This window comes from Thunnus thynnus, chromosome 17, assembly GCF_963924715.1.
Source record: "Thunnus thynnus chromosome 17, fThuThy2.1, whole genome shotgun sequence".
Taxonomy (NCBI): Eukaryota; Metazoa; Chordata; class Actinopteri; order Scombriformes; family Scombridae; genus Thunnus; species Thunnus thynnus.
Window position 1 is genome coordinate 3,514,479 of NC_089533.1, and position 122,943 is coordinate 3,637,421.

At 38.7% G+C, this 122,943-nt stretch overlaps 7 protein-coding genes across 8 annotated transcripts; 4 read left to right on the forward strand and 3 right to left on the reverse strand.

The window, feature by feature from the left end:
• Positions 1–5,987: 5,987 nt before the first annotated feature.
• On the forward strand, positions 5,988–8,452 carry LOC137200872 (oocyte zinc finger protein XlCOF6-like). Its single transcript, XM_067615563.1, has 3 exons — positions 5,988–6,092; positions 6,675–6,734; positions 7,246–8,452. The coding sequence occupies exons 1-3, from the start codon at positions 5,994–5,996 to the stop codon at positions 8,386–8,388; spliced, it is 1,302 nt and encodes a 433-aa protein (XP_067471664.1). The 5' UTR covers positions 5,988–5,993; the 3' UTR covers positions 8,389–8,452.
• A 3,591-nt stretch (positions 8,453–12,043) lies between these two features.
• On the reverse strand, positions 12,044–16,707 carry LOC137200879 (C-reactive protein-like). The gene is made up of 4 exons (XM_067615577.1): positions 16,699–16,707; positions 16,477–16,543; positions 13,770–13,977; positions 12,044–12,673 (listed from the first exon to the last, which is right to left on the reverse strand). The coding sequence occupies exons 2-4, from the start codon at positions 16,526–16,528 to the stop codon at positions 12,256–12,258; spliced, it is 678 nt and encodes a 225-aa protein (XP_067471678.1). The 5' UTR covers positions 16,529–16,543; positions 16,699–16,707; the 3' UTR covers positions 12,044–12,255.
• Positions 16,708–24,340: 7,633 nt separating this feature from the next.
• LOC137200880 (C-reactive protein-like) lies at positions 24,341–29,933 on the reverse strand. The gene is made up of 4 exons (XM_067615578.1): positions 29,926–29,933; positions 29,714–29,780; positions 26,566–26,773; positions 24,341–25,490 (listed from the first exon to the last, which is right to left on the reverse strand). Exons 2-4 carry the CDS (start codon positions 29,763–29,765, stop codon positions 25,073–25,075), a joined length of 678 nt encoding a protein of 225 aa, XP_067471679.1. The 5' UTR covers positions 29,766–29,780; positions 29,926–29,933; the 3' UTR covers positions 24,341–25,072.
• Positions 29,934–38,759: 8,826 nt separating this feature from the next.
• Positions 38,760–41,293, reverse strand: LOC137200869 (zinc finger protein ZFP2-like). 2 transcript variants are annotated; one of them, XM_067615560.1, is made up of 4 exons: positions 41,180–41,293; positions 40,522–40,581; positions 39,500–40,134; positions 38,760–39,415 (listed from the first exon to the last, which is right to left on the reverse strand). In XM_067615560.1, exons 1-4 carry the CDS (start codon positions 41,276–41,278, stop codon positions 38,824–38,826), a joined length of 1,386 nt encoding a protein of 461 aa, XP_067471661.1. In that variant the 5' UTR covers positions 41,279–41,293; the 3' UTR covers positions 38,760–38,823. The 2 variants fall into 2 exon arrangements, with proteins under 2 accessions (XP_067471661.1, XP_067471660.1); XM_067615559.1 differs by having other exon boundaries at positions 38,760–40,134.
• A 1,112-nt stretch (positions 41,294–42,405) lies between these two features.
• Positions 42,406–50,799, forward strand: tsen54 (TSEN54 tRNA splicing endonuclease subunit). Its single transcript, XM_067570142.1, has 12 exons — positions 42,406–42,514; positions 44,252–44,410; positions 44,993–45,056; positions 45,152–45,235; positions 45,384–45,482; positions 45,576–45,628; positions 46,568–46,675; positions 47,602–48,058; positions 48,182–48,317; positions 48,486–48,546; positions 49,353–49,466; positions 50,491–50,799. The coding sequence occupies exons 1-12, from the start codon at positions 42,459–42,461 to the stop codon at positions 50,639–50,641; spliced, it is 1,542 nt and encodes a 513-aa protein (XP_067426243.1). The 5' UTR covers positions 42,406–42,458; the 3' UTR covers positions 50,642–50,799.
• Positions 50,800–51,197: 398 nt separating this feature from the next.
• Positions 51,198–57,430, forward strand: LOC137167836 (5-hydroxytryptamine receptor 3A-like). Its single transcript, XM_067570143.1, has 8 exons — positions 51,198–52,772; positions 53,283–53,327; positions 53,453–53,562; positions 54,384–54,556; positions 54,660–54,805; positions 54,888–55,098; positions 55,185–55,343; positions 55,664–57,430. Exons 1-8 carry the CDS (start codon positions 52,560–52,562, stop codon positions 55,924–55,926), a joined length of 1,320 nt encoding a protein of 439 aa, XP_067426244.1. The 5' UTR covers positions 51,198–52,559; the 3' UTR covers positions 55,927–57,430.
• A 604-nt stretch (positions 57,431–58,034) lies between these two features.
• tmem104 (transmembrane protein 104) lies at positions 58,035–115,005 on the forward strand. The gene is made up of 10 exons (XM_067616011.1): positions 58,035–58,302; positions 58,979–59,045; positions 59,889–60,010; positions 61,513–61,594; positions 64,624–64,717; positions 66,282–66,365; positions 75,811–75,910; positions 77,506–77,602; positions 100,133–100,226; positions 112,270–115,005. Exons 2-10 carry the CDS (start codon positions 59,001–59,003, stop codon positions 113,031–113,033), a joined length of 1,482 nt encoding a protein of 493 aa, XP_067472112.1. The 5' UTR covers positions 58,035–58,302; positions 58,979–59,000; the 3' UTR covers positions 113,034–115,005.
• Positions 115,006–122,943: the final 7,938 nt, after the last annotated feature.

Consider the following 122,943-nt stretch of genomic DNA (forward strand, 5'->3'; position numbering starts at 1 on the left):
ACATTACCGCCACCCTCCGCTTCGGACTGTGGACCAAATATTAAATCCTACACATCAATCCTGTCTGTCTAATAAACTCAAAAAAAACCCAAAAAACTGCTACTCCACCCACTTGGCAGGTTCATTAAAGTCTTAATGCTGATCTTCCTGAGTTCTTCCCTCATATATTGTCTTTTTTGATCATACTTAGTACAATCTATGCTTGTATGTGTAATAGTTTCCTCAGCCAAGTGGGAAAAAATATGTGCATATATCGGCAATCGCCAAAAATGATAACATGACACATGTACTCCTTGACAAAAAAGTAAGCATTGAACACTGCTGTCAGGTGTGTAGAGACAATAAGTAACTGCAGCTGGACACAGAAAAATGCTCCTATATTTGAATGGAGAGTGTGAGCGAACCGCTAGGTGCTTGGGCCCTAATAAAGGAAAAACTGCAGTACAGAGCTACAAATTTTAGTTTCGTTTTTATTTTTCTGCAGCACTTTATCACTAAACTGTCACTCTCACTCCATTTTTTCCCTTCCCCTCATAGGTCATCCCCACTACTGAATTGTACGTATAAGACTCATAATTATTGTAAAATAAATGATAATAACACCAAACTTCATACAAAGTTTGTATATAATGTACTGTATGTATATAGACCTTTCTGCTGTATCCTTCAAAAATGAGCTCCATTTAACCATGACACCCATCCCCCCACTTTCTTCCCTCCTTCTCCCTTTCAGCTGGAGAGAAGGATTTCAGGGGAGTCTTCTAGTGGAAATATCTTCATAAATCCCATGACTATGGCCAAATCTTACATTCAAAATCATATTTTAGTAGGAATTTTCATTGCGAATCCATTGATACAGGTTTGAAAGTGGTCAGACTTATAGTTTAGACGTCAGACGCCCCAGTTTGGCACAAAGTCCATGCCCACAGATTGCCTCCTCATTGGTTTACATTGTAAGGTGTGATGTGGCACTCCAACTTTCGGGGCTTACGAAATCTAAACCGTTCGAGTTATTACAAAGTTTTTAATAACTTTTGTTCAGCACAGTGTGATAAGTCATGTATTAAAGTTTGAAGCCGATACCATTAACGCCCTAGGAGGAGATAGAGTTTATTCCATGTCCAAAATTGGCACAAAGTCATACTTTCATGGGTGAATTGTGGACTTCCTGTTGGATTTAGGTCAGGGGTATCAGCATATGATTTGTAGGTCTTGATGAGATGAATAATTGAGTTTTGTTTCAATCTCTCTACAACATTCCTACGGGCTGTGGCAGCCATTTTAGTGACATAGGTGGCGCTATAGAGCACATTTTGGCACTTTGGGGATAATTTTTACATTTAATCAAATTTTTCACCAGACCTGATGTGCTTGCCAAATTTGGTGAGTTTTTGCGCATGTTTAGGGGGTCAAATTTAGGGTTGAAGTGGCGGATTAATAAAGAAAGAAAGAAACAGAACTGATACAAGAGGGTCTTCGCCCCTTTGGGGCTCAGGCCCTAAAAATACTCAAGTAAAGTTCCTCAGAATAAAGTAGGCTTGCAATACTTGAGGAAATGTTCTCTTGTATTTAATTTGCATGTCTTGAAGCATGAACTGATGAATTCCCACAGCCTAATTATCCTGTTTATCAGCTGCAAATAAGTTTTTTGGGGACCGAGCCCAAAAGGCAGAGGACTACTGTAAAAAACAATAGGGTCCTTGCCCTTAGACGAGGCCCCAAATTTTGGCCCCTGAACAAACGCTATCTCCTCCGAGGGCGTTAATGGTATCGGCTTCAAACTTTAATAGATGACTTATGACACTGTGCTGAAAAAAAGTTGTTAAAAACTTTGCAATAACTTGAACAGTCTGGATTTTATAAGCCCTGAAAGTTGCAGTGCCACATCACCCTTACAATGTAAATCAAAGGGGAGGCATGAACTTTGTGTCAAACAGAGGCTTCTGACGTCTGACTAACTATAAGTCTGACCACTTTCAAACCTGTATCAATGGATTCCCCATAAAATTTCCTACTAAAATATGATTTTTAATGTAAGATTTGGCCAAAGTCATGGGGTTTATGAGGAGATTTCACAAGAAGTGTTCTCTAAAATCCTCCTCTTCAACTGCTCCTGGTGATGTCACTCCCTCAGTGCTGTGAAACATTCCGCAGTACACACTCATTATAAAATCACAGGAGGAGCAAGAAAAGACTTTAAAACTCACACTCTAATATCTCAAAAACAATAAAACATAGAAAAAACATGTAAATTCAAGATTTGTAGGTCAAAGTCTCATGACTCATTTAAAGTTCAAATGAAGTTTGTATCTAAAACTATGTGGAAGCAGTAAATGTTCAAAAAGATGTGGGTTCGCTCACACTCTCCATTCAAATATATGAGTATTTTTCTGTCCAGCTGCAGTTACTTATTGTCTCTACACATCTGACAGTACACATGTCAATCAAAATTTCAAAATAAAAGCACACCATAATTGTAAGAAATACCCCCCATTTTTAAAAAGCAAAATGATCTGATCCCGATGGGCCAGAGTGCGAAGTCCCGAAAAATGCTGTTTGCAGCTTTAATTCCAATTCTGTTTTTTTTTTCTCTCATTTTTATTCGTTTTGTCAGGGCAACTGTGATATTATATAGCTATTTAGTGCATATAGTGCTACATAGTTTGGCCTGTTTATATTCAGTCTTTACATGAACAGAATGTAAAAACATAATGACCACCATATACCCCAATTAATATCACATTTCCAGTTGTTGCCAGATTTATTTGAAGAACGCTGGTCTCGTGAAATGTATCTAGTATGTGGGGCTGTTTCAGAAGTCTGTGTCTCAGTATCACTTCAGTAGATGTGTCTTTACACACTAAATTTTCATTCATGTGTGTGAACTTACTGTTGAGTCACCACGGTGTCACCAACACTGCTAAATAAATTACATGAACACAAAATAAATAAATCATGTGAATCTTGCATTTCGGTTGATATCAGCTGTTTTGGTAATGTTGTACACATCCCACATTGCACAAGTGTGGGGGTGTGATCCCGGGGTTCAAGGCAACACAGACTGTTTGGTGATGCCTGGACAAACTGTCATTGATTTATAACAGAGCAAGTGTTCATAAAAAGGTACACCAAGATCGAGTTCATGTTTGACTACCCAGAAAGTCTGTGGCCCAATTCAAATGCTATTGTTTAATAGCATCTTTTTAACTTTGAACACAGATTCTCTCCTGTGAACTACAGACTTCCAAAAAAAAAATCAAGGCCACTGACTGGCAGCTTGAAAGATATATTTCCTATATGCACTAACAGAAATAATAACAAAACCCAGGCCTTTAAAGTGACAGTTGAATTTCAAAACCATCAAGGCCATTAAAATTAGACATCAGCTATTCTTAAATGCACTAATATAAATGATAATTAACAACAATAAATGTGTTCCATGTTCAAGTGCCAGTTGAATTTCAACAAGGTCTATAATAGTCCTGAAAAAAAAAGAACAAGGAAAGATTTTGATTCACACATGGAAGACAGAGAGAGAGAGAGAGAGTTCAAAGGGACCTCTCCCTCACCAAAATTTAGCCTATCTTTAGTTTTTAACACATTAAATGTCAAATTAATTAAAAAATTAACATGTTAATTTGACAGTACTAATTCAAACACAGTGTCCAGAATGCAGGGAGATAACAAATGTCACCTAACTGAACAACAGCTGTAACTGCTGGTAAAAACTAAGCCAAACACCAACAGTTTTATAAATTAGTTCTTACTTATGTTTCTCTGACTGCACCATAGGAAACAACATTAATGTTAATGCTTCATTTTTATTGTTTTTTTTTTTAAATTTCACACATTTTACACATTGAAATGTTGACAAATTTGTGCTCTTTTGAACATCTTAACTATACTGTAGAGCAATAGGACTTACAGTTTTTGAATTATCACAGTTTAAATTGTATACTTTTTTCAATCCTTTTCTGAGTTTATAATGAATATCTATGGTGACTGCTCACCTTATCACTACTTCTGCCTTAAAATGACTCAGCATTTTCAGACTCCACATATACAGAGATAATTCTGATTGGTGGATTACCTTTAAACAGTGTTTGCAGCTCTCAGCTTCTTCAGCTAATGCACTTCAGCTCCCAGTTCATTTTACATGTCAGCTTCCAAGTTTTCAAATCAACGCATTTCAGTTGATATCAGATGTTTTGGTTATGTTGTACACACCGCCACATTGCACAAGTGTAGGGGTGTTATCCCGGGGTTCAAGGCAACACAGACTGTTTGGTGATGTTTGGACAAACTGTCATTGATTTATAACAGAGCAGGTGTTCATAAAAAGGTAGGCTATGGTCAAGTTCATGTTTGACTACCCAGAAAGTCTGTGGACCAAGGCACTAGTCAACATTATGTCGTCATTTTAATTATAGCTGATCCAATGCTTTCACAATTGAAAAACATAATCCATTGAACAACATAGAGTGAGAGATTGCAACCAAATGTTGTACAAATGTTGTACAAACAGCCACATTGCACAAGTGTGTAACATTTCATACAATTCTATCCAGAGAGGGTGCTAAAGTAACATTATAACATGATATTTCTGTAATTCTGTTGCCTTTAATAAAAATGAAACTTGGTACACAAGTTCTCCATGAGAATGTGCAGGACATACTAAGTCATGGCACCAATAGCCCCACCTTGTGGCCATTAGTAAAACACCACCATACTACTTATTAACTGCCATATCTCTTATATGTAATATTCCATGGTGACCAAATTCAGCAGAGTTGTACAGATGGGGATGCTGAACAAGTCTGCAGCATTTGATACAATTTTCACCTGTAGGTGGCGCTATAAGAGTTAAAAAATTGCTGCTGGAGCAGTTGCAGCAGCTAACGGCTTCCAGCTGTCACACCCATCTTCTTCAGAAAATGCAAACATATTCTAGTTATGATTATTAATTTATTTATTAATTTATTTTTAATGTCTGTATTCAGTTGATAGGGATGGGTGATGGGAGAGAGAACAGGGTGAAAAATGTTTGCTATGTTTTATGTAACTGCTGTTCACTGTACAATTTGATGATGATGTTTGAATACCAATAAATATATTGTTAAAAAACAAAATACTGATCACAGCATCTCTTTCCTGTTCCTTGCTTCTGATATGTAATGGATTGAGACATAATCTGACTGTTTAGACAAGATTTGATCTAATCAATGTTTAAAGGGCAGAGAAACTGAACTAAAAACAAAACTAAACACATGAAGTCCACTTATGGTGAACAGTTCTTCTCTGGACATCTTCGATCCACATCCAGATGAATGAGGTTCTTGTTGAAAGTAAATATCAGAGGGCACAAAAGACCGGAGCAAATTGGTTAATTTGCAGCCTTTTAAAGGGCAAAATGTCTATAAATCCAATAAGAAGACCAAAACCAAAAATGAATTGATCCAGCTAACAAATATTGTCTATGTTTCAAAAGCCTGATATATCTTCTTTTACTTCTTTTTTTTAATAATAAATAAAACCCTGAGCTTTCGTTAGCCTAGGCCTATAGTTTAATGCACGATGTAGTGCACAAAAAAGAACAAAATTTCCCTCTGACATTGAGTAGATGTAGGCCTATAAAGTAGAATAAAATGAAACTACGCAAGTAAAGTTCCTCAGAATAAAGTAGGCTTACAATACTTGAGTAAATGTTCTTTTGTGTTTAAATTGCAAGTCTTGAAGCACAAACTGATTAATTCTCATAGCCTAATTATCCTGTTTGTCAGCTGCAAATAACAGTGTTTTTTGTTTTTTTACAATTCTGTTTTTTTTGCTCTCATTTTTATTAGTTTTTATTAGTTCATCAGGGCGACTGTGATGTTATATAGCTATTTAGTGCATATAATGCCTCATAGTTTGGCCTGTTTATATTCAAAAAGCTTTTGGATAGGGCTTGTATATCTGTTTTTTATTTTGGATTGGATTTGACAGCTGTTACCATGGAAACAATCAGTACATCTGTCAAACCTGCAACTCAGAGCTCAGTCAAGATGCCCATCACCTGCAGGATTCTATTAAACTCCATTAAGACAGAAACGGTAAGAACATACAAGCGTTCATCTGTTTTATAATTGTAGCTGATGATCTGCAAGTTAGAACATCAATAAGAAAACTTAAATCACATCACAGATAGAAAACACAGGTACCAAACAATGTTAGTTTACTGTAAGTTTGGTTATAAATGTTATGCTGTAAAGCATTTTGGTATTTATTTAAATGAACTGATTTGTATGTTTGTTCTGTAAATTGTAACTGGTCCTGTTGTGAAGTGGATGCACTTCTTCCTCTGCAAAAGTGAAGACTCTGTGTTATGAAAGACGCTGCGGAATTAACTATTTTGACTGTATAGTCATACTTCAATGGTTTTATCATTTCCACTAATGGCTATTTCTGAAATATAATGCTTACAGTTAGTTCATTTGTAAACAGCAGTTATTTTCAAAAATGCTCATCATAAAGTGAAGTATGATGCCTGTGTGCCACCTGTGTGTTGCACATGTCTGACTGGATTCTTGTTTATTAGTCTATAACTGTCTAGCTAGGGTTGACAATCACTTCTAGCAGCATTGTTGTACTTTTGTTAACTTGGCTGTTTTTGTGTCTTTATTTTATGATGATAGATGGAGGAATATGAAGCAGAGGAAAAGACAAACAGCAGTAAAATGAGCTCATCAGCAGAGGTGAGAACCAGACAACACACCTGAGAAATGTTGGTGGGACAAGAAACATGCTACATGTATCAGTGAGATTATACAACACTGATTTCATTTGGAAAAGGTCTCTAAAAATGTGTATGTATTTAGTTCTGGTCACTCTTTTAAATGAAGGCTCAAGACTAAATTGCCTGTAACCATAGCAACAGTTCTGATGCTTCAGTCTCTGTTAGCAGCTAACTGACAGGTGAAGCTAATCTCACCATGAGTTAAACTGACAACAAACACATTTGAACACACAGAGAATGATTTAAACACAGTGTCTCTTTGTTCTTTTGGTAAGTGGCCATGATGTAAGAGCCATACAGCACTCACAGGTGTTTAGTAATAGAAAACTGTTGGCTTGGAAAAGGAAATGCCTTCTTCACCTCGTTTCATGTTTTTCATGTCTCAGGAAACTTTTTCTTGTATCAGTTCCACTATTTAATACTTTCTTACACTCCTTGTGTCTTTCTCTTTCTTTCTTTTTGCATAATAGAAACAAACAAGCAAAAGCTTAGCTGGACCTCATGATGAGGGTGAGGAGAGTTTCATAGGAGGACAAATGGATCCACATCAGCGAGCCGACACTGTGGAGAAAACACATCGCTGTGACCAGTGTCAGAAGAGCTTCTCTTCCTCAGCATATTTGAAGTATCACCAACGTATCCACACTGGAGAAAAACCTTTCACCTGTGACCAGTGTTGTAGGAGTTTCACTCATCCTGGAGATTTAAAGAGACATTGGCGCACTCACACTGGAGAAAAGCCTTACACCTGTGACCAGTGTGGTAGGAGTTTCACTCAACTTGGACATTTAAAGGGACATCGGCTCACTCACACTGGAGAAAAGCCTTACAGATGTGACCAGTGTGGTAGGAGTTTCACTCAACTTGGACATTTAAAGGGACATCGGCTCACTCACACTGGAGAAAAGCCTTACACCTGTGACCAGTGTGGTAGGAGTTTCACTCAACTTGGACATTTAAAGGGACATCGGCTCACTCACACTGGAGAAAAGCCTTACACCTGTGACCAGTGTGGTAGGAGTTTCACTCAACTTGGAAATTTAAAGAGACATCGACGCACTCACACTGGAGAAAAGCCTTACAGATGTGACCAGTGTGGTAGGAGTTTCACTCAACCTGAAGATTTAAAGAGGCACTGGCGCACTCACACTGGAGAAAAGCCTTACACCTGTGACCAGTGTGGTAGGAGTTTCACTCAACTTGGAAATTTAAAGAGACATCGACGCACTCACACTGGAGAAAAGCCTTACAGATGTGACCAGTGTGGTAGGAGTTTCACTCAACCTGAAGATTTAAAGAGACACTGGCGCACTCACACTGGAGAAAAACTATACCTCTGTGACCAGTGTGGTAGGAGTTTCACTCTATCTGGACATTTAAAGAGACATCAGCGCACTCACACTGGAGAAAAACTGTACCTCTGTGAGCAGTGTGGTAGGAGTTTCACTCTATTTGGAAATTTAAAGAGACATCAGCGCACTCACACTGGAGAAAAGCCTCCCAGCTGTGAGCAGTGCAGGAAGTTACATTTGATGGGACACTTTAAAGAAACATCAGCACACTCACACTGTGTAGAGAGTGCACTTGAACTGTCTGGATCCCTTGTATGTTAAAAGATGACACGTGATTTGTAAAACTTGTCATGAAAATGTTTCAATAATATTCACATGCATGCAACTTGAGGTGTGAAATTTTATTGTTGTTTTACTCCTGCTGTCAAAGCTACAGCAGCAAATACACCAGAGTTACACAAACACACAGTACACAGAGTACAAAACTCACTGAGGAGCAAGGCATCACCACTGGCAGGGTTGGAGGTTTGATTCCCAAACTAAAGACCATTTCGAGGTTTTGGGTTCAATTTTATTGTCATTATACAATACAGGATTACACTCCTCGCTACACACACAGAAAATGGATGAACAAATACTAAAATATTTTAAATTAGAATAGAATAAAATGTTAAAATTGGCAATAAACTCGAACAAAGTGTATAAACTTAGCACTAAAAGAAAACATTTTAAAAAAGGTAAAACTATAACTATATACACACATCTACAAAATCAATGTAATATGCAAGTCGTGGTGCAAAAAAACTTAATGAGGGAATAGTGGGAGTGAGTGAAGTGCAAAGACAATGGTATGGTAAAGACATGTGCATAAATGTGCATGATGTGCATTTCTACTTAAAGCTGCAACTTCTGCTCTTTGTAAAGGAGCTGTGATCAATCCCACAGAGAGGAACTGTGGAATATTCTGGCATATTGTAGACTGTATGCAGCTATGGTGTGCCACAATCATTATTAGAGATTAATTGAATACATTCCCCATTATAGATTGATTGACATTTTCCAGATTTTCTTCAAATGTCAAATTACTTAAAGAATGTCAATGTATATATATCATGAACATACTGAAGGTTTCTACAACAATGTGCCGCCAATGCTGCAGCCACTGACTGCAGATTTTGAGCGTGTCTCTGCTCGGATCAACTAGAACTTCACCTCATCACACAACACTGGAACTTTCAGCTATCAGGCTCCTCTCCTGTGGAACCATCTTCCAGATTCAGTCCGGGGGGCAGACACCCTCTCTACGTTTAAGAGAAGGCTTAAAACTTTCCTTTTTGATAAAGCTCATGGTCAGGGCTGACCAGGCTTGCCTTGGACCAGCCGCTAGTTATGCTGCTATAGGTCTAGACTGCCGGGGGACTTCCCATGATACATTGAGCTCCTCTCTCCTGCATGTTACTAACTTGGCTTCTTCCCTGGAGTTTTTTTTTGTGCTCTCTCATATCACAGGAAACCCCTAGATCCAGGCCGTGAGCCTTTGCCTCAGGGATGGTGGCGCGATCCCATTGGTGTCCTTCTCCAGCTATTGCTGCTATTTGGTATTGCTAGTCATATCTCCATTACTATCATTCTTTTTGTTATTATTGTTGTTATTCTGCTTCTCTGTATCTCCCCCTGTGTCTGCACCTCCTTCTTCAGCCACTTCAGCCCTTTCTGAGGGCCAGGCTGCTTCCACCTCAGCACAGACTCTCTCTGCCCCATAGCCACCTCTTCCATCTATTTTTTCTCTAGCTTCACTTACTACTCGTGCACATACATCCCTCTATCCCAGCATCTCTTCCTCCTCTCTTGCACCTATCTTTGCCATCCCTTCTTTTTCAGCCACCTATGATGCTTCCATCCTGGTACCAACAACAGCAGCCTTCAGTGGTGCCATCCTGGCCACCACTTTACCTCCAGTGTGCCCTCTTGCATCTGCCCGACCCTCCCCTGTACCACCTACGCTCAGGCAGCAGATTCTCACCAATAATTACGTCGACCTCGCCTAACTTATTCACCCATCTTCAACCAATCCTCATGTCCCCATTCGGTCCCTTGGAACTTAAACAACCACTTCTGGCTCGCTTCAAAGACCATACGGTGGCTGAATTCACTTTCTCATTCTCATTGTATTGAGACGTCATCTGATCTGCTTTCCCTGACCAAAGGTCCGAGCTCGACGACTACCTGTCGTTGATCCTTGAACTGGCCTTGCAGTTCGGCAGCAATGGCTTTTATTCATACATTGTGCTTTTCACCTCTCTAGCTGCCAGACGCCTGCAACAGTTCAACTAGGGCACGTACTGGAGATCATTGGATCCTGAGCTATACTGCCGAGTCTTAGCAGCTCACTCATCGCTCAATTACAACCCTTCCCATCCCTCCACGGCATGCACTCTCCCTGCTCCTCTGCCTCGCACCTCGGCTGCAGAAAAGCAAAGCCCCGCGGTTTTCTGTGGCTTACCCCCGGCAGCTCCTCCTCTGTCCATCACCCCCAAACCAGCCATTACCCAGCCATTCACCCTTGGCTCCACATTGATGAACTACAACATTAAAATGCTCTTACATCTATTTGTTAGTGATTAAAAACAAACAATATAATATACTGTAATAATTTAACACTCTAAAAGAGGCCAGTCGGCATAATGAGTACTTTTACTTTTGATACTTGCAGTACATTTTGCTGATAATACTTCTGTACTTTTACTTAAATAACATTTTGAATTCAGGACTTTTACTTGTAATGGAGCAGTTCTAGGCTGCAGTTTTTCTACTTTTACTGAAGTAAAGGCTCTGAATACTTCTTCCACCACTGAAGATTACCCAGAAGAGCAGGCAACAGAAATTGTGGTTATGTCATAAATTGACTTTTATTCAGTTTTAAGCCACATTTTTATGATAAACTTTTTAGATCTTGGCCATTTTTAACTATGTCGTTTAACCAGATGAAGGATTTTATTCATCAGACATCTAGATCTTTATCAGAGAAACAAGCTGAGCAAATGTTAGCAGCACCTTGGGTAGCAGCCTTTCCCGGACGTCCTCTGTCTGCTGAACAGCATCAGAGAAACACAGATTTTTTACGTGAAACTGCTTTATTCAATATTTTTTCCTGTTTTAATCACTGGGTCATTTTGATTGAGGGACCCCTAGCGGCAGAAATAACATATTGTGTGTTTAACCAACTGGTCCTGTTCTTAGCTATTCACACTAGCTTCCTGTGTCTCAAAGAACTGATTGGAAATACTACTGTTGGTATAAAGCTCAGAATAGAACCATCCTGACCTCTGTATCACTGAAATACCTCAAAATTGATAAATCTGGATGTAACATCTGATTGTCTTGTTGCAAGCTCTATTATAAGTTTGAAAAGTACAGTAGTTTTCCTTTTTAACTGTTTGTGGCAGACTTGAACTGTAACAACGACCACCTCTACATCAACTCTAAGAAGCTCAATTCGAATTATGTTTTACATATATATTGTCCAGACCCTTCAGTCAATATTTACATGCTTTGCCTTTGTCTGGTGAAAAAAACACCAAACATCACATGCCTGGAGCTAAGTGCTGATGTCTTTTTTTTGTTTGTTTTTCTTTTATTCCATCAGGAGTCACAGAAGGACTTCTTCCCCAGTGACTCAGATGAGCAAACGGAGCAACTTTAAGAAAAACCTCTTTCAATGTTCATTTGGGCATTTGACTGTTGTTTTAAGACAGCCTTGAAAGATTGTGAACCTGTCCTTTAATGTCATATCATCAATTAGAAAAATCTGAGCCAAAAATGATTTGATATATGCAATACATGCAAACATGGAATAACTACTCTGGTTTTGTATATGTTAGGTGAGTACTGATGCAGTCTTAGTTTGACATTATCATGAAATATATTCCACCATAACAGCCATTGAATGCATAAGTTTTTATTTGATTGAAAAAGAATTACAGTGAGACCCCATATTTGTGGTAAGAAATGATCATTAATGACACCGACATGAGTGCACAGACTTTCATTTTGATCGACAAATCATCTTCTGATTATATTTCATACAGGTTTAATGTGTCTACATTGACTTCCAGAGCTTTATATGGCCTTACTTTACATTATGACACTGCCTATATTATTCCAGCATGTCATATGTGACCATTATAGCTACAGTTCACGATTAAGAACCTTTGCCCCCCCATGAATTTTAAGCGGTGTAGCTTCCCAGTCAAAAACGTTTCCTCTTGGTACTCTCTTCCCAGAGGACATGCGTTGGATGGTGCTGTCTGGGAGGACAGAGTCCCACATATTAACATCACTGATCTCCCCGACAAAACTCTGTTTGGCATCAAAAGAACCCTCATAACTGTCCAGATCTTGTCCGAGGATAACCCTGCCTCCAGACTGCACTCTGTGACCCTTCTTGTAGATTTTAGTCAGGCTTTTCCTCCCATCCAGGAAGAGGGCAGCAGCACCTGAACTGGAATCCCAGGTGATGCAAAGGTGGGTCTCAAGCGCACCAAGCTGAGGGACTTGGAAGTGAACAGCTTCTGAACCTGCCGATGTTCTCAGGTACAGGGCCAATCTAAACACACACACATATACATTTCATTTGTCAGCGGTCTAACATTACAAAATTAAAATATGTCAGCAAAAAAAAGAGCTTGGTACATGTGAGTCAGTCCCTAAAGGAAATTGTGATTTTGTGATCACAATAATTAACACAAATTGAAGAAATCTCTGCAACATTTGCGAGAGCTTGCAATTTTGCTAAATTACTAGAACTTTTCCGCATGAAATTTCCAAATGAACAGACCGCTTGTGATTTGGAGGATTTGTCGCATTTGGTGTGGTGGTAACTTGCATGTTCAGGTGAAAGATGGACAAATCTCACCTGCCAACAAAACTGATGCCATAGACCAAGCAAAACAATTCCCAAATGTTCCCAAAGAGTTTTGCATTCAATTGGTCAGAAGAACAAAAGTTGACAGGTTGTTCAGACAGGAAAGCTGGACCTAATCTACCTAAAACATAGAAATGGGCCCTTTAAATTAAACTATATTTTTATGTTAATGGATTTATTTCAATGGCATTATTGACTGATCTTATTTGTTGCTAATGTTGAGGTGAAAGTTAATTTAATAAAGGCTTATAAATGAAAGTCAGGTATAGTATTTTATTCAGGATCTCATGTTCAGAAAATAAATCTAAAAATTAGCACTGAAATAAAGTTGTTTCTGTGATATGCAGTATGCTTCTCATCTAAGGAAGTGATTACATATGACTCCTCATTGGTAAAAAAATAAAATCAAGTTACTTTCCTTTGCTTGCAATTTTTCCAAATTTCTGCAATTTTAACACAAAAACACATAAAACAGTGCAAACTGTATCAGAATTTTTGAGAAAAAACACTGCAAAATTGAGCATTTTTGGCTGCTATAATCACAAAAATACTGAAATCCTGGAGGGATTTAACACATATTTCTTACAGATTTCATCAGTTTAGTAAAAGTGGTGAAATTTAGGAGAATGTAATGACAAAATATCTCTCATCTTGGATCTTTAGTATCTTAAAGCCAAAATATTCTGTTTTGTTGGCCTTTAAAGTGTTGTGTCAATGTGTCAGATATTTAGAATTCAGTCAGAGCTTTAATCTTAAGTGTGGAGCACAAAGTGTTTACCTGCCGTCCAGTTCACGCCACACATTCAGCTCATCAGCGTCTGGAGTCCGATATGCAAAGAGAGTGACCTCACGGTGCCCACTGAGCTCTGTGGCGACACGCATGCACAGAGTAAATGCCGCCAAGTTCAGAGATTTCAGAGGGCTCAACTCAACATAATCGGTATTTGTCTCTGTGGGGAATACCACGGTCTTAATGGCATCACTCACTGAAAGACAAGAAACAGAGATTTTATTAGGAAAATGTACAAAGAACAGAGTTCCAATGAGCTTTCAACAACAATGAAAAAAATCTAATCGGAAAACGCTTATATATATGAGAGACAGAAATTTATTAGGGACCGAGTCCAAAAGGCAGCTTAGGGCGAGGACGCTATTGTTTTTCGTGTGTTTGTTTGTTTGTTTGTTTGTTTCTTTCTTTATTATTACACCTCTTAAACCCTAAATTTGACCTCCTAAATATGCTCAAAAACTCACCAAATTTGGCACACACAGCAGGTCTGGTGAAACATTTGATAAAATGTAAAATATAACCCCTTAAGTTCCAAAATGCACTCTCTAGCACCACCTATGCAATTAAAATGGCCGCCACGGCCTGTAGGAATGTCGTAGAGAGATCAAAACCAAAACTCAATTATTCGTCTAATCAAGACCTACAAATCATATGCTGACACCCCTGACCTAAATCCAACAGGAAGTCCGCAATTAGCCTTTCAAAATAAGACTTTGCCCCAATTTTGGCCCCCGAACAAACGCTATCTCCTCCTAGGGCGTTAATCGTATTGGCTTCTAACTTTAACAGGTGACTTATGACACTGTGCTGAAAATAGTTGTTAAAACTTTGTAATAACTCGAACGGTTTGGATTTTACAAGCCCTGAAAGTTGCAGTGCCACATCACACCTTACAATGTAAAACAATGGGGAGGCAATCTATGGGCATGAACTTTGTGTCAAACAGAGGCTTCTGACATCTAAACTATAAGTCTGACCACTTTCAAACCTGTATCAATGGATTCCCCACAAAATTTCCTACTAAGAAATGATTTTTAATGTAAGATTTGGCCAAAGTCATGGGATTTATGAGGAGATTTCACAAGAAGCGTACTCTAAAATCCTCCTCTCCAACTGCTCCTGGTGATGTCACTCCCTCAGTGCTGTGAAACATTCCGCAATACACACTCATTATAAAATCACAGGAGGAGCAAGAAAAGACTTTCAAACTCACACTCTAATATCTCAAAAATAATAAAAGATAGAAAAAACATGTAAATTCAAGATTTGTAGGTAAAAGTCTCATGACTCATTGAAAGTTCAAATGTAGTCTGTATCTAAAACTATGTGGAAGCAGTAAATGTTCAAAAAGGTGTGGGTTCGCTCACACTCTCCATTCAAATATATGAGTATTTTTCTGTGTCCAGCTGCAGTTACTTACTTATATCCCTCATTTTTAAAAAGAGAAATGATCTGATCCCGACGGGCCAGAGTGCGAGGTCCCCACCCATGTGAGTGGCACCGGAAATATATTGCTTGAAATTAAAAGATTCAGTAATATTAAGGAATTCAGTGGCTACACAATTAGTGGAATCATTGATGTGCACGTTACATCACCAACTAATAACACTTTGTCCAGCTTAATAATACAAGTCAGAAAGTCAGTAAAAACTGACCTGCTGGACCAGGAGGTCGATAAATTAAAATACAATAAAATGGCTACAGCCGACCAACTTAAGTCAGTTGTAATTCAAAAGTAGTAAAGGCTTCTGTGAAAACCAATTGATTATATTTAGTTTTCCAATCCAAACACTGATGTGACAAACACTAAACTCTCCTCTGATTTTACTTCCTTATTAAACTGGTTCCAGGAACATCATTTAACTGTAAATGAGTACTTTTGCAATCTAAATCATAAAATTTTCATAATTAAACAGTGCTTAATGGTATTCATTTGTAATATCAACTATGTTATCACATTCTCCCTTCTTCACTTTGTTCTATATTGCCAGGACATTACTCCATACATATTTTTAAAAACACAATAATCAGTTGCGTTATTATCATAATTGCTCCCTGCAGACATACATGTTTACCTGCTTTTATTTCCTCCTTCCTCTGTCTACATATTATTTTATCTCAGTGTGTTTCATATGTTCATGCCATATTGTATAATTACAAGGAGCATGAAGACTTGTTATGCATTTTACACTTTAATTTAACTAACAAATTACAAAGTCATTTTCAGGGACATAGTGGCATTTAAATGCACCTAAATTCAGTTTTAGGCAACTAAAATTCATTTTTTATGTTTAATTTGTTTTGGAAATTAACTTATTGTTTTGTCTATAGGATGACAGAAAATAGAAAAAAAGTCTATTATAAGTTCTCAGAGTGCGTAGTGATGTCCTGTTCCATCCAACTAAAAGTCCAAAATCCAATGCTACTTAGTTCACCATCATAAGAGACAAAGGAAACTAGTTACTATTAACATTTCAGAAGCTGCAACCAGATCATTTTTGCTTGAAAAATGACTTAAACGGTTCATCAACTATTAAAATAGTTAAATTTAAAAATTTTCTGTAAATCAAATTATCGTTTAGTTTCAGTCATTCAGTTCATTGACTTTTAAATTCGCAAACAAACCATTACATTTATACTTTTCATGTATGTACAGATATGCACCTTAAGACACAAAAGAAAAGTAGACAAATACCTGCCAACATCGTGGAGATGGCAACGAGAAAAAGAACGCCTGAAAATTTCATTTTGTCCAAGTAAACCTGCAGAAAATGAGAGAATTTACTTAAGTCATTGCACATATGTTCATGCGTCTTGTAATTCTGGGTTAAATGCTGCATTTGACCACTGTCAGTAGTTTTGATATGTAGGAAAGAATACATAAAGATATAAAAGTAGAATGAAGCTGTATACATACTGTGCCGCTGTGAGGACCCTGCTACAGAAAATCTGAACGGAGGGTTTTTATAGCCCGACTTCCCAAACTCCTCCCCTTCACAAAATACTGACAACAGGGTCTCTTTACTATTCCTTGTTTGTTTTATGTAATTGCTTGATATAAAATGCATGTCACTATTTAGACAAGATTTGATCTTATCAGTGTTAAGAGGGCAAACAAACTGGATTAAAAGCAAATATGAACAGGGCTTCTCTATAACCCTTCTGTTCACAGGCAGATGGTTGCGATTCTTGTTGATAGGAAACATAAGAGGGCACAAAAGGCCGGAGCCCACTGCTTAATTTGTAGCCTTTTAAAGGGCAAATCTGGTGATTTTCTATATTTTTCCTGTTGTCAACAAATCCAATGAGAAGACCAAAACCAAAACTGAATTGATCCTGCTAAAAAATAATGTCTATGTATCAAAAGCCTGATACATTTTCTTTTCTTCTTCTTATAATAAATAAAACCTTGAAATATTTCCAATATTCAGAATGAACACTGAACTATTGCTTGAGTTCTGCCAGTAAGATAACTGCTAAACCAGTTACATGCATTTGTGTCAAACAGGTGCCAAACAATGTTAGTTTACTTTGAGATATTGTACTAATAAACAAAGTGGATTTTTCATTTGGGATCTGGTGAACAACATATCATTAGTCAAAGTTTAAGTTTATTCAGGGCCTTTTGAATTGCCAAAAAATCTGCCTGTAAGTTAGACAAAACTTTGTCAACAGTAAATGCTTTAGACAAATCAATGAACAGGGCAATACAACACTCCTTCTTATCCAGAGAACAGATTACATTATTGACCACCTTGCATGCTGCTGTCAATGTGCTATGTTCAGACTGATGGGGGTTTAAAATGCAGTGCTCATCTTCAACTGAGGTAAGTGTAGATAGATTTTGATTTTCAAACGGGTGCCCAGAAGAAATAAAATGAATATTAAAAATATCACAGATTTCCAAAATCCAAAATTGTTTTCCAAAATGTTCCTGGATTACCACTACAACTACTACAAGATCTGCAAATCTGTAGAGGACTCTTGAGCCTTGTGCTTTTGCCCATGCTACATCCCTTAATCTTAACATCTCTGAGATTTCAGGTGTAAACCAAGGATTCAATCTATTTCTTACCCTGTATTTCTTAAAGGGAGCATGTTTATTTGCCAAGGAGTTAAAAGCATCTGTGAAATGGCTTTATCATGAGGGAAAGCCTGCTCAGCAAAATGTTTAAGGTCTTTCTTTATAATGATATGTGATGGAATATTTTTCGTCTGGAATCTCTAATGCAGAAAACTGGACAATGATCACTTAAGTCTGGTGCAAACACACCACTGGCTGTGAATTTATGTGGTTTGTTTGTTAGGATTATAAATTTAATTCAATACAATGATTTTTTAGCCCCTCAGAAGAAGAATGTAAACAATCAAGGTTAAGGTCATAGATGGGCAAAACTTCAGAAGCCTCATACTCAGGTAATAGATTTACTAATTTATCTAAGGTACTTTGATGAACAGACGGGGGGCAATAGGCCCCGATTAGCACCATTTTATTAAAAGCTAGGAATTTAAAGCTAGGAATTCAAATTCTTTTGGCAGAGACACAGAGTGCAACACAGACGCAGCAAAAGAGTTTCTCATAAAAATAACAACTCCTTCCCGCCCTGTAGTTCAGTCCACCCTATATGTATTGTAACCGTCAAGTGCAATGACATCATTCTTAATTTTATCAGACAACAGGTTTCTGTTGGAAGTAAAATATCTGGATTGGTTTGTTGGACCCAAATTCTAATGGGGTCCAGTTTTGGTACCAACCTTCTCACATTCATGTGGATTAATCCAAGACTTCTGCAGTTAAGGAAGTCAAGAAGAGTATCAACTAAAACTTGATTAGTAGTGTCATTTATCAAGCCAGGCCCTTGGTCATAAAACAAATACAAGGGAATTAGCTTTAGATTGCCAATATATATACCATTATGACCATGCCAGCCAGGTCAGCAGATAAGATATGCTTAGGAATACAAAGTCAGTTCAACATTTGTTGATAAAAGGTGTGAGCCTTCCTGGGAAGGATGGAGGCCATCTGGTTTACAAGCAACAAAGCTTATTTAAGAAGGCAGCAAAATTGTCAAGGGGGCCAGATGTCATACCTGTGAGCAGTGCAGGAAGTGTCTGGTTCTCTTAGCTGTTAAAAGATGACATGTGATTTCTAAAACCTTTCATGAATATATGTCAATAACACTCCAATAACTTGAGTTACAATATTTTTGCTTCACTTCTGCTGTCAAAGCTACATTAAACACATTAAGAAAAACAGGAGTATTCATTGTATAAAACATCATTCAACAGAATCTTAAAATGTTCTAGGGTTAAAACATGTTCTAACTTAAGGGTGTCCCGAAGCTTATTCCCCCTATGAGGAGCATAGTAGGTGGATGCAATCTTTCCCAGCTCTGTATTCATATAAGAGACATTCAAGGTAAGTAAGTTAGTAAAACTTTATTTATGTAGCGCTTTTTAAAACACACAGTTACAAAGTGGTTCACAAACACACACACACACAGAGTGTAATTTAAAATATAAAATATAACACAGCACAGAGAGAAACAGATCAAACTGTTGGAATTGTTTGTTGGACCCAGATTCTAATGGAGTCCAGTTTTGGTACCAAGCTTCCCAAATTCCTGTGGATTAATCCAAGACCTCTGCAGTTTAGGAAGTCAAGAAGAGTATCAACTAAAACTTGATTAGTAGTGTCATTTCTAAAGCCAGGCCCATGGTAATAAAACAAGTACAAGAGAATTAGCTTCAGATTGCCAATATTTACACCACTTTGACCATGCCAACCATGCCAGCCAGGTCAGCATATAAGATAGGCTTTACAGGAATGCAAAGTCAGTTCAATGTTTGTTGATAAAAGGTGTGAGCCTTCCTGGGAAGGATGGAAGCCATCTGATTTACAAGCTGCGGCTTATTTAAGAAGGCAGCAAAATTGTCAACAAAGGGGGCCAGATGTCATACCTGTGAGCAGTGCAGGAAGTTTCACTTGATGGGACACTTTGAAGAAACATCAGCACACTCACACTGTGTAGAGAGTGCACTTGAACTGTCTGGTTCTCTTAGCTGTTAAAACATGACACGTGATTTCTAAAACTTGTCATGAAAATAAGTCAATAACACTCCAATAACTTGAGTAATGATATTTTTGCTTTACTCCTGCTGTCAAAGCTACATCAGCAAATACACCACAGTTACACACACACACTCAAGTACAAAACTCACTGAGGAGCAAGACACCACCACTGGCAGGGTTGAAGGTTTGATTCCCAAACTAAAAACCATTTCAAGGTTCAATTTTATTGTCATTATACAATACAGGATGGCACAATGAAATGCAGCTGTAGCATACTCCTCACTACACACACAGAAAATGTATGAGCAAATAATATTAAATATAAAATTATAACATTAAAATTCAAACAAAGTATGTTAACATTAGCACTAAAAGAAGTAGTTAAATAAATGAAAAACTATAACCATACACACAAACACACACAGTTTTTTTGTTTTTTTTTCTTTACAATATTTGCAAAATCAATGTAATTTGCAACTCATAGTGCAAAAAAACTTACTTGAGTTAGTAGATGGAGTGAGTGTAGTGCAAAGACAATGGTATGGTAATATGCATAAATGTGCATAATGTGCATCTTTACTAAAAGCTGCAACTTCTGCTCTGTGTAAAGGAGCTGTGATCAATCCCACAGAGAAGTACTGTGGAATATTCTGGCATATAGTAGACTGTAGGCAGCGATCGTGTGCCAGAATCGTTATTATAGATTAATTGAATACATTCCTTACATTAATGGGGGAGAAAAGAAAAAAAAAAAACAACAAAGTTCTGATATACAAATCTGTTTTCAGTTTTTGGACTTTTTCTCTAATCTTTGATTCTTGCTGAAATATTGGATCATTTGAACATTTATTGAAATGAAAGCATGTGAGAAGTTTAGAGGGAAAAATCACTATTTGGTGGAGCTGTTAACAACTCATAGACATGTGAAATGTGACCCCGACTACACACTGCTTTTTGTAAGATGTCAAAAGCCAAAAAGGTTGGAAACCACAATGTGTTGTATTTTAAAAGCTTGTTATATTATCCATTGTGTCAAATCTTTATCTCAAAGTAACTAAAGCTGTCAAAGAAATGTAGTGGAGTAGAAAGTACAATATATCCCTCTGAAATGTAGTGGAGTGGAAGTATAAAGTAGCATCACATGGAAATACTCAAGGAAAGTACAAGTAGCTCAAAACTGTACTTAAGTAATAAGAGTTGGAAATTAGCAATAGCTGTAAACTCTCTGTGCAGTACATCAGTTTCATGCTCTGTATCAGAACTATGTTAAATTGCGTCGTCCCTATCAAATAAAATAAAAAGAAGAAGAAGTACAGTAGTTGAGTAAATGTACTTATTATGTGTTATTTTCTACCGCTGTATGTGACTCACTGTCCTGGTTGTCCAGACATGTTATATTCATTCAGAAACCAGTCAACTGATGATGCATTACTTATGGTCTAAATATATATTGTGACCAAAATATCCCATTGAGAAAACACTCTTAAAAACAGAACATTTCCAATCCTCCAAACAGCATTTACCGATTAATTCTTAATTTTTTACATTAGTTCCCCTTCTTCTTCTCACCATTGTTTTTCAAACACACAGGGGATGGCGACAGAGAGCCCAGTGTAGATTACCACTGATGAGAATAACAAAGAATAGTGCAACATTGATTGACAATATTTTTATAAATGTAAGGGAAGATACAAAGTGGACTACTAGTGAACGATGAAAATGATCATTTGCCTGTTTTAACAGTATTAAAAATGAACAATAAGTTAAAACTAAGAACAAATAGGCAGACTAACAACTTGCTTAAAATAAAATCACCAGAGGCAGTTATGGCTCTTAAAGCAGAACTTTTAAATCATGATTGGCAAGAAGTTTATGTAGATACTAATGAATCATATGATGCATTTTTAGATACATTCTTGAAACTTTATGACTGACATTGTCCATTGAAAGAGTATAGCCTAGACAAAATCCTAAAAAGAGGGGAAAACCATGGTTATCAAATGGTTTGGAAAAAGCTTGTAAAAAGAAAAATAGGATCTACATGGAATTTATCAAGCAATGAACAAAGGAAAAGAAGGACAAGTACAAAAAGCATAAAAACAGACTGACATCCATTATGTCTATCTATTATGTAAACTTAACTTTCTTGTAAATCTGTAAACACTACTTGACCATGTAGATGGTCCAGGTATCATCGGATAATTTGTAATTCATTTGTAATTCAAAAACGGTAAATCTGTTATTTGTTTCAAAACAAAAAACAAAAAAACGTTTTTGGTGTCAGAGTCAAATAACGAAAAAACAACTCAAACCCGGCCCATTTTTGGTTTTTGCCGATTCGTTTTATCGTTATTCCTTTTTGGACTGAATATTGAGCAGGTCTGCGGACATCAAGCCAATTCATTTTTGCGTTTGAAACCAAAAACGAAAAACTAAATCACGTGATCTATTCCTTTTTAGTTTCCCAATGAAAATCTAGAAAACCAAATTCAAAAGACCGTGCAATTTTGGCTTAGAAATCAAGTATTTTTGTCAGTTTTGTACGATAGCGGAAGTGGCTACATTAGCTCAGAGAAAACCTGCAGCGTCTCATTTGTGTTCATGTTCAGCAACAGCGAAAAGCCAGTCTGTCTCATGGCATTCGTGAATAAGTCATGAAATTTAATCTATTAATTTATTTTTATATGTATTCGTGTACATGGAAACGATATTTTCTGTGACACTCTGCACGACTTTCAAACTAATGTATTTCAGTTGGAAGTAGTTTCGCGCCTGCAGCAGTTTTTCTCATTTGTTTTCTTCTCATTTTCTCATTTTTAACTATAACCGCTACATCACTCAACATTTACTCACAAGATATTTTCCTCGTTTTTATTTCCTTATTTTAATTTTACCAGTCCGGTGGGCGGACCGAAGAGGATAAATATGAGTATTTTCCTCACTGTCGATTTTAATATCTTTCACGTTTCCGAGAGGTTATGGCCATCCGTTTTAATTATTTCACCTTCGACCCTGAGAAATCAAGTATTTTTGTCAGTTTTGTACGATAGCGGAAGCGGCTACATTAGCCTACCCATGATCCTCAGCGACCGTTGCTATGGTGAAGATGCCAGCGACAGCCTTAACATATAGTCAGTATAACATTGTGTAGTACTGCAGATTATGGTTATGATTGGGATCAACGTACTTTACTGTACATTGAACTGTAAAGAAAATAATGTGTGCTATGGACAAAGAAACAAAGTGTATGAAGTATATGAAGGTGACAAGAATAAATTAAACATAAATAATTAATAAATAACTACATTATGTAGCAGCAGAGGTTGAATAAAATGCACAATCTAAAGTCCAGTTTGATGAAAATTACGAAAGTGAAAGTGTAGGGCTTAAATGAGGCCCCCCATCGTCATCCCGTTTACACACACGCAAGGCTGTCACTGGCATCTTCACCATAGTAACGGTCGCTGAGGATCATGAGTAGGCTAATGTAGTCGCTTCCGCTATCGTACAAAACTGACAAAAATACTTGATTTCTAAACAAAAATTGCACGGTCTTTTGAATTTGGTTTTGTGGGTTTTCATTGGGAAACAAAAAAGGAATAGATCACATGATTTTGTTTTTTTGTTTTTGGTTTAGAATGAAAAAAGGAAAAAAACATGTGACTTCCGTTTTTGGTTTCATGTCCGCAGACCTGTTTGATATTCAATCCAAAAAGGAATAACGATAAAACAAATCGTCAAAAACCAAAAATGGGCCGGGTTTGATTGGTTTTTCGTTATTTGATTCTGACACCAAAAACGTTTTTTTGTTTTTTGTTTTGAAACAAACAACAGATTTACGTTTTTTGGTTTTTGAATTACAAATGAATTACAAATTATCCGATGATACCTGGACCGTGAATCTACTAATCCATTATTCACAGGGTCCTTCACGTTAATATTTTAGATATTATATCACTCACACTGTTGGCTAAAAATGACTAGACCGATGTTGTATGTTTTGTTGAGTTGTGTACGTACATTATCCCAAATGTTTCCAACCTCTTTCATGCGCAGAGAAACATGTAATTTTATCAGGGTAACGTTTTGGTCGCCTGCCAATGGTGTCATACCCCCTCTACCAAAGAGTATACACACATAAGATGCATGTTTTGGCGTTGTGGTTTTCCTCTACAATGGTGTTTTCCTCTACCAAAGAATATACACCCACAAAATAACACATCAGCGTTGTGGTTGTCAACCAGAAACTGTCATAAATTGACTTTTATTCAGTTTTAAGCCACATTTTTATGATAAACCTTTTAGATCTTGGCCATTTTTAACTATATCTTTTAACCAGATGAAGGATTTTATTCATCAGAAATCTAGATCTTAAGTTATCAGAGAAACAAGCTGAGCAAATGTTAGCAGCACCTTGGGTAGCAGCCTTTCCCGGACGTCCTCTGTCTGCTGAACAGACTTAAACTGTAACAACGACCACCTCTACATCAACTCCAAGAAGCTCAATTCAAATTATGTTTTACATTTATATTGTCCAGACCCTTCAGTCAATATTTACATGCTTTGCCTTTGTCTGGTGATAAAAACACCAAATATCACATGCCTGGAGCTAAGTGCTGATGTCTTTTTTTGTTTGTTTTTCTTTTATTCCATCAGGAGTCACAAGATCCCAGTCAGAGGACAGAAGGACTTCTTCCCCAGTGACTCAGATGAGCAAACGGAGCAACTTTCAAGAAAAACCTCTTTCAATGTTCATTTGGGCATTTGACTGTTGTTTTAAGACAGCCTTGAAAGATTGTGAACCTGTCCTTTAATGTCATATCATCAATTAGAAAAATCTGAGCCAAAAATGATTTGGTGTATGCAATACATGCAAACATGGAATAACTACTCTGGTTTTGTATATGTTAAGTGAGTACTGATGCAGTCTTAGTTTGACATTATCATGAAATATATTCCACCATAACAGCCATTGAATGCATAAGTTTTTATTTGATTGAAAAAGAATTACAGAGAGACCCCATATTTGTGGTAAGAAATGATCATTAATGACACTGACACGAGTGCACAGACTTTCATTTTGATCAACAAATCATCTTCTGATTATATTTCATGCAGGTTTAATGTGTCTACATTGACTTCCAGAGCTTGATATGGCCTTACTTTACATTATGACGCTGCCTATATTATTCCAGCATGTCATATGTGACCATTATAGCTACAGTTCACGATTAAGGACCTTTGCCCCCCCATGAATTTCAAGCCGTGTAGCTTCCCAGTCAAAAACATTTCCTCTTGGTACTCTCTTCCCAGAGGACATGTCTTGGATGGTGCTGTCTGGGAGGACAGAGTCCCACATATTAACATCACTGATCTCCCCGACAAAACTCTGTTTGGCATCAAAAGAACCCCTATAACTGTCCAGATCTTGTCCGAGGATAACCCTGCCTCCAGACTGCACTCTGTGACCCTTCTTGTAGATTTTAGTCAGGCTTTTCCTCCCGTCCAGGAAGAGGGCAGTAGCACCTGAACCGGAATCCCAGGTGACACAAAGGTGGGTCTCAAGCGCACCAAGCTGAGGGACTTGGAAGCGAACAGCTTCTGAACCTGCCGATGTTCTCAGGTACAGGGCCAATCTAAACACACACACATATACATTTCATTTGTCAGCGGTCTAACATTACAAAATTAAAATATGTCAGCAAAAAAAAGAGCTTGGTACATGTGAGTCAGTCCCCCAAGGAAATTGTGCTTTTGTGATCACAATAATTAACGCAAATTCAAGAAATCTTGCAATTTTACTAAATTACTGCAACTTTTCCGCATGAAATTTCCAAATGAACAGACCACTTGTGATTTGGAGGATTTGTCGCATTTGGTGTGGTGGTAACTTGCAAGTTCTGGTGGAAGATGGACAAATCTCACCTGCCAACAAAACTGATGCCATAGACCAAGCAAAACAATTCCCAAATGTTCCCAAAGAGTTTTGCATTCAATTGGTCAGAAGAAAAAAAGTTGACAGGTTGTTCAGACAGGAAAGATGGACTTAATCTACCTAAAACATAGAAATGGGCCCTTTAAATTAAACTATATTTTTATGTTAATGGATTTATTTCAATGGCATTATTGACTGATCTTATTTGTTGCTAATGTTGAGGTGAAAGTTAATTTAATAAAGGCTTATAAATGAAAGTCAGGTACAGTATTTTATTCAGGATCTCATGTTCAGAAATTAAATTTAAAAATCAGCACTGAAATAAAGTTGTTTCTGTGATATGCAGTATGCTTCTCATCTAAGGAAGTGATTACATATGACTCCTCATTGGTAAAAAATAAAATCAAGTTACTTTCCTTTCTTGCAATTTTTCCAAATTTCTGCAATTTTAACACAAAAAGACACATAAAACAGTGCAAACTGTATCAGAATTTTGAGAAAAAACACTGCAAAATTGAGCATTTTTGGCTGCTATAATCACAAAAATACTGAAATCCTGGAGGGATTTAACACATATTTCTTACAGATTTCATCAGTTTAATAAAAGTGGTGAAATTTAGGAGAATATAATGACAAAATATCTCTCATCTTGGATCTTTAGTATCTTAAAGCCAAAATATTCTGTTTTGTTGGCCTTTAAAGTGTTGTGTCAATGTGTCAAATATTTGGAATTCAGTCAGAGCTTTAATCTTAAGTGTGGAGCACAAAGTGTCTACCTGCCGTCCAGTTCACGCCACACATTCAGCTCATCAGCGTTTGTTGTCCGATATGCAAAGAGAATGACCTCACGGTGCCCACTGAGCTCTGTGGCGACACGCATGCACAGAGTGAATGCCGCCAAGTTCAGAGATTTCAGAGGGTTCAACTCAACATAATCGGTACATGTCTTTGTGGGGAATACCACGGTCTTAATGGCATCACTCACTGTAAGACAAGAAACAGAGATTTTATTAGGAAATTGTACAAAGAACAGAGTTCCAATGAGCTTTCAACAACAATGAAAAAAATCTAATTGGAAAACGCTTTTAAATATGAAAGACAGAAATTTATTAGGGGCCGAAAGGCGGCTTAGGGCGAGGACCCTAATGTTTTTCGTATATTTGTTTGTTTGTTTGTTTATTTGTTTCTTTCTTTCTTTCTTTATTATTATGCCTCTTAAACACTAAAATTGACCTCCTAAATATGCTCAAAAACTCACCAAATTTGGCACACACAGCAGGTCTGGTGAAACATTTGATAAAATGTAAAATATAACCCCTTAAGTTCCAAAATGTGCTCTCTAGCACCACCTATGCAATTAAAATGGCCGGCACGGCCCGTAGGAATGTCGTGGAGAGATCAAACCAAAACTCAATTATTCGTGTCGTATACCTACAAATCATATGCTGACACCCCTGACCTAAATCCAACAGGAAGTCTGCAATTAGCCTTTCAAAATAAGACTTTGCCCCAACTTTGGCCCCCGAACAAACATTATGTCCTCCTAGGGCGTTAATCGTATCGGCTTCAAAGTTTAATAGGTGACTTATGACACTGTGCTGAAAATAGTTGTTAAAACTTTGTAATAACTCGAACGGTTTGGATTTTACAAGCCCTGAAAGTTGCAGTGCCACATCACCCTTACAATGTAAAACAATGGGGAGGCAATCTATGGGCATGAACTTTGTGTCAAACAGAGGCTTCTGACATCTAAACTATAAGTCTGACCACTTTCAAACCTGTATCAATGGATTCCCCATGAAATTTCCAACTATAAAATGATTTTTAATGTAAGATTTGGCCAAAGTCATGGGATTTATGAGGAGATTTCACAAGAAGCGTACTCTAAAATCCTCCTCTCCAACTGCTCCTGGTGATGTCACTCCCTCAGTGCTGTGAAACATTCCGCAATACACACTCATTATAAAATCACAGGAGGAGCAAGAAAAGACTTTCAAACTCACACTCTAATATCTCAAAAATAATAAAAGATAGAAAAAACATGTAAATTCAAGATTTGTAGGTAAAAGTCTCATGACTCATTGAAAGTTCAAATGTAGTCTGTATCTAAAACTATGTGGAAGCAGTAAATGTTCAAAAAGGTGTGGGTTCGCTCACACTCTCCATTCAAATATATGAGTATTTTTCTGTGTCCAGCTGCAGTTACTTATTGTCTCTACACACCTGACAGTACACATGTCAATCAAACTTTCAAAATAAGCGCACACCACACTTGTAAGAAATATCCCTCATTTTTAAAAAGTGAAATGATCTGATCCCGACAGGCCAGAGTGCGAGGTCCCCACCCATGTGAGTGGCACTGGAAATATGTTGCTTGAAATTAAAAGATTCAATAATATTAAGGAATTCAGTGGCTACACAATTAGTGGAATCATTGATGTGCACATTAAATCAGCAACTAATACACTTTGTCCAGCTTAATAATACAAGTCAGAAAGTCAGTAAACTCAGATAAAAACTGACCTGCTGGACCAGGAGGTCGATAAATTAAGATACAATAAAATGGCTACAGCCGACCAACTTAAGTCAGTTGTAATTCAAAAGTAGTAAAGGCTTCTGTGAAAACCAATTGATTATATTTAGTTTTCCAATCCAAACACTGATGTGACAACTGAACTGAACTGTAAATGTAAAAAAAAAGAAGAATTGATGTATGTATTTCCCTTGTCTATGTCTCGTCCCATAGTTCTGGCCAACCAGAGCCTTACTAAGAATTTTAAATACCTTGGTGTTTATCTCAACACCCACCACACATTTGAAGAGCAAATTCAGGGACTAATAAATGAATTGAATAAGAAAATATATCTATACAGTCAGATCAGGCCATATCTTACACTTTGTTTTTAATACGTATCTTCATGCCGTTATAATTACAAAAATGTCCAACTGTCTCCCAATTTGGTCTCTTACCACCTCAGAACATATTGACCCAATATCTAAACTCTACAATAGAGCTCATGAAATTCATCTTTGAGTTTCTCCTTGGACACATCATTGTATAGTACTTTTGCAATCTAAATCATAAAATTTTCATAATTATACAGTACTTAGTGCTATTAATTTGTAATATCAATTATGTTATCACCTTCTCCCTTCTTCACTTTGTTCTATATTGCCAGGACATTACTCCATAAATATTTTTAGAAAATACAATAATCAGTTGCGTTATTACCATAATTGCTGAAGGGAAATCTGTTGCTCGCTCCCTGCAGACATACATGTTATGTATCCACAGATTTACCTGCTTTTATTTCCTCCTTCCTCTGTCTACATATTATTTTATCTCAGTGTGTTTCATATGTTCATGCCATATTGTATAATTACAAGGAGCATGAAGACTTGTTATGCATTTTACACTTTAATTTAACTAACAAATTACAAAGTCATTTTCAGGGACGTAGTGGCATTTAAATGCACCTAAATTCAGTTTAAGGCATGCAACTAAAATTCATTTTTCATGTTTAATTTGTTTTGTAAATTAACTTATTGTTTTGTCTATAGGATGACAGAAAATAGAAAAAAAAGTCTATTATAAGTTCTCAGAGTGCGTAGTGATGTCCTGTTCCATCCAACTAAAAGTCCAAAATCCAATGCTACTTAGTTCACCATCATAAGAGACAAAGGAAACTAGTAACTATTAACATTTCAGAAGCTGCAACCAGATCATTTTTGCTTAAAAAATGACTTAAATGATTAATCAACTATTAAAATAGTTGCTGATTAATTTTCTGTAAATCAAATTATCGTTTAGTTTCAGTCATTCAGTTCATTGACTTTTAAATTCGCAAACAAACCATTACATTTATACTTTCCATGTATGTACAGATATGCACATTAAGACACAAAAGAGAAGTAGACAAATACCTGCCAACATCGTGGAGATGGCAACGAGAAAAAGAACGCCTGAAAATTTCATTTTGTCCAAGTAAACCTGCAGAAAATGAGAGCGTCATTGCACATATGTTCATGCATCTTGTAATTCTGAGTTAAATGCAGCGTTTGACCACTGTCAGTAGTTTGTTATGTACAGAAATAATACATAAAGATATAAAAGTAGAATGAAGCTGTATACATACTGTGCCGCTGTGAGGACCCTGCTACAGAAAATCTGAACGGAGGGTTTTTATAGCCTGACCACCCAAACTCCTCCTCATTACAAAATACTGGTAACAGCATCATTTGTCTATTCCTTGTTTGTGTTGTGGAATTTCTTGAGAATTACTTGCATGTTTGATTGCATTGACTGTTTAGTTTTGATCTCATCCGTGTTAAGAGGGCAGTCAAACTGAACTAAGCAAATATGAACAGGACTTCTCTAGAACTCTTCCGTCCACATGCAGCTGATTGTTATTCTTATTGATAGCAAACACTGCTGCCCACTGCTTAATTTGCAGCCTTTTAAAGGGCAAATCAATGATTTTCCATATTTTTCCTGTTGTCTACAAATCCAATGAGATCTTCTTATTATAATAAATAAAACCTTAAAATATTTCCAAAATCCAGAATGAAAGTTGAAACTTTAAACTGCCAACATGAACAAGAAGTCACTCAGAAAAAAATGAAATGTGAACATTTACAAACCAAACGCCAGATTGCTAATACTGACAGCAGCTGGTCATAGTGGAAGTAGGGGTAGCCACAGCGACCCCTGAAATCTCATTGGCCACCACTGTGGCCTCCCCAGACCTGACAGGTCATTGGTCAAGTTCATTAATACAATAAGGCGGGACAAATGCTGGTCAATCAGTGATGACAGCTGATCAGCTGATATAGGGCCAGTTTGCCATTTCCAGCTACTATAGTATTGGTTGGACTGAACCCATGAGAGCTGACCTCTGGTCTGTGGATTTAAGACCATGAGTCAGAAAAAAGCAGGTCTCGAAATCAAAAGCACATGCTGGCTGCCAGGACTCAGGACTCCGTTCACAGTGACTGCAAGCTGAGCTAACGCCACGATGATATAAATAACACACTGACGACTGTTTTAAATATGTTTTGCACAGGTAAGTATAATGGGACTGTTATGGTGACAAAATACAGTAAACTGTTGTGGATATTGTGTCATACATTGTAGCTCGGCTCAGTGCGTAGATTGCGTGCGTAGCGAGTGTGTGATCAAGAGAAAGGGCCTGTGTGTGAAAGTGAGGCTGGCAACCGGAACAGAGAGTATGAAATTAGTAGTATAGCTGGGAACATAGCAGTGCAGTGTGTGTACAGTTTAGAATATTTGTCAGTAAATAAATGCTACAACTGCTCAAGAGCCAAGTCAAGTTCCTGTGTCTTGTTTGCCATCTGCTGATTAAAGTGAAGGGGGTTAGCCCCAAAGTTAGCAACAACCTCGGCTCTATAGCAGAACACAAAGTGTCCCCTGTGCGTCCGACTACGGTCTGGACACTGAAGCAGGAAAGATTATCAATGTGTTTGGACTCACATAAAATGTGAATTTGAATGTACATGTTGGGCTGAGAAGTGTGTGCTGGAAGTATTAGTGATTCATGCTAGCAATTAGCATTAGTGATTGGAATGTTTAATTCACAGTTTATTTCTTAACGGATAGCATTAATGACCATTTTGACAACAATAAGTCCCATGAAATGTTTAGTTTATTTGCAACCACCACAGTAGTTTGTTCAGTTTTGGTTAACTGCATTTTACTGTGTAATGTAGATGATGTTATTTGTGTTCAGGGTGTGTACTGTAAGAGGGAGATCATTGCTAGGATGCAGGTATTATAGAGCCTGTGAAATGTTTAGTTTATGTAAACCCAACAGTAGTTTGTTCAGTTTTGGTTAAGCGCATTTTTCTGTGTAATGTAGATGATGTTATTTCTGTTCAGGGTGTGTACTGTAAGAGGGAGATCATTGCTAGGATACAGGTATTATAGAGCCTGTGAAATGTTTAGTTTATGTAAACCCAACAGTAGTTTGTTCTGTTTTGGTTGAGCGCATTTTTCTGTGTAATGTAGATATGTTATTTGTGTTCAGGGTTTGTACTGTAAGAGGGAGATCATTGCTAGGATACAGGTACTTAGGCTGGAAAGGTTTATTTCCCACCAATAGCTAGACTCGACAATAGACTTCATAAAATTCATATTAGTGTTTCTCCATGGACACATCATTGTGTAGGACTTTGGCAGTCTTAATCATTAAATTTTCAAGATTATACAGTACTTAGTTGTATTAATTTGTAACATCAACTATGTTATCACCTTCTCCCTTCTTCACTTTGTTCTATATTGCCACGACATTACTCCATAAATATGTAAAAAATGTAAATAATCAGTTGTGTTATTACCATAATTGCAGAAGAGAAATCTATTGATCGCTCCCTGCAGCGCAGTACAACTGTGCCTTCAGTTCAGTTAGGTTTTAATTACAGCGCTCTCTGAAAATAAATTTGGTAAAAAACAGGTAAAAGCAGGTAAATCTGTTTTTACATGCTTTTATTTCCTTCTTCCCCTGTCTACATATTCTTTTATCTCAATGAGTACGTTTACATGCATACTAATATTCTACTGTTATTCCAAATATGACAATATTCTGAATTTGATGCGGGTCATGTAAAAAGCATATTCCGTTTGGATATTCCGAATTAGGCCTTATTCCGAATTTCATCATTTTTGATTAAGACAGGTGGGATATGCTGGTATTATTCTGGTTTTGGGAGCATTCTTTGGACATATATACATTGCATTTGGAATATGCGTCTCAGCTGGGGTTTTTGCTGCAGTTTACGACACACGGCCCTCTTGCCTATTTACCCCTGCACAGGCACAATAACAATTACCGGACCAGGAAGGCAGCCAGAGGAGAGGACTGACAGGAGAGTGGAGAGCTGTTCAATGCGGGCTGGAAAAGCAGAGTGAGCCTTCTTCACAACGGGGACGGAGGGGTTTGGTTATCATCCTGACTGACGGTGACGACTCGGCGTGATCCATCAAAAACACTCAGCAGTGTAGTAAACATCATGGGACAACCTAGGTACTGGATGTACCTGTAACTGTAAATTTATGGCATCAGTTATATCAATACCACTTATAAATATCAGGAAGAAGCTCACTCATGTTTTTCATCTCGCTGGTTTATTTCCTCTGTATGTATGTAGCAGCTGTACCATGGTGGTTGTTCACAGGGTGATGAACACCAGCAACACCAGGAATCAGGGTCTGCACATTTATTCTATAAAAGTAGCATGGAACATAGTTAGTACACAGACACACAGTGGCAGGCTCTCTCTCAGTCCCCAGCACAAAAGCTTTCCAACTTTTTTTTTCATTAAAATAAACATAACAAAATACTGCTATAAATAAAATGCGTGCACACTAAAAAAATGTATCACCTTACAGTAGTTACACATGTGTATTTGAAATCAACAGTTACAATAAAAGCAAAATGAAAGTAATAATTGAATAAAATTAATATTCACTGAAACAAAATTTGATGATTTCACTAGATGTCTCACCTCCCTAGTTTACATGTAAACAGAGCATCTCCTCAGAAGAAAAAGAAAAATACACATTAAATAAAGAGCGTATTTTCATGTTGTTAGGCTACTCATTCAATGTAGTCCTTCCATAGAAGTACACAAGAATATTACATAATGCACCTATAAGAGTAGCATGGAGCCCAGTCAGTACACATACACACAGTGGCAGGCTCTCTCAGAAATAGAAAAATATTGTTTTGTCTATAGGATAACAGAAAATAGCAAAAAAATGTCTATTATAAGTTCCCCGAGCGCATAGTGATGTCTTGTTTCATCTGACTAACAGTCTAAAACCCAAAGTTACTGAGTTCACTATCATAGGAGACAAAGGAAACTAGTAACTATTCACATCAGCATCTCTTTGTTTTATGTATGGACTATTCCCGGATACAAGAGTTAGATTAAAATATGTGTTAAGGGATAAGCTATAATAGGTGCAGCCAGTAGTAAGAGTCTTGTATTCACAAGGTCTACTCTAATAGTGTTTTGGGTCAATTGAGGCCAGGGCATCAAAAACCTCTATATCTACTACACTGTGTAGAGAGTGCACTTGAACTGTCTGGATCTTTTAGCAGTTAAAAGATGACTGTGATTTGTAAAACTTGTTATGAAAATATGTCAATAACACTCCAATAACTTGAGTTGTGATAGTTTTGCTTTACACACTTGCTAAGCTCACTGAAGAACAAGGCATCACCACTGACAGGGTTGGGGGTTTGATTCCCAAACTAAAAACCATTTCAAGGTTCAGTTTTATTATACAACATAGGATGGTACAATGAAATGCAGCTGTAGCATACTCCTCGCTACACACACAGAAAATGTATGAGCAAATACTAAAATATTTTAAATTAGAATAGAATAAAACATTGAAATTGGCAATAAAGTATATAAATGGAACACTAAAAGAAGTAATTAAATAAATTAAAAACTATAACCATACACACAAACACACAGCTTTTTTTTGTTTTTTTTGTTTTTTTACAATATGTGCAAAATGAATGTAATGCAAGTTATGTAAAACTTACTTGAGGCAGTGGTGGGAGTGAGTGTAGTGCAAAGACAGTGGTATAGTAATGTACATAAATATGCATAATGTGCATCTTTACTAAAAGCTGCAACTTCTTCTCAGTGTACCACAGAGAGGTACTGTGGAATATAAAAAAAAAACAACATAATTGTTGCTTGGATTATGTTCAGTGGCAATATTTTTACGAGTCAAAGACATGCTCTGGTTTTCGTCACTTCCCCTCCACTCAAAAATCTGTTTTTCCTCTTGTTCCTACAATTGGATGTTTGAAAGTGACTGTGCAGATTGATGTATGTGCAGAGGTTAACACTTGAAGGCTGTTTTCATATTCATCTGCTAAAAGTGGAAAGTTTATCTGTGCTCATTGAAAATCAGATTTTTAAGGGGCGGGCTTATAAGCATGATTTGTGACTTAACGAGTTTGGAAGTCAATCCTGGTCCAACATTCAACTTACACAAGTGTGATGTGGAAACTTAAGTGCACATAATGGACTTTTCAGTGAAGTAGGAGACATTTTGTGTCCAGTAGTTAAACTTCTGAAATGAAATATATTTGCATATTTGTAGATTCTTGAATTTTTAATGAGGGAGAAGGAGGAGATGCCATTTTAAGGATTTAAGTGATAATTGTACTTCTTTTTTGTGGAAAAACCACATCAGACACACATAATTGTCCTAAGCAGAGTATTTATATATATTTTAATATATGTCTGGAGGGAATCTTTAACCAAGACCACAATCTTTTCCCAACTTTAACCATGTGCATTGAGTGCCATAACAATGACAATGTTGATCATGCTTATACGAACTGATATTTCAGGGGAAACAAATAAAATACTTTGTCAATTGATCATCAAATCCTATTACAGAGACTGGGTAATTTAATTGGCATTAAAGGAACTGCATTAAGCTGGTTTAAGTCCTATTTATCAGATCGATTTCAGTTTGTACATGTTAACGATGAATCCTCCATGAAAGCAAAAGTTAGACACAGAGTTCCACAAGGTTCTGTACTTGGACCAATACTATTCACCTTGTATATGCTTCCTTTAGGGAATATTATTCGGAAACGCTCCATCGATTTTCATTGCTATGCAGATGATACCCAAATATATTTATCAATGAAGCCAGATGAGACCAATCAGTTAACTAAACTCCAAGCATGCCTTAAGGACATAAAGACCTGGATGACCTGCAATTTTCTGCTACTTAACTCAGACACAACTGAGGTTATTGTGCTTGGCCCTAAACACCTTAGAAACACATTATCTAATGATATAGCTACTCTAGATGGCATTACCCTGGCCTCCAGCACCACTGTGTCTGGGAGTTATTTTTGATCAGGATATGTCATTTAACTCCCACATAAAACAAATTTCAAGGACTGCCTTTTTTCACCCACATAATATTGCAAAAATCAGGCACACCCTTTCTCAAAAAAATGGAGAAAAAATAGTACATGCATTTGTTACTTCTAGGCTGACTTATTGCAATTCATTATTATCAGGCTGCCCTAACAAGTCTCTAAAGACTCTCCAGCTGGTCCAGAATGCAGCTGCACGTGTACTGACAAAAACCAGAAAAAGTGATCATATTTCTCCCATCTTAGCTTCGCTGCATTGGCTTCCAGTAAAATCCACAAGTGAATTTAAAATCCTTCTCCTCACCTACAAAGCTCTTAATGGTCAGGCACCATCATATCTTAAAGAGCTCATAGAACCCTATTATCCCACTCGAGCACCGCACTCCCAGAATGCAGGCTTACTTGTTGTTCCTACAGTCTCCAAAATTAGAATGGGAGGCAGAGCCTTCAGCTATCAGGCTCATCTCCTGTAGAACCATCTTCCAGATTCAGTCAGAGACACCCTCTCTACGTTTAAGAGCAGGCTTAAAACTTTCCTTTTTGATAAAGCTTATAGTTAGGGCTGACCAGGCTTGCCTTGGACCAGCCGCTAGTTATGCTGCTATAGGCCTAGACTGACGGGGGACTTCCCATGATACATTGAGCTCCTCTCTCCTGCATGTTACTAACTTGACTTCGTCCCCGGAGTTCTTTGTGCTTTCTCATCTGCAGGAAACCCCAGGGACTGCTCTGCCGTGGGGATGTCCTTCTCCTGCTTTTGCTGCCGTTTGTTGTTGCTAGTCATGTATCTATTGTTATTGTTGCTGTTGTTGTTCTGCTTCTCTGCCCCCCCCCCTCCACCTTCTCTTTCTTTCTCTCTCAACCCAACCAGTCAAAGCAGATGGCCGCCCACTTAGAGTCGGGTTCTGCTTGAGGTTTCTTCACATTAAAGGTGAGTTTTTCCTTACCACTGTCGCCAAGTGCTGCTCATGGGGGAATTGTTGGGTCTCTGTAAATGAAAGAGTACGGTCTAGACCTGCTCTATGTGAAAAGTGCCATGAGATGACTTTTGCTGTGATTTGGCGCTATATAAATAAAATTGAATTGAATTGAATTGAATTAATGTTCATGTTTGTATGAACATTTTGTGATTGTCCATTAAAAACGTTCCCTAATTATCTTGATTAAAAATGTAATTCAGGTGACGTTAGATTTTTCTCAAAACTATACTAACTTTAATTTCTAGGAGACAAGGTTGATCCTCTTCATCTGAGGAAAGACGTTGTCTGCACATTTTCAACTCTTTTCTCTTTGCAATAAGGATGTTATTAAACACATTCAAAGCTGCTTTATGAAACAGGATTTTCTGAAAATAAGCCTGATTTACTGAAGTAAGTCTGGTCTATCTGTAGTCTTGCTTTCTGAAACCCCTCGCCCCCACCCCCCACCCCACCACGATCACTAAACTCACAGATCACATGAAATCCTGTTGCATTAGTGCTGCAGTTAATTGACGAAACCAACAATAAGTGAAGTGCTTTTGTATTTTTGTGTATTTTCTCTGTCACAGACTAGTCATGGTGACACAATGTTTCATGAGTTCTGTGTGCCGCAGCTTTAGATTACTTGCTGAAAAATGTCTCAAAATGTGGAACCAACTGTAGAAATACATTTAATCAAATAAACTAAAGCTGAGTTAAATGTGAGTGAATGCTTTCTTAAACACTTACACTGTCTATGTCTGCACTTCCAAACAAATAGCATTGAACAAGGACAACTTGCCGCAGATTCAGTTCCAGTGTTGTGTGACGAGGTGAAGTTCTAGTTGATCCGAGCAGAGACACACTCAAAATCTGCAGTCAGTGGCTGCAGCATTGGCGGCACATTGTTGTAGGAACTTTGAGTTTGAGCATGTTCATGAATATATACATCGACATTCTTTAAGTAATTTGACATTTGAAGACTGTCAATAATTTTAACAAAAATATGGAAAATGTTAATTAATCCATAATGAGGAATTAATCTATAATCTATAAGCTTTAGTTACTTTTCAGATGAAGATTTGACACAATGGATAATATAACAAGCTTTTAAAATACAACACATTTTTAAAGATGAAACCAGTGGTTTTCAACCTTTTTGGCTTTTGACGTCTTACAAAAAGCAGTGTGTAGTCGGGGTCACATTTCACATGTCTATGAGTTGTTAACAGCTCCACCAAATAGTGATTTTTCCCTCTAAACTTCTCACATGCTTTCATTTCAATAAATGTTCAAATGATCCAATATTTCAGCAAGAATCAAAGATTAGAGAAAAAGTCCAAAAACTGAAAACAGATTTGTCTATCAGAACTTTGTTTTTCCTTCTTTCCTCTCCCATTAATGTAAGGAATGTATTCAATTAATCTATGATAACGATTCTGGCACACGATCGCTGTCTACAGTCTACTATATGCCAGAATATTCCACAGTACTTCTCTGTGGGATTGATCACAGCTCCTTTACACAGAGCAGAAGTTGCAGCTTTAAGTAGAAATGCACATTATGCACATTTATGCTCATTACAATACCATTGTCTTTGCGCTATACTCACTCCATCTACTAACTCAAGTAAGTTTTTTTGCACTATGAGTTGCAAATTACATTGATTTTGCAAATATTGTAAAAAAAAAAACATATAGTCATAGTTTTACCTTTTTTTAATGATTTCTTTTAGTGCTAAGTTTATATACTTTGTTCGAGTTTATTGCCAATTTCATTTTTTTTATTCTATTCTAATTCTAAATTCTAAATATTTTAGTATTTGTTCATACATTTTCTGTGTGTGTGGGGAGGAGTGTAATCCTGTATTGTACAATGACAAGAAAACTGAACGTTGAACCTTGAAATGGTCTTTAGTTTGGGAATCAAACCTCCAACCCTGCCAGTGGTGATGCCTTGCTCCTCAGTGAGTTTTGTACTCTGTGTACTGTGTGTGTGTGTGTAACTCTGGTGTATTTGCTGCTGTAGCTTTGACAGCAGGAGTAAAACAACAATAAAATTTCACACCTCAAGTTGCATGCATGTGAATATTATTGAAACATTTTCATGACAAGTTTTACAAGTCACGTGTCATCTTTTAACATACAAGGGATCCAGACAGTTCAAGTGCACTCTCTACACAGTGTGAGTGTGCTGATGTTTCTTTAAAGTGTCCCATCAAATGTAACTTCCCGCACTGCTCACAGGTGTAAGGCCTTACAACAGTGTGAGTGCGCTGATGATACTTCAAATTAGATGAGGAAGAGAAGCTCTTTTGACACTGCTCACAGGTGTAAGGCTTTTCTCCAGTGTGAGTGCGCCGATGTCTCTTTAAATCTCCAGACAGAATGAAACTCCTACCACACTGGTCACAGGTGGGAAGTTTTTCTCCGGTGTGGATACGTTGGTGATACTTCAAATATTTTGAGGAAGAGAACCTCTTCTGACACTGGTCACAAGTGAAAGGTTTTTCTCCATTGTGAATGCACCGATGTGTCTTTAAATATCCAGATTGAGTAAAACTCTTCCTGCACTGGTCACAGGTGTAAGGCTTTTCTCCAGTGTGAGTGCGCTGATGGTTCTTTAAATTTCCAGATGTAGTGAAACTCCTACCACACTGGTCACAGGTGTAAGGCTTTTCTCCAGTGTGAGTGCGCTGATGGTTCTTTAAATTTCCAGATGCAGTGAAACTCCTACCACACTGGTCACAGGTGAAAGGCTTTTCTCCAGTGTGGATACGTTGGTGATACTTCAAATATTCTGAGGAAGAGAACCTCTTCTGACACTGGTCACAAGTGAAAGGTTTTTCTCCATTGTGAGTGCGCTGATGGTTCTTTAAATTTCCAGATGTAGTGAAACTCTTACCACACTGGTCACAGGTGTAAGGCTTTTCTCCAGTGTGAGTGCGCTGATGGTTCTTTAAAGCTCCAAGTTGAGTGAAACTCCTAGCACACTGGTCACAGGTGTAAGGCTTTTCTCCAGTGTGAGTGCGCTGATGGTTCTTTAAAGCTCCAAGTTGAGTGAAACTCCTAGCACACTGGTCACAGGTGTAAGGCTTTTCTCCAGTGTGAGTGTGCTGATGGTTCTTTAAATTTCCAGATGTAGTGAAACTCTTACCACACTGGTCACAGGTGTAAGGCTTTTCTCCAGTGTGAGTGCGCTGATGGTTCTTTAATGCTCCAAGTTGAGTGAAACTTCTACCACACTGGTCACAGGTGTAAGGCTTTTCTCCAGTGTGGATACGTTGGTGATACTTCAAATATGCTGAGGAAGAGAAGCTCTTCTGACACTGGTCACAGCGACGTGTTTTCTCCACAGTGTCGGCTCGCTGATGTGGATCCATTTGTCCTCCTATGAAACTCTCCTCACCCTCATCACGAGGTCCAGCTAAGTTTTTGCTTGTTTGTTTCTATGATGCAAAAAGAGAGAAAGAGAAAGACACGAGGAGTGTAAGAAGGTTTTAAATAGTGGAACTGATACGAGAAGAAGTTTCCTGATGCATGAAAAACATGGACGAGGTGAAGAAGGCATTTCCTTTTCCAAGCCAATAGTTTTCTATCACTAAACACCTGTGAGTGCTGTATGGCTCTTACATCATGGCCACTTACCAAAAGAACAAAGAGACACTGTGTTTAAATCATTCTCTGTATGTTCAAATGTGTTTGTTGTCAGTTTAACTCATGGTTAGATTAGTTTCACCTGTCAGTTAGCTGCTAACAGAGACTGAAGCATCAGAACTGTTGCTATGGTTACAGGCAATTTAGTCTTGAGCCTTCATTAAAATTCTGGTTCTCACCTCTGCTGATGAGCTCATTTTGCTGCTGTTTGTCTTCTCCTCTGCTTCATATTCCTCCATCTATCATCATAAAATAAAGACACAAAAACAGCCAAGTTAACAAAAGTACAACAATGCTGCTAGAAGTGATTGTCAACCCTAGCTAGACAGTTATAGACTAATAAACAAGAATCCAGTCAGACATGTGCAACACACAGATGGCACACAGGCATCATACTTCACTTTATGATGAGCATTTTTTAAAATAACTGCTGTTTACAAATGAACTAACTGTAAGCATTATATTTCAGAAATAGCCATTAGTGGAAATGATAAAAACCATTTAAGTGTGACTATTCAGTCAAAATAGTTATTAAAATAGTTAATTCCACAGTGTCTTTCATAACACAGAGTCTTCACTTTTGCAGAGGAAGAAGTGCATCCACATCACAACAGGACCAGTTACAATTTACAGAACAAACATGCAAATCAATTCATTTAAATAAATACCAAAATGCTTTACAGCATAACATTTATAACCAAACTTACAGTAAACTAACATTGTTTGGCACCTGTGTTTTCTATCTGTGATGTGATTTAAGTTTTCTTGTTGATGCTCTAACTTGCAGATCATCAGCTACAAGTATAAAACAGATGAACAACGCTTGTATGTTCTTACCGTTTCTGTCTTAATGGAGTTTAATAGAATCCTGCAGGTGATGGGCATCTTGACTGAGCTCTGAGTAGCAGGTTTGACAGATGTACTGATTGTTTCCATGGTAACAGCTGTCAAATCCAATCCAAAATAAAAACAGATCTATAAGCCCTATCCAAAAGCTTTTTGAATATAAACAGGCCAAACTATGAAGCATTATATGCACTAAATAGCTATATAACATCACAGTCGCCCTGATGAACTAATGAAAAAACTAATAAAAATGAGAGAAAAATGGAAAAAAAAAAACATAATTGTAAAAAAACTTATTTGCAGCTGATAAATAGGCTGTGGGAATTCATCAGTTCATTCATATTTATATTATTATTTATATTTTATACACATTATTTTTCTTTTTAGTGCACTACATCCTGGATTAAACTATAGGCCCAAGCTAACGAAAGCTCAGAGTTCATTCTGGATATTGGAAATATTTCAAGGTTTTATTTGTTATAAAAAGAATAAGTAAACGAAGATATATCAGGCTTTTGATACACGGACAATATTTGTTAGTGTGATCAATTCATTTCTGGTTTTGGTCCTCTCATTGGATTTTTATGGAGGGTTTTGAGGGCCGAAACTAAATATATAAATGCATAAATAATTATATAATTAAATACTTAAATAAATGAATAATTATATAATAAAATGATTAAATTAATAAATAATTATGCAATTTAATGCTCAATTGCCAACATAAATAAATGCATCACAAATTAAATGAGACATTAAATATATAAATGTTAAATTTATTTGTGTATTTATTTATCTTTCAGCATTTAAGTCTTTTTAGTGTCAAAGTCCCTGTTTTTGTTACCATACTTCCACCACAGATCAACAGGGAAACACTGTCCGAGGAAACACAAAGAGGGAATTTGATGCTAGAAAGACTGTAAATGTGGCAGATATCCACTTGATATGACTAACTCAGACTGCTGCAGCCTCATATAAGCTTCACATCAACTTTTAAATGCATTTTGGCACTAAATGATAAAAAGTGGATTTTGGCCTCCATCACCTACATTGACAGCACATTTGAAGGGGATGTTTTAATAACCAGTATGAACAGGAGGAGTGATTACAGCGAGGAAAACCTCTTTCACTGTTCATTTTGACGCCTGACTGTTGTTTCTCTTTATGTCCTTTGTCGCCCCCTGCTGGCTGTGTTTATAACTACTTCTAAATACTGAACCTGACCGGCACCAGGACCCAGAGGAGATGTGCGGCAGGGAGGTTGGTAATCATGGCGGACCAAAACAAGACAGACACTCAAGAGAAGTTCTACAGTGAAATATTAAGGTCTGTTGTTGCCTTTATTATCAAATATTAATACATTTTAAGATAGACAGTAATAACCTTTCTGCCATTCTCACTCAGCGGCCCTTTTATACTTTTTCTCAGCCGTCTGAGCTCTTTAACGGTTGTCCTGTCCGCATGCTGAAATGGCTCATTTACCTTAACTGTCAAGTCTTGTTAACTAGCTAAGTTTTGGAGTTATGTCAAGATATATTTATGTTCAGGGAAAACATCACTTAAAATTTGCTGAGACAAATAACCTAGCTTTATAGCCGTAGCTCTGGTTAGTTTATTTCCAGAGGTGTGGCGGTGGTAGAATATTATTTTGAGACGTTTTATGAATCATTGGTAATCTACACTGGGCTCTCTGTCGCCATCCTCTGTGTGTGTCGGTGAAAAACAATGGTGGGAAGAGGAAGGGAAACTAATGTAAAAAAGATGAGAATTAATCGGTAAATGCTGTTTGGAGGACTGGAAATGATTTACACAACTATGGCAGTGAGTCACATGCAGCGGTGGAAAATAACTGAGTACATTTACTTAACTACTTTACTTGAGTATTTCCATGTGATGCTACTTTATACGTCCACTCCACTACATTTCAGAGGGAAATATTACATTTATTTGACACTACATTTATTTGACAGCTTTAGTTACTTTTCAGATGAAGATTTGACACAATTGATAATATAACAAGCTTTTAAAATACAACACATTGTCAAAGATGAAACCAGTGGTTTCCAACCTTTTTTGGCTTTTGACGTCTTACAAAAAGCAGTGTGTAGTCAGGGTCACATTTCACATGTCTATGAGTTGTTAACAGCTCCACCAAATAGTGATTTTTCCCTCTAAACTTCTCACATGCTTTCATTTCAATAAATGTTCAAATGATCCAATATTTCAGCAAGAATCAAAGATTAGAGAAAAAGTCCAAAAACTGAAAACAGATTTGTGTATCAGAACTTTGTTTTTTCTTCTTTCCTCTCCCATTAATGTAAGGAATGTATTCAATTAATCTATGATAACGATTCTGGCACACGATCGCTGCCTACAGTCTACTATATGCCAGAATATTCCACAGTACTTCTCTGTGGGATTGATCACAGCTCCTTTACACAGAGCAGAAGTTGCAGATTTGTGTATCAGAACTTTGTTTTTTCTTCTTTCCTCTCCCATTAATCATCTCACGACCCCTCAGATTTATCCGGTTTGGTCCTTATATCTTTGGCCCATTTCCCAGCTTTCAGCATCAAAATTCAGACAAGCTTTTTATACATTGAAAAGGTTGTAACTTATCATACATATGACAAGCTCCATTCAATGTGAAGCAACTTCTGCAACTTTGTGCATCAGTTTTTGTGAATGTTTGTGTGTTCCCACAAAGACTTCACAAATAACAATAACAAGCTTTAATTTAAAGCTCTGGATATGACATCTTACATTCAACTGAGTTACTTGTTGCAAGCTCTCTTATAAAAAGTACAGTGGCTTTCATTTTCATCTGATCGTGGCAGGCCTATTAAACTGTAATGACGACCACCTCTACATCGACTCTAAGAAGTTCAATTAAAAATTAAATTAAAATTAAAAATTATATTTCATCACGTCCAGACCCTTCAGTCAATATTTACATGCTTTGCCTTTATCTAGTGATACAAGCATCAAATGTCACATGACAGGAGCTAAGTGCTGATGTCTTTTTTTTTGTTTTTTTGTTGTTGTTTTTTTTTTTTATTCCAGTCCATCTGAGCTGTTCGCAGCTCGGGCCAGGAGTCACAAGATCCCAGTCAGAGGACAGAAGGACTTCTTCCCCAATGACTCGGATGAGCAGAGAGAGCGTCTCGAGCAGAGTTTACATGAACACTGGAGCCTGATATCAGAGGAGAGAGTGGAGAGGCTGTGAGTAGGCGTTCATCCGTCGACGAGGAGGAGGTTTTCAAAGCAGACGTTTCTCACAGCCGCATCATGATATCATGTATCATTATGAGACATGAAACTCAGTACTTTAAAGTAAAAAGTAGAAGAGAAGCTCTGATTAGGGCTGCAACTAATGATTACTTTCATTATCGTTTAATCTTTTGGAGAATTTCTCGATCAGTCGGTTAATCATTTAGACTATGAAATGTGAAAAAGTAGTGAAAAAATGGCCACAGTGACGTCTTCAGTTTGCTTGTTTTGTCTGACTAACAGTCCAAAAAGATATTTAATTAACAAAAAAACAGCAAATATTCACATTTAAGAAGCTGTAACAATCAAATTTTCGGCATTTTTGCTTGAAAAAAACGACTGAAACGATGAATCAGATATCAAAACAAGTTGCTGATTATTATTTTTGCAGCTCCAGCTCTGATAAACCAACTTCACACTACTCACTCAGCACCAAACAGACAAAGTGAAAGACTAGCTGGTGGCTAAAACAGTAAGAAACACACACACACACACACACAAGAAAATCACTGACTGTCTTCTATTTTCCTGTAGAGGAAGCCTCGTGAAGGCCACGTGGGTTCCAAGTGACCAGATTGTGGAGCTTCAGTCTCCAGCTGTGAGTACGAGATCACACCGAGCGACACACTGTGATCTCCTTTTCTTGTTTGTGTTAAGTTATTATAACGTATCTTACGACATGTTATTACACAGGGCAAGTTTTGGCAGACGATGGGCTTCTCTGACAACGGCAAACAGTATCTCCTCCCTGAAGAGGCTCTCTACCTAATGGAGTGTGTGAGTGACAGATAAAAAAAACCTGTTTGTCAGGATGCGGTTCACCGGTTCTTTGTATTTATTCAGTTGTATAACACTCCATGAGTCTTCCGCTAGCATATGATCTGTGAAATATTGATTTGATGACATGAATGTACTGTGTGAACAGGGAAACCTGCAGGTGTTTTACCAGGACCTGCCGCTGTCCATCCAGGACGGATATGAGAGGTTTCTGTCCTCAAACACAGTGAGCCTCCAGCAATATCAGGTACCATTAAAAGTATGATACATATTCTGGAGAAGAAACACAATGCTGAACTGGTTTAACACCTCCTTTTTTTTTTTTTTTTCCATCACCAAGGTGTTCGGGCATTTGAAGAGACTTGGATATGTCGTGCACAGGTTCGATCCCAGGTAATAGAGTCTTAATGCCTCATCCAGACGGCATTAGAAATATGAGATAATCAAGCTGTGATACATGGTAAACAAGAGACTTTAGGGAATCCACTATCAGTTGGTCCAGACTGAAATTTAAAAAGTGTATTCCATCCATCAATCCGTAATCTGTACCTGCTTATAAAGCTCCTTTCAGACATGCGCTTTGTTACATAAATGCAAATGCGGTTTTACATGTTGGTCTCAGGTTTGCATAAACACACGAGTCAGATAAAGCGGCAAAGTTACGAGGTCAGACTGACTAACAAGTAACTTACAGCAAGTCTGAACTGAATGCCGTCACGTTAATGTAAAGTCTGCAGCAGCACGAGGTTAAACAGACGGCGAGAAATGAAGCGCACGTCTTGTTCACCTTCATTTTTATAAACGTATCTCTCAGTTATCATCTCCTGAGGAAAGGGAGCTGATTTTAAGTTGATTATCAGAATCTACTCCTGTCAGACTGATCTATAAAAATGCGAGGAAATACGCAAGTGGATACATACCAGGCAGTTGGCTTAACATCTAGAAAAACACTTTATATATGTGAGCAAATTGGATGAAAAACAAAAGAGCATTACTTAAACAGACAGCAGTGTTACTTGTTCAGTGTCTGAAAGGGCGTCAAATGGGTTCATGGCTTCTCCTTTAGCTTGACTTTGGCGTTAAAAATGAAATTGAAGACTCTTTAGAAACCGATCGATCATTCGCAGCAGTTGAAGCACGTCAGATTGCTGTTATAGTTAACTGGAACTGAAATTATTACTGGGATTAATGGGTGAAATCAGCTGAAGTAGTACTTGTTTTTTAGGGAAACTAATCATGGCTTGACTGGATATTTAGTGACTCATTATTTTGGTTTGTGTTACTGTGGAGCTCTAGAGTTCAGCTGAGCGCGGGTGTTGTTTTTTTTTACAGTTCGGAGCCGTCGTCCTATGCGAGACAGCTCAACCTGCCTAAGTCACATGACAGAGCAGGGAGACAAGTGAAGAGGAAACGCAGCACCAGCCCCACCCCTACATCCAGGTAAACAGAGGCTGTGCCCGGAAATAACTTCCTTTGTACACACACACACGTCTGTAGCACGTACGCTAGTGTTTGCTAACAATCCCACAGTGCAATCCGTCACATTTAAAAGATGCAAAAACTAGAGTTGTGCAGTAATGATCATGCAAAATAAAGAATAATTGCACATGACTATATTTTCTTGTTAATCTGCTTAATAAAGAACAATTAATAAAGTAGAGGCTGGTGTAGATAAATCTGTTAATTATATTTTTGATTAATTTAAGGGGCGCTCTGTACTCTGAATCCTACAACTCTCATAAAACAACTTAATGAAGTCTTTTGATAAATTCTCTGTGCTTGTTCAATGTCATAAAAAATGATCTTTGATGTGTAAAAAATCAGTGGATTTCCCCTTTAGTTGTTTAATCTATAAGTGTTAAAAAATACAGAAAAATGACCCTCACAATTACAGAGATTACAAATAACACGTTTTGTCCGACCAACAGTCTAAAGATATTTAATTGAAGATGATAAATGGCTTCTAGGGTTAGTTAATTTTCTGTTGATCAACCTATTAATTAGTGACTGACTTCAGAAACAGAGCAGACTGTACAGAGCAGAGGTCATTCATTGACAAATTTATGTCAAGTCCATTTATTCATAGAGCACAAACACACACACATAGTTATGAGGATCAAAAGAAAATTAATACAAATCTAGAATTGAATAAATGCAATTAGGATAAAGTCATAAAAACACAATAGTAGCATTGCACAGAGAACTAATAAGTAATAAAAACAGCTTTTTGTGGCCATTCATGTTTTAATAATGATTATTATGAAGGCATGCAAATTTCAAATTGTATAGCAGCTCATTATCTGTAAAGTTTTGTTCAAACATGTGAAATTTTCCATAACTGGTGTTCACGAGTGTCTTTTCTGCAGTCATACTGACGCACAAGACGCATCCACGACGGAGAAGATGGAGGAGGATGAAGGTGAGGAGGATAAAACACTTCCTGGGTTGCACGTGACGACCTCTCCAGAGGCTTCAGAGGCCCAAACCGCCGCTACAAGTCCAGCGGATAAATGCGAGGGCAGGACCTGGTGGGTGACGGATGTTGGCGGGGACTCAGGCCATCAGGCGGATCACCACGCTGCCTCGGCTTCCGCACGTTGGGACTTCAGCTCCATCCTTTTCCCAGACCTGGGCTCCGGCGAGCGCCTCTCCAGCTGCCTGGCCTCCCCGGACTCCTCTCTGCTGCCCGGGGCGTTGGCTGTGGGAGACTGTGACGTCGCCCCCTGGAGGCAGAGAATAAACCTACGAGAGGTAAAGATGTCGGCAAAGGAGAGGGAACAGGACAAGCATAGGCGTCACTGGGATGTCAACAAAGACAAGGAGGTTTGTAGCAGCTTCAACATATAGAAAAATGTCTCATTCTCTACTTAGGTTTGCAATCATTCAGTTTATTTTCAAGTGGTATTAACGGGGCACATCACGGGGGGATCACGTTCCTTCTTCAAGGTTCGGCAGTGCAGAAACTGGGCAGAGTATCGGGATCTGCTGGCAAGGCGAGAGAGGAAGCGTAAAGGTCAACAGGCACACTTGTGGAACAGCGAAGTCGCTCCTTTACATGACCCAAGACAACAAATCCCCACCGGTGAGTTGACATATAGAGTGAAAACAGTTAATCTACTTTCTTGATCTTTTTTTTGTTTGTTTGCCTTTCCAGTGTCAAGAATAAACTTTCATGCTTGACCTCCTTCAGTCTGATCTACATTATCAGTTGTTTCTGATCTTAAACATTTGGGTTTTTTTTTTATTCCAGGGGAGCTGCTGGATAAAATCAGTGTGATTAAATCCACCCATTTGCTGGAGGGAGCCTCCAGGTATCACTTACTTCTGTTCCTATTGTTGTATTGATTTAAAAAAATGTGAAAATGATTTTCCTTATCTGACAGCAGTTCAATCAGGGGAGACTAAATGTAAAATAAAGTGAGGAAAGTGCTTATGATTGGCATTTTATTGGTTATAGATTACACCGTATGATTGAAGAGATGTACAAATGGTCTTTAACATCATTAAATGATCAGATGTTTCCTCCTGACTGAGTCTAATATCAGGTGGTGAAATCACAGACATGTCAGCAGAAAGCAGCTCACATAGTGTTAAATTCTGACAGCTACAACATGAGCAGTTAATAAAGGGATTCAGTGTTTGTTGTACCTTTGTGTGCATTAGGTTTAAGATTACAGTTTATCCAAGAAAACTATACATTATATAGTATAGTGTAGTATAGTAGTTATTTTCATGGATCCACTGACAAATTTCAATCTGAGACTTGAAATAGACTTTGTAGGTTTGCAGTTCCAAATTGTAAATTAAAAAATGTGACCTTATATGAACTTGTATTCGTTGTGATTAGAAAACATCAACTCCGAGTTACTTGTGAAGGAAAATAAATCAGATTTTGTACTTTATGTGAACTGAGCTTGTATTTCTGTTATCACAAGTCATGATCTTTAATTTACTAACCTACAAAGGACGGAGGAACAAAGGAGCGTGATGCTGTAACTCTGGTGTTTGTCAATGACTCGTTGTGCCGCTCGTACAGCTGAGCGTGATGTATTGTACCGTGAATGGAGAGCGCATCGTTCAGGAAATATTGATGACCTCTGTGTTTTTGTCCACGTAGGTTGAAAGGTTCAGACGAGTGGAGGATTTGTTTCAGTGTTTACCAACCTGACTCGGTGGCTGATTTCAAGAAGAGCAACCCGGGGAAACCTTACTCCCGCATGTGTGTTTGCAGGTAAGAAGTGATGTTTATTCAAGATTGGCTTACAGAAAACAACAGACTTCTGACTCAATTTAAATAAATATCACAGTTGTTTGAAATGAATGGAGCTTTTGTCTTTTCTGCCTTTCAGTGGTTGTGATGCAGTTAACCAACTAGTCTGTTGATTAATAATTTAACCCTCCTGAGTGTAGCTAGACCATGTTCTACAAAACATTTAGTATCTTAGTTTATGATATTGACAGGCTTCTTTTGTCTCAACTGTGAGATTCTCAGCTTTCCGAGGTGCCTTTACGACCATCAGGGCTGATTTACTGCGCGTGCAATCACATGATACAGGAACAGAAGCTTGTTAGCTTACAGGCTTCACTCGAGTCACTATGCAGCACCCACTACACAAAAAGTAAACGACTGCAGTCTTCCATATATCAATAGGTCAGGTTGTCTGTTTTTCAGTGATATAGAACACTTTGATATTTACTCTCAGAGTTTATATTGACCAAAATATAAAGACAGCATTAAAATGTACATATTGTCACATTGTTTACTAAAAAAAACACCAAGGACAATATGCAATAAATGGCTGTAACTCACTGAGGAAAAGGTGGATTTCTTGTCAAACACGGTATGCTCACACAAAGGTAATGCATGATGGTAACTTCACACTGCATCAGAAAGAAAGGGGCAGGTTCCCCTGAATCATATGATGTATAACACTTGATACTCACTGAAAGAATAAGCTCAGAATTGGCAAAAAATATAAAACTATGTCCAGGCTCTTCTGTAAAATGACGGAAAATAGTGAGAAATGCCCGTCACGGTTTCAAAACCCAAAGAGATTTATTTTATAATGATACAAAACAGAGAAAGTAGCAAATGCACAGATTTGAGAAGCTGGAATTGGCAAATGTTCAACATTTTTACTTGATGAATGAATTGTTGGTTCGTTTTCTGTTGATTGACTGATTGATTAATTGTTTCAGAGTACGCTGGCCTGTCTCCCGTTACATAATTTGATTCTCTCTCTGTCGTGTCCCAGTTTCGACGGCCCCGTGCCCGACCTGAAAGCTATCAAGCTGCTGGCCTTCCAGAGCGGAGACATCCCGGTGGTCTTTGCTGTGGTGGACCACGGAGACATCTCCTTTTATACCTTCAAAGACTTCCAGCTGCCCACCGATATCTTCCCCTGAGACCTCACTGCTCCCTAAACCTTTACCAACATGTATCCAGACCTTCTAAATAAATAAATCTGCATCTGTTGGACTGGCTGGACACACAAAAACAAAAATATCAATCAATCAATCAAAGCTGGATGTAGCAGATTAAAATAAATCATGAAAAACACAAAGTTCCTTTGTGTGTCTGACCAGTGATTTGCAGTTGGAGGATCATTTTAGTGCCAAAGTTTTGTTCTCTGAGTCGGTAGAACATCGTCGTCTGCCACTGTGACCTTTATGATATGACTATAAGCGGTGCCAAAAAATGGAAATTTTCAAATTCTACATAAATTCAAATTCTTTTTCCTTCCTAATCTGGACAAACAGACAGTTAGAGTTATTTCTATGAGCTATTACAATGACCAGACTTGTTATTGTTAATTTTCTGCAACAGCTAAAGTTAGATTGAGTATTTTATTAATCCTAATGGGAAATAAATTGTAAAGTTGCTACAGCAGCCATGCAAAAAAAAAAGTTGTATAACGTAGTTTTGTGAACAAAGAAAAAGAAGGTGATTTAGAGTAAGAGGGAAAAAAAAGATACGTTGTTGGTTTTAATGATGCTGTATTTTTAATTTGAAGACAAGAGAGTGTGTTGTTGTAGTTGTGTGTGATCAGAAGAAGAGTTCCTGACACCCTGAGGATCGTTTGTACTCAGCAGTGCTGCGAGGTGAGAAGTTAAACCACAAGAGTTCAGCAGAAATAAGATTTTCAGCTGCAGTTGAGATGCTCTTTATAGACACACTTCCTGACTTAGTAACAGTGCACATTTGTTCCCTCAAATCTTCTTCCGTTGCACTTTTAATGTGTTTAGACTCATTTCACAGTTTCACAGGCACAAAACAAATGATTCTATCTTGAAATAAGAATAGCTGCAATTTACATTGTTTTTTAGGGAAATCAAGGGATGTTTCAGCTTCAAATCAGGAGAACAGGGACGACTAGTCTTTCTACTCTTTAGGGATAATATGTGGTGATGTATGAACTGTCTTCGTTAAGCCACTGTGTGTCTACATGTATGCAGTTATAATGGATGTGGGCCACTACTATATGTTCAATGTGTGTTGGGGAAGTGTAAATGGTTTGTCATGTAAATTCTTTCATCTGCATAATTAGAAATATAACTTTTTAATAAATTAATCTTAAGATCCACTTAAAATCTTTCAACCTTGTCTTTAGAAACCTCGAGTTAAGATGAATTAGTCAAACTACAGAAAATCAAGACTAAACTTTGATGCTCAAGTATAACAAATTTAATGTCTGTAACTTGCACTTTGCAAGAAAGTTGTGATCTTTTTGGTTTTTAACTACAATCATATAAGGAAAATGTTTTCTGTCTGACTGTCACAAACTGTGAGCAGACATGGGAGACTTTATTATTTAAATCTTGAAATGTGCTGCTGAAATATTGCTGTTTACTTTCTTATGTGCAGGTTTTTTTTTTTTACTTTCCAATTAAAAACCTTGAATCATTTCCTGTCACGTGTCTGTTTTCCCCTCGACCGCAGTGTGCACACTGAGTCATGTTGACTCTCTGCCTCGGCTGCAGGTCAACAATAGAAACGTACAGGTGATTTGTATTATGTCACCAAACTACAAAACCACAAGAGCAAAGAGAAATCCAGTTCTTACACTGGAGATGAACACCTGTTGATTCCTCTTCCGCACTAAATGTTGTATTGTTCTTCTGTTTATACAAGAAGTGTTGCAGTTTAAAAGGGTTTGCTCAGATTAAGCTGGAAGCGTCAGACTAACAGCCATGTCAGCAGCTCTCAGGACTCTAACTTTCCTGGCTTTAATTGGTGAGTTATTAAAGGTTTTTTTTTTTGCTCCTTGAGCTGAATAAAGATGAAAAGATGCTGTAGGGTTTGTGTCTGCTTCTGAAGGTTCAGATGAGTGTTTTCTCTGCTTATAAAGTCTATTTTTCTCCTTTCCCAGCAGGTATTTCCAGCAGTCAGACTCCAGACTGCTCCTACTTGGGTCTTCTGAATCACTTAAACCTGTCGACAACAAACAACGTTCTAACAATCATGCGACCGGTGAAAAACTGGACTACATCCACTTTAGTTCAGATTGACATGTTGTTGTTTGGTATTTTAGAAGTGGTAAGTGTATTTATAGTCCTGTGTGTATATTGAATGGACCCTGGGTTGATATTTTAAAGGGTCAGTTCACACAAAACACTGGAAAACATCAAGTCATGTGGGTAGTTTTGGTTTTATGTGCACAGGTTTTATCAAAAAACTATTTTACTCTGGATAATGCACAGACCTCGCTGTGGACAGTTCTCTTACAGGAACTATTTCTTCGGTAGAAAGTAGTTCCAGTGAAATTTGTCGACACTGAGGTCTGTGAGAGTAATCAGGGCGTTGTTTCTACATTTCTACATTGTTATTTCAGTGCTGTGAGTACCACAAATTCAACTCTGTTCACTTTTAAGTGTATGACCTGGGAAAATAAACCCCAAACTACTTGCGTGGATAGATATCACAAGATTTAAGTGAGAAAAAGTGTTTTTTAATCTGGATTAATTGATTTTCTTCAATTAAACATCTATTTTTGTTGAAAATGCCCCCCCCCCAAATACTTACCACAGTGCTGCTGATTGTCTGCAGGATGAGAAGTCTCAAACTATTAAGACCCACATCTGGATCCAGATGGTAAGACTCATTTTCAATGAGTGGTTCCATCACAACACGTATCTACTTCAGCATCATTTTGCTTTTAGTTTTCTGACTTTGCTCATCATGTAAAATCTTTCAAGCCCGGATTTTTCTTTACGCAGCGTTGGACAAATGAATTCCTAACTTGGAATTCGTCTGATTTTTGTGGGATAAACATGCTGACTGTTCCAAGATCGATGCTCTGGATCCCTGATATAACCATCCAAGAGGAGTACGTACAATATCGTTCATTATATAATATATCACATGTATTTCATCACATGTATTGTGAAAACTGAACCAGGATTTAACTGTTGTTTCGGCAAGCCTGAGTTAAAAACTATTCGTTCATGACTTTAAAACACAGACTTAAGACATCGAGCACAGATCTCATCGGTTCACAGTAAAGAAAACGGACATGCAAAGACAAAATTGTGATGTTTACAGCCACAAAGCAGCTCATATGTAATAGATTATAAGGAGAGTAAAATATTGCAGCAAAAACTAAGTGAAATCACTTAAAAAAACAAAGAAAATTAACTTTTGGCAGCGTTTTGTAGGTCAGCAACCCTTCTCCTTTATGAAACTGAATTTCCTGAAATTAAGCTCAATTTACTGAAAGAAACACGGTTTAACTGGTAATCTCACTTCATAAAACACCCTTCAGGCTAGTCTGGAGGATTAAGATTTAATGACTAACTCAGGTGAGACTTATTTAAACTGCATTATTAAACATCAAAATAAATGAAATACTGATATAAGCCTAGCTTAACTGGACATCTTGCTGTATGAAACAACCTTCAGTTTCCTCACATGGCTTAAAATTGTGTGTAATACGTCCTGATTCTCGTCCATTTACATGAGTGTTTTATATAAAGAAATAGGAAAATAATAATGTTTTTCAGTGTGCTTTAGAGAAAAATATCTTTGCGATTCTGCTCTAAATACTGAACTTTAATCCTGGTTCTGAAAAAATGTTTAGATCTCAATTGATAAATGAACATTCTCTTTTCTCTCCGTTTACTATTATAAATCTTCCTTTGTTCCCATCAGCGCTTCCGATGCTGGGAGTAGTGAAAAGAGTCAGTTTGTTGGTGTGTTTCCCAGCGGTTTGGTGCTCGCCGACTCACGTCAGGTGCTGACCTCCACCTGTCAGCTCAATCTTTTCCGCTTCCCCTTCGATGAGCAAAGTTGCAATATCACATTTTCCTCCATGAACTCTGAAGGTAAATGTTGTAAACTGCACACTCACCTATTTTATTTTTTACATCTAGCACTGCTTGTGAATATAATTGATGTAATTGTTTATTTCTTCTTCTTCTTCTTCAGAGAAAACTATAAACCTTGGAACCTTCAACAATGACACGATCCTGACTAAATACTCTGAGATGATCATGATTACGCAGGGAGAATGGCAGCTCACTAACATGGAAGTTGAACAATACACACATACTCAAGGCAGACTTGTATACATGGTAAGATATGACATGAAATTTGAGCTTCTAGAAGTTCTCCTCTTCTCCGAGAGTCGTCGTTAAATTTGACTGTTTCTTGCAGGTCAAAATCACCAGGAAACCAGTGCTTTATGTGATCATCTTAATCTTACCCCTTTTCTATTTACTGGTTCTGGATTTGGCCTCCTTCTTCATCCATGAGGCCAGAGGTGAAAAGCTGAGCTTCAAAGTGACCGTACTCCTGTCCATCTCCGTCTTACTGCTGATTCTTCAGGACATGTTGCCGTCCACTGAAGACAGGCTGCCATTGATAGGTGATTTAACTGTAGGCTTTTTTTTTTTTTTTACATGCTGCCAACACCCCCGTCTCACCAGTAGTGTTTCTGCACCTTTATTCTAGCTACTTACTGTGTTACAACCTTCACCCTGGTGGGGGTAAGCGTCCTGGAGGCCATGTTGGTGAGCTTCCTCATCGACCTTGAGGGTCCCTGTGGTAAGACGGCTCAAAGCTCAGTCGATGCTCATGTGGATATTCAGATGGAAGCCGACCATCAGAAAGGTGAGTTTTTTCAGCCCGTTTTTCATCCTGATATTGTAATGGAGATTTCAAAGGCAGGTAGTATTTTAAACTATATGTGGTGGTCACACTGGAGATGATACATTTGTATAATTGTTCATTTAAATTTTTTATAGTCAGAAACAAATGAAACCATGGAGGAACCAGATGATGCATTTTCTTCAGCAATTAGGCCAGATAAAAGACTTGTCTTTGGGACTGATTGACTTTCGCAGGGAATAGGAATATCAGCCATGATTCCTAAAGTAAAAAACAGATGCATCAGTCAACCTACAAGCGCTGAATTATCTTCTCGCACACAGAGCCAGTTGGAGCTGAAGAAGAGACGGGCGAGGTGAAACCGGAGAAGAGTTACCCTCCTTCGGATTGGCCCAAAGATCTGCTGAAACAAATCCTGGAGGAAGTGAGAGCAGCTCAACAGGAAGCTGGAAGACGAGACAACGTCAAGACAAAGCCTGGATACTACAGACGTCTGGCTGAAATCATAGACTCTGTGTTCTTTGTCCTCTATTTTTTAACTTGTGTCATTTTTATGATGTTCATGTTTATATTGTGGAATCCATAGTTGGAGACTGACAACTAGATGATGCGCGTACATACGACCTGCCAATACGTGCTCTGGCTAACCTTCTCCTTTAAAGTGCAGAATAGATCTTATTAACTTAAGAACTGAAGTATAAAATACAGATTATAGAATGAAAATGATGTTATGTACAGTATCAGGATGAGAGATGATATGTTCTTAGTTCAAGATCAAGTTGATTTGTGTTAATATTTGTGGTTGTTTGATGTGTGACGATTGACTGTTTGTTATACTGTAAATTACAAGATGCAGATTCATGCGTCAAGACCGGCAGAGTGGGGAAAAAGAACCTTTTCCCAGCAGATTCTTCTGGATAATCCAATAAACAGGATTATTATGGGGTGATGTCAGTTCATGCTATCATTTAAACGGATTAGTCACACTATTGCTTCGCTGACAGTACGGACAATAGTGGCATTATTGTTCACACGAACCTCAGCTAAATCTGACTAATTAAATTCAATCCCTCTTTTAATTTTTAATAAAAACAAACCGGCAAAGAAGGAAAATCTCAGTGTAAAAACATTAAAGAACTTTTGATTAATACGATCTTACAAACTTTGTTGAAAATATTCCCCAAGAACAGGTATTTTTCAGTCATGTTCACCCTCCTGATCTTTATTCTAAAATAAAAGAGTGCACATTTATTGATATGTGTATATTACAAGCAAATTGACTTTATTTCCCAGAATTGGTAAAAACTGATAAGCTTAACTTCTTTTTGCTTATTTCTCTAGATGTTGGTGTAGAAATTGTTGACAGTTTTCCTCCTCTTTTGAAAATTAATTTATGTATAGTAGTGTAGGTAACAGGAGGTAAAAGTAAGGGGGAGGTAAGAGGTTTTGGTGTTTATATGCTGTTTGTGATGGAAGATTTTTTTTTTTTGCCTAAATACCCGTATTAAAGTATTATGACCCTATTGTAAGAATAACAGCTGTTGTATTGAGGAACCTGAAGAAAACTGTCCATGAACTAATTTCTAATGAATTTAAATTGAAGTGAAATGTAATGATTTTTGGAGGGACCCACCATAAAAAAGATCTTTAAAGCTATTCTGAGACTGCAACAACAACGACACATTTCATATCATCTGAATCAACAGACACATTCTGAAGAGATGGTTGTTTGTTGCTCCACTTCACCTCTAATTATCCTTCTAATTCATATTGTGTCTTTGTCTGTCTGATTTTATTTATTTTAATTGTTAACTGTACACATATATCCTGTTAACACACACATAGTTTATTTACACTCAAATGTATATTTATATCTACATTGGTATTCATACTTCTATTTATATTCTGCTTTATCATGTCAACATGCACACACACAGTCTTTATACTTCTATTTATATTCTTATATTTGCACACACATAATACACCCCCCAGCATCTTTGTCAAGTACTATCCCTCTTTTTCTTACACTGTTATGTTTGTGTTTATGTTTATTGTTTAATGTTCATGTTTATTGCTTTTTCTGTTGACATATTGACCACATTGAATTTGCTTTTTGGCGAATAAATCTGATTCTGATTCAAAGTATTAAGAATAAGTATAATATTGCTGTGGATGGATATTTAATGGGAGCACAGACAGGTGTGCATGTCATATGACATGTACACGTGTCATATGACAATACATGCCAGTAAAGGGTTGGTCGTTTTGACAGCCTGGGCAGCACGGAGGGGCGGGTGATTGAAAAAAATCCGGGAACAACACAATTTAAAGATTTGCTGATTTAACCAACGTGCATTAAAATAATGTTCAGTATACTGAAAGTAGTTAATGATGAACATCCTGTTGTCAGTGTAACGATATCTGACAGCGCGGATGAACACAAACATAAAACATGTGACTTCATTGGGCCCCTTCAATCAATTCTCGAGTAAACCGCAGCCGTATACGGCATTGAAGTGAACAACTGACAGAGCGAACCAGCTAACGAGGGCATCAAGCTAGACATAATAATAACAACCCCAAACCTATATGGCCTTCAGAGTAAAAGCGCCAGTATGTCACCCAACACCGCAATAAAGGCATGGTTATGTAGGAAGTTTTATTTTGAAATCCAGTACCGGAAATATGGTTTTGTATTAGATGTAGCTTGACGTGCGGTCAGCTGGATGCTTAGTTTACTGCCTCTGGTAGCTAAGGTCCTCGCTAGCCCATGGGAAAGTGTTTTTGTCGGAGCTTTCGTTTTACACTGACTTCCCTTCTCCTGCTTAACAAAGAAACGGCTCATGTTAGCTAGCTGGCATGGCTCTGCTTTTTATTTAGTGTGGATTTGATGCAACTGACAGCTTGGAGCGTCCTGCTAGCTTAACAGCTAAGTTAGCGAGATACACTGGGGAGAAGTAAGGTGAGGTGTTTACTTTTGTTTAAAACGACGACAGTCAGTCGCGAAGCTAGCCACGGGATAATTCTCACTTTTACCAGCGTATTAGAAACAGTCACATTCATTTACATGATATCCCGACATAGTTTTGTGTGATAAGGAAGCTGCCAGCTTCGATGCTAGCGAGGCAAAGTCAGCTCACCGAGATCACTACAAAAGCTGTGACTTAAACTGAATTTTATAGTTGTTACAATTAGATACACACACTGTAACAGTAATATACCGTCAAATGTTAGAAAGAAAGAAAGAGTTGGCAGTTCCCATAGTCTCTGTAACCACATAGAACTGTAATAATAGATAGAAAACATGTGGGAAAAGACTATTTTTCATATATAATCCGTGCTGCTTTGTGGATCATGTTTATGCCGAATTAAAAAGTCACCCGTAAGAAGTCAGAAATGTGTTGAATCTAGTTTTCAACTCATGTGATTTTTTTGATAACGTCAAAATAAATATTAAATTGCTAGATATGTGACTGGAGTTCGTTTTACCATGCAAGATAGAGATGTGAAACCACTTGTTGTCTTTTTTTTGGAGTTCTTATTCTTACATTATAAACTTTGTACGACCTGTTTTGTCAATACTGCACTGTCAATAAAGGAAATATGAGTTTTGACAAAGAAACTATTTTTCCCTTCAGGTGAGGACAAGTGTCATCAACCATGGCAGGTGGAATCACAGACACAGGGGAACCCTACTCCGCATTTGTGAGTATCATGCAGGATGCTGCAGTTAATTAATTCTCTGGATAATTAAAGGTCAGGCATGTTTAACTGCCTTGTAACTGTAAAGTGAGAGCTCTGTAAAAATGTGAGTTTTCTTCAGGCTTTAGGGGCTTTAAGCTGCAGTGGATTCATTCATGAATGCAAAGGAAATTTTTAAACCCTGCTGCCTTTAAACAAGAAGAAGGAGTTGTATTATTCTTCTCCAATTTCTTGCACATTCACGTCGAACTACGTGCTTCTTTTGAGCCGAATAGATTGCCTGCTCATTATGTTAACTTAGGTCAGAGAAAGTTACAGTTCTGATTGAACATTCTTTGTAAATATGGATTGTGCATAGAAAAGCGGAGTGAATAATAAAGAGGAAGCTAAAATGCTTACACATCCTCTTTCTTTCACACCAGGCCCCTTTATGGTCTATACTCAGCTTTAACGGCTTCATTTAAGTCCTAAACTTTGCTTATGTCAGCATGACATCGTCACAAAGCATTAACTTCTGCTGGTCAGATGTTTTTTTTTTTTCCAGGAAGCCAAAGCTTTGAATCATTTAAACACTCTGTAACCCGATAGGGATAAGTGCTTCCCAATTAGCCCAGTTGCCTTCCTTGACAATACTTGTCTGATCTTTATCGACCAGCGTGCTGACGAACACCTGATACTCTAGTGTAACCTCAGGTGTGTCTGAGATTTCGCGTATAAGAAAAATGACCTTTAAGAAGTCATTAATATAAACTTTAATGATCCTTGTAGAAGAATGAGGTCAGTGAAAGTGAAAGTGAAAGGTTTTAGACTTGAATGTATCTTTACCTTCCGTCATGTCTTCTCCAGGTGGGGCTGGTGTACATGTTCAATCTGATTGTGGGAACAGGAGCTCTGACCATGCCCAAAGCCTTCGCTTCAGCTGGTTGGGTGGTCAGCATAGCGCTCATCTCCTTCTTAGGGTTTATGAGGTGAGTCTTGTCGTACCCGTCCTCCGCTCCACCTCCTCTCCATTTCAAACACGTCTACGTCGCTCTTTCTGTCCGTCATACGACAGCGGAGGCAACATCTGCTTTCTTTTTACAGTTTATATTCTCTTTCAGCAATAACACGGCACAACATCTCTATCTGAAGGATAAACATAATTAGTGTATTCATGCATGCAGAGTGAATTAGGCTGAAAGTAACAAATCGCAGCACAAATCATGAATATTAAAATAAAATAAAACTGTAAAAACTATTTAGTTAACTATAAGGGCAGCTGAGTAATTTGTTAATCTCTTAATTACTAATGTAAAAGTTTTGCGACCGAGTAGAGAGAGTCTACTGTACTCTGATCATAAAGAATCCAAAACAATGAAACAAGACGAGGTTTATAACTGTCTGTTTCTGAATATGAAGAAGTTCAGTTATGTTCTCTAATTATTATGATACTGACTAATAGTTACTTAAATAAGTATACTCAAAACAGTCTGCAGATATAAAAATGACAATGACCTGATATGTGGATGATTCATTTTCACCAGTCTGCATTTTTATTTATTTTAGACATAATACGTTGTTTCTGTTATTTGTGAAAATGATTCGCCAATTTTTGAACACCTCAAGTAAACCTTCAACTTTCCCCCATTTTTTTTTTTGAATTTTTTAATCTGAGGCATCAGTTGCACTGATTCACCACTGCTGGACTATTTCACTGTTCAGGATCACCGTCGCCCAGAACTCAGACATATCAGTCACTTAGTAGCTCATAAAATCAATTTTGGGAAGATTGTTGAAAATACTAACTAACTATAGATGGTGAACAAACTTCTTATATGTTGGGAAAAAACAACAACTGCTCGGTGCAAACGGCAAAGTAACAAAAACACACTATTTACTCTGAACAAGAAAGATCTTTTCCATTAAACTCAATACAAACCTTTAACATTTCTTCTTCACTCACACTAGAGTGCTGCTGGTGGAGATATTACCATAATACCATAATACTACACACTAAAAGCTTCCAGGCAGCACTGAACACACTGCAGCTGAACAGCACGTCAGTCTGATCTTGGATTTTACATGGATCATATTGACTTAGGTTTACAGAACTTTCCTCACAAAGTTAATCATGTTTCGTTTCTTACTTTGCAACCTTTTAAAGTTGCAAAATTTTCTTATCTTTCTGTGAGTTTGTATGTTCAACATCCCTCCAGTCACATATTTAATGAGCCACTGAATGACTGAAATGTTCGGGTTCTGGGAGATTACAGTCCATGCCTGTGATCTGTTGTGTGATGATCCTGGACCAGGACTGGGAAAAAGTGTCCAAAGATATTTGACACATGGTGCTACTGCAGCGCATGAAGAACATTTGTATTGTACAGCCGATGGCCATAACGGTGTTGGAAATACTTCATTTCAACATCAGTGTGATTAATGGCAGCTCGTTAACCTCGTTAACCGTCTTATCTTTTAACCCTCCCCTCAGCTACATGACCACCACCTTTATGATCGAGGCGATGGCGGCGGCCAACGCTCAGCTGCGCTGGAAGAGGAGAGAGCAGGAAGAGGTGAGTCAATGAAGTCTTACTCTATAAGTTCATGTATTTAATAAGATGTTGGCTGGAGGGATGTGACAGATAAACCAAATATTAAAGAAGTAAATGCTCCTCTCTGTCAGGGGGAGTTAAATGTCTACTATTTACACCCAGTAGGCGAAAAAGTGGAACTAATGTCAGTAATAATGCAGTGCAGCGACATTTCCAGTCTTTATCTCTTGTTAATGTGCTCACAGGTTTTGTTCTGACATGATGAAGTATGTTTAGGCAGCTAATAGCAGAATTAAACCTGTAAAATAATGTGTCAGAATAATGTAAATCCAGAGTGATTACAGTCTGGGAGTGTGATGTTAATATTCCAGCTGTGTGCTTATGTAGAACAGCACTGAAAGACAGACATAAGAAGCAGTGTTTCTTCTTCTCTTTTTGTTTTTTTTTGCAGCGTGCTGGATCTAGTTTGTTTCATTGATTCTCAAAAATAGACTTCAGCAGATCCTGCTATGATACAGATTTGGCTCTGAAGACACAAATACTAGATAATATGAGAGCTTGCAGTGCACTCACTACAGCAGATTCCTGTTATTATAATGTCAAATCTTGTGTGTTTCTTATAATTTGCATGTCTCACTGTCTGTAAACTGTCTATGTTGGCGTCTGTCCTTGAGATGAGGTAACTTCATTGCCTTTATGACAAACCGAATGTGTAAAACTGGATCATATCTGAAACTTCCTCCAAAACACATACTTTTTGAGATTTTTACACCTTAATTTTCCATTTCCATTTAGCAGAGATTACATTTGCAATAAATGTAAACTTTTTTCACATTCTCAAATGGTTTCCTGGCAATTTTTAGGAGGTAGTTTCTTCTCTTTAGCTCTCCTGAAGTCTTTGATTATTTACGTATTTTAACTCATGTCAGATCATGTTAAGTAAAGTCTGACCAATACTGGATTTCTGAGTCTGATACCAATATTGACAAGTTCAACTTGTCAGCGCTCTCTAACTAACCGCTCGCTTTGTCATTTCTATAATAAAATATTTGCGGTAACTCGTCGGCTGACAGACGTTATATGCTGATGTTGACATATCTGTGGGAAGATATTGTGTTTTAGATTTGAACCGCCTGCTTCCTGTCTTGTGAGAAGTCAAGAAACCAAACAGCACATTGCGTCTGTAACTCAGGAACTTTACAGTTAAAAGTAGTAAACTAATGACAAACTGTATACAAGCACACATGACAAAAAACATGGTGATCCACAGATCTGATTCCGCTGTGTTTAAAAGCTTTGAGCATCTCTGGAGAATCAAAGCCTGGTGACCTTTCTGACCATACAAACATCTCCTCCTTCAGTTGAGAGAAACAATGACTTTTTTTTCATTTTAAGCTCATTAAACAACTAGACTTTGAAGATAAATTCACCGTTAATAGCTCCGTTATTTAGAGGGCTGTTGTTTTATAACCCAATACCTCTCCGGCCACCTGCTTGTAAAGAAAAAAACCCAATTTGGATGAAAGTGTCACTGTAGGACTGTACTTGATTAACAAGGGAAACAACCGAGTCTTCAATCATTTTTTTTTTTTACTTTGACTAAGAAAAAGACTTTGTGCAGTCTAAATGGCCGGGCCTTAGCTTTTAGTTTCTCCCCGGGTGCAGAAGTCATCTTGCTTGATGCCTTTGGGGTTTCCAGTCGAGGAGTTATGAGCCTGAGGACGATAGCCCGGCTTTAAACACTCAGCCTTGATTCATAGCTCCTGTACTCCTCTAAGCCCTTTTTTTTTTTTCCTCCCACGTAAATGGAAAACAAAAGAAGGAGAAAACTGGAAATGTTTGCCACTGAATGCTTTTTATTTCTCTCTGCTCGAGCGAAGCGTAATAATAACTGAAATACAGGCGTTTTTTTTTTTTTTTTACAGCGATGCATCATCATATGTTTTTCAGAGAAGTCCCATATAAGTTTATTGGGCAGAAACCATAAGTGTGAGAGAAGTATTTCTGTCTGCATATTAAATAATCTGAAACCTCTAACTGTGTGGCTGAGTGTGATTAGTCTGAAATATCACATAACTGATTGTGTTGCATTTACAGCTGAAATAGTTCATGTTTGGCACTGACTGCTCTGATGTTACCGCCCTCTGCTGGAATTTTAAGAAGAATACAACTAGACTGTACTCTTCATAAAGCACCAACATGGACTTTATTAGATTTTGATTATGAGTTTACAGTGATTCAATTGATGTACTGATGATACTTTAAATGATGGTTGTGTAAAACTGATGTATATAATACATGAAATATACAATTAGTCACATCTACACATACAGCTTACTGCCTGAATCCTAGCCTATATATATAAGTATGCACTCACACAGATGAGTCTAGATCTGTGCAATTAATTAATTCTAATTAATAAATTGGAAGTGTACTAATTGAATCTCCATTTTAGCTGTAATTAATAGGGACCCTCTTATGAGATTTTTCATTTAAATATAATTTCCTTTCTAGAAAATTATAGGAAACTATGAGACCCATAAAATTTAAGCCTTGACGAATACAACATTATACCAAAACTTATATTATTAAATGTTAAGCACTGTTTTATCACAGCCCAGTTTATCTTACATTATAACTTTTTTTTTTGAGGTCAAAACCCTGATGTTGACATCTCTCAGCTGTGTTGTTGCATCTTAGAAAACTGTTTATTATTATTGGGTTGCCTGTTTGCTGTTGCTTAGCTCCTGTCATTCCTAATTCCTACTTCCTCCCTGCATCCCAGCCAGCGTCTCACATATTAATTCAGCTCATGACACTCACAAAGTTGACTACCATTGACAGATATGTGGGCTCTTGAATGGTTGTGAACTGTAAAAGTCCTCGGTTCTCCAAAGCACCTCCCCAGCTGTTGCTGGTAATTTCCAGATGTTTTCCTCCCCTGCATCACGTACGGGGCAAATAGACACTGTGTTAATAGCTTGTAAACTGACTCTTGTTTATGTTGGGAAATTAGGGAAACAGACACTCACTCATATCGTCCTCCGCAGATCGATGACAGCGATTCCACATCTGAGTATTCGGATGATGACGTCATGGGCAGGGGTCGATCAGAGCCGGAGACGAAGCCCATCTTGTCTGTCCGTGAGTATCGTTCTCTGTACTACGACTGGTTATCGTATATAGTTTGTATTACTGTCATTAGTGCAGTAACTGGCAACAAAGACGAGGTTGAGCCATTTCAAACTGGACCTGTTACATGTTGGTAAGTCCTTAAAACCAAACGACAAAACGGGACGTGTGTTATTGTCTTCTGAAAGGACGAACATGAGTGTTTTCTGCGCCGACACCCCTACCAGTAGGATCTTCCAAAATTACTGTCACAAAAATGTTTTGTTTTTTTAGGAACAAAAACTAGGTTAAGATTATAAAAACATTGTGGTTGTGGCGAGTGTCAACTTTTGGTAGGAGACAGGATGCGAGTAGTTGTTTCCTGTTTCAAAGTCAGACGCTTTGGGAACCTAACCATCCTCCCTAACCTCCTCCTTCAGGGGTCACACTACTTCCACCTTTGCTCTTGACAGACAGAAGTCATAATTCACAAGGCCAGTAGACGTTCTTGTCAGGAAATTGTAGGAATTTCAAGAAACTGATGCTGTTGTTTTTCTTGTCTTTGGAAAATGTTTATCCGTCAAGATGGGAGATAGAAAAAAAAGAGAGAAACAGGAATTTGAAGGACATCACTTAAGGTTCTGGGAAATTGTGATGGACACTCTGCAGTCTTTATTTTCTGTTATTTCATAGACCAAACATTTAATAAACTAATCCAAAAAAAAAAATCAATAATAAAAATAATTGTTAGTTACATACCTGGTTGAAATTGCACATTCAGTTTACTTTTATACAAGGTTTTAATAAAAATTTACTATAAAATTACAAAGTTGTTCCAGTGGTCATCAGAGCATGTTTTATTACTCTTTAAATATCTGGCCAAGATAATTGTGCTGTAAAATTTTAGTCCTGCACATGAAATTTGGGCTCTGTTTTCATGTTTCTCTGGTTTAGCCATTGAATCTCAATATTTGTAAACAGGAAGTAGTTCCTAGAAATGAAACAGTTACTCAATTAATTGATTAGTTGAGGGGCAGAAAGTTAATCTTTTGTCAAAAATTCTTCTCAAATTTGAGAATTTGCTTTCCTCTATTTTCATTATATATGTTAAGTTTAAATTAAATGTCTTTGAGTTTTTTGGACTAATGGTCGGACAAAACGAGGAGTTAGAAGGCGTCAACTTGGACTGTGCGTATTTGTAATATTTTTCACAATTTTCTGACATTTTATTGGCTAAAGATTGATTGAAACATTTCCTCCTAAGTTCACATTCGTGCTGTTTTTTCTTTAAAAGTGCGATGAACAAGATGTTTTGCTGGTATTGGTATCTTTAGTATTTAGATAACATTGAATGCTAAATGAAGGCCAACATAATCTCACTGTAATATTTTCATTTTGACACATAAAACGTGAACGCTGCTTTGGTGTTACCTGAATTTAACCATTTAATCTCAACAATAGTGAACAGTAAACTCATAAAGTTGGTCATGAACCAGTTTTTAACCCATTTTACATAATAAAAAGACTTAACTCTGACATTTAACCACCTCCTTCGTCCATGGTATTTACTTAAGATGGCGTTTTAATGTTTTCACAGAGAGATCAGGAGGTCACGTCGATCATTTCGACATTGTCGAGCGGGTTGAGATGGGTCAGATGGCCTCCATGTTCTTCAACAAAGGTAAATGTTCTTCTTTCCTTTGGCCTCAAGCTTCTACTGTCACAGCTCATGATTCAATTAACTGCAGACACCACCTTCAATAGCCACATGTAACATTTATGGAGGAGCAGTGAAGGTTGTGTGGGATGGTTTTAATTTTTTTTTACACCTTTCATGTGCAATCCTCACAGTCACAACGGAAGGCTGCTGGATCTCTAATTGGATGTAATTATATATGGATAAATTGCCTTTGGTTGTAATTACCTGTTTGAGACCCCATCAAGGCTGTTAATCTCCCTGCTGTGCATGTGCGTGGGTGGAGGTACAACCTCCAAGGCTTCTACCTGAGTGATACGGGAGCTAATGAACCTTCTGCTGACTTGTTATGGCAAATTGAAAGCAGAATCCCACTCTCCTTGAACCGGAGACAAAAAAAAAAAAACCTTGCAGCTTTACATTCCTCATTCATATCAGCAACATTGTCCCCGGTCGTGTTCACATGCAGCAGCCACGTCTCCTCGTCTCCTCCCTCCCCCCTTTTTTTCTGCTTGAATTACACCGACTGGCTCCTCTTTACCAGATGTGAGTGACTCAACAGTCTGCAGCATCCCGGTTGTCAGTCTGCGGCGTCTCTGTTGTCGCAGGAATAAAGGAACAACAAAAGGTCAAAGCTCTGACAACATCATCTGTGCTGACATGTTGTGGCCTTCAGCTTATCAACACTAGGTGGAGCACTCGGCACACATGCGCTCACAAGCACAGCACACATCGACCGGGCTCATGTTCACACCCACACGTGTGAACGCACTCATGCATGCCGTCATGCAGCTCACGCTGTGAAAGCTGCAGTGTGCTCCCATCCATTCAGCCTCTTGTCACTCAGCTCGACTGTCCTGCCTGTTAAAGGTGAAGTGCTTAAAAAAAAAAAGAAAAAAAGAAATCTTTGCTGATGACCTTTCCCATCATGAAACACTGTGTGCAGGTGAGGCACGTGGAGGTATTGATTGGTAATAAGGAAATGAGTTTTCTCTCCTCTTCTCTCTCTCCCCATGCAATGGGAAAGCTGCCCAGGGACTCTAATCAGAAGTGAATTAGATAGGCACGAGTCCCAGCACATGGTGAACGAGGAAAAAGGGGAAAGGCAGCTCTTTTGTCTGTCCTGACAGCACCGACATGCTCAGTTTCTTCTTGCTACTTGTGTGAGACAAGTAATGAAATGAAACAGATAAGGCTAGGTACATCATTTAAAATTGTTCAAATCTAGTGCTGATATATTACCTCAATGCCAAAATGACATTTTTTTCAGTAACTAAAAATATAAACATGTTTAACAAAAGTTTTAAATGTTGCCTAAACACAAATAGCTGTACAAGAAGATAGCATACATAAAATGGGTTTTTAAATCAGGAACTGTCATCATCTAATTAAAGAATGAATAGGAAACAATTACAAATCTGACCGGACATTTAGTAAGATTAATTAAATAAGATTTTATTTGTATAGCACCCTTTTACAACAACATTACAAAGTGCTGTACAGGATAAAGATACAAACAATAAACAACATACATTTGTTGTATACAGAAAAATAAATTGCAGCCCCTTTGCAGGGAAGGCAAATCAGCAGAGATGGTTTGAGAAGTTTTTTAAAGCAGTTTACAGACTCAGCTAATCTAACAGAGTCAGGGAGATTGTTCCAGAGGGACGAGGCCCTAACGGCAAATGCACAATCACCCTTGGACTTGCGGGTATAAATAAGAGACCTTGGTCGGAAGAAATCTATTCTATATTTTATGGGAAGCCAATGAAGGGATGCGAGGATTTGTGTGATTTGAGATCTATAGTTGGTTTTGGTCATCAGTCTGACTGCAGCGTTTTGCACGAGTTGCAGGCAGGACAGGGCTGCTTGAGACAGGAGAAAAGAGTATTGCAGTAGTCAAGGCATGAAAAAATTGGGGTATAGATTAGTGTTAGCATTGATTTGATTTTAGTCAAAGATATACACCCAGATTTCTTGAGTAGGGTTTGACATTGGATGCCAGAGAGCAGAGTTTTCACTTCAGAGACAAACTTATTAGGACCAATTAGAAGAACCACGGTTTTATCTGAATCAAGCTGAAGGAAATCGAGTGATGTCCATTCTTTAATAACAGCCAGGCAGTCATGGAGGGTACCGATATTATATATATATTATATTATCATCTGGCTTAACTGAAAAATACAGATGTAATTGAACTGGCTAACAAGGTTGCCCAGAAGAAACATGTAAAATGAGAAAAGGATGGGACCGAGGATTGAACCCTGTGGGACTCCGCAGAGTATAGGGGCAGTTGAAGACGCAAAGTTGTCTATGACAACCTGAAACTTCCTGTTTGACAGATAGAACGAGAGCCAATTGAGAGCAGAGCCCGAGATACCTACCCACTTGTTTAGATGTATCAACCAAGATGGAGTGATCGATAGTATCAAAAGCAGCTGGTAAGTCAAGCAGGACCAGTTTTGAAACGTTTGCCATCGTCAGCCTGCTTGAGGATGTCATTTGTCACTCTCAGCAGTGTTGTATCCGTACTATGTTGGTGGTGAAAGCCGGTTTGAAATTTATTGAAAATATTGTGTCCTTCAATGACCTCAAAGAACTGCTGTGCAATGATTATTTTCGAGAATTTTGTAGATGAATGGTAGTTTTGAAATTGGTCTGTAGTTATTTGGTTGGGCTGGATCAAGGGCAGGTTTTTTTTTTTTTTAAACGGGTTGGACGCTCGCCATCTTAAAACCATTTGGAACACAGCCAGAGGTGAGAGAGAGATTAATAATGGAGAGTAGGCGAGGACCCAGGATAGGCAGGACCTCTTTAAGGAATTTGGGGGAGGGGGGGGGTTACATCTAAGGGGCAAGAGGAAAGACATGGGATGTGCAGAGAGATAGGGGAGGAAACAGACGAGAGTGTAGGACAGTAGAATGATGAATCAGAGGAAACAGTAGCATTGTTAAAATTAGATCGAATGTTATTGATTTTGTCAACAAAAGAAGACAAAAAAATTTCAGTCTACTGGGGAGGAGGCAGATACAGAAGGTTGGGCAAGGTTTACAAGCCGGTCAGTGGAGGAGACGGATGCCAATGGTTTGATGCCAACTTTTAGTATTTGCTGGTTTTTGTCACTAAAACAGCAAAGAGTAGTCATTGATTATGAATCGGTGAACTATTTTGATAATTGGTTAATTTTTTGTCATTTCACAAAGCCAAATTCTCCCTCATACCAGCTTCTCAACTGTGGGGATTTGTTGCTTTTCTTTGTCATATATGATATTTGACTGAATCTCTTGGGATTGTGGACTGTTTCAGACAAAATAAGACATCTGAAGATATAATCTTGGGCTTTGGGAAACGACGAAGGGCATTTTTCTCACTATTTGACATTTCATAGATTAAACAGTTAATAGAATAATAGTAAAAATAATCAGCAGGTTAATCAACAATGATAATAATCATCAGTTGCGGCCCTGCAGAGCCATTATTCAGTGTAATCTGTGTTTTTTTTAATGTTTCTAAATATTTTATTAGTCCACAGTGATTACTTTTCTTGGAGAGCACTTTATCACTGCTGCATTTGTTGTTGGGCTTAATGGGTGACTTAATTAGTGTCAGTAAAGTTGCAGACTCAGTGCCAGGTGCGAGCGCTTACAGAAGGGATTCTGACACTTGACCCTGGATGACCTCTGCATGCTCGGGCTAATGGTATTTAATCTAAAAGCATGTAAATCTAATTAATGAACACAAATTATTTAAAGTTAAAAATTCTACCATCAGTCATCTTCCAAGAGAATTGCTGTGCAGTTTGTTAGAAGTGACAATTTAATCCAAACAAACTCCTAAACAAAACTCAATTGCAAAAGCTTATTTGGTGTGAAGAGACAGATGTTGATGTCTGATAATCAGCAGTTCCTGTTTCTTGGAAAGCGAAGCAAAACAAAATCAACACAGAGCAAACGGCAGTCTGGACTGACGGTTGTATCCAGCGCTGTCTTCGTGTTATTCACTGACATGAAGAGCAGGGAGGTAAATAACAAGCAACAGTGCAAACAAGTCCATTATGCCTCGCTGAAGTTCCAGGACATTAAAACTGTTTTAACACCACCTCCTCAGTCCTCACAAGACAATAAACTGTAGGCGTTACTGCACATTTTTCTTTCTTTCCCTGCACGTTTGCTGGCAATTAACACACATCTCTCCTACTGTTGAAGAGGCACTCTTAGAGGGCATTTGACTTCCTCCCGAGCTAAACTGACGTGGCAGCAGCAGCGGCGGCAGCAGCAGCGGTAAGGCAGGCTTGGAATAAGGCCATGGGTATCGTATCAGCCTGACCCGCAGTCACTGACAGGAATGTTGATGGGGGGGCTGGTTTATCTGCACCACTGTGGAAAGGTGTTACTATAACCTTCACATTGATGATTTGAAAGTTGATTAGAAGGCGACTTTGGCTAAAGTCACAAAGAGAGAGAGAGACTAAACAGAGTGCTGTCCTTGAATCAGCATCTCGTCTCAGCTTTTCTTACCTCTGTGATGCGACGTGGCGGTTAACATGGCGGCTGTGCAAACAGCAGGATTGTTTCTTCAACGTGAGCCGCCCTTCCCCTGACATACGGAGGACCATGGCGACGAATACTAATTTACTCAGCTGTAACCTGGGCTTCTGCCTTTTTAATGAGAGCCAAACATGTGCACATTCATTTTTAATACTTGAGTGACTTTTACTTAAATGTCATATTTGTGCATTGAGAACACTGGCGAAAATGAAAATCAGGAATCGCCTGTGCCACGGAGAAGATAAATGGACATGTTTGCTTTAGCTTGCAGCCCAATCATTTTCCATAAGCCGCTGCTACATTAGCTTCCTGTGTCAGCTTTGTAAAGGATGCACTTTAATTTCCGGGGGTTTGTTATAATAGCTAACCGCGACCAACCCAGCAGATCAATATCACAAGTTTAGTCCGGGAAGAAAGCTCGCTACACCAAAGCTTAATTTGTCTCTTAAAATGAAACCAAGCAAGCTTTGCTGTAACTAATAACTTACTCAGACCTCTGCTCTGTTTTCGTGATGGGCCGAGGTGTATCTACAACTGTAGAGCAGAGCACATTTCATATGATAAATGCTTCAGCAGGAAGCTCATGTCTGGCTCAGAGCCTAAAGGAAATAAATCCTTCGAAGCTTAAACAAGAAATGGAAAAAGGCATTAGCGGCTCAAAAGTTTTTGGCATCATCAGTGATAGTAAAGCTGAAAAGATTTGTCAAATAATCCATTAGTTGACTGGCGGATGATTAATCTGCAACAATTTTTGATTATTTATGAATAGTTTTACTAATTTTTAATTGTAAAAATGCCAAACATCCAATGGTTCCAGCTGGCGATTGGTAGAATAAAACAAGCAATTTGAATACATCACTTTGAGCTCTTTGGAGGTTCATTTTTCACTATTTTCTTACAGTTTATAGTCAAAAGAATCAATTGAGGTATTAATCAACAGTGTTTGAAGTCCTAAATGATAGAATTATCACTGTGTTGTATTTCTCTTACTACTGACTGTTGTCAGATGTATACTTATAAGATTTGAAAGTCTTGCTATAATGTACAATACAGTACATCCCACTCTCAAGGTAATCTCATTGTAATTGGCATGGCTGCTCTTAATGGTCAATAAAGCAGATATATTGTAGAAAATTGCCATTACAGAGTTTGTCTATTAGAGAGTGTTGACAGGTTTATTATGTAAGTGTCCTGCTCAGTACATATCTCGGCTACAACTCTTTAAACGACACATGTAAAAGGATCTTTATTAAGATTTACCTGCTGTTCAGACCTTTGGGTAACAGCCCACACCTCTAGTTTTTCCCAGCGATTCAAACTGTCGCGGTGTTGTGCTCACTGACGTCTGATTCGCTCATTGGAAGAACAACCAAGCCAATCAGAGCTTTGTAGGTGTAAATGGAAAGATAAGAGTCATCCTCCTGCGCCAGACCAAGAAAAAACACTTCTTTTCCCACTGAAAAGGATGCTGACGTGACGGAAATATTGGCTTTTACCAATTAGTTAGGGAAAAAACCTTCAAATATTGATATCCGTATCTGCCTGTCTGTCTCTAGATGTAAACAAAAAGTGATTTAATTATTAATTATATAAATGATTGAGTTGTGATAAAGAGATTCAGTCTAATATTACCCTTGTCACTGCATCATCATTTCTCTACTCTCCACTGTCCTATTTACTTATTTTTAGAGACGTATCGTTAATGGCGTTGCTGCCTGCAGGTGTGGCTCAATTTACATTTTTTAATTTTATGGATGTCTATAATCTCACTTCATCATCAAAAATCTCAGACTAACATTCCCCAAAGAAGCAGAATTTGAGTTATAAGGAGAGAGGAAGGTTAATGAGGTGAATCTCAAAGTTAAAATTTACTTTATTTTATCATTGTCATTTGTGACAAAACACCATTAAAGCGGGAGAGTTTGTCCTTACAGGAGATTTCACACCAGTGAGAGGTCAACGCTAACTTTTTAGAAAACAATAATTAAAAGAGCATATTTTCCTTTCCCTGATGTGATTTAATGTATACTATGAAATCTCTAAATACAGTGCTATGTCTTTAAACTACTTTAAATCTTAAAACTGGCTTTCCATATTGTGCGCTCAACTACTTTTTTTTCTGTAGCTGCTCACATAGAGGCTGTCAGGTCTGCTGTCAGTCAGAAGCAGCGCGGTGATGGATATATATGCGTTTCACAGCTACACGAGAGGCCGGGCTCCTACGTGAAGACCCATTTTACAGCCTTTTTGCCTGTGGCTCTGGGTAATTGGGAAATATTAGTTACAGTTCTGTGAAGGCCTGCATCCCTGTGGTCATGCAGCGCCTCTCGCCTTGCTATCGCTTACTGACAGTGGCAGCAGAGTTTACGCCCTGTTTCTGCTATCTGCCACCGAGCTGCTAATATGCCTCATCCATGTTGGGCCATAGGAGACATTACGTAGCATAGACGGATTTGTTTCTAGTCAGAAACATGAGGGGAAAAGATTGAGAAAATTAATTTTCCCTCCTATTAAACCTTAAAACATATGCCAGTTTCTAACTCTTCAACATCATATTCCATCATACTGCTTCAGTGTGATACTTGCTCAGTTGCTCCAGTACAAAAGTTTACTGTACTTTGTATGTCAGGATACACTAAAATTATTACAAAGGTTGTTTTGTGTTGATGTACCTGCACTTTACAAGTATACAGGTAACCAATCCAAGAATCCCCCCAAAAGCAACCAATCTTGTCAACATATTACGTGCTTTTACTCATAACGCATGTATGTGTAATTCAGTTTTATTTTCAATACACATACAGCCATACCACATACACATTCTAGTAGCCAAAGATTGGCAGATTAAGAACAGGTAAAAAAAAAAGAAGACAAATCTGACAAGACATTCATTTCACTAAAGCTGAGATAACGTAAAAATAGTGCAAGAAAGATTGAAAACTTTTTAAAAATGCGTGTTGAAAAAGGAAAGTGTTTATTTCTTTTGGGGATGCTTTACGACTGTACTGGAGAGATGCCAAAAATACGGAGGTCACTTTGTTAATCAAGGATTCCTCCAGTATTTGTTTGTGTTCTGATGAATCTGAATACCAGCTGATTTAATCTGTCAAGTCTGGGCATTTCCTCAAAGGTGTTCATGGTGTTGTGGCTGATTGTGCACACTAAAAGTGACAGAACTAGTTGTGTAGAGAGAAGAGAGCCTAAATCCTGCTAAGTTTTACACGTCTGCACATCTTTACAGTTGGTGCATGAAGAGGGTGTAATTGTTTTGGAAAGTGGACCGGACTGAGAGGGAACTAGCGAAAGGCAGAAATGGTGAAAGCTGATTTTCATGTTAACAGTCAAAAAGTACAAATGAAAGCTTTGGGTTTATGTCACCCTGCATTTTAATGCCACCAGATAGAGAATTCATTTTCAGACTATTGATTGAATTGAAATGAACAAGACTGAAACGTAAACTTTTCAAATCAGTTCATTGATTCACATCCAATCTGGGTTAATGCTTTTATTTGTTTAATTTGAAGTTAGTTTCAAAATTAAACAGTGCATTACTTACTTTCACACAAAACTAGTAAAATTTTCCGTGTCACGTAGAGCTGCAACTAACAGTTATTTTAATAATATAATATAATATAATATAATATAATATAATATAATATAATATAATATAATATAATATAATATAATATAATATAATATGTTAATATATTATAAAATGGCTTGTTTTGTCAACCAACAGTCCAAAAACCAAAGATATTCAATTCACAATGATCTAAAATAGTGAACAGCAGCAAATTCTCACAATTGAGAAGCTGGAAATGGAGAATGTTTGGCATTTTTTGCTAGTTTGATGATTTGCTAGTTAAATGATTAGTTGATTGTCAAAATAGTTTTTCTGGCAATCGATTTCTTTTTGTTCTTGTGTTACTTTTGAGTGGAAGCTTTAACTTATAAATTGAGAAACCTCCTCAAATGTGGTGTGCCAATTTAGGCCAAACCTCCATTCGTGGCAGTATAGAACAACACAGTTAATGTTTATACACACTTCCTGATCAATTTTCCAAGAAAATAGCATATTGGTGGAAGGGCAGCAATAAAAAAAACCCACCAAAAGTCTGTAATGTTTGATTCTGTTGTGAAACAGCTTTTTTTACAACAGGATGAACGGCTGTTTATTGGGCTACAAGCTCCTCGTGTTTTCAACTTCTATCTCGGCTTAATTTAACCGTTCGATAGGCGCCCTCGGCCCTTAATTCATAAAAGAATCAGTGTAGCCCGTAAAGCCGCATATCTGTCACTTTTTATTTCTTTTTAATGGACTCTATGCTCTCATTTCCTTGGCAGTGATGAATTAGCTGATAGGTCCAGTTGGACTGTTGAACCCCCTTTTCTGAGAATCCAAGAGCATGATGGATGTGTGGTGCACCGTGATGATCTGTCCGCTGTTGAAAGCTCTCAATCTTGGCTCGGCAAAGGCAGCCGGGACGGGCCTGCGAGTCGGCCGTGTGGATGAAGAGAGAAGGGGGGGGGTAGATGGTTAAAGAGGTTGTCGCTGTGGAGAGTAAAGGCTGATGAGGAAAACTTCCTCTGTGGAGTGATTAGTTTTTTAATTACTGCTATTAATATTGGACCAATAAGATGTGCCGCTAACGCACAGGCTGCTGCTAGAGATGACGCCGTAGTGGTTAAGTTTGACACACAAGGTCCATCAACAATTGGAGGTTTGGACGGCTGATAAAAAGATGAAAAATGTGTTTGCTTGTTACCTTGGGGCCTCACGTTACGTCATAACCGTGCAGATTTTCTTCACAATCATGTAGACGAACCTGTTGCACGATAATGAGTCATTCATATCTTGATCTTTTTTGTTTTTTGTCTTTCAGTCGGCGTCAATATGTTCTACATCTGCATCATAGTGTATTTGTACGGAGACCTGGCCATCTACGCAGCAGCCGTGCCTATATCGCTAATGGAAGTTGCCTGGTAAGTCCAATATACTTAATTTATCACTTTCATTCTCAGTTTTATTGTGAGATAAAACTTATATAGAGATGGATTTTATAGATGACCTTCTTGAAGAACTTTTGGAACATTTGCTATTTTCCGATTTGGCAAGACAAAGCACATCCGTCCTCATCTTATTGGCTCCTCTGCCCACACATTTTTGGTCCCTTTTGTCACCTTCTGAACTCCGGAGTAAGACAATAAAGCTTTACTGACAGAGGCCTTTAGGCCTGCTGACCTCTTACTGGTGCTCCAGGCGTCTGAGTCATGTTGACTTGCTTCCAGATAGATTTTTATTGCAAGCCTGTTGGGCGGTCTGAATACGATATTTCATATAGGTACAGACTTGCCCTCCAGAGCCTGGACCACAGAAATAGCCATTGTCCCCTTAACGCTGTTCTAGTGGGATGATATCAGGGTGGTGACAATTAAAGTTTCTGACAGTGATGTTTTTGATAGTTTCAGGCAGTTCCAAAAAACTTTCATTTCCAAATAAAGAACAATACCTTGTATGACCTTTGATCAAACTGAGAATTTCTATTTTATCTTAATTACTTTCTCTGACGTTAATGTTTAGAGTAAACCAAGATCCTCACTGAGCCGGGTAAATATGAAAACACTGCTTACGCATCCAATTAACATTTTCATAAAGATCTTTATCTACACTGAAATGTCTGAACTACTTCTTTGTCCTCTTTCGGTTGGCAAACAACAAAGTTAGGTTGGTCTGCTGGTTAAATCACTGTTCTGCCCCTCTTCCCTCTCTTCCCTCCGTCCCTTGGTGTGGACGGATTGGTGATGTTTTCAAAGCCATACTACAATATTTGCACAGAGCCAGACCCTAATCAGACAGTTATTCATGTTTTTGTCCGTCCAACTCGAGCCCCAAATCAAACAAAACAAAAAAACACACTGAGTTGCTTTTTATTTATTGGCTGCCAGCTTGCTTTTGGCTGAGCAGGGATATACTATGGTGGTGCACTGAGAGACTGAGATCTGATCTTTCATCAAAAAAAGACAATAAGTTAATAATACTTCAACTTTACCCTCCACAAGTATTTGGAAAAAACTTTTGATTCCGCATTCAGCCACTTTTTCCTGCTTTGTTGAATGAACTCATAACGGTTCAATCGTAGTATAAATTTTGAGTTTCAATATATAAACTGTATCCTCTTCTAATTGTTGTGACAAAGCAGACTTACCACATCCTGTCCTGAGGCGCAGCACGCTGCCTTATCGTATTAAATTCTCCTCCACTGTGATCTAAACCTTACTAACCTTCCAGCAAGAATAAAAGTGAGATGTAACTGAGACTTCAAAAGCAGTTTGCTTTGTCCAAAGGCACAAACTGCAGACTTCTTGGAGGCATGAGCAGAGCCGGATGATTTTAGTAAAGCTCCGTCGACAATGATAGTTTTAGTTTTCACAGCGACGGCTTTTTCTTCATCTGATTCACCTGATTGTGCTTTTCATGATATTTTGCACCAGACATTTTACATTACAAGTTGTAAGGTGTCACAATGTTGGGGTGAAACTTAAAGCTCTGTCTGTTTGTGTGGTTGTTTCCTGTGCAGTGGAAACCACTCGTGCAGCGCTGGAAGTGTGAAGTACAACGATACAGACCCGTGCTGGGGTTCTGTCACGAGGAAAGACGCGTACCGGGTGTTTCTGGTAAGTGTTGGTTCCTCATTTACCTCCCAAGTAAGTTTGCAGAAGTTATCAAACATCCTTTTAAGTCCTGGGAACTAAAGTTAGATCCTGGACCATAAACTACTTTCATAATTCTGTATGGATATCTCTCAGAACTCATAAAATTTATGACGGAAATAATGTTTAAAATGCAGACTCATCAGTTAGTAGTAGAGCTGCAAAGACAGAAGATTAATTGGCAACTATTTTGATCATCGATTAGTCCATTTATTGTTCGTTTTAGTCATATTTTAAGCAAAAAATGCCAAAATTTAACTCTTTTCAGCTTCTCAAATGTGATGATTTACTGTTTTTTTGGTCATACATGGTAGTAATAGTGTCTAAATAGTTGCAAATAATAGAATAATGAACATCTTTGGGTTTTGGACTGATAGTCAGAAAAAAACAAGACATCTGAATAGGTCACCTTTGACTCTGGGGAATTGTAATGGTAATTTTTCACTATTTCTCTCACATTTTATAGAGCAAACAATTGATTAATTACCTAAGCTGTAAAAGAGTGGAAAGCTTTGATTGGTTGGGATCCAATGTATAGTCTGCTATGCATGAATTTATGACTCATGATTGCCTAATCTGACACAGTGATCATCTCTAAAGACCAAAATATGTTGTAGCTGATTCTGGCATTACAGATCCTGTGGGCCGCTCAATTATAAGTCAATTATAAGATTGACAGTACAACTTTCTGAAGTTCCTACACTTAACTGTTTACCTGTTCACAAAGATAAGCTTGAAATAGATGAGGATTGTTGAGTACAGCCTCTTTTCACAGGGGAAAGGTGATAAAACCGGTGCTGTCTTTTTAACAATATACTTTTGGTCCGAGTGGCCCAGCTGAAACCTAACTGCAGACATCAGATGCTTTCATCTCCTGTGTGAACAAGGTGTAACGTGCCAAAACCTCGCCTGCATTTCTGTCAGATTGGGCTCTGACAACATTTTTGGTCCTCTGAGTCCTTCTCTCACTCAAATCTCCCCTGACACCCCACCTCTGCAGCCCACAGGCGGAGTGTGGTGTGTGCGTGTGTGTCCTTGAATTGTTAAGCGAGCCAAACTCTGTAATTTTCACCGGAGCTTTAACTTTGCACAGCGACAGTGATAGATGTGCTGATCTCCTGCTGTATAATTTCTCAGCCTCCCTCCCTCTCTGTTCTCTCTCTCTCTCCTCCTTATCCTTGCTTATATTTTAATGGAATGATCCAACCCCAAATAATTTGCCAATAAATTAACTTTTTACCCCTTTATCTGCTATTGGATAATCCTCTTACTGTATGTAAGCAAACTGAAACAATGCTGATTTGTAATCTCCGGCCAATTTGTTTACACTTGCACTTTTGCAGACTAATTTCCAGGTTTCATCATGACCGCCCAGGGAAATAGATATGTAACGCCAAAAATCATTTTCACCAGTGAACACTTGACAAATACTGACTTTTCTCTCCAACAATATCGATACTCAATATTAGCGTATTGATGTCTGGGACTGCCGAGTGGAGACATTCGTACACCAATGTTCCCATTAAGCCTGTGCAGTTTGTAATTGTGTATTATTATGTTCACCTTGTCTAATACATATATCATACACTGTTTCTGCTGTAGGATTACTGGCGTTATGTAATTTGTTCACTGAGTGTAATTACAAGCTTCTACATCTCTTTACCAAACCGTTTCACCTGTTTGTAGCTCTCTTACGGTCAAAACTGACCCGCTAAACAACGTAACTCTGCTTCACTCCAGCTGCTAGTAGTATAGTTTGTCTTTAAGTTCAGACTGTTTTCTGAGTCATTCTCCTTTATCAAGCTTTGTTAAACATGTAATGAAAACAAGTGGACAATGTCTAAATCTGCTTTTTTAGAAAGAAATCTCTTGGTAATGTTAGCTAACCATGAATGTCATTGTCAACACTTTCAGTGTCACTGTAAAAGTTCCTACCACTGCCTTTCACTTTATAATAAATGCATTTATTTTGGAGCGTGCAAGAAGTATCAGTGGTAGCTTTACATATTTTAGTTAACCACAACAAATGAATGGAGCAGAACAGAAATCTGTGTTTAATGTGGATCTGCTTATTGTCAGTTTCTGCACTGATACAGATCCAACTGCTCAGATGCGTCGCTACTGACAATTAAGTTTGTAAAAAAAAAAAGTAATATTTTCTATAGAAATGATTGAAATGTGATGCATTGGTCACATGGACCTTCTCATCATTATCTCAAAAAATAACCTTAATGTTAAAGTTTTATTCTGTTATCTATTATCTAGTATATTTCATAAACATTAACCTCATTTTGCATGGTATGTATTAGCACTTGTAGACAAATTTTATAACCTATATTGTTAAGATTTTATTTGCTTGGTCTCATAATTTGGCTTTTCTAATTTAGCTTTGTTAGCTGGTAGTCGTGCAGTTTGTCACGATTTAAATGTTCATTATTTATCCATTAAATTCTCTTATTTTTTGTCCTGGTGACCTTCCTTTGAATACATCAAAAATGATTGAGCTGTGATAAAACATTCAGCAGGTCCTGTTAGCTTACAGTACAGTGGGTAGACTGTCTCTTCACTCCACTGTGTCTGGGCCTTTACAGGGCAGAGGCTCTGGCCTAAAGACACAGCCCAGACTCTGAATGATGAGTCTAAATAATTGACTATCTCTTCCCAGCCAACGGCTCTTATCAGCTGTGCTGTGCCCTGCGGAAAGAGCTATCAAAACCTTGCCCCACCCAGGATCCACCTGGGCTCCTTTGTTTACGTTTCGAGCAGATCCGCAAGGACAAGATGCCCTTCTTCCCTCCACAGTACTGAACTGAGTGTCACCATTTCCACTCAGGTCTTCCAGGGGGACTTCAGTGAAGCCATGCTCAAAATTGCTAGCTGCAAAAAAAAGAAAGAAAAGTTGTTGACATCTAATTCTGAACTCTTTTCTCTTTTCTAAAGGGTGCGTTGGTTTGACTGGAGTTTGGAATATCTGAGTTTGTGTCTCACTGACAGTTTTGGTTGTTTTAAAGAACAATAATGTCTTTAAAGCAAGATGTTGTCTTGTTCCAGCTAAGTGATCTGTAAAGTCACTGTAATTCCTCCTGATCCTTCCATCCTGAAGGAGTCACAGGGTGATTTATGAGTTATTAGAAGACAAATACAGCAGTAAGATTGAAACTGACATCGAATAAAGCATCTAGAAATAGCAAAGCATAGGCGTTCACAGAATTGAAACGAGTCTTGCCCTCACTTTCGTGTTTGACAACAATCTCGGAGCAAACTGTGAATGAGTCCGACTATGAATGTGAAGCAGGCACTTCTTGCACCACAAAAACATCCCAATCTGAATAAAGAGGAAATAAATGTACATGGAGGCGGGGGGGGGGGGTTCTCAACCCCATTTTTAGGTTACACTTAAAGAATTACATGTTGTCATGCCATTTTGGCTAATTATTATTATTATTGATATATTGCAAACCTATTTGAGTTGGCATTAAACAATGTTTTATTCTACTTTTATTTAATTTGAGCTGTATGTGGTCATGTGTGGGGTTAGGGTTAGGGTTAGGGTTAGGGCCAGGGTTATGGTTAGGGTTAGGGTTAGGGCCAGGGTTAGGGTTAGGGTTAGGGTTAGGACCAGGGTTAGGGTTAGGGTTAGGACCAGGGTTATGGTTAGGGTTAGGGTTAGGGTTAATGTACCCCAGTGGATGCCTGTAGCGGTGTAGCCAGTTGCTTGTGTCCAGGGGATTCATTCTGGGTGATGCCATGAGACGTTCCTGCAGACATAACATTTTTTTTTTAGAGTTTAGAAAATGATGAGAGATTAAAGAGCTGCCTGATTATGGTGTTGCTCTAAAGTGCTTTAATCCCTGTGTGGGTGATTGGTGTTAGTAGAGGCAAAGAGACAGTAAAGGGTGGTTGATGTCAGAGTGATTCAGTCAGAGGGAATGGTTGTATTGATAGACAGAGGCTCTCTCCCTTGTGAGTCCTGCAGGATAAATTGTCCACACGAGTTCAGAAGCTTTCATTCACTCCTTTCCTTCTACTGTACTTTACTTTTGACTTAACAACCCGTGGATGTTTGCAGCATCTGTCTGTCTGGATTTTGAGAATGAATAGCGGCCACAGTGGTCACATCATCAATTAATGTTTTCATTATTTTTCCTATTAATTGAAAACTGTATGGCATATGTAAGGTGCTGCCTTAAAGTCTTTTTTTTGTCCAATAGTCCAAAGTAAATATCTGGTTTACAATGATATAAAACTGAAAAAAGCTGCAAGTCTTTAAACTTTATAAACGATAGCAAGTGAAAGTTTTACTACACAATCAATTAATTATCTGAACTGTTGCTGGATCATTTTCTGTCAATAGACTAATCGACTAATAGACTATTTTCAGGACTTGGCTGCATCATTAAAAACAGACAGTTTAACAGCCAGGCTTCTAACAGACCTTCCTGTCTTTGACCTTAATTGGTAGCGTCCCCTCTGTCTGGATTTTCTGTGTGAATCTCTTCAACAGTTTCGCAAAGTTTCCCCCCAGACGGCTGCTCTGTAGCGATCGGGGTCGCTTTGTTTGTAGTGGACAACAGATTGTGGGTTATTTTTAGGTTTGAGAACAGCTGTCCCTGTACAGATGACTAGACCTTTACCAGCAGCACTACGGTGATGAGGAGGAGGGATGAGGAAAAGTGAGAAAAACACTCTGTCGGAAACCTGCTTCAGTTCATTTTTTGAGTCTCTATGCTATTTGTAATCCGCTGATAATCACTTCAACCTTCATTCCAACAGTCTGGTGTTTTTCTTCAACCTGTTGCTCCCAGTTTCTTGGGCTCCCTACAGATCGCATGGCCCTTGTTTCTCACTTTTAACACTCGGAGGGCACGATTGAATTTAGCGTGTTTGCAGGCATCACAGTTTCTGTTTTAGCTCCGACACCTGGGGCACGTTCCTGCATCATGTGTCAGTCAGATCAACTGAATGTCATTCTTGACACTGACTCTCAGCCTGGGGAGATTGTGGGATATAAGTATTATTTACACAAAGTTAAATTAGCTGAATTCTGCCTGATCTTCATGGCAATCTATCCACTATTGTCACGATTAATTTTACTCATTGCTCAAAGGCTACAAGCCACAAAAAGAGTGGTATTGATATTGTAATACACATCAAACTCCTATTATAGTGGGCATTGTCATTTTTATAAACACCTCAGTGCTGAATTCACAAAGAGACAGACTAATTACTCCATGATGAGGCCTGAAGCACCCGGTTTATATTTCATCAGGTCAGATCTTTGACTTAATCAGTATTGACTTCACACATCACCGCTATCGACTGCGGAGATGTCACGACGGCCGTTTTCTTCATCCGAGGTTCTGAAAGCTCTTAAGAAGAAGAACAGTTGACCGTAATTTGATCTGCCGCTGATTGATTCTCATGTTCAGCGCCCGACTGAGAGCTTTTCTTCCCGTATATCTACAGTATTTGTCGGCTCTGTGGGTGTGAAAAGGAGATGATGGAGACCATTGCATAACAGAACACCCAGTGTTGATCCTGGCCCCTTTTTACCCAGCTGTGATTTGAAAAGATTAAGCGACCGTGGCAACAGTGGGGTCTTTCTGGGTTTTTTTGTTCAGCTCCAGCAGAGATTCCTGAGACCTCAATTAAACTTCTCTGTCCTTGATTGTCCCCCTGCTAAGTTTTCTTTTTGAATATCATTTGCAGCGCTGTGGTGGGCTTTATAACAGTGTCTATTCAAGCAGTGGTTGGTACACTCTACCCTGCTGGACAGCCAGTACAATTTTAAAAGGCTGATTTATTGTTCTCCCAGTATGTGGAAAGTGATGGAAAATCAATGCGGTATATGAGCTCAAAGGCACTTCATGCTTACACTGCACTGTTCAACCTCTTATCTTCATGCAGATGTTTCAATTACAGTTTGTGTCTATTGAGCCGTACACTGTCTCATGTATCGAAATAAAAAATAATTTGAAGCACAGCGAAGTTGTTGCTCGTCCCCTAGGAGTTCAGAAATGACCCGCGTTGCCACTTTCCTCAATACAGAGCTGACTGATGAATTAACTGACTAATAAAGATTTATTCCAGGAGGAATTTCAGTGACCTTGATGCCTGTTCCCTGTAGAGGCCTCCATCATCTCTTTGTCTTTTTACCGTAGTGTTTTTTACCCTGTTACACACAGTTGACAGCACACATATAAGATATTTATGTCTAGTTTCAGTTGTTAAGCTAACAGAGGAAAGGTTGATACAAACAATAGAGTGAAGGAGGAAGTCTGGTGTATTGAATTGAGTTTTTATGTGTTATGGGATGTTGTCTAATTTGGCATCTGTTTTCTAATGTGATAGAAGAGCCAAACTATTACTTCTCTGGATAACAGCTTTGTCCAGTGTGTGTTGATGATGGTTTGTTGATGATACAAGACACTACAAATGGTTGTAGTATAGTTGTTTAACTTGTCATCAACTGTGTTTAATCTGGATCTTTTTCTGAGTGGCATATTCTTTAAATCTTGTACAGATACCAGTTCAAACTGGGCAGAAAACTAACGTTTAAAATGAAGAACAAGCTTCAGGACACACTAGTGAAGATATTTTGTAGCACTGGTGACTTTGGCACCCAGAGAAGGTTTCAAAGTCAGTAAAACTTTTAAGGAAAACTTATTGTCTTAGTTCTGGACATATTTTTTTTTTGTACTTGCCAAAGTAATTGCTGAGATCTGGTAACATGGTGAAATAATAAAGTCTGGTGAGGTTTAAGAACACTGGCAGTCAGATTATGAAACGGGTTGTAAAGAAGACAACAGTTTATCCCACATTGTCTAACTCTCTTTTAAGGTGCAACCAAAAGTGACTGCACCTGAAATGTTGGTAATAATAATAATCCTTCATTTTCACAGGAAAACTAATAACAATGGTAAAAATACAGATGGTCAAAGTTGAAGCAGGAAGTGGGTCTGTTATGCTTCCCAAATAATGCTTTCCAACAGTTAAATATTTAATTTCAAGAAGCAAGAAGATAAAAAAAATACATATTCACTCTATTTTCTTAGAATTACAGTCTGTCTTAACCAGTAGCTAATATATCCTTGACCTTCTCAAACAGCAGAAGTTTTGAACTGTGGTTTCTGAAGCCACATTTTTCCTCCTCCAAGCTCATATCATTTAAGTACCAATATCAGAATAGCTATATTAAATGATAAAGGTACTTAGGAGAAGGCTCGACCTCAATCGCCATCCCACAGATCTACTACACTTGGCAGAAACACTCCGGTTCGATGTGTACAGTAAGGAGGTATACTGTAGTCCTGTGGCGGCGACTTCAGGGCTGGAGCTGTGGGGAGATGACAGTGCAGATGGTTTAATAGAGATTATCGCAGCAGGAAGAGGTGTTTGAGCTGCGATCCACAGGAGGGGAGTCCACTCCACACAACAGCAGGAAGCTGTATCAGAGCAGCGGATCAGGACGCGGAGGGGGGGGAAGCACGAAAGCTGCTGGCGCTGGAATGAGAGCTGGTGACTGGAGACGAGGGAGCAGTTGTCAAGGAGACACAGAGGTCGAGGAGAAATAACTTGGTTGTTTGGATTTATTTAGTTGTTCAGGCCATTTTGTTTTAGGGTTAGGGTTAGGGTTGGGTTAGGGTTATGGTTGGGTTAGGGTTAGGGTTAGGGTTATGATTAGGGTTATGGTTGGGTTAGGGTTAGGGCCAACAAAGTGGCAGTTTGGTGTGTGTTGCATACATGGATGTACTTAATGCCTGCTATTATAACGTTATCGCGTACCGTTTATCTCACCTTATCATCTTTTATACATATCCTACTTTTTCTACATGGTTCTGGGGGAATTACTATGTTTCCAACAGCTAAATATTTAAGTTTAAGGTGATTGTTTTTTTTAAAGTTATACAGGTATTTGTATGCATCTTCTTTTGGAGGGTAAGAGAAAACATATTTGTCCCTTTACTGCTTTAACAAGGTCTTTCATCGTGATTTTTTTTGGAATGAGGGAGAGCACAGAGGGGAGGAAAAATTCTGTATGCCGAATGCAAAGAGTGTAAAGCTGGTTATCTTGTACAAGGATGTTTCAGAGTGATGTAATAGTCTCAACTCTCTGCCTGGATGGCTGAAGGCAAATGAATGTGATTTCCATAAAATGTACAGCGGTTCATTTAAAATGCAGACGGGTTAACAGTAGCCATCTACATTGGGACCCGGTGTAACTTTGAGCTCATTACACGTCCGGCTGTGTGTTTGTGGGCTTGTATGCTGTAGGTTGCCACCAGAGCGGTAGCCCACCTCGGTGTCCTGAAGTCAGGTCATGGTGCTCTGTAGTTGCAGCTGCTTAAGTGCCGTCCAATGAGCTATTGAGTCCTTCCCCAAAGTAGGGAATAAAATGTCCAATCGTTGGCTTTTTCAGTTACATCTTGACATGTAGCATCTATACTAAAAAGCTCTACTTCTGATTCATTCTTTTATTTGTTCATTAGGTTTATCATCAGCTTAATTGAGGAAGAAGGTGTCTTGTAACTCTTCTTCTTCTTCCTCCTCCTCCTCTCTCCTCTGTCTCCCTTTTACATTAGTTGGGACCACCATGGGCAGAGTGAAATAACCATTGTCCTATTAAACCACAGGCAAATTATAATTCCTCATTTCCTCCCCAGATATGTCCCACGCCTGTCATAAATCTTCACTGTGTGCTGTTGCTCGTTATTTTTTACCTAGGTAGGTGTGTAATGGTTTCTGTTTTTTGAGGAGCAGAGCTGCGTGTTATAGGTTTTAATTAGGGAAACGTCTCGGAAATAAAACAGCCTGTTCAAAGTCATAAAGGCTGTATCACATGGATGCTCATCAGTGTTTACTGTGACAAGTGACTGTCCTTTCCTTTTAAAAGGAATACCTGTAATTAATTTATGTCTTCCAATGCAACTGCAACAGGTTTTTGTTGACTTAGGGTTTGCAAATATAGCCACATTATTAAATGGTGAAGTAATCAATTAAATATGTAGAGTTCCTTTGAATGACACCTTGCTATGTGAATTAGGAATGTATGTGTATTTACCATTGACTGTGTATAAATATGGACGACACGTCTCCACTTCCTGACGCTTCACAAAAGTGAAGCCAAAATATCTCCTTTCTGGGAGCTGTTTGGAGTTCATTAACAAACCAATTGAATTATTCATGATCTACCATAGTGATTGGTTGGCAATGTTGCTGACCTCACAACATGTCCTTGACCGTTGCCAGAGACCACATCTAGCTGTGTAAAAACCCTCATTCAGACCCTGAATATCATTAATCTTTTTCAGATATGACATCAAACGGAGCGGCAGTTTCTTTGAATGGTGCAGTTTTATTTTGTCAAGTTGGTGAAGCAAATAACATTTTAACAGCAAAATTTATCCCAAAAAAATTGTTTTTCCCCATAAAACATCCTTTTAAAACCCAATTAAGTTTGTGTTTGATGTTCATTAATATGCACCTGCCAGTGTGTAAAACCTTTAGAGCCAGTTAACAGTGTGATAATGAAAAAATTAAAAATATAATTAAAAATATAATTAAAAATAGTCCATCCAGTCTTGATTATCTAAGCTAAAACTATTATTGCAGTCTATGCAAATTTAAGTATAGAGACTCATAACTGACCATGGGAACACACATCTGTCACTGACCTTTTGAACATAAAGTATGACCTTCAGCAAATGGCACAGAAACAGCGGTTACCATCCTCATCTCGTATTCGACCACTTGTCATCACATAATTGAAGTTCTGTACTTGATGACACAATCAAGGGACTAAAAGGGTCTAAATCTCAGGAAAAAGGCAAGTAAGTGAACTTTGAGTTTAGAATATATATTTTTTGTTTTGTAGCTCTGCTTGTTATTATTTTGCACGAAAAGAAGAATAAAATGTAGGATTTTCAAATGCTACACTGTACAGCTGTTAACGAGTCAACATGTGATTATCTAACAGTGACTCAGTGTCTTGCAGTGTGAAGCAGTGTTGCTGAATCCTGAATGAATGAGACATTGTCTTGCCTCTTACTGGCTTCTATTAAGAGAAACACCAACTGTGAGTGAATGTTTGACTCACTCTCTGGCTCACTTACTTACACCCACTCACTTCTTCTCACTTACTTATACTTACTAGGCCAAAACACACTGGCAGTACATGACGTGTATAAACAGACACTCTTGTTATTATCTGTGTAAGCCCACGTCCCAGTGGCAGTGAGACATGCATTAGCACGGATGGACGAGGCGCTCTGTGACAGCAATACGCCATTGTCCTACTTTTCTAGTGTCAACACAGGTAAAAAAAAAAAAAAAAAGCAGCACTTAACACATAATGGTATCCAGACCTCTACGACCCACAGCAGCAATGTAAACATAACATTTAAACCACATTTCCTGAGGACGAGAGATACTGTAGCAGGTGAAATTTGAATTTGCAAGTGAGGAATTATGTAAAATAACATAGAGATGACTTCTGAGTTCAGGCAAACACAAATTCGCTCAAGCTTCTTATTATGTTATATAGTCTGGTTGAGGTTGTGGGTCTGGTGTGTACTATGGTGTTAAATGATGTTAATAATATGCCCAAGGCTAGGTACTTGAAGTTTTTCAGTACTTGTGCCATTATGTTACTATTCCAAAAGTATACTTTTTTTGTTATCTTATTTAGATAACAATCACCTTTTAACATCTATTTAACATTGATGTTTTTAATGTGGTTGTTCCACTTTTAATTGTTATTATTGTTAATTGACTGCTGTATGCTGTTCTTTTTAACTGTAAAGTGTGTTGGGACCATGCTGCATGGTGGTGATTCTGCACTTTAAATAAAATTGAATTGAATTGAATTGAATAGAGAAAAATAAAGTTTTTCAATTTTCTCCACAAAACACCTTTCTCTTTTAGTGAAAGGTCTCAAAGCTTTAATAGTAGTCGTTGTCTAAACACACACAGCCATACAGTAACTTATATTAAATGACATGACTGGTGTTATATGAAATTATTGGCTGCACAAGGTATAAAATGTAGAAAGAGTCCTTTGTGTTGCTAAAGGATAACTGTGATTGCCTCGGTTTACAAATGATTTTGCCTTTTAAAACTCTGATACCACCGTATATATATGAGTACCAGTCAAACGTTTGGATCTCTATATACTGTATCTGTTGTATGAATGAACATTAGCATCCATCCCTGTAATACCTTATTTTGACAAATATAGAAATAAGAACAAAATATTTTATGTGGTGAGTTAGTATGTGATTTTACAAAAAACAAACAAACTTCACAACAATGGATGAATAACCTCCTGTGAGTCACATCGTCTTCCTCTTGACCTGACAGTTCATTCACGGCCCGGTTCACTTGCTTCCTGAAGCCTGCGTCAGTTGTCTTTTGGATACAGGACATGTTCAGAGAGATGGCATTATTTATTCATCCCTATATGTGTGTCGGTGTGGGTTTCTGTGTGTGTGCGATGGCAGAAGATGAATTTATGTAGCGTGATGGTGATCTAAAGACCCAGAGGGGTGGGAGCGGCGTCCAGTGCTGACAGAGATGGTCACATAAGAGATGGATGGAGAGGCTTCTGCTGCCAGCAGATAAGCCCTCAGTTATATTCAGTCTTTATGCCTATCTCATAAAAAACAAAAATGTGCCCACACACTCCAAGAAATTAGCATAATATTGACCTCTAAGTCCTTCATTCATAAATTATACTTCTAATTAGATTTTTTTCTAATTCAGAGACGTATCTTCTATTTGTCAGTGTTAGAAATGTACGGTGTCCCGCAGAGGCTGAATGGATGTAAATCTACAGTTTTGTTCCGCACGCTGAGTCAGCAGAAAGGGTTGCCAGGCCAACGCTTGTCGCTCATTTTGATGCACTGTCGACACTTTGAAACGGCAGCTTAGACACTCGAGAGAAATACAGCAAATGTAGGAAATTTGCAGAAAAATGGCGTGTCATGATTTTGTCAGCTTCACATTTAGGAAAGTTATTCCTCTTTTTTCCCCACAACTCTCCTCCATTGTTGTTTTTGTTCCTTTACTGTAGCTAGTCATTACCCAGAAACACATTCTTTCCGTTTTCACTGCTGATATCCCCCAAACATTTACAAACCACAGTAAAAAGCCAATTTCCAGAAAAATTAATTGAAACGTGCACACACAAGGTCAGAGATGAGACTGTTTTTTCCCCCTTAATCTATTGTAATTGGAACCCACAGTTTCAGTCATTCTTCATGGACATAGCAATTATTTTCATTATTAATTAATCTGTCTGTTATTACTTTGACTAATTAATTGTCAGAAAAAACAGTTTAAAATGTCTAACAAGCTCCCAGAGCCCCAGTCAACATATTGGTATTGCTTGTTTTGGCCAAACAACAATCCCAAACCCAAAGATAGTCAATCTACAATAAAATAAGACATTTTAGACAGATTTAGATCACAATTTAGAAGCTCGAACCAGTGATTGTTTGGATGTTTGAGAAATTAAACAATTAATCAATTATCACAATTGTTCTTGATTGCTGACTTACTTAATGGAATAATCGTTACAGCACTGCACTCTTTACTAAAGTAGACTTAAATTATGATAAATTACCATTGTCATTGTTAGAAAATAAATTGTCACCTGACAAATAATTACTTTAAAGGCTGCAAAAATTGGCATTCAAACACAAGGTACAGTACACCTAAAGCTCATTTTGTCCTCATAAAGGGAATCTAAAGCTGGATGGAAGCATATATCTTAATTTCTTTAATCCGTTTGTTTTGAAGCATGACAACTCAAATCATTTCATTCATCCATTCTTTTATTCACTTACTTCTTTATTTATTTATGTTAATTACGTCTGCTTGATGGAGACGTATGCTGGTGATTAATGATGCTGACGGTGGACTCTCTTTCATCCTGACAAACACATATAGTTCCAATATGGTTTTAACTGCATAGTGTTGCCTCCCAGGCACCGTCTCTACTCCCCTCTGTATCTTCTGTCTTTGCTCACCACACCAAACCCCTTCCTGCAATCATGTGCTGAGCATCCTCCCCGCTGCCTGTGTGTTCAGTGAATCAGTTGACTTGTTATTGCTATCATAAGGGTTCGCGCGTATCTCCTGGGCTTTTATGGCCTATTTTATGCCATTTCCATTCCATACCACCATGGTCAAGTTACCCTCAAGTCTTTTATCATACATGTCACAACCAAGGCAATGAATTGCTCCATATTATCCAATATTCCATGCGTTCTGTATATGATGTAGACGGTCACAAATCATTTTATTTTGTTTTGCATCATTAAGATGTAATATTGTCCAGGAATCTAAATAATCTGTCATTTCCTGTCTTTGTTATGAACATGTTTGGCCCGAGCCATATAACTCTCACAGGATGTCTCTGTGGATTGAATGCTTTGTTCATTTCTCTCTGCTTATTAATTATAATCAGTCCTAATGAAAAGAAAAGCAAATTGTGGATCATTCGCTCAGCAAATGTGAGGAATTTCTTAATTTCTGTCAGACTCTCGGTTGGTTGAAAAAATAAAAAAAAAATTGTTTGAGTCTGTACTTCATATATTCAAGGTCTCAAGTCAAGGTCTTAATTAAAATTAAATGATGCATGCAGTTGTAGAGGTCTTAAATTATTGCCAGTTTTGCAGCTGTTCTGCTGGTGAGAAAGCAGCCCAGCTCTGTTTCAATCGGCATTGAGTTGTCTGCATTGCAACTACACATGTTTCTGTTGTGGAATTCATATCTAATTGATTACAGTTGACATTTACCTCCCTGAAAGAGGCAGTGTCACAGTGTGTCATGCAATTCTAAACATTGAGTTGCATGAAAGGGGGGACTGTTTTTAGTTTCTGAGTTGGGAAATGTAAAAGAAACAGCTCAATCAGTCACAATCTGGTGGGGATTTGTGAGGAAAAAAATCATAGCTGTGCTGCAGGTCGGACACCAGGCTGACGTTAGTTGATAAAAAACCAGCTAGACACCCAGTCAAGCTTTATTTTCAGTCTTTTCCCAAAAGCAGTGACATTGGCTATAACCAAAAATGTATGGTCCCCTGTAATAAAGAATAAGTGAATGATTGGTGGCCTGCAATAGCAGTATTTTGTGTTTGAAATGTGTTTGGAATAAAGATTAACATCAGACACAAATGGCTGGGGGATCTTGGGACTGTGGGGATTGGGAATCATAATCCTTCATTCTCTGTTTGATTGTGGGTGGTGGTGGTGGGGGGGAAGGATTAACAGTGTCCAGGCTGGACCACGGCATGGAACCACCAGGGCACTTATGATTTCCATTGCTGGACTTTCTCCCTAGCATGATCCCTACTTACCCTCTGGGTCTTTGACCATTAACCCTCTTTGTGTCTGATAAAACACCAGCCAACATCATTTACCAAACTGAGCAGTGACTTCACAATTGTTCAGTGCATGACAGCCAGTCAAGACTAAAGTGGTCCCTTGGATATAAATTCAGCTACATTTGATGTCCAAGAGCTTGAGGACATCTGTGCAATCACAGTGTTTGGCTGACCCTACGGCAAAGACCAGAAAAATATGTTGATTAATTAGTTAAATGGGATGGATGGTCAGGGGTTGACTTATGTAGCCCAACTGTGATGGATGAAGAGCCTACGCAACACGTGGCCCAGGAGAAACGCTCACATATGTGGTGATTAATGAGACCAGTGGATTGGCTCATGAGCTCCGAGTGACGCAATCTAATGCCAATTAAATGCCCTTCCATACTCTCTGCACTCTCTCATCTGCACAAATCCAAAACACTGGTCTTTATAGACTTTGAAAGTGATTGACAGCTACAGCCTGGGTTACCAGTTGGTGGCGGGTTTTCACCATTACTGAGATCATTCACCATATCTAAGCCCTATTAATCTCTTTATCCCAAATTATAACTTCACAGCCTCACAGAGAGCGCTGGAAAAGTTGGAGAAAAGTGATGTTATTTTGTATTTTAAAAGTGTTTTTCCCCTTTATTAGAAGACAGAGAAGAGCTGACAGGAAATGAAGGGTTGAGATGCAACAAAGGTCCCGGGCCGGACTTGAACCTGGGACATTGTGATCACATAGTTGTAGCCCCAGCTCACGCTGTTTGTTTGATTACTTTTTAAAACCTTTATTTAAAAAGCAGGGTGGTTTTGCTGAGAGTTATTCTCTCTTTCGGAAGCACCTTCCTCCACATTCACACCTGGAAACAGCTTGGAGGTGTTGTTTGTTTACTGCCACGCGGAGAGGTCAAAAAACAGAGAAGTAGGTTTAGAGAACAGGAAGCAGCAGGTTGTTGGGAGCTCTGGCTCTAAAAAAAGTTGTCCTCTGAGTGTTGCCATGATTTGGGTCATCATCTGTAATGAGACTTTGGTATAGCAATGAGAAATGGCAACAAAAGTGTTGTCGGGAGCCGAAATAACAGCGTTATCACAAAGAACTGAAAGTGTGTTTGAATGATGATGAAATGCCTCGTGTGACAGGAATGTAAAAACTAGATCCCAAGTGATAGCAACGACGTGTCACATCGACTGGAGTCAACAACAGAAAAGATTTGTTATCTGAGCTGCTCATTAACTGTGAGCTCCTCATTTTAGCAAAAAATCTTCAGAAAGACTAGATTGAAAGGTCGCAACATCTTCGTCTCATCAGTTGACTTGCATTTATTGGTTTTAACATCAGTGGATGAACTTAATCTTCAACTAATCATTCTGTCTAGTACTGTGTTTGACTTTCTTGACACGTCTCCCTAGACTGACAACTTGGGTCACAATGTGAAGAAATTCATTCCAGGAATCCCAATGTAACTATCAAATGTTTATAATATGACCGTATTATATTAAAGTTGCATGGAGGTTAAGTTGGAGGAAGCACTGCACTCAATAAGTGGGTCGTTCGTCCCTCATTATTAAAGTCCAATGATAATTGATCCTAAATGCTGCAAAGGACTGAGTGGCAATGACCTTACATGCAAGACAGGTTATACAATAATCATTTTTCCTCAGTATTTGCTGATGCGCCTTAAGTCTGTACCCTTTTAAAGAGAGGTAATAGGACAGATCCCCATGTTTGTATCCATCATTGCCTTGGTCACCTTTGCAGTTTCTCATTTCAGACTCACCGTTTATTGCGTTTCACTGAAGTGTGTGATTGCAGTCAGCCAGGTGGTTGTCGCTGAAAGTGTTGTCTCATACTGGGGGAGGAGAAATGGGCGATTTTTAAGAATGTCTTTGTTGTCAAAAGTGAAATGCTCATAGTTGATGACTGTGCTGCTCCGGAGGAGCAAAAATCCATCAGCTTGCTGAAGAGGAGGGAATGTGGGGGGGGAAGCATCTAGCCAAAATTGATTCATGCCACTTTTCTCCTGATAGGATTTGTTTTAGTTTATTGAGACATTTATTAAACCGAGCATGAAACGTAAGCAGTTTCTGTGGAGACGAGACAAAACGCAGACAAAAATCTGTGTGTTGGCCGTGCGAAAAAGAGTGAGATGAAATTGCTAGAACAGCCTGAACAAAGTATTAAATGAATAAATGCATTGGAACCAAGTGTCATTCAATCTGTCCACGTTATGAAATTCTAGTATATTCATCTCTTGTTCTGTTGTTGCCTGGCGGTTTCCTCTAGTTGACACTGCTGCACATTTCCAGCTGAAATGATACTAGAACTAAGGTTGTAGTGTGTGATGTTATATAATTACTAATGTTTAAATATGAAATCGTCAAACGTAGGGTTAGCTGATTGATTGACAATGAATGCATTTTTACTTATGAAGGGCTAAAGGCTTTTCATTTGGTTTGCATGTCTCACTCTGCGGCTACGTTTTTTATATTCGGCACATGAAGATCCTTGAATGTCTTCAATCATTTTTACGCTTTGGGAAGTCTCAAGTGCAAAACGCATCAGCCATTATGTAAACCTCTCAGCACCAACATTATGTGTCACAGTGCTCAACAGAACCACACAGTGTGGGACAAGCAAAATGGATATTGTAGTTACACGTTTTTGTTAAGAATAAATCTAAATGTGTTAATGTTCCCCACTGTTTCCTTCTCCGTTCCTTACAGTTCCTGTAGAGACGGTATAAAGCTCACCAGACATTTAATCATAAGGCTGTGGGTCATTTAGTATCATCAACAGCAGCCCTTTTTCTCATCAATTATGTTAGCCAGAAAAGAAAATACCAGAGAAGGAGATGACATGACACTGCTTATACATTTGTTCTTATTAGATAACTGTGGGGGCTTAAATGCAAGTGTCTGGTGTTTTCTAATATCTGCCTTCAATAACAATCTCTTTACTGCACTAAATTATGACACTTTGTGATCATACATACTGTAAACTCTCATATAAAGCCTGGTCTCAACATGTCTTGCACTTTTTCACATTTAAAGCCTAACCAAAAAGGGAGGGATTTTACCCTTTGAATGGCTGGTAGGCTTTTAATTCAATGTAATTTCACACCATAATGTTTTAGTGACAGGTGTGTAGGATCAAAACCAAAGAATCCGTTGCACTTTCCATCACTTGATCTCACTTTATTTAACACAGCATTTCGATTCCTTTGACCTTCATCAGGCAGAATTCATGCAGATTATCTTGGCAGTTCTTCATATTTTAACCTATTAGGCCCAACTTGCACATAACATTAGTGCTGACCACTTTCCCAAATATACCAAGGTTTTAGAAATCAACATAAAAATGATGGTATGCCTTTGTGTAAAACCTGTTGAATTTACTGCTATTTGTTTTTTCTTGCGCTGTTGTTGAACATCTGTGCAAAGAAATACCTGCTCTTTTATTTGGAGGGATGTTTCCTGGACATTATTTCAAATGTCAGTTATGGTCAGTTATGTATCAAAGGTCAGTTATGTATCAAAACAAAAACACCACCAAATATAAAATTAGGCTAGAAATACAGTGTTAGTCCTTGTAATCTGATTGGTGCAGGTACAGTTTTCTTTACAAAACAAGGAGATGTTGCAGAGTTATTTATTTCAGCAGTGCTCTTGTGTTGTTATTGTTGAGGATACAGTTGAGTGCAGTCCAGTGTCCTCAGGACATTGTTCATTGTGGGAGTTTTGTGGGAGGTTGTAAGCTGTTGGAGGTGCTGACTTGATTCATGAGTGCATCAGAAACTACCATGAAATTCATCAGAAATATAGAAACAGGTTCAGTGCTGTTAACCCTGAGGGATGTTACTTGAATCTCTGTCTCACCAAGGTAGATTCTGACCTGGTTTTAAGGTCTTTCTTTGTTGGAGATGATAATTAACTGTTAAAAGCTTTGGAAATAAATTATTGTGTCTTGTTGGCATATGAATATATTTTAAAGGAATGAAAAATCTAGATGTTTCATGTAGTATTGCAGCTGCTATACTTTTCAAATACCAACAAAATCACTCTGTATAGTAATCAAAAATCGAACACATCTAACATAACTCCTGATTTAAATTAGGATTATTTTGCACATTTTAAACTGTAGACTACAGATTTTGACTTTAAACTCCACATAGACTTTTAAGGTAAAGTTATACTTACACAGCTTTTAAACACTGATGTACGGAAAAATTTTGGTATATCTTTAAAAATGCAGACAAACATGTAGACAAACTATATTTAAAGTGCTCAAACTAAGAATTGGAAAAATTGATTATTTTACAGTCATTACTGAAACTCTGGTAGTATATTGGTACTGGTATTGAAAAGTGAAAGTCAAAGAACAATTAATTTAAGTAACAAAACAAAACAAAAAAACAACATTCCAGCGCAGAGCGAACTACATGTTGCTTCATCAGATTCACTTGATTGCTTGAATCTGATGGAGAAACATGCGAAACAAGTAGTTTGCTCCTTTTGTTTTAATGTAATCCATTAATAAAATAGTTTCAATCCTAGTATCTTGGTGTGCGCCAGCTGGCACCCAGGAGAGAAGCACTGCTGTGCATGGGATAACCTCAGTTTCTGAACAATTAATTTAAGGTTATGTTTACCATTTCACTATAAAGTCCCTATTGAATACCATAAATATGCAGAAAATGCATAACACTGAAGAGTATTATGCTGATTTTCCAGTCTGTTTCAAGGCCACATTTTCTTTTTTAACTCTTAATGTTATCCATCAGTCTGTATTAGGTTAAGTCACACTAAAATTAAAAGGTGATTTGACTGTAAAACACTGTCAAAGTTCCAGGTTGGTCATTAGTTGTAGATAGTTACTAAACAAACCATCATGATTAGGTATAAAAATTGTGTTTCAGGCTTAAAAATATCAAAAAATTGACCCATGTTTAACATCACGCTGTAGTTTGTAAAGACATATTTAGACTGAAACCAAAGGTGCTGGGACAGGGAAGACTGTGCTGAACCATTCAGGGCTAAAATACTGCTGTCTGTCAGCCAGCTGCCATTAATTTTACTTTCTTTTTCAGACACATTTCTCTTCATAATGGTTCATTCATTACCTCCGATGGATGTTGCAGATTTATGTTTTGGCTTGACTCAAGCTTAGACTGCACTTTGCCAAGAAGACAGCTGGTAATACTTAAATATATAGACACATAGGCATCATCATTATTCAACAGAATAAAAAGGTTTTGTTTTTTTCACACCCCCAGCTGTCCATCTGTACCTCTGGAAATAATAGCTGACCCTAGCAGTGTCCGAATTCATTCACTAGCTCACACATAGGAAATACTTTTTAGTCTACTGTTTGGTACTTTTGGATACTTTAAAGTAATTTCTTTGCGACGCCATTGCCTGGTCTTGCATGAATGCCTAAAGAAGTGTTGTTCCCATGGTCACTGTTCCCTAGACCCTAGACTTGGTTTGGAGTCATATCAGTACTCATGTACAAACAACTTAAAGGGGACATATCGTGCTTTTTGTGATTTTCTGTTATTTTTATACTGTTATAACAATGGATGTTAAACATAGTCAAATTTCCAAAATTTGACGTGAACATACTGTTTGTAAAAATGCCGCCTTCAAGTCGAAAGCCAGGGCTTTAGCCTGCTCTGGATGCTTGGTTTGCAAAGTTACCTCTACATCCCCACAGCACCGACGTCAGATCGTTTGCACATGCCCACAAATGGCAGTCCATCGGTAGCCTTTGTTGCTATGGTTGTTGCTATGGTTTTCCACGGGTTGTTCGCCTCGCCCACTTGCATATTTCGAATCGGATTTCGGCTCGAACATGTACAGATGTATTTAAGAAGTTTATATTTTGAGTAAAGAACGAGAAAAAAGAAGCAAAATCCGACTACCATTGTTTGTTTACGTAATCATCCGGTGCTTTCAGAAGTCTGTTCGGGGACAGCTTCCTGGAGCTGACCAATCAGAACAGAGTGGGCTGATCAGCAGGAGGCGGGGCCTTAAAGAGACAGGCAGCTAAAACGGCCTGTTTCAGACAGAGGCTGAACTGAGGGGCTGCATAAAGGACCAGTATAAGATAAATAATGAGTTTTATGAACTGTAATCATGCAAAGATATTCTAGTAGAACCCATAAATAAATAAATATGTAATAAATATAGACCTGGAAATGTCCATGATATGTCCCCTTTAAATTAATGATTAGTCAAAGTTTATGATATTGATATTATCAGACTCCATTCATCTATCTTTCCCTCTGTCTTTATGTTCACACTTTTCTCTGTGTCCAACACTGAACTGAGGTCTTATTCTGTGATGTGTATTTAAGTGTGTATGAGTCCATCTGTGTTGGATGGGAGGGTGAGATCCCTGTTTAAAAACCCTGCAGGCTGCTCCTCAGATGAAATAGCACACAAGCGACTGCCTTAGAGATCACATGCCACTCAAACTGCGCAGTCAGACCTGAGACTGCCAGAGAATGGGGACAGAGGGAAGAAACGGATGAAGGGAATGAGTTTGAGCGGGCGTAGAGGAGGAGTGAGGAGAACTGATGGAATTGGAGCTACAGTAGCTGAGCCACTGCCTCTGATTGCAGCTCGTGATAAAGAAAGTATCTGATAGGCAATCAGAGTTTTGTGGCCTGAGAGGATTTGAAATTTTTTGGTCAAATATGGATTGGTCCACCTGTTCATCTGCTCAACCTATCTTTGAGACCGCTGATGGGATTTTGAAGGTACTTGGGGAATGATGCATCTGGTGGTGTTATCAAAATTACGCCTCAGGGAAGCAGCGCAATTACAAGTCAACAGCTGCAACTTGAAACTGATGTTTCAAGCAAGGACGCAGAAACTTGATAAAAGCACAAAGTCAAAGGCAAACGGGGTCTTTTTTTTTTACTAACTAATCAATTATTGTTTAGTGTATGAAATGTCAAAAAAAATGAATAATTCCCGTCATAATTTCCCAGAGCTGAAGGTGACCTCTTTAAATGACTTGTTCTGTCCGAACAACAGTCCAAAACCAAAAGATACAGTTTACACTGACATAGACAATCAGCAAACCCTCCAACAGAGGTGTGAATCTTCACTGGCTTCACGAATCGATTCAATTACGATGCATCTCAAATCAGACTGCAAGTGTGACCCACCTCAGTACATAAACAGTACAAAAACACAAACATGTAATGGCTACTCGACTCATTGATTCCATCACCTGAGCTTTGGTTTCTCTGTAGAGTTCACGCCGAGTTATATTCTTCACCTCAGAGTTGGTTTAAGTTGTTGTTTTGTTACTGCTGGAGTTTGCTGCTCTATTATGCTTCAGGTTCATCTCGCAAAGCTTATTATTTAGTCATTAAATCATAAAAAACTTGCAACTGCTGCCTTTTTTTTAAAAAGATGAACTGCAAGACACCCAGTGTGTGCGCGCTGTAGACTGTCTGGGTGCTGCTCTGCCCTCGCAGCTTTTTCATTCTGTCAACATCACGCTATTAATTAACATTTAGAAAAATCATTTTTGACATTTGTGAATCGATTCACAATCGTCCACTTCTGCATCCACACCTCTACCCTCCAGTTTGAGAAGCTGGAACCAGAAAAAGTTTTCTTTGCTTAATTAATTGACAATCAAAATTATAATAAAATATTATAATAAAAAATAATAATGATAATATTTATGTACAGACTTGTTTTCAAAGTTACAAAGTCCTTCACATTCAATTTTATTATTTGTTTTTTACAATCAGCACTGATTAAATACATGTAACACATCAAAATTCATCCCAAAGTGCGTGTAATATACATCCTCTGTATGTCAGACACATTCTGCATTATTTGTGGTGGGTAACTGTTATTGCATCGGTTTCCTGGTATTTTTCTGCTCTTGTCATTGGATAGTAAAGGAGGTTCCTCACTTATGGCTGCTTTTATTACATGACTGTGAGTTTGGCTCCTCTTTTACCTCTCAGTGAACTAGTGATTGATATTTCTTACAGCTTTTTTTTTTCCTTTTCTTTCCCTTGAGTAAGTAGAATATATTTTTTTGTCTCATAGGATAATTAAAGTATTCACCTCTTACTCTTTGTTCCCTCCTGCAGAGCGTGTTCACTCTTCTGTTGGGGCCTTTCACCTTCTTCAACGCTCAGAAGACCAAATATCTTCAGATTCTCACCTCACTCATGCGCTGGATTGGTAAGAATAAACTATTTCTACATTTACTCTTTAACACTGATTATTACTGATATGTTCAATATATAAAACCGTCCATTTTCTCTACATTTTACGCCTTGCTTTCTTTGAGCCCTCGCATTCTGTCTCCTCTTTTTCTACCCACACATATTTCCATTTTCTCCGTGTCTCCCCCCATTTCTTTCATCCCTCGCTCCCTCCTGCTCTCGCCTGTGTGGCTGAGGTGCTCAGGTCCGTCCATCATGGTTCGGTCCTGCTCTGTGTCTTTGATTCCCATCTCCTCTCATTCCTCAGCCTGACAGGCTTGACAGCCCGTCTCAAGCTTGATTGGACCGTCACTCACAGGGTGACGGACGAAAATAAACCGCCCGTCCGGGGCCCGCAGTTAAAATCACAACACCACTGAATCATGGCGCTTCCGCCACCCCCGCACGGCCACGTGCAAGCTCGCATAAACAACACACACAAACACAGCAGCATCCACACACTGTCCGCTGCTGTCTGGCTGGCTAAATACCACAGGGGGTTTTAGCCGCACCTTTCACTCTTCCTCGTCTTGTCTTCACCCTCCCTCGGCTCTCCCCTGGCTCTCTCTCTCTGTACAGTAATTGATTGGTCGTGTCACTTTTGCAGGGCTCTTTATAGCACAGGCTAATGATTTAAAATGGCTTCAGCAGAAGCTCTGTGTTCCCTCTGTGTATTTAAGCAAAAACAGGAGGAAATGAACACTCAGAGATTCAACAGTGTGTGTTGGATCCAATAAGATAAGGGTTTGAATTTAGATTGTTGAAGAAAAACGTTATGCATTTCAGATTTGGTATAATATTTATTATATTTTGATATCTTGTCTTCATCACAAGATGATATGCTGAACTTGTTGCAAACAGTTGCTTATTTGCACAAAGTAGCAACATTATCATTCATGTGGAGTCGTGTTTCTGTCCACCTGGTGAGTCTAAGTCCAATATTCACTCTCTTTTAGCTCTGTTTTTGCTCTTTACCAACTCCTGAGATAAATATCTGCCCAAAAACGACGCTATGAGAGCGATGAGAGTGAACCAAAACAGCAAAGACAGCTAAACAATGAGCTGAAACTCACTATAAAGCTCCGTAAAGCCTTCCTAGTGTGCACAAGCAGTTTGGGCTACGTATGGATTGTTTGTTGCAGTGTTGTGCTACTTGAGGATAAGGATTTTGTCGGACAGCTACAAGGTGTTTGGAGTCATGTAAAGTGCTGTATCGAGTATCTTGTTCACATGTGGATCCCAAATTGTACCTTTTTTAAAATATGTGTTTGTCAGTCAAAGGTATGTTTACTGGCGATTTAAATAACCATCTTAAAGTGAAACTCCACACAAGACCTGTCTTTTGTGTCACCTGCAGGCTTGAAGGGTGCCTGTAAAAATTGTAGTTTGCTTTTCCACCAAAAAATGTTGGCGTGATGATGCATTTTTCTAATATACAGTATTTATCCACTCATGTTTGTGTCTGTGGGTCCATTTTATTTGAAGCCACTGACATTGAACAGTCTACAGACATTAGACGCCCCCCCCCCCCCGCCCCTCCTCTGCTCCTGACCATTACTCACCACTCCCAGGTGCACCTGCAGTCACCTGTGTAGGGACGTGCTGTGTAGGAAGTCAGGGTTAGCAGCTGGCCGGTGCGTCGGGGCTCTGCTTCCTGCCCTCGGCTTTCGGCCTCCTCACCGTTGTTGCCGCTCAACTGTAGTCACCTCCTTGTCCAGCGAGCCTTGTTTTTTTTTTTAACACTAAACATGAGTGATGGTGTGACCGCCTGCTGCTCTGTTGCCTGTAACACACTGTGATTTTCAATGGAGAAGCCATTAGCTTGGGTCAGTGTGACACTTTTGTAAGCCAGAACTCCTGACTGCAATCATTTGGTAACTTTTTTTTTTTTTTAGTTGTTCCTGTACATTAAAATGGAAAGCGGTGCCCATCAGCCCATCTGTATGCTTTTTAGTTTATCACAACTAGCTACAAACCAAAAATGATGCCTCTCACAACGATGTTCTGGCGTATTAAAGATAAAACTCACAAAGAGGCAACGAGGACGTTACAACTCAGATCCAATCAAAAAAAATCTGAATTGTTACTGATTTGCTTGTGTTCTCACTTTTATGTAAGTTTGATTGAATTTTACAATATAAAACCACACAAACCAGCACATTAAGAACTCTTTATGAAGTAATATCTTAAAGAAACCCACATTTTACAGTACTGACTTTGATTATACAGTGTTGTAAAAACGTCTTTGATCCCATTTCATATTTGAGAATCTACTTGAAGTATTCCATAAATCCATAGTTTATTCTTCTATCAGCCTTAAATTGTCTAAACCACAAACCCAATAGCTTCAATTCATTGTTCATTTATTATAATAACTTGACTTCTTGGACCATCTTTTTTTCAAATAGCTTCAAATTCCCCCTGATTTTATAAGTTAAATATTCCATCTGATATATTTGTTGAACATGTTTTTTTTTTAGAGCCAGTTTCTTGTTATCTGTTTCAGTGCTGTTATACGCGACATCCTTAACAAATATTTATCATTTTCATTTCATATCATCGTGTAATTTCCTCGCACATTTACGCAGACACATGTGTGGAGAGCTGAATAATGTTGCAACCTGTAACATCTCCAGCCTTCTGCCCCCACTGTAAGCAGAACGGATCATTATCAGCACTCCAGAAGACCACAAACTCCTAAACGCTGACAAGAGCGGAGAGCTGTTTAATTGATATTGAGTGGTATGAGAGAAGGGGAATAAGTTAACAACCTCCTCACTCAGTAAACGAGTATTAATCACTTCCATCCCTCTCCCCCCCTGGGACGCACACATAGCTGTTTGGAATCGTACTGTCTATATTAACTGTAGTATCAGTGGCATATGGATCCTCCTCTTCCCGAGAGCAGCCATCAGAGAATAGATGTTAAAGATTTCAGTGCAGTGCTCCTTGATGGAAAAAGTCATCCTGCCATCGGTTTGTTTACATTTTCCTTGATTTTTCTCTCTGAAGCATCTTTTCTGAGTGTATTTTTGACAGCTTACAAGAATTTGCTGCTAAACAGCTCTATTTAACAACGACTAGTGCCTATAAAAAGTTAGCATCCCAGCATTGGAAGTGTAAGAAACTGTAGATTTAAAGTAGTTTTGACTTTCTCTTTGACATTGAAGTGTCTCTTTCTGTTGATCAGCGTAAAAAGACGCATTAAAGCTAATTTGATTCAATTTTATAAAACCATAAAACAAGGGAGTTAATACTTTTTATAGGAACGATCCAAAGATTTATCGTCCTATGTTAAAATACAAACTCTTTAAAGCGGCTATAATCAATATTTCTTAATACTGACACCACTGAAGAGCTGTCAGTGTGTAATGTGTTGATGTAATGAACCTACAAAGAATTATCAGTGACTCCGCAGCTCCTCTCGGCTTTACGGAGCTTTATAGCGTGTTTCAGCTCATTGTTTATCCGTCCAGCTGCAACTTTACTGCTCTGGTTCACTCTCAGTGCTCTCATAGTGTCGTTTTCAGATAAAAAAAAAGCTCTAAAAAGTCACTGTACACTACCTGCTCAGCACCAAACAGACACAGTTAGCTGTAGACTAGCTGGTGAACATAGTGGAGCATTTAGCAGCTAAAAGCCAGATATTTCCCTCAGGAGTTGGTGGAGACCAAAAACAGAGCTAAAAGTGAGTGAATATTGGACTTACATTCACCAGGTGGACAGAAACACGACTCCAAATGAATGATAATGTTGCTCCGTAGCTGCTGGATGTGGAAATAAGTTTGCTAACAAGTTCAACATATATAAACTTAAAAGGTTGTTGTCAGATGTTTATGCTGCCCTCTAGTGGCTGAAAAGTCTGCTATTGCAGGTTTAAAAACAAAAATGTAGCATCATTGCATCTTTTAAAGCAGCCTGACTGATTGTGATAAATGGATTTTTTTTGTGAAATACAGTAAACAGTTCAACATTTTCCTTCACTACACCAAGACAAAATAAACAGTAAGACTCATAACTTGTATGTAATACACTTAGATGACTACAACATACCATAAGGAGCTAAGAGAAAGCCCTCAGGGATACTCACTGCTGACCAGTGCCATTTGAAATGGGTTGAGGGAGGGAGGTATTGTATTTGAAGGTCACATGGACTCTGGTGACTGGTTGAGTGGAAAGTTCAGTTTGTCCAGAGCATGCAGCTCACAGGGGGGAGACGGTGAAATATGACTGAGTCTTAATGAACCGTACAGCAGAACCACAGTTCAGAGGTCCTGAAAAATTACACTTTAAAAGGAGAAAAAAAAAAATCCCAGATTGGAAAACATCACTCTATCTGTCTTTCTATGACTATCCTGTTCTGAGCCAAGGACTAAAGCATCAGACCTTTTCCAGTGTAACTAAACAGCAACATCCACTCTCACTGATCTTACTTACAGTTATTAGTGACCCTGTCCTCCGTCCCTGCTTAGTATCGATGTTTCTTTTGTGTAATAAGAGATTTGACTTCCTGTTAAGATGACTTCCAGGGTGATTAGGGGAATGTTTGGAGGATGTCTGCTTTGGTCTGTGAACATGATCAATTGGATCCATACGCTGTAACTAAGCTTTTAATTATAGTTGGCGACCTCAGTGCCTTGTTAACCTCAGAGCTGCCTTCGTTTCATGACATGAGAGATTTGGAGGGAGGATTCAACAGAAGTTATTTTTAATAAGTTCATTTGTTGCTTAGTAGTTTGTACTTTATGTTAAATCCTAAACCCGTGAAGGTTGGACTCGGCTGTAATCATATGCAGATGTAGTAAGAAGAGACAAAACTCTATTTATTTCATATTTCAAGGTATATTTGGTTTATGTACATTTTGCACATTTTTGCATTTACAGACTGATGGAACAGAACTTATTTTCTTATTCAGGCTTGATTTTCTTATTTTGCACAATCTTTAACCGGCACTGCAGTCTCAATCCCAATTCTTCTTCTTCTTTTATTTTATGTGTGCATGACTGACAACTTTTCAATCACAGAAACACATTTCTAAAATTGTTTTTAGCTTTTTAGGGCCGTAACTAATTAATTATTGTCATTATTTATTAATCTCTAGACTTTTTTTTTCTATTGCATTTTCAATTAATAGCTTAGCATATATTTTAATTTCAGTTTAATTCAATACAACGTTACGTATCTCTGTAATGGTGATTATATGCAGCAGTTCAGCAGATACACACACAACAACATGTGAGAAGAAAGGTAAAAAAACAATCAATGAGTATAAGAAAGAACAAAAACTATATGTGAAGTTGATAATGAATATAATAAATATAAACATAGTAAAGTAATGAGGGCATACAAAAGCATAAAAAAATACCTATGAGGATTTCAGAGTAACGATTACTTTTACAGACAATTAGCAACGTCCTGAAGGCAATTATGAGAATCTACTTGTTAAAATACGCTCAGGTTTAAAAGTCAGAAAATAGAGAAAAAATGCCCCATGTGACATATTTAAATTGCTTATTTGGTCCAACAAACTGTCCCTATGATTATCAATGTGCAACAATATAAGATGAACCAGTGAATGTTTGGAATCTTAAATGTTTTCCACCTGATTTTCCATTGATTTATCATTCAGCACTTGAGATGTGAGTGTTTTTACAGTTTTTATTATAAAATACACTATAAACTTAATAAATCAAACAAATGTTCTTCCTGCACACCGAATCCATCCAGTCCATCCTGATGGAGTGGAGAGTGTATGACGGAATATACCAGAAAACACAAACATATCATTAGTTACTGTCTTTCTGCTTTAAACATTTTAGAGTTGCTTGCAGGTTAAAGAGACAAGTGTGTTTAACTTCTTTATCTGTGGGTAATGTGCAAATTTCCCTCCACCTCGGACCGACTGAGTGGACTAATTGATGTTTTTTTTTCATGAAACTGTTAGATAGTGTCATGGAGTTTGGCCGGTTCGTCCCTGTGAACCTGAGCGTCTGTATGGGGTGCTAAACAGTAGGCCAACTGCTGTGCTGATCTGTGCCGTGTTTACTGATATCCCTATCTGACATCGCAGAACTTGTTAAGAGGCAAGGCAGCCACTTATCACCCGGTCGTCCACCGAATGGATCGACGGCAGCAGCCCGCTAGCTCCGCTCCTGATAGATTTGACGTGATAGACGTCCACCGCAGCAAGAAGTACCGAAACCCTGGTGAGAACTGGGCAAAGAGCCGGCGCTACTAATTACCCCAGAGATTATCCAAGAGTGTTCAAAGAGTGTCTCTCTTAATTAATGATATGATGATTGCCGTGCTCTAAAAGCACTAGAGGGAGGAGATGTTTAAATTAGCAAACAAGAAGAGAAAACAACCCTGTGTTTCTTTAGTGCTGTCAAACCAGCGCCTCTTCTTCTCCCATCAAACACTGAAGCACAGCTGAGAAGTCCTTGACCTTCCCTACTATCATCAAGGAATTGCTCACGTTTAAGTGTTATAAGTCATACTCTCCGAGGAGCGAGACCCCCCAACTTGCAGCTTTCTCCTGCTCCGTCGCACATGAGATTGATCACCTCTCACCTTCAACCGTTTTCTACTCATTAATTGAGTCCAGGAATCCCATCTCTTCTTCTAAGATAGCCACCGAAGACTCCTTCTCTGTAGGCAGTCGATGACTCCTTGGAGCATTGGGATCGTCTGCCAGCCTTGGCTTAACAGCAACAGCTTTGTTTGCCATCAGCGAGAATACAGCTGTAAGAGCCTCCTCTGGAGGGTTGTTAAGTTGAGGCATTCCTCACAAGGTCATCGCCATCCACATCCAGGTAATATAAATCACAGGCTGCCAGATCGACGGGCGCTAGTTATGTGGAAGTGATATGTGACTGTTTGACACCTGCTCAATTTACTCAGTTCCCGTTGTCGCGTGTCAGGTGTAGCGAAGAGAGAGCATTGGCTGGGCCCGCCGTGTCAATTTGAAAGTGCGTGTAATCACCCTATCCTGACAGATATCTGCAGGGGTAAATGGCTCATCCCCCGTCTGAATGAATGAGTTTTGCGGGACGGGTCTTTGGAAAGGCAAGAGGAGATAGATTTGATGCTGTTGCTACATGACTATAGACGGTGACAGATATGAAGCGGATGAGACTTCATCAGGAAGTCACCGGCTTCCTTCCTGTCAATACATAATAAGCACAGATACCATAAAGGAAGCCAGAGGCAATAATGTCTATAAGAAGAGATGACAAGTTTAGATTAGAACACACTGTCACGCAGATGTGTTTCATCTCCGTGTGTCAGATCGGTTTCAATGTCATTTGCAATAGTCACTGAATAATGCATATAAATGTGACTTGCGCCTCTTCCATGCATCAATCCACTGACTTGTACCGAATTTACTATGTAAATAAAGCATAAACTCTGTTTCCCTGCTCCTTCACAGCAGTCAAGGTGATCAGAGCTAATATGCTCTTATTTCATGGCTGCACAGTGCTTCAGCATTGACATTCATAGCTATACGTGCAATGAATGCGATAAAATTGTCACAGGCAGGCCCCGGTTTGCCCACCTCTCGTGCCGTATGATGCAGCTGAGTGTCGGTGACAAATGAGCACATTATGAAAAGCTTCATTCTAGTGGCTTTTGTTCTCGGTGTTCGGCTCCTCTCTACCATCTGATTGACTTTCAATTTCTTTTTTGAAAAATAAGGGGTTAGTTCCTGCGTTGTAAGTAAGACAAATGAGTTCCCCTGCCTCTAATTAGCATAAAACCTTGCGAGTTGTGGGCAAGAAAGAGTTGTTGTGTTGTAGACTTTACCATTTGCGGGAGATTCAGAGTGTTATTTCTTTATCATTCATATTAAACTGGGAGCATCCCAGTATGACCAGCCGTGTCGTCCTTCCCTCGCAGGCTATTGCTACAGCACCTTAATCTTGGCTGGACTTGGGAAAAATGTGTTTTAGGTAATATAGTTATGCCCAGCCACCCAGAGGCACTCTTAATTAAAAGCCCCATGCCTGTTTTTCCTTCCTGAGTATCCTGCAAGTGTTGATGTCAAGGAGGGAGAAAAATGCACCTTTTTTCCTCCCTCCTGTACGGCGGACAGACAGGTGGCTGCGCTCGCCTTTTTCACACGTAGCTTCTTTACAGAGCAGAGGAAGGTGGGAACAAGATGTGAGTTTGAAGGAGAAAGAAGACAGGAGGGAGCGAAGGGAGCAGACAGATGGGTTGAAGGGAAGACTCTTTCACACATTAAAGAGGTTTTAGGCAGAGAGAGTATGTATGTCTGCAGCATGGCAGACATATGTGAAGACTGTGTTTTATGGCATCTGAAGACAGAGATATAATGATGTTTTCCCCCAGGTGTCCGCGTGTCCTTGAAAGTTGGTCCACTGCCCAACCGTTTTCAACCCCTCGTGTGTGGCGAGAGGAGAGGATTGCACCTCGCAGAGCTTTTCCTCCGAGCCAGAGATTACATTGGATGTAGGCCAAAGATGCATTAAATATTGAACACTTGTGCAACAGGTTTACAGACTTGTGTGTGTGTGTGTGTGTGTGTGTGTGTGTGTGTGAGATTGCCCACATCTACTCTGATGTAAGTGTATGGAAAGTGTGAAACAAGGGGGTGGAATGTAGCTAAACGCTCTGTTTGATCAAAAATCAGTATATTTCTCTGTTGTAGTCAGTGTAGCCTTAGATCCGTTTCACCAGACAGAAGAACCATTAAAAGTTAATTAAATGAAGAAGGAAACTTGCATCATTTATTTCCATTTAGCATCTGCATCTCAACCCCTTTTGTTTCGTTTTAGACCAATAAAATCGAGACAGAATACACAGTAAACTCAGCAGCCACACATTTTTCTTGTATCTTCAGGTTAGGCTAACCCATTGTTGCTAACTTTGGAGCTAACCCCCTTCACTTTTCCAGCATTTGGGAGAAACGACAGACGTGACTTTTTAGCATTTATTAACTGACACACTGTAGTCTGTACTCTACATTTACTGCCAGACTGACAACTTACTACTAACCTTTTCCTCTGCTCCGCTCGCATCCACCGTCACTTCTCTGCCCCTCGCTCTTTCCTACTCGCTACGCAAACACACTCCTAAACGGAGCCACGCTACCAATAATATAGTGCTCCTGGAAGGCTGTTGATGTCGCACTTTTCTCCTTATGAAAATAACACGGAGATTATTAGACCAATGAGAATTTAGTTGGACGAGAGCATATCGACCAACTAATAGACCAGTCGACCAGCAGACTACGGCCCTAATAAAATCTAGTTTGGATCTTCCTCCTGCCTTCTTTATAGTAACCAGTGTTTATTAAAATGAATGTTACTCTGCTGAGTCTCCGCTGGTTAAACCTCCATCATTCTATCCCGTCTTTTTCTCCATCATCACCACCTGGATGCTGTAATTAATTTTTTTTTGCTTTAGTCTCAGTATGTTTCAATCTTGATACTGTATCTCAGTGAAGTATTTTTACACTCTCCGTTTTCATCTTCTTATAATAAAATTAAAAAGTAATAGTTTTCTCTTAATACCTTACAGAAAACTTTTTTCTAGACACTTCTGTCCCGAATGCCTTTGTCGCTGATCACGGTTTCTCCTTCCCATTGTGCAGTCCGCACCCGATAATTGGAATTTGGATTTTCATCCCCCCCCGACATACATTAGTGTGTCATTGCAAGAGCACACGGTAGCTGATTAATAGAGCCCCGTCTGAAACTGAAAGTTCTCGGCCTGAATACTTTTCCCTCCACCCTGTTAAAGCGGCGTGACCGGCGCTGGAAACAGAAAACAACAGGATTCTAGGACCTGCTGTACTCGCCCTCCTAAGTATTCCCATCAAAGGCTGCAGGAATGTCACTCTCTCAGTCATGCATCACACTTTCAGTCTCACAGAGCAGCGTAGAAGTGTACGGTAGAGAACGATTTTCTGCACATGTGTGGCAAATTATGGCGCGAGTGGCACTTTCCTAAATGTCACCCTGTGTTTAAAGGACAGCTTGATGATGAAAGTTGAGGAGCTGGCTGCTGGCCATCGCCAGGGCTATGACTAACTCTTGGGTGTCACGGGCTGATTGAGTGTGAGTGGAGGTGAGATGGCTTACTGGGCCACATGACTGTCAGCCCCTAACAGGATTGCATGCCACGCTCAGAGGTCTCCTTTAGATACGCTCATGCTAGTTTCCAGAGAGGCACCTCTAGAAATCAATTGGAGATGCGATGTGAACAGCAGGAGGTGGAGACACAAGGGGGCCCTCCTCCTTTATCCTCACCTGCCTCCAATGACTTTATACCGGGGCCATGAAATGTTCTTTAGTTGGTTTTTCCAACCTGGTGTTTCTGGGACAAACAGCTGGAAGGCAGTTCCACACTGGGAGGAAGACTTATCACCTTCAGCTTTTAAAAGCTGTAAATGTAGTGTTTTAATATCAATATCATAAGCAGGGTTTATGAATATGGCACATTTTATACATAAAGGGAATTCAAAGTGCTTTACGTAATGCATTAAAACATAAAACAAAAATACTGCAGGCCATTAAAACACAAACTTAAAGATTACAATTTAATTAAGATAAAAACTGAATTAAATTGATGGCAGTTCAGGATGTAGGAGCAAAGTAAAGACAGTGTAGGTATATAATGTTTGATATCTTCTGGACGTTTGTTCCAGATCTGTAGTGTTTAGTAACTAAATGCTGCTTCTGCATGTTTGATTCTTGATGGTAAAAGACAGTCAGGGGTGTCAGATTTATGAGTAACGAGCCGCTGTACAGTCGGTGTTACCAATTCACATTTTATGGGGAGGCTTAATTAAAAGACTGGTACACTGTGGTAGAAAAATGGGCTTACAGTACAAAACATGAACAAACTGACATTTGTTAAAGGTGGTTTTGTTGTCAAATGATGTAGAAAGGTATTTAAAGCCAGCGTTTCCTCTGTAATTGTACAAGCCAACGAAACCCCCACCAGGCTAAAAAAAATCTTTTTCTAATGCCAAAAATAATGCCAAATATCCAATCATTCAGAAATCAATAGCATTCAGGGGCGTCTCTGGTGCAGCACTGGTCCAAAAAATGAGTCAACATCTGTGTCGTTGCCTGAGAAACTCTTGAAAGCTCCTTTTAATGAATAGGGCAGTGTGGGCGGCAGAAAAGTGACGAGGGGAGCAGAGGAAAAGGTTAGTAGTAAGTTGTCAATATGACAGTAAGTGTACAGAACAGACAACAGTGTGTCAGATGATAAATGCTGCAGCTTGTCAAGACAAAGAAAAGTCAAGTCTTTAGTTTCCTCAATTGTGAAGGAACATGAAGGGGGTCAGCCCGCCAAGATCTGTTTTGTTGGCAGGCATTGGTGGTGGAGTTTGTCTTTGGACAAGAATGTAGTAATGCAGTTCAGGGAAAGCAGCTAAACATGGGAAGATGTTATTAACCTGCACGCATGTTACTGTAAAACTCCTCATAGACGAATGAAAAGGATGGCTCAAAAACTTCTGTTTTCCACACGGCACCCGGCCATCGGAGGTAAACTGAGTAAGGATGACCCAGTATGAGCTCAACACTCCACAGAGAACAGAACCTGCCCAATATGGAGTTTCAATCTAGTACTGACCTACTTCTTTAAATATTAATGAAGACTGATTACACCACACATTTATTCAGTTCAGTTGCCCAAAGAAAATAGTTCCTGAGCTGTGAAATTGAGACCGCAGTCTATAATTTCTTAACTACATTACAGAAATGCATATGTGACTGTGCCATCGATTTAATTTGAATATGAAATAATAACTTATAACACTTAACTGACTCGCAGGAAGAGTCTGTACTTGATCCACCCAATGTGTTTTGATACAATAAGGGTGTATTTGGGTCTTTCTCTTTTATTTAAAGCGACACTTTTGAGAGAAGAACCTTTCTTTTACAAATGAAAAGTTTGATTTAATTATCCATCTTTGGTCTTCGGTTCAGAGGTTTTTCAGTTACGCCGTGGTCTTTAATACGTCTCTTTTGTTTTCTTTTTACAGCGTTCACCATGATGATCATCTTGGCTCTGATCCGTATCGGTAAAGGCACCGGCGAGGGCCACCCGCCGGTCGCCTCCCTCTCCGGCGTGCCCAACCTGTTCGGAGTGTGCGTCTACTCCTTCATGTGCCAACACTCCCTTCCCTCCCTGGTGACGCCCATCTCTGACAAGAAACACGTCGGCACCCTGGTGTTGGCGGACTACACCCTGATCCTCGGCTTCTACGTCCTCCTCTCGTTCACCGCCATCTTCTGCTTCGACAGCTCGCTGCTGCACGACATGTACACCCTGAACTTCACGGACAACTGCAACGTGTTGGATATCCAGTTCCTGCGCTACTTCTTGGGCTTGTTCCCCGTTTTCACCATCAGCACCAACTTCCCCATCATCGCCGTCACGCTCCGCAACAATTGGAAGACTCTGTTCCACCGGGACGGAGGAACCTACCCGTGGGTGGTGGACCGCATCGTTTTCCCCCTCATTACTCTGGTGCCCCCGATCGTGGTAGCCTTCTGCACCCACAACTTGGAGTCCTTGGTGGGCATCACGGGGTCGTACGCTGGCACGGGGATCCAGTACATTATCCCAGCCTTACTTGTGTATTACGGTAGACGCCATCTGGAGCCCGTGATGGGCAGGGATGCCATCAACAAGCACCGGTCTCCTTTCCGTCACACCTTCTGGGTGTGGTTTGTTGTTTTGTGGGCCGTCTTCTGCCTCATGTTTGTCACAGCCAACATCATCCTGACTGACACCAAGAAATGAGAACTCACTGTTCCAAGAACTTTCGATTAAAAAAAATATATATATAAATATCTGTTTGGCCAGTCTCCCTACTCCTGTACACAAGGCCTTACTTGCTGCTGGTTGGACAGTGTGCCTTTTTATGGGACTTTTGTTGCATATGTTGTATGTAATTAAGAGTAATTTATCAAATTTGTTAAAAAGGGACCAAATGACAACTATTTATGTTCCATTGTAAAAGCTGGAACAGTGCATGACAATAACAAACTGGGAAAGGGTCATTTATTAAAAGTATGTTTTGTCAACATATAACTGACAGCCTGAGGTTTTCACAAGTATTTGCACTTACAGTACACAACTTTTTTAAAAAAAAAAAACATATTTAAAGGGTTCAGTATGCTTCAAACAAACTAAAGGCAAAAGTGTTTATAGTTGTTCTGAAGGGAGACGCTCGACGGCGGGGTCAAAAGCTTGACCGTCGTACTGTAGATGACGCACAATGAATCATTTGAACGGAGACACACTTTCAGACACTTTCTCCTGGAAGGCATTCGTCGTGTCGCGCTCGGTCGTTCACACGGAAAGTGACAGAAGTAGGTGTGAAGAAAGACAGATAGAAGAGCACTAGAGAGAGAGAAAGAGAGAGAGAGAGGTTGAAATCCTGCATATTTTCTCACCTCCGTATGTGTGGTTTTCAGGTTTCTGGAAGTTACAAAAAAAAAAACTTGTGGGACTTAAGCCTGAGGTTATTTCAGACTGCGTTTGACAATCTGACAAGCACTTTGTTTGAAGCATGCCGACGCCTCAAGACTTCTGTAGGTTGTCCGTTTTTCAGTACGGCTCATTCAAATCCCAAACTATTGAAAGTGCTGAGTGATCCACAGGACCTACAGAGCAAATAAAATATATCAAAGCAATTGAAAGAGGAGAGCAGCAACAAGAAAAAAAGACGTCTCCCTGGCTAAATAAGGAACTTGGAATAACAACCAACAAACGAATCAGGGATGATTATTCTTTCGTGGCTGACGTGTATCCATCCCTCACCGGTTGGCTGACTCTGATCTCGTCATCCCCCCCACCCCCCCTCCTTGTGAACAATGAAGCTCCGTCCGTGACAGATCCACTGACAAATAGGCCTCCAGGATGAGCTCCATCTCTGTTTATCACCACACACACACACACACACAGGGCATGTCTCCCGTCTTTTACTGCTCAGCACCCGTTCATGACTCTGTCAGCTTCATACTGTATCCATCACACATCCGCCCCCCCCCTCCTCCTCCAAACACCTGACAGGGTAATAGTGATCTGCAGTGTTCCAGCTTTGGCTAAAGGGAAGGCATCTGTGGCCAGAAGTTAAACGTACTGAGCCGACTGTGACTGCGGATCTTCATACACGGACACTCTGTACTGTGGTTTAGTAACGCTGATTTTCACTGACACTCTGGCAGCTTCCTTTTATGAGTTGTGCCTGTTAATGAAATTCATTATTGCCCTTACAAAGATATGACTGTATGTTTGTGTGTGTGTGTCCATGTGAGTGATTGAATAGATATTGTTTGATGTGATTCTGATGACTCTTGTTTGGAGTTGTGAAATGTGCCTTTTTACAGGGTTAATTTTTCTTGCCCTAAAACTTATCGACTCTGCTGTTTTTTCTCGTCTTATGAAAAGCTGCCTGATAACATCTGCATGTATTTCATTTAACTGTGTCCCCAAATATACTTGGGATATAATCTATATAATAATAGAGATTATATAGATTATATATCAGTATAATTTTGGGTGTATAATCCTTGTTTGTTTTTTATTTCTGTTCTTTTTTTTTTGTTACATGTTTTTTTTTTTTCCCCTCTCTTGTATCTCTGAGAATCTTTTCTATTTGTTTGGCCAGGTTGTGATCAGATCATTGATATGGATGTTTACTGCTTTAATGGATGTTCTGTTTGATTTTTATGATTCACAAAGAAAATAAATAAAGGCTTTATGTTCATCTTAGCCTCATGAATCTTAATTACTTGAAGGACCAGCGTGTAGGATTTAGTGGCATCTAGTGGATGCGGTTGCATTCCTCCTCCTCCTCCTTCTAAGTATGCAGGAGAACCAACGGTGGCTGCGACACTCAGGAAAGACCCTCTCTAGAGCCAGTGTTTGATTTGTCCGTTCTGGGCTACTGTAGAAACATGGTGGGCTCCGTGGAGGAAGATCTGCTCCCCGTGTAGATATAAAGGGCTCATTCTAAGGTTACGAAAACACACCAATTCTTATTTTCCAGTGATTATACACTAATTAAAACATCTGCTCGACGCCACTAAATTCTACAAACTGCACCTTTAAAGGGGAATTTGTTTTTCTTACGACCAGGGTCGTCTTTTGTAGTTTTTGCCTTCATGCATATCATTTATTTATTTGTATTTTTCTTGTATTTTTGGACATTGTGCGCCTTTAAAAGATATTAACAGTATAGAGATAAAACGTGAGATGGGGAATGACATGCAAACATTTAAAAAAAAAAAAAAAATCAATTATCTGAACTACTTTGTTCATGAACTTATGATTTATATTTTAATGTCATTGCATTGCAGAGCTTCACGATATGAACATAAGTTAGTTTAATATAAAGGAAATCCTGATGTTACAGTACAATAGTCTAAAATGTTATTCACACTTTGTGGCAGCAGTTTGTGAACTTTCCTGTTTCAACATGACGATACAACTTTACAGTCTACTCAGGTGGAACATTTTCAACAGCTCCTTAAAACATCACACACGCCACAACGGCCATAGGAAAACTCCAGGTAATAAAATACAATACAAAGAATGTAAGAAAAGCAGTGTAGAGCATGCCAAAGGTCTCTGGCATAAATTCCTTCTTATTTATACACTTTGTAGCCGGAGGCGCCCCGTAGCACAAAAGCCGGCTCCATAAAGAAATGGTTTTCTCAGTTCGGTGTGGAAGAAACGTGACCGGCCTGCACAGAGCTCAGACCTCAACCGGAACGCTGCGAGCCAGATCTTATCACCTAACATCAGTGCTGGGCCTCATTGATGCCCTATGGGAGCGAATCCCTGCAGCCGGCTTCCAAAAATCTGGTAGAAAGTCCGAAACCAGGAAGAGTGGAAGCTGTTATAGCAGCAGAATTGGAATGAGACGTTCAACAATGGGTGTGATGTTCGTGTGTCCACATGCTGAAAGCCATACAGAGTACTTTTCTGGTTGAAGGAATGACCATATGTGTTTATTTTGAGTGCAGTGGTACAGTATGTGCCTCTCCTTTATAAAAGATACTGTATATAATATTCCAGTGATTGCAGAGATGAGCTAGCTTATATTCAGAGGGAGAAACACACTTCACTACTATGAATAAACATTTGTGGCACAAGTTGTTTGAGCTCAACAAGAAAGTAAAGTTGTGGCTTTGCAATGCAACCGACCGTTAATATGGAAATATGTTTTTGCTTCCAAATAAAGAGCACATACTTACATGAAACATTTACTGTTATCTGCATCCAAATCAACAGAATGACAGTCATGTGATACACGTGTCATTCAAGTAGAGGCAGTGATTACGATGTGTAAAGGTAATGAAAGACCAAAGTGTTGGCTTATCGTTTTAATGTGCTAGAGTTGTGCGAGGATGATCATTTGCTCTGTTAATGTGTGCATGTCCTTGTAAGAAGGAATATGTTTTAGAAGGCCAGCTCCTCTTTCCGTTCTTGTTTAGGCTCAGATAAGGTAACATCCCGGGTCTGGGAGTAAACAGGAAAGGTCAAAGGGTTAAAAGCCACAGACAGGTTCGGGAGATGTGGCTCTTATCTAGCATACATGGGCATGTAAGTGTTTACCTCATGGCTGTTCTCCATTGGCTGTAATCCATAAGTTTGTATAATTTGACCAATCGGTGACCATTTCTTTGTCTCTGAAGACCACAAGAAGGTGAGACGGGGGGAATGGTTTGCTTTGTTCTGTCTCCTAATTGATCAATAATAATTCCATTAATCTTGTGTCCAGTGTTTTAGCGGCAATTCCACAACACCTGCTCACTGTTTCATTGGCCTGTGGATTAATTTAACAAATTTCATGAAAACCTGTTTCCTACTTTTTGAGAAATAAGTAGGAAAAAGTCTGCAAACAGACAGACGAATGGGACTGAAACCATTAACTCCTTGGCAGAGGTGCTGTAATGATGTTGACACCACAGTGAAGCTGGTTCCAAAACAAAATCTTCCTTTAAGATTCAATGTACCTGGTTAAATGTGGGAGAAATTCATCATTAGAGATGATATCTGTGCTCGCAGCAGGACGACGTGTGTTTGAACGGTGCAGTTTAAAATCATTTCACCGTCTGGCCAGTTTCCAAACTCGCTTGTTTTGAGAAATAAATCCAGTTCGTTCCCACTGCCTTTAAAAAGATTCACTCTCGGGAATTGAACGCATGAATCAGCGCAGCTTTGCTGTTGCTTTAGTCATAGCACAATTCTGCATTCAGCTTTACATCTACACAATTTCACAGACTCACGGTTGGCAGTATGTGTATCTGCTCTCCAGGTAATTGGCTTTTTCTTTTTTTTTCACCTCAGAGTTCACCTCAATCTTTCCTGAAGCACCTCAGTAGTTTTTTTATTGACATACGAGATCCTTGTTTTTATTATCAAAGCAAACCTCCCTCTCTGAATTTCAATCTCAGCAGGGCCGCTCCGTCGTAATTTAATTTACCCTCTGCCCTTTTATGTATGTGGGGTGTGTCTGCATGTTTGGGGGAATAGCTATAATTGGAAATGCAAACTTGGCGCCGTTTAATTAATTCACAGTGTGCTTAATTGCTGCATGGTTTATACAGTGCTGTTAGCAGGCTGGAGGAGAGAGAGAGAGAGTAGTTACTGCCTGCTGCTTGTTTGCAGATATTTCCTGGCGTGAAATTTAGTTTTTTTTTTTTTTTTTAACTGTGTGTTCATGAGCATCTATCAAAACTAATCAAAAAACCTGCAATCAGGCAGTTGTGTCATCTTCCTCACTGAAGCAGCAACTGGATCAGATTATCTGCAGAATTAAACTCTGCTCCCTCGTTAATGAGCTGATATTGATGCACAGTGTGGCGTCACACTTCACATCTCCATATATTTGATGTATTTCACATTATATGTACTAATATTACATTTAATCTATTAACTTGTTGATGTGCATTTAAATGTATGAACACTGTGCACATGTTCATATTTGTGTTCTTTCACATGTAGTTGCAAGAGTAGCTTTTTACCTCACATTGACTCATTATGGAAATATTTCACAATCAATAGTCTCTAAAGGCTGGATTGAACATTTTGTGTCTCCAAGTCAGATTCCAGGAGAAAAAACTGTGTTGGATTGTTTTATGACACAGAAGAAGAAGAATCTGTAACCAGAAGTGAAGTGAAAATGCAAGAATATGATACATACATACACTCAAAGACAAGCAAAAAATATTAAAAGAAACAGAAACAAAGAGAAACCATCCCTAACATGCCTTTGAGAAAAGAAAGGTCTTCAGATGAGATTTAAAATATTCAGCAGAGTTTGCTGACCTAACCCCCCCCCCCCCCGGGTAGACTGTTTCACACCCTGGGGGCCGGGACAGTGAAAACTGGGTCACCACAGGTCCTGAAATAAAGAAAGAAAGAAGAGGAACAGGAAGAGAGGATTGTGATTGGTTCCTCTCATTCAAATACAGCAACAAAAGAATCCTGAGCACACTGGACCTTGACCAAAACCAGTCACTGCATTGATGGGGAAGGTTTCAGTGGAAGATTAATAAGGACATTTACATCCAACACCGGAGACCATCTCTGAATAGAGACAGAGGTTACAGTTTCCCCGACATATACGAGACCAAAGTTACATACCGAGGTCACATAATGACAAATGAGCCGGTTTGAGTTGCAGCTTATTATGGTGAAATATTACGACAACAGTCCGACTCAGTGTGAGTCTCGGAGCGCGGCAGGTGAGCCGACTGTCGATCACAGCCGTCAGTCAACACCCACAGAGCAGACATCAAAGCTGCTATAAGTCTTAAAATATTATTAATGGAGCAAGAATTTCCAAAACGACCACCTGCACACTTATTAGAGGGCCTGAATTTAGAGATTGAGACCATAATGACTCGAGAGACGTTGATGTTTTTTGAATGGGAGTCAGTTGAAGTATCTAGCAGCTGTCGTTGGTGCACTTTGAAGTATTTTCACGCTGTGGTCGTTGCCACTTGGCTAATAAAGGCTATTAGATGAGGTTGAAAGCTGCAGAAAAAGGTAGTTAGCAGACACACTTTTTTGCATTGTTTCTTGGCTGCATGATGAAGTAATTGTTTCCAATTCGCTCCTGCAATGACCCCATTTTCCCGCCGGAAAGACAGAAAGATTCATCACAGCCGTCGTCCCTTTACAGGAGCTCAGAGTGTTCGTTGCACAGGTTGGACGGTCAGAGAACGACTCCCAGGTTCGTCCTTGGGAAGAGATAGTAACACACACACACACACACACGCTGAACCATCTGCAGTCGAATCCATTCTGGCCTACAGCTTTATTACTAGATTTATTTACTCTCGCTGCTCCAGGTGCCACTGTGAGACCTGCTCGCCCCCCAACAGGTGAAGCCCCAGCGGTGGAGGCGATTATGACTCTACAGTATCAACTGGCTTTATTGAGCGTCAGCAGCAGCAGCAGCAGCAGACGGGACACTACGGCACAGACACAAAAACGGACACCGCGTCCCGTTTCAGGCTGCTCGCCGCTCATTAGCGGGTCACATGTTTCCTCTGTCCGCCGTCGTGCTGTACAACCGTAATGGCTGAAAGGTTGTGTTCACCTTGGCGCTAACGGGAGTCATTTCAGGCGGTGGCGGTAAACACAGTTACAAGAAAAGATATGAATGCATTGAAATATTGGCTTTATTGCTAAGTACCCGAGAGAAAGAGCAAGATTGAAAAGAGGTATTAAAAGTAGCAATCTTCCTCATCTTCTAACGCCGTTTGTCAGTCACCAACATCATTCACATTTAATATTTCCCTGCTTGAGGTTTTTAGCACATTTGGAACTCATTACCAGTCAGGTGTAGTCTCATCTAGTAATGACAGATGGCTTTCTTTTAATTCCAGACAGATGCTTCCCCCTTTTTTAATGACCTCTTCTTTTTTTTCCCCCCCTTCTCTCGTGCCTTTGCCGCTGTGAGGTTCATTAGCACAAACAGAGTTTAGTAGAAGTCTTGGGGAGAGATTAGGCTCACAGTATTTAAGGGATGGTAGCCAAGCCCACAGTGAGCTGCTCTGACAGCGTGATCATCATGCAGGACAGAGGTAGCCGTCTGTCCCTGTTGATAGGAGGCTGACTTTTTACATTTAGAAAATTTTTCACAACTGTCTCTCTGCATTTTCTTCCACGTCGAAAGCATTGAGTGTTTCTAGCTCATCTATAACTCCGATCAGGGTCCACTGGGAGAGAATTTGAGCTAATTTGAACATAGACATCTGTATCGTCTATACAAGCCGATAAAGGAGGCATTATTATTATTATTGTGAGATTTATAATTGAGTTTGTGTAGAAAATGATACCGGACTGATATGTATATCGATATTTAAGACAAACTGACAGAACGCTTGAGCAACATCGGCATCCACAGAGCCATGAGGTGAGCACGGCTAAAAAGTCTTTAGGGAAGTCCCAACATGACTCATCGTCTCCTCCTCTTCACTAAACATACATTATGTCTGCTGCACTAATTGACAAGAAAGTAAAAAATAAAATAATTTAAATTTAAAAATTTATATTATATCATCAAGCAGAAATGGCAAAACCTCTGTCAAATCAGTGTAAATTGAACATCTTTGGACTGTTGGTTAAAGAACAAGACTGTGATGGACATTTTTCACCATGTTATGACATTTTAAAATTAATCGATTCATTGGAACAAAAAAATTAAATTATTGTTTGTCGCAGCCCTTGTTGTAGGTCGGGTCAGAGGGCAGAACATAAAGAGAGACGAGAACACTGGGAAAGTTTGATTTAAAACAGTTGTTTCACTTCATGATGTTTGATTGAACTGCAGACGTCTATGAGATCATAAACAAACTTTGGAAGATGCGACTTTATGTGACCAAACTGTGGTATAATTAATATAAGACTTATGATGGGCTGAAGGGAACAAATGGCAACGCAAAGCGATGATTATCAATATGTTAAGTTTTAAGCGTAAGTCTATTGTTATTGATATGAAACATTGTCAATCATTATGTGTGTACGCGTCACAGGACTCTGTAATCAATGAAAAGGGCACATAATATGTTAAAGATAATCATTGTAAGCATGTTTTTATTAAACTTCATTATTTTTTTAAAAAATAACCTCAAGAAAGAATTTAGAAATAAACCTGAACAGCTTGAAAAATAAACGTCTGAACAAAGAAAACATGTCCAGGCCCACCCACAACCTGTTCTTAGGACTTTGGGTCTGCAACAGGTGATGTAAAGAGATTATAATGGTGTAATTGGCTAAATATGAAGAAGTTGGACAATAGGCGACTGAGGCTTGACCCCAAATAACTCGGGGCTAGCTGAGCGGACCTCGTGTGCACTGTAACTGCTCTCCTTTTGTTGCCAGCATTAAAGAACACATTGCTGCTCAGAACTCTGACTCCTGATGATCCTTTTTTGACTCCAAAAAGAAGTTTTTTCTTGAGATTCAAACATTTATTCCAACAAAAACCTGCCGCCAGACAAGAACGTGTAGATATCAGACAACTCAACAAAACTGCATTATGTTCATGCCAACTTTCGTCTACGTCCGCTGCCAGCATTTCCCGACCTAAACATCTTTACTTTCCACTTTGCTACATAAAGGAAACACTGTTTCCTGCATTGTCACTGAATGTTACCATTGCATGTAAATCAAAAGGTGCTGATTTGTCCAATATGGATGTAATACTGAGGAATACTGGACCATGGATTCACATAGGGAATGATGAAGTCACCTGCAAAGGTGTATGAATAAATACTGTTTTTTCTTTTAATTTTGACCTTAGAAACAGTCTTTAACTCATTCCCGCCATATTCTCTCTGTATATTTTCTGTCATTCTCTCCTCTTCCACTCTGATATATTGACAGAAGTTGTAGTTGAATATTCTGCCGGTGTCGTGTTGGGGAAGACTGTCAGTGCGTGATTTATTACCGTTACACATAACGTGCCAGATGAACACAATCAGCCGCTAACATATTGTTTCCATTCAGGCGGCGTCCGTCTTTGACCTGATCAACCCAGCAGTCATTCATCACTCAGCACTTTCCGCTCCAGCTCAGACCGATACGTGTTTATTTAGCAGGTGTTGTGTTTTTATTAACTGACAATTCATTTTACATCTTACTTACTTATTAGGACTTAACTTATTTTTTTTATTTAATACATATCCACCTAAAAAAAAAAAAAGCTCCTTTGTATCCGAGAGTTTTACTGTCACATAAAGGTCTAAATGCTGCTTCAGAGGTTTTTCCATAGTAAATACTGGTCCAACATCACTATCAGCCTTCAAAAACCCCATACTGGTTTAATCCTAATCCACACAGTATTATGTCTCTGCATATTCAAGTCATTTGTGTGTCCAACAATATCTAATAAAATGAAGCAAAGCACAAATGAATGCAGCTTCTTTTTGAGAGGAAGTGTTTCTCTCGGGTCGGTACGGTAGGAGTTTTGACTTTTCGGCGGATAGAAAGGAAAAATTAGATTGTCATTCTGCAATTCCTAATCATGTCTGACAGACTGCAAGATGGCATCTCGTGCGTCTCTCTATTAGAGCTGTTGGGTCAACGAGCGTCTGGCTGCTGTCTGCTATCAGCTCGCCGCTTCACTGGGAAACCTTTTTAACTGAAACCAGAGACTCTGACACCTGTCTGGTTAACAGACTCG

Bases quoted from the DNA above. Each gene is read 5' to 3' on its own strand.
- tmem104 (XM_067616011.1), top strand. From the start codon at position 59,001: ATGGCAGGTGGAATCACAGACACAGGGGAACCCTACTCCGCATTT. The intron at 66,366-75,810 runs GTAAATGTTCTT...TTTGTCTTTCAG, and splicing joins CTCCATGTTCTTCAACAAAG to TCGGCGTCAATATGTTCTAC. The intron at 77,603-100,132 runs GTAAGTGTTGGT...TCCCTCCTGCAG, and splicing joins ACGCGTACCGGGTGTTTCTG to AGCGTGTTCACTCTTCTGTT.
- LOC137200879 (XM_067615577.1), bottom strand. From the start codon at position 16,528: ATGAAATTTTCAGGCGTTCTTTTTCTCGTTGCCATCTCCACGATGTTG. The intron at 13,978-16,476 runs GTATTTGTCTAC...CTTGTCTTTCAG, and splicing joins CATCTCCACGATGTTGGCAG to TGAGTGATGCCATTAAGACC. The intron at 12,674-13,769 runs GTAAACACTTTG...GTGTGTGTTTAG, and splicing joins TGGCGTGAACTGGACGGCAG to ATTGGCCCTGTACCTGAGAA.
- LOC137200872 (XM_067615563.1), top strand. From the start codon at position 5,994: ATGGAAACAATCAGTACATCTGTCAAACCTGCAACTCAGAGCTCAGTC. The intron at 6,093-6,674 runs GTAAGAACATAC...TTATGATGATAG, and splicing joins ACTCCATTAAGACAGAAACG to ATGGAGGAATATGAAGCAGA. The intron at 6,735-7,245 runs GTGAGAACCAGA...TTTGCATAATAG, and splicing joins AAATGAGCTCATCAGCAGAG to AAACAAACAAGCAAAAGCTT.
- LOC137167836 (XM_067570143.1), top strand. From the start codon at position 52,560: ATGAGTGTTTTCTCTGCTTATAAAGTCTATTTTTCTCCTTTCCCAGCA. The intron at 54,557-54,659 runs GTAAATGTTGTA...CTTCTTCTTCAG, and splicing joins TTCCTCCATGAACTCTGAAG to AGAAAACTATAAACCTTGGA. The intron at 55,344-55,663 runs GTGAGTTTTTTC...TCTCGCACACAG, and splicing joins GGAAGCCGACCATCAGAAAG to AGCCAGTTGGAGCTGAAGAA.
- LOC137200869 (XM_067615559.1), bottom strand. From the start codon at position 41,278: ATGGAAACAATCAGTACATCTGTCAAACCTGCTACTCAGAGCTCAGTC. The intron at 40,582-41,179 runs GTAAGAACATAC...TTATGATGATAG, and splicing joins ACTCCATTAAGACAGAAACG to ATGGAGGAATATGAAGCAGA. The intron at 40,135-40,521 runs GTGAGAACCAGA...TTTGCATCATAG, and splicing joins AAATGAGCTCATCAGCAGAG to AAACAAACAAGCAAAAACTT.
- LOC137200880 (XM_067615578.1), bottom strand. From the start codon at position 29,765: ATGAAATTTTCAGGCGTTCTTTTTCTCGTTGCCATCTCCACGATGTTG. The intron at 26,774-29,713 runs GTATTTGTCTAC...CTTGTCTTACAG, and splicing joins CATCTCCACGATGTTGGCAG to TGAGTGATGCCATTAAGACC. The intron at 25,491-26,565 runs GTAGACACTTTG...GTGTGTGTTTAG, and splicing joins TGGCGTGAACTGGACGGCAG to ATTGGCCCTGTACCTGAGAA.
- tsen54 (XM_067570142.1), top strand. From the start codon at position 42,459: ATGGCGGACCAAAACAAGACAGACACTCAAGAGAAGTTCTACAGTGAA. The intron at 48,059-48,181 runs GTTTGTAGCAGC...TCCTTCTTCAAG, and splicing joins ATGTCAACAAAGACAAGGAG to GTTCGGCAGTGCAGAAACTG. The intron at 48,318-48,485 runs GTGAGTTGACAT...TTTTTATTCCAG, and splicing joins AAGACAACAAATCCCCACCG to GGGAGCTGCTGGATAAAATC.